Source organism: Pogona vitticeps, chromosome 1 (assembly GCF_051106095.1).
Source record: "Pogona vitticeps strain Pit_001003342236 chromosome 1, PviZW2.1, whole genome shotgun sequence".
In the NCBI taxonomy this organism is placed as follows: domain Eukaryota; kingdom Metazoa; phylum Chordata; class Lepidosauria; order Squamata; family Agamidae; genus Pogona; species Pogona vitticeps.
Genome location: NC_135783.1, coordinates 103,570,671 through 103,686,851, shown reverse-complemented (window position 1 = coordinate 103,686,851; position 116,181 = coordinate 103,570,671). Strand labels below are relative to the sequence as shown.

Below are 116,181 nucleotides of genomic sequence, written 5' to 3'. Positions count from 1 at the left end.
GATTTATGCAAGCAGTTGGTATGATGCCAGTTTTTACAACAGAATCTAAGGGAGATCCAAGCTTGTTAACTTAATGGAAAGTGTTAATAAAAACTGAATTATCAAACATCTAGAAATGTCTGTCTTGCTGAAAGAGAAGCAACATGGCTTCTAGACATGTCAAATTCCATTTCACTCACCTCCTGGACTTCTTAGAGAGTGTCAAAAAGCATTCGCAGCAGACCTTGTTCACTTTAGCTTTCTGAGCAAATGTACTTATCCTGAGGTGTGAGTGCAGGTTCTCTTACTGACTAGTAAGTGGTTCAGAAACCAAAAGCAGAAAAAAGAAATCCATGGTTATTGTAACAGATTTAAAAAAAAAAAAAGTGCACCCTAACATCTATATTGGGATTGGTGCCTTTTAGTTGTGTTTATAAATAGTGTAGAGTTAAGGGAGAGCAATGAGGTGACCAAGTGTGTTGACCATACCAGATTACATAGTGTGGACATTCTAGTTCATATTAGTCCTACTATAATTCAAAGATGGAGGAAGGAAGTTGACTGCAGCACCCTCACATGGGGCGACTCTTGTAAGGTGAGCTAGGCGAATATGTGCACCTGCCCTGTGAGAGTGATAGAAGAAAGCGCTGTGCACAGTTTTCTAGTAACAACCCAGGTGGCCAAGGTATACCCTGAAACCAAGGCTGTGATGGTCACATGGGACCTATCAGATGCCTGCTAAACAGCTTAGCCAGTTGTAACTTCTGAGGATCATGCTTTGATTGGTCCTTATTACAATCCTTCCGGGTCTGCTATCTTTCTTTTATGAAAGTGCAGTCAGACAATGTTTTATCTCCCATTTTTGGACTGCTTTGGACACAGCCAGGTCCAATCTATTTTCTGATGACTACATGGTGATGGTTATCCTGCCCAACCTTCTCACTTGGCTACTTGCCCCTTTTTGGATAGGCTACTCTTTTTTTAGCATGAGCAAGACTGGTCTGTTTTAGAGATGGGCATGAACCTCCGTTTGGAGGTTCTTGCCGGTTTGTACACACAACACTGCAGGTGTCACACATTCTCTTCCCCCCATCTCCCCAGCTAGATCCTTCACTCACTAGCCGGTATGCACTCCTCACCTCCTCTGCTTCGGCTGTTCCGCCAGTCTCCAGCAGGAGCACAAGCTTCCCTGCCCCGCCTTCTTGGCTGATTGCCCACTCAGACAAGGAGGCAAGACAGGCAAACCCATGCTCCTGCCAGGGATTGGTCAAAAAGCCAAAGAGGAGGAGGAGACGAGCATGCTCCAAATGGTGAGCGGGTAATTGGCCGGCGAGGCGGGGGAAGGGAACGTAGGGCACCATGGTCCGTGCCCATCTCTAGTCTGTTTTACTTCTATTTGTTTGTTTGTTTGTTTATGCCCTGCCCATCTAGACCAACGTCTACTCTGGGTGGCTAACAACACTCGAAGAATAATAAAATGAAATAAAACAACATTAATACAATTGAAGGTGGCAAAATAAATCAAGTATTGACAGAAGGGAAGGCCTACCTAAAGAGCCAGGTCTTGACCTGGCTCTTTAAAACACCCAGCGAGGGAGCCAGACAAATTTCTGGGGGGAGATTGTTCCAGAGGCGAGGGGGCCAGTGCTGAGAAGGCCCGCTTTCTTGTTCGTTCTCTTCAGGCCCCCATCGGTGTTAGGCAACCGACCATCTTGACTAAAACGAGTGATTCAGGTAGAACTCGGTGGGAGGAGGTGTTCCACCAGATATTGAGGTCCTAAACCAATTTATATGTCATCATTAGTACTTTGAAATCAATGCTGAAATGAACGGACAGCTGATGCAAGGCAGCCAGAGTAGAGGAGATATGTTAATAATAAGTCTGGCCGCCACGTTCTGCACCATTTGAAGCTTCTGTATCAGTCTGAAAGATAGCCCCACATAGAGCACATTGCAGTAGTCTAATCTCGAGATTTCAGGCACATGGACCAGAGTGGTGAGGCCCCCACATCAAGATAGGAATGGAGCTGGGCAATCTGCTGAAGATAAAAGTAGGTGGTGCGGACCACTGACGCTACCTGGGCTTCCATGCTAAGCACCGGATCCAGGTGGACTCCCAAGCTGCAAACCCCACTCCTCATGGTAAGAATCACCCCTCAAAGGAGGGAGTTTCCCAAACCACCAATGTCAGGGCCAACCACCCTCATGACCTCCGTCTTGTCTGGGTTCAGCCTCAGACTAATCACCTGCATTCATTTCAATACAGCCTCCAGACAGCATTGAAGGGACAAAACGGCATCCACTGCTGTTGGAGAAAAGGAGAAGTAGAGCTGCGTGTCATGAGCATACTGATGACACGAAGCCCCACACCCCCTGATGACCTGACCCAGCAACATCATGTAGATATTAAACAGCATTGGGGAGATAATTGAGCCCTGAAGAACCTCACAATTAAGATTCCACAGAGCTGATACACTCTCCCCAAACTGTACTCTCTGGGGACGGTCCTCCAAGAAGGGTTTCTGGCACACATGATTGCTGGAACAGAACCATAGCAGCACTAGTAGGTTTTCCCTCAGTTATTCAGTGCTATGGCATTTGGGTGGCAAGTCAATGAACTTCCCATTTGCCAGTAAACGGGAAGAACAAATCCAGCTTCTCTGCTCTCATGGAGAAGGAAACAGAATTGGAGACAAAACAACAACAACAAACCCAGTCCAGCACTGTATCACTGCAGTGACAAGCCAATGCTATTCCTGGCTAAATTCAAGGTGTTGGTTTTAACATACATAAGGGCCTCAATTGCTTGGGCCTAAACTATCTCCCGGAGTGTGTCTTCATTTATGAGCCTGTCTGAGTGTTAAGATGATTAGGAAAGGCCTTTTTCCCCAGTCCTGCCACCTTCACAGGTGTGTTTGGTGGGGACATGGGAGACAGCCTTCTCTGTTGCTGCTACCAGACTTTGGAACTCCCTCCCACAGGAGACCAGGCTGTCCAGCAAGCAGGCAAAGACCTTTCTCTTCAGGCATGCTTTCCCTTAATGACGGGCTGTCTGAGTGGTGTTCTTAAATGGACGGTTACTGCTTTGAATGTGTTTTGGTCTTGCTTTTCTTTAATGTTTTTAAATATACTTGTTTGATCTTTTTTAGTATTTGTATATTCACTGTTATTAGCCTTAAATATTGTCTTTTAATGATGAAAGCCACCTTAGGTATTTTTTAAAGAGAAAGGCAGGGTAAAAATAATTTAAATAAATCAATCACTTAATAGTTTTTTTTTAAAAATCCTTCTTTCCTCCATGAGACATGGGGGCTGAAAGGCAGGAACTGGCTTAAAAAGGCTGCTCTAAGGTGCAGCATGGTGTCCCATCCCAAAAACACCCAAACTTTGTATCCACATGCAAGGATCATCCTAAATGTCAGAGTGAACTTTCAAGCAACCCAGTTTAGTCCATTCTAGCCTGTGTTAACTTCACTGTCTAGTCACACCCAGAGTCACTGGTAGGAAGGAAATTCTTTCTGTGCTGAACAAACAAACAGCAGATGACCATCTCTGCACATGATCACAGTCACCGCATAGTGAACTCAATTAAACACAGGGCATTTTTTTTAACCAGTTGTGGACTTCTTTTTCAATTATTTTAAGATCTTTGAAACTTCTCCTCCCCCTTTCTGAAACAAAAGCCTTTTAAAGACCCTCCTACTACATAATTGTGTTCCACTCCAGCTTGTATGCTGTGTATGACAAAACAGTAAGAGAGCCAGCTGTTTGGGGTTTAAAGGAAATAAACTGACTTTCTTAGCTTCCTTCTCCCAAATCCTCCAAAAATCTCACAGGACACAAAACAGATCCAGCAGACTACACATATTTCCCCCTGGATTCCTTGTTTTTCTGAAAAGGTCCAAAAACCTTCACCTTTCTTTTGATACCACAGTGTCAGTAGAGACAACTGGCAGGGAAAATGTGAGTATTTTACTACTTATCTTTCTTTAATTAGTTACTTACAATGTGATTCACAACTTTATCGATTGATCTCTTTATCTACTGCTGCCATTATGGAATATAAAAGTTAATTGATTTTGATCCTGCTGTCCTACTCACAAATCTGTGAGCTAAGGTTTTGCACAAGAATTTGTCCATTTTAAAATGAACAGTTGAAACTTTATACCATACTGTATTTATATCTGGTATGTTGTGCTGTGCAATGTTCTTGCTTGTAACTATATATATATATTAAAATCCATATTCAGTTTTATGGTTGTAACATGAAGGCACTTGCTTTTGCTTTCTGTAAATTTAATTAAGCAAAATTGGCAAATTCATTTACTTCTGTCAAAAGGGACCCAGGAAATTACTTTATTGTGATCTTCTGGTGGAATTATTCTTGCTTCATTGAACTGACTTATATTTTCATTCCACATGTCTGATATATCCATATTCTATACAGATTTGCTTTAGTGAGGCTTACTCCTGGATAATTTGTGTTGGAATACAGTTCAAATGCTCTCTTATCAATTAAGATTATTTATGGGCTTAATGTGTTGTTGGTTCCATCTAGATTAGACTGATTTAATGAATGAGTGTTTAGTCAACACTTATATAAGTCCCTTTAAATCATTAGGCCAGCTCCAGCTGAGACTAACAGTTGGCTTTAGCCCTGTGTATTTAGGTATCCATTCATTTAATACATCAATGTCATAAGAAACATGCTTACTTGGAACAAATGTGTATTATGATACATGGCATTTAATTCAACACACCGCTTGGAAATGTCCCCCTTATTTTCAGCTGCCCTGCTGGCTGGGTGATTCCAGTCCAAGACAGGAGTCTTTCCAAACTCAGATATGTGGCCACAACTGGGAAGCTGATCGGATTTCTAGCACTTTGAGAAAAGCTGTGTTTGGTTTTCTTCTCAAGAAATTCTTTGTTCTTGACGTTGTCCAAGTTGAAAGTGGTGCACTTTGTCCATAATGGCTTCTGTTGTATTTTCCCCCCTGCTTCCTTGGCTTGTAAAAAGATTTCAGTCAAGCAATAGCACCCGTAGTGAGTATTTCAGTATTTGTGATCTAGCAGTCAAGGCAGGATTCTTAGCTACATGGCTGTTGTGTGCCAGTTATTCCACTGCTTGCCCAAATAGTTTGCAGTGCTTTGAAGCTTTGTTGTGCCATGCCTACGACTTGCATGGTGAATGCATATAATCATTAACCCATGGCCAAACCATTGCTTATTTGTTGCAGCTGAATTGGGTCTGTCCCCTTAAATCTGTTGGTTATGTGAGGTTATGTGTCATGGCCACATAGTAGGGTGCACCTGACTGAACGCAGGATCAAGCCTTTCTTCATGCAACCTGTTGGGGGAAGCCACAGATGCTTTTCCATTTCCATCTCCTGGCACCTGCTTCCTTTTCTTATGCCAGAATAGTTGGAGGGGGTGTCGTTCCATACAGTTCCATAAGAAGATAAAAATTTATTTTTTGAAAAAAAAGTCTTAAGAAACCGGCAGATGCAAAAGACTACTTTAAAGTGGCAAACATTTTAAAAGCAGGTCAGTCTATGGCATTCTTTCTGTGAGCACTGTTTAAAAAGATGGAGAGGACAGATAACTAGGGCTGTGCATGAGAAAAGTGGACCCCGGGCCACTTTTATTTTAATAATAATAATCTTAGAGCTGCTAAGCTGGAAGGGACCCTATGGATCATCAAATCCAGCCCCTCCCTGTCAAGGAGGTGCTGTGGGGAATCAAACTCCCAACCTCTGGATCCACAGCCAGAAACCTAAACCACTGATCTCTCCAACATTTCTTATTTTTGTTCGGATTACAATTACATCTCATTTCTCTTCTATCAGAGCACAAGGTTTCTCCACCAGTCTCCGCTCCAAACACACGTGAGACGGAGACCTGTTTACCTTTGACATGGTGCTGTTCCCCTCCCCCATCTGCAGATATCTTCAGAACAGAATCCTGAAATCATTATACTTTGTTTTAATTGTTCGGTATTAATAGAACCTTATGTTGATACATAATGCCATTTGAGGCTTTTTTTAAAAAATGGACTTTACTGTCCATTTAAAAACTGCATGGGAGCACTTTTTCAGACCCAAAGTGTGTGTAAGAAAAGTTGCATGTAACTTAGAGGGCAAGGCTCAGTAAAAGGCATAATCCCAGGGAGCAGAACCTCGTGTAAGCTTCAGAGTTGTTGTTCTCTGGTTCTGCAGACAGAATTCTGCAAATGCCCAACAGTTATCTAGAGTGGGGAAGTCCACACATAAAACTACAATCCTGGACCCGGGGGCGGGGGGGTAACAAGCCATGTGGTCCTTTCACAATACAAAGGAAAGAGCAGGCAATGCCTTTATTGGACCAATAAAACACTGAGCAAATAGTTAGCTTTCAAACGAAAATAGTCTTCATCAGGTTGTGCACCAATATATTGTGTAGAAACCATTATATATAATGGAGGTCCAACTATTCTTGGTTTCAGTTAAAGATATATATATATCAGAGAAGAATTTGTATATAGAGATCTGGCTGTTTCTGCAGGATGAAAAAGACATTTTTGTTCTAAAATACAGGTGGGATGCGTTCTGCTTAGGATTCCAGTCACTATATACTCTTCATAGTATTCAATACCCACTGAGCATGCTCAGATCTTTCGAGTTGTTTTCAAGAGGAAAAATTCTGCCTTGAGAATTCCCCACCCCTCAACAGATGTTCTGTACTTTTGCAAACTTGCACACTTCCTCTAAGACTGCTGATATCTCCCTTTTCTGACTTTTTTGCTTCTGAATAAGAACCAGCACTCACAAAACAGAGTGTTCTGTAGCATTGCACATAGTGCTACATAGGATATTGCATTTACAGTATGATGCAATGCATTGTATATATGATGCTTACAGGAGTTGGATTTCCCAGGTGCATCTACTGCAATGAGTTTTTGCCTGTGAAATTTTAGTGCCCCCTCCAAAAAAAAAGTATTTAATTTATATCTCTCCCTTCCTTATGAGAGTCCAGAGCTTTGTCACAGTGGCAAATTGCCACTAACCTATGTGATTCCATTCTGTGCACATATCACCAACAGGCTTCAGGTAAATTAAGATCATGAATTAGAAACATCAAAAACCACAAATTACATATCTGCAAAATCACCAGTCTAGGATGACATATTACATACATCTAAAATGATGAAAACCTAAACCCATAGATTGCGTGTTCCCTAAAAATGTACTAGAAGTGCTACAAACAAGAAACAGTCAAAGTCCAAATGAATACTTGTTTATGCTATGAAAGCTTGTAACGCAGCTTATACAACTACAACTAATACAATTCTGAAAACAGCGAAACAAAAAATACCATAATCTTTTAAAATATTGGCTGAAATCCTCTTGTGTAACTTGCACTGGTGTATGGCAAATGACATCACTTGCAGCAGCAGATTGCCACTAATTAAAGAGTCCCTGGTTCAATTCCTCATTGCTTAAATGTAATCTCATTGCACGTGAGTTGCATGATTTTGCGTACATCCTAGAACTAAAGTGATAACTTTTTATTTAATGCATGAATTAATGCTAATTCATGCAAGACACCAAAAGGTTTGCTGCTGTAGCTGACATCATTTCCCATATGCTGAAATAATGTAACACAAGAAAATTTGGGAGTAATATATGAGCTGATCTTAGATAGAGATTAAATCTCATTACTGAAGAACATTTTATAAAATGCTCTTTAACTTCTTCAATGTACTTTTTCTTATTTTTTAAACTAAAAAATAAATCCTGGCAGAACTATGAAACAGTGTTATGTTACATTGGTGCTGATGCTCAACAATCTTTTCTTCTTCTTCTCTTTTCCCCCTTCATTTTTAAAGCAATGTGTTGTCATCCCTTGATATTTATATATTTACGATGAGACAACCATTTCTGAATCTCTAGCTTGTTCCCATCTGGTGTTTATTCTCCTCTCTTTCTTCATTTTGGATGATGACTTGACATTTTTCAAGATGTTGTTTCAAAGCTGACTGGTGCAAACTTCTCAATAAATCTTTCGTCACGTTGCTAATAATGCTGCCATTCCATTTCCCTTTGCCACCACACCAGCCAGTCTGATTAATATTGCTTATCTGGAAAAATATAAAGAAAATGTTGAATCTGAAATAAGAGGGAAGAAGAAATTTAATTTGATCAACAACACTTCCTGATCATCAGTGATGGTTTTGTCAATAGCCTCAAAGAGACAAACCTCACCGGTGGAAGGGGCAGCGTTGGCTGCCTCCCCTCTCCCTCCACCCACCAACGTAGCAAGGTCCCTGCAACCACCATGCTTGCCATGGCTGTTTTCTCACTGCCAGCCTCTTAAGAGTTCTCATAATCGGACCATTTAGGAACTGTGGTCTCCTAGCCTGCAACCATATAAATGTCAGTCTCCAGAAGCTTTACTCCATGGATCTGGTGAAATGGATTGTAGGCAAGGAACTCATGCCAAACAAAACCTGTGAGTCTTTTAGATGAGGCTCTCTGTTGTTTTTGTTGCCACAGAGAATGTGTATGCAGAATTCCTATGATACCCAGACATTATTGGATGATTCTTCAAGATTCCTCAGTTAGAACTACCGGTAATTTCACGAGTGGGGATAATAAAGTGAAGCATCTTGTACCACATAACTGATGTTTCTCAGTTTTGCTGTACAACTGTACTAAGGTTTCTTCGGGACTGCACAGATCTCTAACATAATGCATCTCCAGATGGTTAGCTGTGTAGCCCGGTGTTCTCTCAAATGGTGGATTATCTCCAGCATCCAGTTGGGGAACTTGGTCCAAACTGTTCTGCATCTCTTATCAGTAACAGACACATGAAGAGAAAGACATGGATTTTCTCAGTACTTCAATCACTGCCTTGTGGGTGTTAGTGTTTATTATCTTTGCGCATAGAACATCTTGTTTTAAAAACCACGTTCTTAATGAAATTGATCTGGTGGCTCTGCTATTCTTTACAAACTTGGTTGAGTTTTCCTCGTACACAGAAAAAAAGATTAACAGACAAGCCTTTAAAATTCCTTCTTGTGAGAGTCCATAATATTTAGTAGATTGTGTGTGGAATTTTTTTTGGGGGGGGGGTCAGGTTTTCATTTAGTTGCAAAATGAATCATAATCCTTCATCTCATAATAAGGGGTAAAGGCTCATCCAGGCAGATGGGACATTTTAGCACAACAGAAGTCATGTTTTGTTGCAGAAGATGCAGAGAACAGGACCGACAAAACAGTCATTCTTATCACCTGGAAAGCTGTAAACAATGTCTATAGTTTCAGTTATGTTCTATCAAAGTTGGCTTGTGACTGTGGTGAGGGCCTTCCCCTACATTTTGGGGTGAATTACCCCATGTTCAAGTGTGCAAGCCACTCTCCATAAAGTGTGTACAGTACTGGCAATATATATTCATCGTCTTTTCCCACTGGGATTTTTGTTGTTGTTCAACACTGTATCATATATGGGGACAAAAATTTATTGGGACATTTTGTGCTTGAAGTATAAAACAAAGAAGCTGTGATGAATGTTAAATTCAGACACAACCCCTCCCACTGTCAAAACAGAGGAAAAGTGGAAGACAACTGTAATCTGAAATCCACCATCTCCATTAAAATAACCACAACCCTATTGTTTACCAAGGTAATGAAATATCCCATTTGTAAAGATGAACACAGCTGGCTGGATAGCTCAGTGGTTTGGATATCTGGCAACAGAGGCAGAGGTTGGGAGTTGGATTCCTTACTGGGAGAAAAGTCAGCCTATGTAGTCATGGGTAAGCTCCACAGTTCCAGGGTGCCTCCGGAAGAAGGGAACAATAGACCACTTCTGTGTTCTCTAGAAAACCCAGAAAAGGGTCACCATAAGTCGAGATCAACTCAACAGCATGCAATTACTTGGCGAACCCAATGCCATGTAGTTGATAAGGTGATGGACTCAGGAGGCCTGGCTTTAAATTGCCACTCAGCAGTGGCAACTCACCAAGAGTGTGGTACTGATAAAGCCACTCCTTAAATATCTCACAATATATCACAGGAGTACACCCCTTCACATTTCATAAATATTTTATATGTCTTTTCATGTGACAACATGAAGAAATGACACAGCTTGTATAACAGTGTAAATGTGCTGTCCCTTCAAAATAATGCAACACACAGCCACTAATATCTAAACCGCTGGCAACAAAAGTGAGTACACCCCTAAGTGACAATGTCCAAACTGGGCCCAAGTAGCCGTTTTCCCTCCCTGATGTCATGAGACCAGTTAGTGTCACAAGTCTCAGGTGTGAAGGGACAGCAGGTGATATTGCTCACACTCTCTCAGACTGAAAGTTCCACATGGCACCTCAAGGTAATGAACTATCTGCGGATCTAAAAAAAACAAATTGTTACTCTACATAAAAATGGCCTAGGCTATGAGAAGATGGCCAAAACCCTGAAACTGAGCTGCAGCACAGTGGCCAAGACCATACAGCAGTTTAACAGGACAGGTTCCACTCAGAACGGGTCTTATCATGGTCAAGGAAAGAAGCTGAGTGCCCATGTTCAGCATCATATCCAGAGGTTGGCTTTGGGAAACAGACGTGTGAGTGCTGCCATCATTGCTGCAGAGGTGGAAGGGGTAGAGGGGTCAGTCTGTCAGTGCTCAGACCATACGCCACACACTGCATCAAATTGGTCTCCATGACTATCATCCCAGAAGGAAGCCTCTTCTAAAGATGATGCACCAGAAAGCCTGCATACAGTTTGCTGCAGACAAGCAGACTAAGGACATGTATTTCTGGAACCATGCCCTGTGGTCCAATGAGACCAAGATAAACTAATTTGGTTCATATTGTGTCAAGCATGTGTGGCGGCAACCAGGTGAGGAGTACAAAGACAAGTGTGTCATGCCTACAGTCAAGCATGGTGGTGGGAGTGTCATGGTCTGGGGCTGCTTGAGTGCTACCAGCACTGAGGAGGTACAGTTCATTGAGGGAACCATGAATGCCAGCATGCACTGTGACATACTGAAGCAGAGCATGATCCCCTCCCTTTGGAGACTGGGCCGCAGCGCAGTATTCCAACATGATAACACACCTCTAAAACGACCACTGCCTTGCTAAAGAAGCTGAGGGTAAAGGTGATGGACTGGCCAAGCATGTCTCCAGACCTAAACTCTATTGAGCATCTGTGGGGCATCCTGAAATGGAAGGTGGAGGTGTGCAACGTCTCTAACATCCACCAGCTCTGTGGTGTCCTCATGGAGAAGCGGAAGAGGACTCCAATGGCAACCTGTGAAGCTCTGGTGAACTCTATGCCTAAGAGGGTTAAGGCAGTGCTGGAAAATAATGGTGAACACACAAAATATTGACACTTTGTGCCCAATTTGGACATTGTTGCTTAGGGGTGTACTCACTTTTATTGCCAGCAGTTTAGACATTAACGGCTGTGTGTTGCGTTATTTTGAGGGGACAGCACATTTAGACTGTTATACAAGCTGTATACTCACTGCTTTACATTGTAGCCAAGTGTCATTTCTTCAGTGTTGTCACATGAAAAGATATACTAAAATATTTATGAAATGTGAGGGGGTGTACTCCTGTGATATACTGTACCTTTAAATCCCAATTAGGGTCACTGCAAGTCAGTTCTGACTTGATGGCACATAACAATAAAAGGGACATATATTCAGTCAGTTGCTTTGCAGGTAGTTAGAGGTCCTCCAAAGGATCAGAATTCAGTACATAATAAATCTATAGCAAATGTCCAAATCATTTTGCTGTGGGTGGTTGAGGAATGGGAAATATGAACCCAATTACTGTTGCATCATAGTGGAATGGGCCAATGGTTTCCAGCTGCTAGAAGCAGAGAGGGAAGAAAGTAACAATTCAGTTAGTCCTGCCATAGTTGCTTCTGTGTTACTCGTTCTGCTGTGTAGAAGCATATTGAAATGAAAACATTGTACTTCAGAGGAAGTTTTGCAGTACAATGTTTTCACACTCTTTGAGAGTGCCTCTGAAAGTGATAGCTGCACATCTGAAGATGAAAATACTGTGCTACCCACACAAAAGCTTCTCGGAATGTGAAGACAATATTCTCTGAAAGCACTCCTCAAGTACAACCAGACTTGAGATTCAACCCCTGGAAATGCCTTCAGGCACCCATGCAAGTGGGGGTGGGCAGGTCCCACCGCCATGATCATCTGAGGAGCAGAAAGCCTAGGGGCGGGAGGGCAGCACATGCACCCCTATCTAATTTCGGTCCAGGAAGGACCAAGTGGAGATGCTAATGTTGTGGAAGATATAGAAGGAATGGCCTGATACAGCCACCCACAAACACCTGGAGTGAAGATGCAAACAACAAAACAGCATTGGAGAGCTATGAATTATTACTCACAGACGCTATGCTTTACTGTATAATGTACACAGCTCAGTTACCGAGCCCAGCTTGGTTACGATTGAGAGCTTGGTTACAGTTCAACACTAGCTGAACCATATTTTTGCACTGGACAAACTGTGATGGGACTCCATTTTTTTTCACCAACTTGGAGTTGGCAGCAAGTTAAAACCTAACATTAACAGCATAGAAAAATCTAACATTAGGAGTGACGCAAGGTCTCCTGCTGCCCAATGATGGAAACACGGAGTGCTCTGAACACGGAGGGTGAAGGGCCTGTACTTCTTGCCCATTATGTATATGAACACTCACTCTGCCCTGCTGTGAGGGGGAAGGGGACCCACTGCCCCATACGGAAGGAGGCAGTGGCAGCGACAGCAGCAGCAACAACAACAATTGGTAGGACCAGGGAGAGGAGCAGGAAGAGGACAATCACTACATGCCACCAGACTAAAAAATATATATATGTACAACCGGCTGCCAACATCTGACTGGTATGGCCAGTTCAGGAAATAGCAGCCCTGGCTGGCTGGCTGGCTTCTCTATTTATTTCTTTATTTATAGCAACACCTCCTACAGTTCTGTTATTTCCTGTATCCCTTCACAGCCAGAAATTATTCAGATGTCTGGCCAGCTTCCTGAAACAGCCAGCCATTGAGAAGTGACAGAGGGTGGCTACCAGTGGCAGCTTTGCCGCCACCAACACTCTGCCACCAGAGATGACCACATCATCCTGGTAAATCAATGTTGGCATCATTCAACAGGAAAGGCATACATCCCTACTTTCCGTGGTTGTTACTTCTGCATTACAGCAAACTGCTGAATAGCTCAGTGGATTAAAGCATGTGATTGGAAGTTCGATTCCCCACTCTGCTTCCTTGACAGGGGCTCGACTTGATGATCCATTGGGTCCCTTCCAGCTCTGCAGTTCGAAGATCAGATTAAAGTAGATGAGATCAACAGATGCTGCATCATGTGTGTGAATTTTGCTTGCAAAGACTATTAAAGTGACATGACTATGGCCTTTCCTTGCAGGGCTTTTTCCTCAGCAAAGAATGTTTTGTTATTAGAGTAGACATTATCCAGTGGGACCATTAACACTAGGTCCTCTTGCTAATGAGTAAAGACAGCTGTTTTCCTTCAGAGTTTATAATGGTTTCCTAATTTATTGGTTCAAAACAAGATTTTTATTCTTCGAAAATAGAAACAGGAGTAGTAGTATTTTTAAGATGTAACTATACTTTTTGCCAAAAAAAAAAGTGGGAGAAAGAGGTTGTTAGCTATTTAAAACAAACATTCCGGTTCACTTGAAAAAAAATAATTCTTGGCCCTGAGTTTCTGGGCATTATGGGATGCCTTTCGTCTTGCTCCCCCACAGATGTAGGAATTTTCATACTCTGAAATACATTAACATTCCCATGGTGTCAGAAAATACATCACAAGTCACTCAGTGCAAGTTTTTTTACATGCCTGCATAATGATGAATAATTTGTATGCTTTGCTGAAATGTGGTTGCTTGGTTTTAAAGAACTGCATAAGAGAGCAGACAGATATTATGGAAAACATTTGCACTGACACAAAGCACAAGAGAGAGAGGAAGAGACTTGATGTAGCCCCATTGTTGTTACCTTACATATCATCAGGTTGCATTCAACTTCTGGCAAACCATAACAGGCTTGCTTTTTTAAAAAGTATGTAAAATATTTAAGGATTCAATTTACCAGTTCTATCACCCTGTGGATTTCCATAACGGAGCAGGTATTTTAACCTTCATCTCCTAAATCTTCTACACTACGCTGGCTCCTAATATTACTGCTCCTAATATTCTCTGAGCATCAAAAGTTTTTACAGTAGGTCTGAGAGTGCATAGGTGGTTGGATCTCTGCTATCTGTTTGAGCACTTATTTTCTTACTTAAAAGATTTAAGAACAATGGTCAGACACGGGATGCAAATTATAGGCATGGGTTCTGCATGACTCTGTAACCAGCCATTTTCAACAGGGGCCCTGACAGGGAGCCACAGACTGGAAACAATTCTTCACACACCACTTGTTAAGGTTCGTTATGTGACTTATACAATCCTGATTCAGTCTATATTCCTTTCATAATGTGTTAATGGCTGCGGATATAAACACGTTATGTAGGTAGAGCAGCCATTCTCAAAAAGGTTAAGACTGGCTGCTCTACACGACCATTTAGGGAGTCACTATCTGTTCCTTGTCCAAAATCCTATTGCCTTTCCTGATCATACAAAACTCCATTAAACAAATGATGAGTCTTTTTCAAAGCTGGCCAAAAAACATACCCAGTACTTCCTCCTGCAAGCATAAGCTGAAAAAATGGATTGTGCAATGGCAAGCTGGAAATTGTTGAACATTGCCAGGGGAGTCTTACATTCCTCCGGTGGTGCAAAAGGATTTTGGCCCTTATATTCAAGAACTATACAAGCAAAAGAGAGAACCAAACTCTCTGGCAATATATAGTGAGCCTTTAAAAAAATCTGATTTATCCAAAGGCAGCATCTAACTTCCAGCAAAATCAAAGTCAGAATGTTTTCCTGAAGATTAGGATCAAAGCAGCAGGAAATATTCCATTTTAACGGCATGATTTGCTCTCTGATTTATCTGCTGGGAGCAAGAGGCAGCAAGGGCACAGAGGCATGTGTTAATCATGTTGATGTATCACCTTATAGTCACACCACAGGGCCTTGAAGAAACCTGGAATGAGTCACTAACTTCTTGTTTTTCAGTCTGTTTCTGCACTGTAGCTAAGCATGATATTCAGTCAGTCCTCTGCTTCTTCTTTCTCTCTTTCTGTCTCTCTTCCCCTTCCCTCTTCCTCTTCTTCCAATAGAGAGGCATGTTCAGACAGTCTCACAATGACAGTCTTCCTACTGACACTGAAAGAGATTCAGCTTCAAGAAAAGGAAACAAGGTGGAACCTATGCAGGGCTATCATTTCAGGTTTTGGTAGGAAGATGCATAAACTTTAGATGGATGAAACTGCACAGCAAAGTCTAGAAAGATTATTGAGCTACCAATATAAAAAAAGCAGTATATATTAATCACATTTGGTGTGGGTATTGTGTATACTTTTTGTGAGAAATACGTATCGTATCCTTTCTCCCTCTGTCTGTCTCTCTCACACACACCCTGTTTCTCTCACAGATACACTTTCAGTATACATACGTATACTGCATGGAAGTCTGTTTAAGTAACACTATGTAAGAAGTTGAATTATTTGGTGTGGACCTAACAGATGTATGATGATAAATGTTTACTTAAAGTAGAAGTTGAAAAATTTCCCTTTATGAACTATTTACACCCAGAACACCCAAAGCAGCCATATTGGTTGAGAGGATTCTGGGAGATGGGATTTTTAAAAACTTGTTCAATTTCTAATTTGAAGAAGAAAGGGTGATGTAGATAAAACTATCCTATCTTCCTCAGAAGCCATAAGTGGCCATTAATTTAGAATATAACAACAAGAATTCCGCCATCAAGTAGATTGCCACTTAATGGCAACCCTTTTCAGGTTGATGCCTTATGCAGGCCTGCCTTCTGGTGGTGCTCTGGGACCACGTAGCTTGACAAAGCTACGGAGGCTGTTTTTTCTCCTGGGAGACACAGTGGGGACTGACACTCTGGTGTTCCAACTCAATGAGCTATCCAGCCATCTTAATTCAGTACAGGGTGACTACTTTCTACTCAATATTTGTGTGAGTCTTTTTAAAAAAATAAATCTGATTCACCCAGACACAGCATCAAACTTCCGGCGAAATCAAACCCAGTTACTCCAGCATGCTTACACGAATGCCAGCAACCAGCAAGTCTATTAGAAAATGGAGCAATGGGTCATAAACAGAACAAAACCTTCCTTCTACTGCCTTAAATGGATAATCATACTGGGCCCATAATCTGAAGTATACAGATTATGGCCTCAGTATGGTTGGAAATAAATCCTGTTGAAACCAATGGCACTTGCTTTTCAATAAACCTCTCATGAGGCTGGGAAGACTAGAAGGTGGAATTGTAATATCTATTTGCAAAGCAAACTAATAGCCAAGAGTACAAACCTAAGAATATACACAAAGCTCTAAAAGTAGGTGTCTGCCCACAGCCATTGCAATGTAAATTGCACATTTATGAAGAGCATCTTCTTCAGGAGCAATTGTGCAGTATTCCAACTTTTATTCTTGCAGAATAACTACTAATTTGAGCTGGGGAAAGTTACTTTTTTGTAATGCCCTGAATCTGTCCAAAGAAAGGTGCAGGCCAAAGGAATCTCTTTTCCTCAGCTCTCTGTTAACACTTCCCTAGTTCCTGAATTACCTCATCTCTCCAGAGAGCTGTGTTTAATAACACCATCTTGTCTACCTGTTGGAACACTTATCTCTGTGCTGTGGATCTATGGTGCTGCCATTTTAAAGTAAACCAGTAACCCAAGAGAGAGTGCAGCCAGGCCCAATTGTTTAGGTAATGGATTGTTTTGATTGATTGTATTGTCTGTCATTTTGGATAGCAAAGAGCTTTTGGTGCTGTTAGAGGCATAGCAAATCACTTCAATGCAAAGATTTTAGATGTGCGGAGATGAGAAATTTTTCCACTGCTCCTGCCAAATAAAGTCCTTGGCTATTTCTGGTCTGGGATCAGCATTCCATCCTTGTCTTCCTCTTCTACTCCCCCTCTTTGTCATTCCACAAACCCTCTGGGAACAAAATTAAAACCTAAGGACTTCACAGCCATACACTCGCTTTAGCAGGGGATTCTGCATTAGTTATATATTGTCACATCTGCATGCAGATGTTTCAAAAATAATCTTTGCCATTTCATGAAACCAGATTACTTCCAAAGCAGATCAACAATTAGCAATGAGTACCAAAATTAAAAGACAGACAGACATGTTTGTATATTTCATCCCTTACCACCACCATCAAAAACTAGCATTTTCATGCTGGTATTCTATTGCTGTGCAAACAGCCTTGCACCAGAGAGATGACACACTTTATCAATTATTTCTCACCTTTGGTACATGGAGCTCAGGATATTCAGTTCTTTTCCTCGTCCTCACAAGAACCCTGTAAAGTAAGTTAGGTTAAGATGTGGTGATAGACTCAAGATCACCCAGAGAGCTTCATGGATAAGTCGTGATTTAAATGTAAGTCACTTCCGTTTTGATTCCGCAATGACTCTTTTGGTTCATTTCACTGAAGTATGTCCACAACAGTCCCCATTCTGTTTCTTGAAACGGAGTTATCTTGCCTTTGGCCATCTAGGTCACCAAGGATATGAACTGCACTGATATTTTCTTTCAATTGGGATGATTCACAGGCTCAAACATGGACCATAAAATGTTATGTAAACAAGTCTTGAAATATAAGAGGCGGTCAATGTATATGTGAGTTAGTGCCAAATTAACACCCTTTTTACATTTATACACTTAGCGCAGGGAAAGAAGCAACCAGTGGCCTTGCATAGGTTGTTTCACTGTAGTTCTTCCATCGTCCTTGCTTTTGACTTTCAAAGCAACAACTTCCAGAGGATCATAAATTTCCCACACTTGACATACATACTTACGGCCTTCAGAAACAGGACAGTAACAAAGTCAAGGTTTTCACTATTACTTCACTTAGATGTCAAGTGATGAATGAATGGCAAGTTCTTCTTCTTCTTCTTCTTCTTCTTCTTCTTCTTCTTCTTCTTCTTCTTCTTCTTCTTCTTCTTCTTCTTCTTCTTCTTCTTCCATGGATTTTAACATATTTAAGGCTGAGGACTCTATTGTATAGCAAAGCTTCTTCTCAGTAACCACTTTGTAAACTGGTTGTCTATATCCATCCAAAACCAACATGGATTTTGTGCCCATGTACAGCCTTGTGAGTCATGACACCAGCTTATTATTGATTCCACCTAAAACATCAGCAGATGTCACAGTGGTACCCAAGGCTGTAGTGTTTTCTTTTTCTCCTACAAAACAGTGAGTCATTTAACATGACTCATAGCCTATTGACTTGTACCTTTAACTGTTAATGACATCTAAAGATAGAATGAGCTCTTCCTATTGCTTTGATTGGGACCGGCAGTTCGTGCCCATCTCTCGTCTGGAGGACATCTGGCTTGGCACAATTTGTGTGGAATTCTCTCTATGTGAGAAAATAATCTAAGGGTCTTAGTAAACCACAGCCTAAACATGAGTCAACAGCATGACATGGTTCGAGGGGAGGGGGAGGCTGTTGCACTTTTTGTCTATATCAATAGAAGTGCAGTACCTAGATCAAAAGAAAGATTAACCCCACTTTCTTCTGCCTTGATCAGAACTGGACATGGAAGCTTCATATTCATATCCCAGGGGATCCGACTGTGAAGCACTGCCCCACAGGTGCCACAGAGGCCCATTCCCTCCCCCCAGAACCAGCCTGATCCACTGAACTTCATGTGGCTTCTGCAGCCATCATCATTGCATCAACTGTGGAAATCCAAAGCTTTCCTGCCTCCCTGCACTGCTCATCACTCCGGCGAGGAGGTGGGATGAGAAATATCCCCATTTGGGGAGGCGGGGAAGCACAGGCCAGGCAAATTCTGTGATTGGCATGATGTTACCAACGACAGGTGCATATGGCAGGTGAAGTCCAGTGAGTGGACCGGCCAATTCTTGGGGGGGGGGGGAGGGTTGAAAGAGCCTGGCCACCTAGGGTGGTGATATTCATATTCTTCTCCCCCAGGAGAATACAAACATCCCATATCTAATCAGAACTCATCTAAAATGCTATGGCCATCTAAAATATTATTTGGTACCCTTTCTAAACCAAAGTTTAGGAAGGGTACCAAATGTTAGCAGGTAAACAGCTGTACAGGAGAAAATTAACTTGTGGATTCAGCTTTTTGAGACTTGAAATGATTAAGTAAATGCATTTCCCCTTTAGTAAAGGAAACACCTTCACACACTTTCCTTTATGTTAGAAATATATACACCAGTATGGTAGGAAATGTAACAGAAGTTCTCATTCTAGCTAACTAAGTTGGGGTTGTCAGGAGCCATGACTGCCAGTTTTACCTCTGGAGAATAAATGGAAAATGTCTCCTCCTTGGAGGGACAAGAGAGAAGTGTGACAGGAAAGAAGTGACACCAACAACTCTATGAATAACAATCTAATGTTGAAGGACAGTTGGCACTGTTTAGAACCAGTCAAGGATAGTCTAGGAAACCTCAGGAGATCTTTTCTCTCTAGTTTTCCCCATTAAAAGGCATGCATTATTGGCTGATATCCTGTTGTGCAGTTACACAAGCAGCATAACTTTTAAATGCAAATTGCCTCAGGTTAAGAGATCACAGTAGCATTATCTGTTGTATACTGAGTCACATCAACTCAGTGTGCAAGGGACTATTCTACAGAAGTTTCTTAACTCACAGCAATTCACATCTAAAAGTTCCACTGTTTGAGTAACAGCATAACATGATTCCAGCCATTAAATGTAAGAAAGTTTTTGTAGGTTTTTTGGGCTGTTTGGCTGTGTTCTGAAGGTTTTTCTTCCTAACATTTTCTCTGTGGCTGGCATCTTCAGAGGACAGGAGTTAGAACTCAACAGCTGAGAATAAAGGCCTGGTGTAGTGTAAACTTGTGAAATACAGTATATGAATGGGCGTGTTCCAAACACTCAGACTCTTAGATCCATCTATAACATCCCAGTCCTGGGGGCAAGGGGATTGAACTACAGGTCTCATGGTGCCATGACCATTCTAGTCAAAAAGTATCTCCTCCTGTGCCTACCCTCCATCCTCAAGCTCTGAAGTACTCTGACAAATCCATTTTCTTGTCTAGCTTTTCAGGATCTGAAACATAACTGTTTTAAAGAGGTGGGCACTACCTCACTCTTTTATTTATGGATATTTAGGGACAAATGTGATCCTTCCAAGTGTGGGGGGCAGTTGTATAAAAATGTCCCATTGGACTAGTTAATATAAGAGGATTATTACCCACTGGTGCAAGTTTGTTTCTAAACTGTGAAGAACCTGATAGACATTTAAACCAAAGGCTAGGCTTGCTAAACATGAAATATGTTTCTTGCTTTGGGTGAGAGAGAAGCGGGACTGAATTCCCAAGCAAGCCCATTTCCCTGGAGAAAGATGAGCCACACCTTTGTGGAGGGTTCATAGCTCAGTGCTAGAGCACATGAGTCATATGTACAAGTCCAAAGTTCAGTTCCCTAGAATCGCCACTTAAAGGTCTCAGGGAAAATTTCTGCCAGTCAACGTTTGTGATCTTGTTATGAAGGAGCAATATCTTGGCTCAGTGTATGACAAGCACATATGTTCCAATGACAGAAAACATCACAGTATGGGTAGACTGCATATGAATTATCATGTGAAGATTTGTGCAGAAACGGGGTGTGTGTGAATAACAGAATAAATCTGCATGAGTCATTTTTAGCATCCCTTGTCATTCTTTGAGTTTTGTTCCTACATGTAAAATTATCATGTTTAAAGAAGTACTGTTTTTCTTGATAATTTTGATGTTGGCATTAGATTCATGACAACATTACAAGAGAGAAACTTCAGTGAATACAACAGATGTTTAACAACTTCACTGGGAACTCTATAAATTTTATTTTCCTTTATTCTCAGCAATTATATCCTAATTTTAGCAAAGTCCTTCTGGTCCAGTGGAGGGAAATAAAAACCCAAGACCAAAATAGCTTGCCTACAAGTCTCAGATCTGCTTGAAATTTGGATGTTGATCCAAATGTGCTTTCCCACCTTTCTACCAGTCAGAAATACATAGGAAGGAACCAGTAGGGTATGCAACTATTTACAGTCCTAGTCGCAGCTAGTCTTCTTGAAGATAAAAGACCATCCCAAGGCACATGACTGCCTGAGGCAAACAACAAGATAACAAAGCTCCCAGCAAATAGAAGAAAGATGACTGAACCATTCAAATTTTGCTGCCGAGAGACAGTGTCCTCCATTGCAACTGGAGGCAGCCGGCTAACTTTCATACAGCAATATCCTCTGGCACCTTACTGACATTTCTCAGCATGTGCCACCCAAGTCACGGCCTAAGGGTTGAGCCAGTCCTGTTGGACAGACACTTTTGAAAAGTGGGCAAGATTTACCAAACGAGTACTTCATTTGGCATCTCCTAATATCTATGTGCCGGCAAGTTCATTCCCAGAAGACAACACTTTGTTCCTTTTTCTGCCCCTCTAGGGTGGTTACTGGGAAGAGAAGTAGGCTAGCAGTGTCCATTAAGAAGCCATATGTGACCCATAAGCCCTCCATTTCTGATCCCAGGTCTATTGCACTGTTATTAACTCTGTAGAAGAAGAAATCTTAAAAGACTGGGCCATTTACAAGAATTTTCACAGAGAAAAAACCCCACACCTATCAAGTCAAAGACAGACAGACATTGCCAAAATCAGCTGCAGGATCCTCAGTGTTCTTCTAGTTGCTTTCTAGTGCAAGTTTCCAATACAAATGTTTTGCAATATAACTGCCATTGGTGCACCTTTTGATAGCTTTAAGTCGATCATTTACCTGTTAAGAAATCATGCCACATGCTGTGTCTGTTGTCCTTTCCTGTAAGCTTTCAAGAAGCTACTTGCAATTATCGTTTAAGTATAAGTATAGGAGGGGGGTTTGAATCATTGCGAATGCTGAGATCCCAAAATGTAGTACCTTGAAGATTGCAAAACAGCTTTATCATTTTTAATCACGACCTTTTAAATGCATTTCCATTTCCCCCAGAAACATCAGGGAGTATTGAATATGGCGAGTGATCTGTCTAAATGCTATCATTGCATGGTCTCCCTTTTTGGAAAGCGATATGCCACGAAAGAAGAACATGCTTACTGTGTTAAGTGCTATGACAGCCTCTTTGCTAACTTCTGTGAGGAATGCAAGAAGCCCATTGAATGCGACTCCAAGGTAAGCCCCAGATAATTTCACAGTCTGTAGCTCAAGGGGAAAGGGTTATACCACTCTTTGGATGATGTGAAGGAAGCAAACGAGGTCACCATGATAAGAGATTGTACTCTACCTCTTTGCAATCCCCTGGAGTAATCTTTGATGCTGGTGACTCAGTGCGGTCTGCCAGTAACCCATAATGATTAGAAACGGGTATGAACTGGTTTGTCCTAATTCATAAAGGCAGGAGCACAGGTGCCACTGTTCCCTTCCCCCACCTCCTCTGGTTCAAGGAGTCACCCACCAGGCCCAGCTTGCTTGTTTCTTCCACATCCTCAGCTGATCTTCCAGTCCCAGCAACATCTCAGGCTCCTCTGCCTGCCTTCTTGGCTGATCTCCCACTCAGACAAAAGGGCAGGGCAGAAAAGTCTGTGCTCTTGCTTGTGACTGGGAGATTAGCCAAGGAGATGGAAAAAAATAACACAGGCAAGCTGTTTGAGCCAGAGGAGGTGAGGAGTGGAGCAGTAGCACCTGTGATGCTGCCTTGATGAATTGGGACAAACCGAGACAAACCAGATTGTGCCCGTCTCTAATAATGATGTCTTCTTATTAATATTTAGTCCCAATTTACCAGGTCAGCACCCTCCCATTCCCTGAGATACCACAATAAAAACTGAAACTGGGGTGTGGGAGGGGATGTTATGTCACAGGCATAGGCCTTTGTGTGACAATGGCAAAATAATAATGGCAAGTATCCTGTTCAATATTTACATGTACAAAACTCCAACTATGGAAACTGCTTCAGAGATACGATGCGGTGGTGGATGTGTTTCTTCTGTAGTTGAACCTCCATAAACATATAAATACAGAACAGGCTACTAGCCAATACGTGAAAAATCAGAATAATACATGTGTATGAGAAAGAGAGACAGAGAGAGAATACAAATTTCCTGCACTACTTTTTAAACAAATATTATGTGAACGACAGGCATACAAACACCTTCACACTGAACTAGTGAGTCCTAGAATCAGTCGGGGTGGAGGGAAAATGGGCACAGAAGCATTAACACCATCACACAGAAAATATTAGACTTTCTTCTGCTATAGCACCACTTACCTTCAGATTCATCTATGTGCCTAGAGATATGGAAATCACAGCAGTTCTGTGAGACTCTCAGCTGACACCCTGAGGCTCTTCATTGGAAATTCACTCAAAAACAGAGATAGCCAATGAAAGAATCAACTAAAGTGTTTTTGTATGGATCCAGGGGTGCTGCCTTGACATAAAGTTTGGATTTTCACATCAAAAACAAGAAATAAAATAGAGAACCCTACCCAATGACTAGTAAAGCCTTCCCAGACCTTGAGAAAGTTACTTTTCTGGAATAGCAACCCTCCCCCTCCCCCCAAAAAAACCAGTCAAATGGACACTTTTCATATTCCAAAAAATATGAACTTTTCTCAAGCTTTGATGGAGCCCTCCAGATGCTTTGTTGACCATACATCCCATCATTCCATAGCCAGCAGAGTCACTTGGCTGAGCATAGTGGGAATAGTACAGTAGTTCAATGCATCTGAAGGGTTTCATAATCACCCTCATCACCACCACCACCATCACCATCTTAGAACTACAGAGCTGAAGGGACCCTGTGGATGATCTAGTTGAGAAATGTTGGATTAGTCTGTAATCTGTGGCATTAGTCACCTGGAGACACAGGAAGGCTTTTAATGGTTTGCAGACTCTCTGCAGAATGGATTGGATGGCTTTTACCCATCAACTGAATTCAGCAGCATAATACACAACAAGATGTTAAATTGCTGCATTTACCTTAATATAATATCTTAGCTCTTTTAATATCTTTTTTTTAAAAGGCAGTGTGTTGCATTGTTTTCAAGAACTTATTCCAAAGAGATTACAGTGGTAATTTCCGTTTCTCTCTTGGGTTTAATTCAACTGATAAAATCAAGCAAAACCTTTAAAATAAATACAACTGACAAGCAACCATTGAAAAATGACTTCTCGTGGTCTGTGCTACAGATGGTTTTCACAGTAAAATAAAGAAATTTCACTAGAAAATAAATTATATTTATCATTTTTATGTAATAACACTGTCTCCACAAGCAAGATATCTTTAAAAAGATGTATTTAGCTTAAAATATTTTATGCAATAAATGACAACTTCATTTTGTTGTTTATCTCCTAAGGCTTCCTCACTCATCACTGAAATATATTTTTAGGAGTGGGAGCAAACAAATAAAACAAGCTTGACTTCTTTGGGTTTGCTTGTGCTCATCTTTTTCTCTCAGAAATCATTAAAACTATGCCCACCATAGTGGGGCACGCAAACAAAGTGGAGACCTGTTTTGCCCTTCATTTCTGATGTACTTTCTATAGCTAATGACAATTAGGCAAGGGGTATGTTCGCTCAGAGTCTCCCTTCATCTGTCTGTCTGTCTGTCTGTCTGTCTCTCTCTCTCTCTCACTCTCTCTCTCTCTCACACACACACACACACACACACACAGAGAGAGAGAGAGAGAGAGAGAGAGAGAGAGATCTGTTCAAAGTGAATGTTAAAACTATGAAGTGGAAGCAATGAGGTAAAGTTAAGCTATCAAGAAGGGAACTAAGCTGAAGACCTAAAAGTAAAAAATGAGAGCTTGTATCGCATGTAAATAACCACAGATACAATTCCTGTAATCAGCAGGATTACAATCCTGTCTGAAACTCTGGACTGGGCTGGCTTGTTCCAGGGGAAGCATATGATGACACCCTGCCCCATTCCTTGAACAAAAGCCTACCAGCCTGACAGATGAGTCTTATTTCAACACTGGTGATGGGAGGGCATCCTCCATTGCCAGCTACCTAACGGTTGCCCACGACTGGTTCCATAACATATACAGCTTTGTCCTCCAACAACACTTCCTGCTTCTCAGCATCTGCTGCCTGAGGCAGCTGCCTGGCTTTGCCTAATGGCAGAGCAGGCTGAACCATGACCATAAGGAACTAGAAGGAATAATGACCAGTCTCAGTATAAACAGTGTTCAGTGTGTAATGAACTGTGTGGGTATCACAACTGAGAACAGATAGAATTTAGGTGTGTTGATACCATAGCTGCAGGACAGAATTTTGCTTAATGTCTTCCGGTGGTGGCAAGAATAGCTTTGTGTGAGGAAGAACCAAAAAGCTATACAAGATTATTCCAGGAGGAAGCAGCCTGCAGCTTTCCAGATACTGCTAGACTGACTTCCATCAATCCCCACTAGAAAAACCAATATTGAAGGATGAGAGGCACTACAATCCAGCAACATCTGGAGGGCCTGATGTGGTGTGCCTCAGCCTAACCCTTTGTGACTAGAAAGGGACAACCTTCTTCAGAAGGGAATAGTCTAGGGAGGGAGGAAATACACAGTGGCCGAAACCCTGTTGCACAATTATGCAAATAGTGTATGACTTTTGCAAGTGAATTGTTATAAGTTAAGAAATCTCTGTAAACATTATCTGTTCTATACTAACTTGCCTGATGCTGCATGTACCAGATAAGATCTTCACTTACAGCAATTCATCTCTGAAAGTTAGGCCGTTTGTGTAACTGCTTTATAAGATTTCAGCCTACACTGATCACCCTTCAAATCTATTATCAGTAGCTCTTCCAAAGCCAGTGGCTCATAGTGCCTGCCAACTGGATTTTGTTGAAGTGGACTTTTACCCAAGGAAGCAAATGCTTTTTATTCGTGTGTGTTATTTTCCTGTCCCCAGGATCTTGCTTATAAAGGCCAACACTGGCACGAAGCGTGCTTCAAGTGTGCTAAGTGCAGTCAGTCTTTGGTGGAGAAGCCTTTCGCAGCCAAGGATGAGCGCCTTCTGTGTACAGAGTGTTACTCTAATGAGTATTCCTCCAAGTGCTTCCATTGCAAGAAAACCATTATGCCAGGTAAGAGAAAAGGAGGCGTGTTTGTGTGGGGGTGTGGGGGTGTGTGTGTGTGTTTCTTTGGCCGCTGCTGAGCTAAACAGGCACTGCTCTCACTGAGCAACTGGATTTTGAAGCTCGGCTGGCAGAAGAATGCGCGAGCCAGGTGATATGTTCTTCATTGATTCAACAGCCTTTTTGGATTGATGTTCCATTGCCCAGATATTACACAGTCAGGAGAATTTCCTTTTTCCACCATCCGTGGCCTCTCCTAACCCCTGCCAGCTATTAAGAGTGTGATAAGACCAGTATCACAACGAATCTGTGTTTGGGTTCCCAGCTCATCCCATTCCCTGACATTTCAAGGCCAAAGCCTGAGACCAGAGGGTGGGCCTTTATGATTGCACTGGGGGGGGGGTTCCTCCTGTTTCCCCAAATGTAGGTGGGGCAGGTGAGGGCTCAGAGGAAGCAGAAATGTTTCTGAGAGGACTGGTGCACTGACCAAAGCATAAATGCAAACAGAATCAGTGGTATTTTTGCATTTCTGGGGTGACTACAGGGCAGAGATAAGAGTTACCAGTTCCACGTGGGGCAGAGGAGAAGCCACATATATACCTTATTCACCACCGTCATCATCTTCAAACTGCAGAGCTGGAAGGAACCCTATGGATTATGGAATCCAGCCGCTGTCAAGGTGGCTCCTCTACAGAACCTCTGGCTCTGCAGACAGATATGTAAAGCACAGAGCGATCATTTATCTTCTGCATTCACACATTACAATTAAAAGCGAGAAAGAGAAAGAGAAACCTTGGAAGATAAAGGAGAGCAGGTACTTTATTTTAGCATTGAATCGTCTTTGCCTTCCTTGCTGCAAAGCCACTGCTGAAAGTCTCGTGGCTGAAGCACCACATAATTTCAGACCCAGGGCATAGCAAGGGCTCTGCATATACCACCTATGGTGCCCGGCTGGCCTGTCTGAAACCATTCACTCTGTGATTTGGCTTTGCCATTTTCCTTTCCTCTTTTGCAGGAACTGGAAACATGCAAATACTTTCACAGCCCCAGCCAATGGTCAGGTTTGAGTGTTGCCAGAAGGGTAGCAGAGAAGGTCGTATCCAATCGTTTATGTATGGGCACAGAGCAGGGGGAAAGGGAAGTTCTGCATATCCCTGCTAGTTGTTCAAAAGACCCCAAGAGGTATCCAACTAAATAGACACCGCATTGGATAACCGGAACTGGGGCGGGGGGAAGCTCCTAGCAGCTACAGCATTCTTGCAAGTAGAGATGGGCACAAGCTGCCAGCTCAGTGGTTTGTGCTGGTTCATTTTCCATCTGAACAGGTTTTGGTGCTTCCCAGCCCTGCCTCCTCTGGCAGGCGCCGACTCAGAGGCAGCACCCCAGCTGCCCTGCCCCACCTCCTCCAGGCACTGCCTCTGAATGGGTGCAGTGCCTGGAGGGGGCTGGGTTGAGAAGCTCTGAATGCCCATTTCTACCTGCTACAGCTTATGTTTCATGTGGCCTTAGCTACAGCACATGTGATGGGGGTGGAGTGTTTTTTTTCCAGGTCCTACAATGCTGCTTGGGCTTGATGAAAAATCCAGCCCATGTTTTTTTCCTCCCTTATGCTCTACAATACTGCTGCCAGGACTTGTGGAACAAGAAGGTTTAAGAGTCACGGTGCCAGAATTCCATTCCCTGCCTTGATCCAGATGGCACAGTGGGTCCATGTGCATTCACCCGCTGCCTTTCCCCCAAGTCTGCTTCCTTCACTGCTGATTTTTTTGTTGTTGTACTAATGTTCAAAAGCACAATAAACATACAAACAATCCCAGTGAGTCCTAGGGCTAGACAGGAATGGCTGGAGATTCTGCTCAGGCCTTGGAAACCACCCCACACAAAAACATGACTTCCTCTGGTGTTGCTCCCCATTCCCACCCACCCCCCAGAGCTTTGTCTCCCCACCTGAAGAACCACAGAAGCAGAGTAGCTGCCTGATCCTTCAGCTCTGGGACCTGGCAAGCCTAAGCCCTGACCTAGTACTCTTCACAGCATCAGATACAGAAAAAGAATCCACAAGAACAAACCAAAATACTAGGTCCACATTTGAAGAGTATCTTTAGTGGGATTGATTGAATTTACAGGGAACTATATGATGATTTTCCTTCTAGAAAAGTGCAAAGATGCAAGCAATTTGGAAGCAGGTATTTGCATTTTTTTAATACCCACTCCACCCACCCCAGCTGTCTTTGCCCAAATTACAGTTCAGACCACCATGATATGCTGCCCAATATTTCTGGACTTCCATATTTCTTCCATCTTCCCTGTTTTTTTACCAGTTAGTGCTAGAGAATTCAAAAGCTTACATATATCATGAATTTAGAGTTCATCCCCATAAAGATATTGGCTCTGAGGGTTTTGGACTCTGTTTTACTTCACAGTGCAGATCCACACCATTTCCCCCCTTAAAGAACTTTTTATGACTCCCTACCCCACCCTTGAAGGCTGAGCGTCCTCCGTTGTGTCATTCCAGCTGCCTCACTAACATCTTCCAATTGACTCCTTGCAGAGATCAGAAAGCATGTCATATCTGCCTAGTCCATGCAGCTATGGATTTCAGCTCAGCAAAGGCCTTCATTTTGTCTATTTGCCATAAACCCAGTGTCCTCAATTATAAAAACGTGTGTTTCCAGTGCTGAGCTATGCCATCTTTGAACCTGGAATATGCCAAATGGGAAAGCAGTCACACCGGAATCCCAGAGCATGGCTGTTTCCTACAACAGGGCTCATTCATTTCATCTTGTGAGGCCAAATATCATGCATTGAAATCTGCATTTCTGTGAACATCCTGAAGGATCTGGAAGCCTTCTTATAGCTTATAAGGATTGGGTGTTTTTCATTTTATATTATTGTCCTGTTTTCAGTCACAAAGTGAGCTGCCAACAAAAAGCCTTAAGAAGATCATTCTGTCTTAGCTTTCCTCTTTTGGAATGGCATTAATAATGAGCTTATTTCAGAGCAGAGATTGGTTCAAATCATAGCATACCTGTGGCAATTTTCCTTGATTACTTTAAATGGAAAAAAATGGAGAGTAACAAGCTCACTGCAGATATTTACCCCTGCAGGTAAAGTACAGTAATGAAATAATTTGTAGACTCACCATGAAGATAAAATGCAATCATGCAGTATTGACTTTCCCTATTTAAGCTGCAAGAGTCCTTGAAAATAGTTTCATTTCATTCCAGAAGAGGCAGTATTAGTTGTATGTTTCATCAGACTTTGAGCTGACTAGGTCCCCATTGTTTTAATTATGTTGTTGTTTAGTCATTAAGTCGTGTCCGACTCTTTGTGATCCCATGGACCAGAGCATGCCAGGCCCTCCTGTCTTCCACAGCTTCTGGTTGGTGAAATTCATGTAGCTTTGGTGACACTGTTCAACCATCTCATCCTCTGTCGTCCCCTTCTCCACTTGCCTTCACACTTTCCCAACATCAGTGTCTTTTCCAGGGAGTCTTTTCTTCTCATGAGATGGCCAAAGTATTAGAGCATCCAGTTTCAGGATCTGTCCTTCCAGTGAGCACTCAGGGTTGATTTCCTTCAGAACAGATAGGTTTGATGTCCTTGCAGTCCAGGGGACTCTCAAAAGTCTCCTCCAGCACCACAATTCAAAAGCATCAATTCTTCAGCGGTCAGCCCACTTTATGGTCCATCTCTTACTTCCATACATCACTACAGGAAAACCATAGCTTTGACTATGCGGACCTTTGTCGGCAAGGTGATGTCTCTGCTTTTTAAGATGTGTCTAGGTTTGCATTGCTTTCCTCCCAAAAAGCACACATCTTTTAATTTCGTGGCTGCTATCCCCATCTGCAGTGATCATGGAGCCCAAGAAGGTAAAATCTGTCACTGCCTCCATTTCTTCCCCTTCTATTTGCCAGGAGGTGATAGGACCAGTGGCTATGATCTTGGTTTGTTTGTTTGTTTGTTTGTTTGTTTTATATTGAGCTTCAGACCATTTTTTTTGCACTCTCCTCTTTCATCCTCATTAAGAGGTTCTTTAATTCCTCCTCACTTTCTGCAACAGAGTGGTATCATCTACATATCTGAGGTTGTTGATATTTCTTTCAGCAATCTTAATTCCGGTTTGGGATTCATCCAGTCCGGCCTTTCACATGATGTATTGTGCATATAAGTTAAATAAGCAGGGGGACAATATACAGCCTTGCCGTACTCCTTTCCCAATTTTGAAGTAATCAGCTGTTCCATGTCCAGTTCTGTTTCTTCCTGTCACACATATAGATTTCTCAGGAGATAGATAAGGTGATCAGGCACTCCCATTTCTTTAAGAACTTGCCATAGTTTGATGTGGTCTGCACAGTCAAAGGCTTTTGCGTAGTCAATGAAGGAGAAGTAGGCCTTGTTGGATAGCCACTTTGCTTTCTTCCATTTCCTTTTCTTTAGGGTGGTTTTTGTTGCTACCTCCTGTACAATGTTACGAGCCTTCATCCATAGTTCTTCAGGCACTCTGTCCACCAAATCGAGTTCCTTAAATCTGTTCTTCCACAGTGTATTCATAAGGGATTTGGTTTAGATTATACCTGGCTAGCCCAGTGGTTTTTCCTACTTTCTTCAGTTTAAGCTTGAGTTTTGCTATAAGAAGCTTATGATTAGAGCCACAATCAGCTCCAGGTCTTGCTTTTGCTGACTGTAAAGAGCGTCTCCATCTTTAGCTGCAGATAATATAATCCATCTGAGTATTGACCATTTGGTGATGTCCACGTGTAGTTGGCAACACATGATGCCTCATGTGTTGTTGGAAAAAAGTGTTTGTGATGACCAGCTTGTTCTCTTGACAAAACTCTATTAGCCTTTGCCCTGCTTCGTTTTGAACTCCAAACCCAAACTTACCTGTAGTTCCTTTTATCTCTTGACTCCCTACTTTAGCATTTCAATCCCCTATAATGAGAAAAATGTCTTTCTTTAGTGTCAGTTCTAGAAGGTGTTGTAAGTCTTCATAGAATGGATCAGTTTCAGCCTCTTCAGCAGTGGTGGCTGGTGCATAAACTTGGATTACTGTGATGTTGAAAGGTCTGCCTTGGATTCATATTGAAAGCATTCTATCATTTTTGACATTCTATCCCAGTACAGCTTTTCCCACTCTTTTGTTGACTTTGAGGGCTACTCCATTTCTTCTACAGGATTCTTGCCCAAAGTAGTAGATAAGAAATATTCTGAACTGAATTCACCAATTCCCATCCATTTTAGTTCACTCATGCCCAGGATGTCAATGTTTATTCTTGCCATCTCCTGTTTGAGCACCTCCAGCTTACCAAGGTTCATTCCAGGTTCCTATGCAGTATTTTTTTTTTCTTTGCAGCATCAGATTTTCCTTTCACTTCCAGGCACGTCCACAGCTCAGCGTCTTTCGGCTTTGGCCAAACCACTTCATTAGCTCTGGAGTACGTATACTTGTCCTCTGCTCTTTCTCAGTAGCATGTTGGATGCCTTCCGGCCTGAGGGGCTCATCTTCCAGTGTCATATCTTTTAGCCTTTTGTTTCTGTCCACTGAGTTTTCTTGGCAAAGATACTGAAGTGGCTTGCCAATTCCTGTTCCAGGTGGATCGCGTTGAGTCAGAACTCTCCACTATGACCTGTCCATCTTGAGTGTCCCTGCACAGCATAGCCCATAGCTTCTCTGAATTACTCAAGTCCCTTCACCACGACAACACAGCAATCCATGAAGGGGTGTTTTCATTATACTTTCTGTGCATTAAATTATTGCATATACAAGAAAGCTTTTTCTTCTCTCCCTTCCTCCTTTGTGCTTGTTGCAAAGTGCCCCTTGCATGAGAGTTTCAAACAATGCCCTTTCAACTGCTTGAAGCAATGGTTTTGGAAACATCCAATTACTAATCTCTTTGCATTGTTGAATTTACTCTATGAAAAATGTTTGCCATTGATGATTATACTATTGTTAGAAAGCAATTCATTGGGAAAGAGATAAATTAGTTGCAAAATCTCAGTGATATATTAGACAAGTTTGTCTGCTGTCTAATCAGGAAATATTCACAACACATAGGCTGAAATCCTGTTGCTTAGCATAGAAAATTACACAGGAGTGAGCCCATTGAATCAGTGGGAATTTGGTGAGTCAATGTTTCCTCAAGCTCAATGGGCCTACTCTAGTTGCAACTTACTTTGGCATAGTCACAATAGACCCATTTGAATCAATAGAATTTGTAGAGTAATTGATTTACCAAACCTCACACTGGACCTACTCCAGTGTAAATATGCCAAACAACAGGATTTCAGTGATAGAATAAAAATAGTTGTCAACTCTGTACAGCAACTTAAGAATGAATTTTGTTTCAACAAATACAAAACATGTAGAGATGTTCACAACATACATTATTATAATTTTGCTTCTTATCAGATTTTTCTCTCTACATATCCTAATTTTATATTCTTGGATTTCTTATTGACCTTTTGGATTTGACCAAAAAAATTAACTGAAAAAATTACAAATGCCTTTGAATGACACAATGGATGATGAGGAAAGCATTGTCTAATGATACTATCTTTTTTTCATACTATTGTAAACTGCCCAGGTGACATATAATCCAACTGGATTTGTGATTGGTTTTGCAGGTTCTCGTAAAATGGAGTTTAAAGGAAATTGTTGGCATGAAACTTGCTTTGTTTGCCAACATTGTCGGCAACCTCTAGGAACAAAGCCTTTGATTACTCGGGATGACAACAATTACTGTGTGCCCTGTTTTGAGAAGCTATTTGCTCAGTATTGTTACTTCTGCAAAAAGGTAATATGACTGATGAAAAAGTTAAAGACAGGGTGTGATATGCATTACAATGGACTTGCTGCCATTAGAAAGATGAAACTTTGATGTAAACTTCATCCTTTGATAGTATTTCATTGTCAAGAGAGAAGGGAGGAAGAGGGAAATATTCAGATGCCCATTCAGAGTTGGAGGTGGGGCAGGGAAGCCCAAGCCCATCTCTGATCCCAAGTTAAAAGAGGAAAATGGTTTAGACCTGATTATGGCTGAATGTCAGAGCAGGTGCTTCTTTCTCTCCAGCAGCAACATGCTTTCAGCTGTAATTCTAGATTATCTGTCACCATCAGATAACACTTTAAGGTAAACTCTCTTACAACATTGTCCCTTCAGTCACACAAATCTTTCAGTACTACCTGCCTGAGACATTGGACATGGAAATAAAGCCATGCTATGTTCCAAATGATTGATTACAAAATGAAAGCAATCTAATCTGTCTAACTGAGGCAAGTTTTGCTAGATCGAAGCAACCTCTGTTATAATAAACATACATACTTTTCCTCTTAAGGATGCAGTGCTTTTGGGCATCTTGACCAGACAGTCCTTGTGACTGCCTCAAGCTACCTGCTCCTGACCCTCCCAGACACACACACACACCCAAGAAGTAAGCAGTATGTCAGTGTAGACTATCCTGACCATTACAACCAACACCATGTTCCAGGCTTCCAAGGAACTATGCATTCCCCTTACACATGCTCTTTTGTTCTTTTCCCTCCATACATATTCTTTAGCATACTATTACCATATGTGATCTGACTTACAGAGACTACAGTACCTTCAAGAAGGGTGAGAATGTCTTGGCAGAGTGTAGGGCAGGCTATCTAAGGGGCGACCTGGTTTGTTACAAAGCTTTCTAGATTTGAAGAGCTTTAAGAAAGGCCTGCTCAATAGGCATATGGAAGACAACTTTTTCCCATTTGCTCTTAGAAATTGATGTTCTGGATAATCCACAATTAAAAGACACCTGCTTCTTGGGAGGAAAGTGATGACAAATCTCAATAGCATCTTAAAAAGCAGAGACATCACCTTGCCAACAAAAGTCCGAATAGTCAAAGCTATGGTTTTCCCTGTAGTGATGTAGAGAAGTGAGAGCTGGATCATAAAGAAAGCTGGCCACCGAAGAACTGATGCTTTTGAGTTGTGGTGCTGGAGGAGACTCTTGAGAGTCCCCTGGACTGCAAGGAGAACAAACCTATCAGTTCTAAAAGAAATCAGCCCTGAGTGCTCACTGGAAGGACAGATCCTGAAGCTAAGGCTCCAATACTTTGGCCATCTCATGAGAAGAGAAGATTCCCTGGAAAAGACGCTGATGTTGGGAAAGTGTGAAGGCAGGAGGAGAAGGGGACGACGGAGGATGAGATGGTTGGACAGTGTCATCGAAGCTACCAACATGAATTTAACCGAACTCCAGGAGGCAGTGGAAGACAGGAGGGCCTGGCGTGCTCTGGTCCATGGGGTCACAAAGAGTCAGACACGACTAAACGACTAAACAACAACAATAATCCACAATTAGAGAGGAAAGCATGCTAGTGTTGGAGAGACATGATTCAGGTTGACTTTTGTGTTTCAAAGGAGTGGTTTTTTGTGTTTCAAATAAGTCCAGAAGACAATCAGAAAAGAAAGAAAGCTGTTTGGTAAAAATCAGCATAATCTAAAGAAAAGATAATTAATATGATTACAGAAGGTAAAGCTCATTTAAAAAGTCAGTTTTGTGAGCCAGTTGTCTTCATAGCCTTTTTTTCTGGTGGAGGTCCTCTAGGAACTGTCCTTCCTTCAGCAGTGGCAGCCACTTCCCACACGTCCTTTCAAATGAACTTGCAAAACTTTTAATATTTGTTGCAATTATCTTCTTTATAAATTAACTGATATCAATGGTTTGATGGTCGAATTTATTTTCACCTAGCTTGGTTTTATCCTGTTTTCTGATATTACTAAGCTTCCTTGATCATCTTCATTGTTTTGCTACAAACACACCAAAGAGTAAACCCTAGTGAACAACAAAGGGACTTTAGAATAGAAATCCATCCATGTCATGACTGTCCAGTCAGCTTTTTGTTTATGCATATATGTAAAAAGAATGACAGTTCTATACTCCTAGTAGAGAACAGTTTATTACATGCTCTCTTTGTATAGCCAGCTCTTCCACTAAGAGTATGTATGTATGTATGTATGTATGTATGTATGTATGTATGTATGTATGTATGTATGTATGTATGTATGTATGTATGTATGTATGTATGTATGTATGTACGTACGTACGTATTTATTTATTTATTTATTTATTTATTTATTTATTTATTTATTTATTTATTTATTTATTTATTTATACCCTGCCTATCTGGTCAATTACGACCACTCTAGGCAGCTTAAACACACAATATAAACAACACACAATATACTTTTCAGAGTTCTGGAATTGCTTAGAAGGTTTTTAGGTTTTTTCACCCGTTTTTGATTTTGGTAGCAGGCCAACCTTCTGCACAAAAGTGGTACCTTTTAGGAGTAGGAATCATTTTGGATGACTGATTTATTCATGCTTGAGGAACATGACCATTTACTAAGCAGTTACATATTCAAGGTGAAAACTTCCTACTTTGTAAGACGATTGCCTGTATCATCCTGATGATGATAATTTGCCATACCTTCAATCCATTTATCAGGTATCTGATTAGAAATCTCCAGTAACATCTAGTTCTGGAATAACAAGTACATTTTTTATTTGGAATTCTTTGTGAAAGAGGGCATTTCTGCTTTCATAGACTGCAAACTGGTTGCAGATTCCACCTCAGTCCTGTGTCCTGCTAAAAGGTAAAATGCCCTCAGGTTCATCCCAGTCACTCCACTGAAAAAGCAACCCACCTGCATTTTGCACACATAAACCCTGAACAGGAGAATCGATGTACAGTCCTTGTTTTGTCCACATCTGGATGGGGAGCCATCCCAACACTTTCCACTTGGATGTACTAGATCTTTTGCTTCTGCACTATACATAATTAGCTGAGGGTGGAATTAGCTAAACAAGGAACATGACTTGGGGTTTCAGCTGAGAATCCCTTTGAGGCATCCAAAATCAGTGTTGGAACATAGGACCTTCCATCTGATAAACTGTGCATGTATCATTCTCTCAGGGTTTGTCACCTGGCTATTCATCCTATTTGCTTCTCCTTTTAGGTGATAACCGGCGGTGGCGTGACGTATCATGACCAGCCATGGCACAAAGAATGCTTCCTTTGTAGCGGATGTGGCGAGCAACTTGCAGGGCAGCGGTTTATTTCCAGAGACGAACACCCTTACTGTCTTGAATGCTTTGGCAGACATTATGCAAAGAAGTGTGTGGTTTGTGCCAAGCCCATTACAGGTGACTGTCCTTCCTTCCTTCCTTCCTTCCTTCCTTCCTTCCTTCCTTCCTTCCTTCCTTCCTTCCTTTAGGTAGCTAGCTAAGACACTGCTGCCTCTGTGTTGACAGTTATAGAACAAACAGCCCTACTGTGACCTTTGCTGACCTTTGATGCCCATGCCGCTGGCACAGCTGCCATTTGTGGACTAGGATTTTAAAAATACCTACAACAATTGGGAGAGCATTGTTATTGCTTTAGGATGTTATACTGTATATGATCAGGAAAAAGTGGCATAGTTCTTTGATAAATACATTAACTTATCCAAAACAACAACAACAGCAATAACAGAAATTCTCTGTTATATGCTGTGCCAGTGACATTCCAAAGTGTAGAAAATATAGCTTACAACTCTGGAGAATACCCCAATTGGCATAACAAATTCAAGGAAGTAGCTTTTTCAGCTTATGTCGTGGTCAACAATTGGGTTCCGGAGTGGAGAAACACAGGGCATGTTAACATGGACAAAGTTGCATTACCTGTTATGAAGGGTGAGAAGGAGACAGACAGCTGCCTTTCTGAATGATACGCAAGAGGGGCCATCGAAACATCAGAAAAATCTTAGCAGAGTGACATTTAGGCTTCTGCTTCAGGCAGCAGAGAAGCTGGAGAGCAGGAAACTGGGATGAGGTATTGGTAGAACAAGCAGAGATGTGCGTGCCACTTGGCCTGGCCTGCAGCCTTTCAGGTATTCTGCCCCCTACTGGTATGGTGGAGTGTTTTAGGTACTTGGCTGCGGAGCCAGAGGCTGTAAGCTCGATTTCCCACTGTGCACCCTTGACAGAGGTTGGGCTCGATGATCCACAGGGTACCTTTCAGCTCTTCAGTGCTAAGATTATGGCGGTGATGATGAAAGTGTCTCATTTCTGATACTGTGGTAAGATTCCACCATCCATCCAGTCAGCTTCTGTACATGAGCTTGGTATGAAAAAGGAAAACAGTTATCAGCTTGTCCTTTGCTTCAAATGGCAAAATATCTGAGGCCAGCCATGCCTGCTGGATTTGACCAAAGGCCTTAGCTAGTTCTGCATCCTGTTTTTCACAGTGGCCAACATATGCTGATAGGAGGACCATAGGCATAATACAAAAGCCCTTGTTTTTGAGCTAATCCTCTTCTCCAATTTGCTGCCTAGTCACTGGTATTCAGGTGCCTGATTTTAGAGGAAGTATACAGCCATCATTTGTGACTAGTAGTCAACAGCGACATTATTCACCATGAATAATCTCCTCTTTATCAGTTGTTCTTTGATTAGATGCTTAATCATGTTTTGAGGAAACAAAGTCCAGTTTAACTATGTACATAAGGAAGGGAAATGTGCTCCTTAATTATGCATGAGGAAGGGGAGTGTGCTACCTCTACCCATTCCATTGTTATTCTCCATGTGCGGAGATCCTTTGTAGAAGGATCTTCCACACATGAAACCTTCTTCGATACATGTTCAGGAACTCTCTGATAGCTTTCCAGCTTTGACATGGTAGCTCCAGGAACACATCTGCCATATCTCGAAACACACTTACACTGTTTCAGCAACGAAGCATGCCTTTTAGAAAAACTGAGTTTACATATACTGTATGCTTCAAATACACTTCAAGTAGGTAAACTAAAAGAATAAATTATCAAAGGAAACTCCATTGATATAGAACAGAATTGTTGTTGTCGTTATATGTCATCAAGTCACTTCTGACATATGGAGACCCTATGAATGAGCCATCTCCAAAATGTCCTGCCCTCAAGCCTGTGGCTCCATTTCATATTTGGTCTTCCTCTTTTCGTGCTACCTTCCACCTTTCTCACTATTATTGTCTTTTCCAGAGAATCCTCCCTACTTATGATGTGCCCAAAGTAGGACAGCCTCAGTGTCAACATTTTTGCCTCCAGAGATAGCTCAGGCTTGATTTGATCTAGGACCCACTTGTTCACCTTTCTGGCAACCCAGAGAATTCCCCAAAGCTCTCCTCCAGTACCACATTTCAAATGAATAATTTTTTCCTGTCAGCTTCCTTTACTATACCTCTTTCACACCCATCCATAGTATTCAGAAATACAAAATAATGTAATACTGCAGCCTTTTTAATATGATTTGTATTTCTACTCATATATATTCAATCTATGAGTCACCTGATAAAAGTTATGTGATAATTGAACTTCCAGCAAAGAGACATACATATTCAAGCAAAGTCTTATTTTAGAATTTTGACAGAAGAGTGTTACATTATTTTCAGCAGAATATATTAACCAAATTTAGCCCTAAACCCTTTCAAAGACTGACACAATTTCTAATGATTCAGTATCATATCCAGCCCAACCCTCAGATTTAACCAACTCACAGCAAACTGTGATGATAAAATAAAGGGAAAGCTATTTATAAGTGCAGCTGACCTGGCCCTTTTGGTGCGAACAAGTGTAGCCTAAATAGGGTTGCTTGACATCAGGGGCAGGAGCAAAATGTCAACTCATTTGGTGCAATCTTAATATCCAAATGGCATACCAACCCTAAGCAATCCTATTTCTGAAATAGTGAAGTGGCTAAGCAAGTCACTTCAGAATATTGGCAAACCGAACACTTCCCTTGCTCCTCTGTGGAGGGGCAGGGGAAGTGAATTTTTTTCCGCCTCTGCTAGACCATCGTTGGTGCACTGAATCATTTAGATTTTTAAAAAAATAATTTTAAAAATAATGTATAGTGCCAATCAAGAAACTGCCCCCAGCCACAGTTTCAATCTGCACTTCACACAAATGCAAAGAATTTAAAAAATTGATATAAGTAATGAAGTGCATCAGGGATGATCTAGCAGAGGCAAAAAATAAATAAATAAATAAAAACCAGCGACACACTTCCCTTATCCCTCTGCAAAGAAACAGAGGAATTATACAATTTTCTGATATCCTGAGGTAGCTTGTTTATTAAGCCACTTCATGATACCAGAATTTGACAGGAGCCTTGGAAGCTTTGACAGCTGTGAGGCTCACTTTTGATCCATTCCCAGCAATCACATACACTGGGAACAGACCAAACTAGAGCAGTCAATCCCACAGAGGAAGAGAGAGAGTAGAAACTCCTGAGAAGGTTCAAAAAGGTGAGAGTAGGGGTGCTATGGGGGCAAACTGGTCTACTCTAGTGCTTATGTTGTGTGATTGCTGGAAAAAAAGAGCAGTCTACTCCGGCAGTACACCAAACAGTGAGACAAATGCCCATTTGCCCTATGCGATATTGAATCCCTTAATGCAGCACTGGAAATCTAAATACAATTGCAATACGTACCATCATGTTCCCTATGCTAAGGTGTGTGTGTTGTCAAGTTGCCTCAGACTTAGTTTAACCCTAATAGGGTTTTCACCATATGAGAGACATTTAAGGTGTGGCTTTACCAGCACCACCGACAAAATGGCCAAATAGGGATATATAAACCTTGGTCTCCCGAGTCCTAATCCATAGTGCTATTCAGTACAGTGCACCACTCTGACTCTTCATCTAGATTGACCACTTTATAAGTGGGTATCTCCTGGCTTGCCCTTCAAAGTTACAATTTTCAGATTGTCCAAAAGTTGGCATTGGATATACACAAATACATGTTTTAGTACTAGAATGGTACAAATGTAAAATATGGCTCGTCAAAGTTCTTGGGAAAACAGAACTTAGCACAGGGAACATGCTGGTATTGCAATTATATTTGATCACAAGAGGATTGTCGTCTGTTTTCCCATGTGATCACACACTCAGTTATCCAAAGTCATCCTATTTGCATCCTGCCCAACACACACACACAGACACACACTGTTACAGAGTAAACTAATCACAGTTGGAATGTTTAAAAGAGAGCCATGTAGAGTTCAAACATTTCCCATGCATGCGATCTACGGAATCCCTCCACTGCAGAGTCCTGTAGTACTCTTGCCTTGGGGGCAGGGAAACTGCTGTGTCCTCATTGGGAGGAAAGAGATATATATATATAGAAGACATTTTGTCTGTGTCATGCTGGAAACATTTGGTATCGCTCTGCAGCTTTAATCTTCCCAAAGATGAAGAACAGATCTTGCATCGATAGGAGGAGGGAGAAAACCTGCTTTCAGTATTTGTATTTAAATGACTTGTTATTAAATGTCTGGCAAATGCTCAAAGGCTGTTTAAAAACACTTTAAGACCTTTAGCTGGATCTCTTGAAAAATAAATTGAATGACCTCTTGCCTCAGTGCTGGAGAATAAGGTTGCCACTTAATTACCAATCCTGGCATTCAAAGAAAGAAACAGTGAAAACTGGGAAATTCAATCAGCTGCAATGACCCAGTCCTGTCCTTTCTTTCACACATCCAGCAGACACTGGACTTTTATGAACACTGAAAGTTAACTTTAAGCCATTGTGCATGACTCTTCCTCAGATTTATATAAATATTTTTTTCAGAATATTTTAAATTAACATTTATTTTAGGTTTATAACCCACATTGGGGACAAGTGGCACCATCTACCACCCATGAGCCATGGGTGCAAAGCCCCATGAACAAGGATGAAAATAATGTGGTGTCTACCTATCTTGAGGAGAGAACGTTTATGGTTTCAGAGTGGGGGGGGGGGAAGGAATGTAAATAGGGTCAGGAAGCGTTGCCATGTATTTTCCTTACACTCACTACTAGAGCCACCTCTAGATTTTGGTGCCCTCCAAATCCGGTGCCCTGAGACAAAGCCCAAGTTATTCCACCCCAGTTACAGCTCTGTCTAAGATAATAAACATGTGGGACATTCTACACCCATGAAATCCATGACTTAGCTGCATATCACAGGCTTTGTAATGTGGACAGAACACCAACTTGAATAGAATTTTGTCTCAGCAAGAGGAAACGTCATTGGTTCATTTATCTTCAGTGTTGAAATTCATGTAGAGGGTCCTCCCTTCCCCAGGAATAAAGAGACAAGGGTTTTGCTTATTAGAGCATGAGCTAAATGCTTTTAAGATCATGCACGCACACAAAGAGGCAATTTCACTTTTTTTCTCCCGCTTTCTCTTCCCAGCTCTTGGTGGAGCCAAATATATCTCATTCGAGGATCGCCAGTGGCACAGCGACTGCTTTAAGTGTGGGAAGTGTTCCAGCTCCCTGGTGGGAAAGGGGTTCCTGACCCACGGAGATGAGACCCTCTGCTGCAAGTGTGGCAGTGCCATATAACTAAGCAGGCATGTGGACTTCCTCTGCATTTTCACTATAAACAACATGGCTTGACTGTCAGAAATCTATCCAAGAAATATAAGAATTGTTTACTTATGCAGACCACTTTCTGATACAGCATTTCCATTGTAAGCATCGACACCCCCTTGCCTTCTCATTAGCAATTTTAAACAGCATCGGTTCTGTCAGAAAACCAGCTTCAAATATGTATTCACATGGGGGGAAAATGTGTTTTTTAAAATTTTTATTTTCTTTGTAGTAGAGTGCACCCTACTGTTGGGAATAGGAGTAGGTACAGTCTGCAATACAGATCTATTCTGTGCTTACATCCTAATAAAGAGAGATTATAGGACCACTTTGTTGAAGAAACCAGAATGATACTTCTCCTGCAGCACAAAGCTGATTGTATCATGTCAATATCTATGCCCATTTTGTACCTACAAATCAGCGGTACGCGTGGGCAAGGAAGAAAACAAAAGAGCCAAATAGCACAGTGTGTGCTGTAGAACAAAAGGCGGAGGGGAGGCCTGCGTTCTGCTACCTCTAGAGGTGTCTTTCCATATTAAATTGCAGAATCAAACCATAAAAACAAGTCCTAAAGTGGATGTAACATAGGAGCTCTGTAGCTGTGGTGCTCAATGGCATATTTCTTTCAAAAGAAAAGCCAGGAGTTAGGCTGTTGAAGGTCCTCATTTGGGTTGGGAATAAGAGAGTTTTAATATACACTGGATAGCTCAGTGAGTTAAGTATCTGACTGTGGAGTGAAAGGTTGGGAGTTTCAGTTTCCCACCGTGTTTCCCAAAAGAACCAGCCTCTGTGGCCTTGGGCCAGCTGCACAGTCCCAAAAGGGCCCCCGGAAGAAGGGAATGGAAAACCCAAGTGCTCTCTAACTAGAAATCCCTAAAAAAAGATTGCCATAAGTTAGAACTGACTTAATAGCATACAGTAGTTATTAATGAGCGTGCGCACAAGCTATTGGCTGGATTAAGTGGAGAACACTGTGCCTATATATATATATATTCCCCTGTAGACGGTGAGGTAAGTAAAGGTATTTCACATCAGGAAATCAGGTGAGAGAAAAGAGTTCAGCCAGAACTTGGAGAAGGTATGTTTTTGGACTATGACACCATGAATCTTGTAGCTAATAATGGACAATTTGGGAACTGGTTGAGGGTTTCAAAGAACAGCTAGTTCTGACCTCTTTTTAGGTCCTCTAATCCTGAAGTCACTGATGTGGGAGTGAACCCCATGAATGCACTGGGCCTTACTCAGTGGAGTAACGGAGCCAGAGCTCACAGGATTAAGTTTTAGGATTTTCTGAGCAGCGGGGATAATTGCATCATCCACGTCCTACTCAGAGGTTCCCTCTGAGTTTACCTGCAATAGCAAGAAGTGGATTTTCCCAGACACAGCATATTGTTACATACTGTTTCTGTTGCAATGCGAAGCATTTGAGGATGGTTTGATCTTAAAGGGCTATTAAGAGCTATTCATCCAGCTATCATTAGTTCACATGGACCGATCCAGCTGCTCAAATAGCTGCTTATTATTTTACTTCTACTTTTTTAAAAAATCAGTTTGCTAAGAGAATGACATAGAAGTTGAAAAATGATAACTGCTTCCAAAAATCTTCTAGAAGGCTCTAGTAAACATTGCTCATTACACCAACAAAATGAATGAATTAATTAGGTACTTCTGAAATGTAATTTTATTACTTCCTGTTGCCCCCAAAAGTAATGAACTGAATATAATTATATTATTTGTAAGTTGTTACTTTCAGGGTCTGGTTGTACTCATTCTGTCTTGTGCATCATTTGTTAACCAGCGGTAGTTAAGCCAAAACAAATAAATCAGTACCCAGTAGCTAATAGTTGTTCTCCAGAGAAAATAACTGGATTCTCTAGATGTCTAGATTATCATTGTCATGGTTTCCATTTCCATTTTGCTTTTGAATGCTCCTATTGCAAAAGCCTAATTTTATTCCTTATTTCTCCCCACAAAGGATGACAAAGGACTAAAATTTCACAGTTAGTGCTACTGCCTCAGTGTATGAGATTCATGCATAAATTTATCAACACTATTCTTTTCCTGCTTATAGCAAAAATGTGACACAGTCCATATCTATTCCATCACACTCCACTTTCAAGCCATCCTATCTTTTAGTTACTTTGTCTCTTCCTCCAGACATTAGCTTTCTTTTCTCACATAATTTCTTCCCTTTGCAAGGCTTCAGTTATCAAAAATAAAACTAGGTTGCAAAGCCTAAAAATAAAAATCACAGAGACAACTGTGCAGAATAATTTATGAGAAGTGAACACACAGGTAAAAGCCAGATGGTTTGCAATGTAGGACCTAAAAATAAAAATTACAGTTCACCTATAATAATTGTTTTTGCATCACATTTTACCTCAACCTCAAAAAAGAAAAGAAAAGATGAAAAGAAAAGTAAAGCCATAGCTTTGTAAAAGGTCTCTGAAAAAGCAAAGTGTGCTCCTTATATACCACCCTATAGTACTTAAAGCATTCTCTGGCAGTTTTGTGAGCTGGGTACTCAATTCACCAGCCTCAGAAGGATGGGAGGCTGAGAGAACCTTGAGCTGGCTACCTAAGTCTGTCATGATCTAACTCAGGTCATGAGCAGAGTGTTGATTGCAGGATTGCAGTTTAACCACTACACTGTAAGAAAATACATACAGTCATTTGTATATGCAGTATCTCACATATTGTAAAAAGTTATTAAGTTAAGAACCAAACTCATGGATTTCTTTCTGGATGACAAAACATAAAGACATAAATATACAGTATTTGTGAAAATAAAGACCGAAGGGGCAGTGTTAAACCCAAGCTTCAAAGCTGCAGTACGGATGTTTTCCTACCCAACCCCCATCTCCATCTTCTTAGGGGACTGAGTTTTAGGGAAAGATCTAAAGCTGTTCTGAAGCCCCACAGTCTAAAGGAGCCAGCACCATGGGCCAGATACAGCCTGCCGGTCAAAGGTATCCCCTTCTCATATGGAATAACTGCATCCTAGATTTAAAAAAATCTTTACTGAAGCTTCTCTTTATGCCAACATGAACAGATCATTGTCAGGATTGGCCCTATCATTCGGCAAAGTGAGGCAGCTATCTCAGGCTGCAGATGTTGGCTGCAGATGTTGGTAGTATTTGCCCAGTAGGAAGTCTTCCCAAGTCCCAGGTCCTTCCTTGTCTTGAATGACAAAATTGTTTGTGTGCTCTTTGCCATGTAAGCTGTCCTGTTGCCTTCAGTTGTAGCAAACAACCCTTCACCATTGTCTGTATGGAACTGAGGTTCAAAGGTGGATTCAGAACGAAGGGGTGTCATCTTCTCCTCTGCTTCAGGGAGCCCAGTGGCTTGGGTCAGCTGTGATTCTGGAGCTTTTAGCAGCCTCTGCTGCCAAGCACAGCCGCTGAAATGCAACATTCATTTCAATGTGCATTGCCTTGCACCCAAAACAAATAAGGTCAGCTTTAAAAGGATATCTTCCCCTCCTCCCCAACCAAATAAGTGCTTATGAACTTGTATTAGCTGGCCGGTTATCTAAAAGGAGCATGAGATCAGCGACACAATAGCAGCGCACTAGTGCTAAGCTCTACAAAAACGAACACACTGCTGCATATACAGTAAATTGGCCCAAGATGCAGAATTCTTCTTTCAAGCAGTATCAGATTCACTTTGCCGCCCACTAGGTGGCATAGCATTGCTGCAGGCAGGCTTGCTTGATAATCCGATTTCATCTGTGTTGTACCAAAAGAAAGCTGATAGGAAAAAGAAAATTAACTTTGTAGAGGAATAAATAGGCACAGCGTTGACTGCTAATATTGATTTATGTCAGCTGCAGACTTGGTCGGATGATGTTATTAAAAATTTCCAGCCAGCACACTTCAATATTGTGCAATTTAACACTGAGCTTGAATAGCACCCCCACACACACACACAATGCATAGGCTGTCAAGGGAGCAAGACAGGCTACTATGGAGACGGAGACACAGAACTTTTAAAAGGAAATATAATTCAATCACTCTGCACACACCATCATTGGCATGGCTATTTAAAATGGGTGCCCTGCCCAAATCACACAGATGCTTCCCATAATAACAGTAATAGCTGCAAACCTAATGGGCAGGAGACCCTGAGGCAGGAACACTCACTAGGCTTCCTTGATCGGACAATAAACAGAGTATACTCCACGGGGAAATGCAGACAAGAACAGCAAACTCCCCTCAACCCAGCTCCACAGGCCACCCCTGTTCATAGGGAGACTTACTGCTTTCAAGATAATATAGGCCTTTTCCATTTATGTGAGCTATTTTAAATCTGGGGCATCTTGGGGTTCCCTATTTCTGAATGAGGGGTAAAACAGTTTTACATTTTGAAAATGGTAAGACAAAAACCCTTTGTTCAAACTTTCCCAAACTAGGCACAGAGCAAGGGCAGTCCGTCTGCTACAAGTGTGCCAAACATGGCGCTGATCTAAAGCCCGGTTTAAAAGTTATAATTTTTGGTTTGGGCTGCCCCATTTTAAGAATCGCCTTATCGAATGTTGATTTGCTCTGCCGCACAGCATCACAGCTGCACTCGGCTATAATTCCTCGAACCTAAAAAGAAAACCAGTCTGCTCAGCATCCTCTTAGAGGGTCTTAACAGAAAAGAAAACTTTTCAAAAAATGGTTTTGATGCACATTTCTTGTGTAGGAAAAGGTCAGCATAAATCTGTCATCTGTGGTTATCCGGAGACTTCTGCCTGCAAAACGTGAACCATCTGCTGCTTATTTGTGATCTCAAGTCAGCTGAGATGCAACACTGTCCATGCACATCTTAAGCTTATTTGTTTTTACTCAGGAAAAGAAAAGATTTAATGACTGCAGTTCAATTGCAGCTTTTTGTTTTCAGAAATTATTAGTGAAATTGGCAAAAAAGAACCGTGTCATAGATATCAGTGAATACTGCATGATGCAGTACTTCTCTCTCTCTATCTATCTATCTATCTCTGTCCAATGTGGCACTCAGTTTTTTATTCCTAAATTTTTATTCCAAAAGCAAATTCATAACATGCAAAGCAAGTTCAAATTTGGACAGAACTGGGACAACATCTGAAAGACTTTTGCAAGAAAGCAACAGAGCTAAAATGAATTCTGTTCCATCAAAGCCCAAGCTGCCACAGAGTGAGTCAGAGAACAGCCTAACAGAATCTGGAATACGATGTCCTTTTGAACATGCGGTTGATGAAGGGGAAACAAGTTTATTAAGTGACTTTCTATGGCCCTGGCATTGGAAGAAGGGTTTGGTAACTGCTGCTCTAAATAACAGAAGGTTATATTGAAGTTACTAATAGTCTTTCCTGCTTACTAATAGTCTTTACTGATGGCTTTTAGACCATAAATGGCAACTGTCTATTCACTGAACACTCCTTCCTGAAGAGTAGTAACAAATCTGTTTTATACAGATTTTGTGGTAGGTTAGCACATACGTTCATACTTAAACAACGGGAGAGATATTTATGCCGTTGCCAGCCACAGATTTTTTACTTTTTCACTGTGATAGCCCTCAAGGATACTTGGCTATTTTCTACTGCTGCTTGTTTTTGTGTTTGCTTTTGTTCTTAAATCCTGCAGCAGTTCCCTTTAGAGATAGTCATCCTTCTCTCCTTGGCCTAGTTTGCCCTCCTTTGCCTGCTATGCTTTATAGCAGAAATATGGCTAAGCACAGTAGGCATGTTGTTATTTCAGTATTGCTCAGCTCCACTTGCTGTAAAGTGTTTTTACAGTAGCAAAAAAGCAATAAAATATAAACACCTTTTTTGTATGTTTTGTTTCTATAAATCAGAAATATGGAACATGTGGTCCTGCACATGTTCTTGAAACACAAGTCCCATCCTACTCCTTGTTTGCTAAGGCTAATGGGAGTTACAGTCCAATGACATCTGCAGGGTGACACGTTCTCTAACCTCAACATAACACCTCCCCAACACAGAGATTTTCATATCTTGCGAAATGTATGCACTGATCCCCAGATAAGATGAAACACGTTTTATCATAACAGACATGTCCAAAACAATAACAATCAATGGTTAACATTACCACAGAGTTTTTCAAATTCAAATGAATAATTATGGACCATCAAGATAATTCTAACTTAGGTAGATATGTTCCTCACTGAAGTTGAAGGGGCAAACTAATTTCCCTATTTTTTTTTAATCTCATCAAATATTCTTGGCTGTCTTTGTTATCAAGAAACATCCCACCATTTGTGACAGAATACTCACCCTCTGAATTCCCAATTGTATAACAAAAGCAATAACAGAAACCTTAGAACTGCAGAGCTGGAAGGGACTGTGTGGATGATCAAGTCCAGCCCCTGTCAAGGAGGCACCGTGGGGAATCAAACTCCCAGCCTCTCAACCTAAACCATTGAGCTACCCTGTAGCCTCCTTAGCTTTCCGTCAGATGAGAGCTTTTGAGGGGCGAAGTCTGTTTTACATACATACATACATACATACATACATACATACATACATACATACATACATACATACATACATAATTTTATTTATTTATTTATTGTATTTATACCCCGCCTATCTAGTCATTTCGACCACATACATACATACATACATACATACATACATACATACATACATACATACATACATACATACATACATACATACATACATACATACATAAAACATTGAGGACTAAGTCAAATTATTCATCTCAACTGGAGTAGATCCATTGAAAGAATGGGAGTTATGAAAGAATAGGTCTACTTAGTTAATAATAATTGAATGCAATACTAAGTTTTCTTTAAAAATAGCTACAGTAGGTTAATAGAAGGCTATCACATGACACAGTGTGCTTTTTAGGCTATAGTTCACATGCAACCCCCACAGTCACGGGGGAGGTTATTCCATGGACCATGGGTTACTATAGATTTCCATCTCTGTGAGTAAAGAGGAGGGGGCTTGTACAGGTACCCGGACAACGAAGCTTTCTTCTGCTGTATTTGCTTGGGGGTGGAGGTGCTTTCCAAAGGAGCATTTCCCTTCCTTCTCTGTCCCAATAATTGCTCTGATAACCTCTGAACTGAATTGACATATCTGATACATAAAATGAGATTTAAAAAGATTTTTCTATGTAGAGGGGGGAAATCTGATAATTTGTCAAATATGAACATAGGCATTAGAAGTGCCTGACAGAGGCATCTCATTTTCATGTGATCCTTGGATCCTTTTGGGGAGAAAGACAAGAAAGAAATATTTCAAGATGGGATATAAATATTTTAAACTTACTAACTAACTACAGCCTGCTAATTAGGTAAGAGGCTTTACTTGTAGCTTTGGGTCGTTCAAAAAAGAATGGGATATTAAAGAAATAAGTCAATACACATAGAGCAGGGAGGACAGCATCAGGTAAGAAAGGGTTAAAACAACAACAACAACAACAACAACAACAACAACAACAACAACAACAACAACAACAACAACAACAACAACAACAACAGGTGGACCTGAACATGAATAAAAACAAACCATGCAATTTTCTATTTGTCTTTTTAAAACCCAGAATCATTTAGCATAATTGCAGGCAAACGAGTTTAGAAATATGAAAGGCTAAGGCCTCAGTTCCTCTGCTGGTCCCAAACAGAGCATTTCCATTGAATCAATTGTTGAATGGTGAGTCAGCACTCAGCACTTACGTAAAACACATAATCTGTTTTGCAAAAGTAGCAAGACATAATCAGATTAGGTGGAACTAAGTTGAAATAAAGTTTGAACGTTGACTTTCTATTTTCATGTATACTTTTCTTTGTGTCAGTACTACAGCCCCTCTTTTTCTCTACCATACAATCGAAAGGTCTCTGAAAAGATAGTTTTTACAAACTGGTTTCTTTTCTGGAAGAAAAAGCTCATGTGTGGTCTGAAGATGGCTCAGGCAAGACCAAAACCTACCACCTCACCCTCTTGGGCGAGTTCTTTACATTTGCAGTTACCAGGCTCCAAAGAGACTCACGTGGCTCCATAAAGTCTTTCACCACACATAGGAAAGGCTGCTCACTCTTTGTCAGAGCGGCATTTCTTTATATTGAATGCAAATTTAAGGGTGCCTTTTGAAGAGGTATTGGTAGAATGAAGGAAAAAAATAGTAAAATAAATAAATAACCCAGTGTTAATGTGGGAAGCCAAATGTGGTTCTGGAAGGCAGGACCTAAAGTTGACCCAGGACATTTTCCTGCCAAGGATGAAGGACAGGAAGGTACACATCCTTCTCATTTTATACAGAAACCAGCTGGATTGGCATTTGAATTTCACTTCAGCAGAGGTGACAGGATAGCCCATTGCACATGAAGGAAGCAGGCTAGCTCAGCTGGCACAGATCAGGTTGTGTGAATCTGTAGCTCTGTCCTACCACACAGGGAAATGGTTGTTGGGTTCAAATGGCATGGCCAAGGGGCACCACTGCTATTTGTACCTCAGCATCTGTTTCCAATAGTGTCTGTCTTATTCTGCCTAATGGTGGGACATTATAGTAGGACCCCTCTATCTGCCAGATCCCCCCTATTTTCCCCTTGTAAAAAACGATTTTATCACACAATATTGCATTTAACAGCATCTTTGCCACACAAGAGCAGCTGTGACAGTAGCAGCCTCTTTGAGCTTATTTATGTAAACATACACAATTCAATTCTGAAATCTATTCAGCTGATTATTTCAGCCCATGGTTGCACTGACTTCGTTTTAGCCATTGGCATCATGCTTAGCTCTTGGTCTGAATACTCTTTAGAGACGGGGGATTTTTAACTTCTAAAAATATGTGGGGTTTTGAAAGCAACCTTTTCCCCACAAATGCCAATATTCCAACATAGGACACCTGTACCATTGTGAAAAAGCCAAGAGTGAATATGCATAGACTTTTAGAAAAAGCTTTTAGAAAATCCACTGGTCATATTTTTTAGAAGGAAAAAAACACCTTCCCAGTTTCTCGCCCCAACAGACAACTGATGGCTTTTCAGCTTCATTTGTAAAAATTCTGCCTCGGCTGTTAGATCAGGAAGCAGAATTGTATGCACACCACCATCTTCATTTACATGAGCAATTCCCCAACCAGCTGAGGACAGACATTTCTGTACATATGGCCATTTCTGTACATATGTAGCCTCCAGCTGGATTCTGGCATTATTTGTTTGTTTGTTTGTTTGTTTGTTTGTTTGTTTGTTTGTTTATTCGATTTTTACCCCACCCCTCTAGACAACATTGCTTTGGCTTCGTTAATTTCATCCTTCTTACACTGAAAAATCACAGCAGCAGACAACAGGAGAAGGCAACCTATTAAGGAAACTGACAGTTGCTATAGCCAAAAAATACAAGAGGCATGGGAAAAATAAAGGCTCAGTATAAGCTATCTCTATATATATCATCAGGCTTTTGCTCTTACCCATTCAAATGCAGTCTTTTTACCCATGGATTGTGAAGAAGATTTATGGTTTATTTAAGGTAAAGCTATTTCAATAGGACCTACCCTGCTTTGCTACACTTCCAGTATTAATCTGAAAAATGTAAAGTTTCCCACCTTCACCAGAATAACATTAATACAGAGAGTAAGGGGTGGGGTGGGTTGAGGAAGCAATAGAGTATAAAGGGACTGTGGTCTTTGTCAATGGCCTGTCAAGCTACAGCAAATAATAATCTATTGCTCAGTCTCCTAGCCTTTCCTAGCATTGAACAGCCTACAATTGGAGGTATGCCTACACCTTTCATTAAAATGTGTGTGTGGGAACCACACACTGTTGTTACTTCACAGTCAACTCAATCAAACAGATATTAAAATTGCCAGTTAGCACAAGCCACCAAATGTCTTTACCAAGAACATAGAAATGTCAGTTTAAACACAGGTTGCACCTAGAGCCAACTTAACTGAGCAGGAACTAGTTGAAATGACAAGATTTTCCCATTCCTTCTCCCCTCACCTATTAGTGGACGTCGTTGTGGTCTGCATAATTCATCTGCCATCCCATTAGATGCATGAAGAAGCAAATATAAATATATTACTTATTCTGAGCTTGAAAGCAACTAGTTTCAAGTAAGAGGTCTTAGGTGGCCTTGGTGGAAGATTTCCTTTGTTTGGACAAAGGTGAGTCACCTGTTGGATGTAGATGTCTGCAGTGATTTAGATATCTGGTTGTGGAGCAAGAGGTTGGAGCTCAATTCTTCACTGTGGCTCCTTGAGAAGGGCTGGACTCATTGATCCATAAGGTGCCTTCCAGCTCTGCTGTTCTAAGATAATGATAATTAAATATCTTTGCTGGTATAGTTAGATCTTCCAGCAGTCTTTCTTTCAGTGGATCACAGAATATTCTTGACAAGACTGGAGAAAGACTTGGGACTTGCCTGACCAGGTATGCAGTGGTTCTCATCTTTCTTTTGCAAGAGGACCTAGAGGATATGGTGGAAGGCTGTCTACCAGCCACCTGGGAATTGTCTTCTGGAGTCCCACAATGCTCACTTTTGGCACCAATGCTCTTCAACATATACATGATACCACTTTGGAGTTGAGTGTCATCAATTTGTTACATGTTGCATTAACCATATGTTACATTAACCAAGCTATATGTTACATTAACCAACCGGAGGCAGCTGTGAAAGTCTCTTAGCCACTGTCCGGAAGTGTGGGTGATCATGGAACAAAGGGAAGGCTAATTGCCTTAGAGAGAGAACAAAGGAGTCAACAGCGGATGTCAGAGACAGCGGAGCCTACAGGCAACACCCTGAGGGCTCTTTTTATTGAACTTAGCATGATTACACAGTATGTTGTGAGAGAAACAGATAGGATACTAGTTACCTAATCGTAACTAGGATTGGCAAAAATAACCCTTATTTCCATCAGATTGTAATTTGAAAAGATAATTTCACTTCAATTGCCATGTAACTAACCTTTCAGGTAGTTCTGTAGTTAGAGTGGTGTTACGTCACTAACTGACAGAAGAAAATCACATGGTTCAAATGCTAGCTCACACCATATCTTGCCCTAAAGCTTCCTACTCTGTTGTCAAGGCAATGCTGAAGTGCCTGATAGAAGAGTGTGTTCTGTGCCACAGGTCAGTGGATTATAGCACTGAGGTGTTTTTTGTAAGTGTAACTAAAATAATTTGAGTTTTGAGCTATGGGAAAGTAGACCTATAACAGTAACTAAAATTGGGCACAAATAGATGGGATTACTGGTCAGTAATTAGATATTTTAGGTAATTTTCCAGGCACTTAGTGCACCGCCTAGCCATAGTGAAACAGAGAACAGATTAAAGGGCTCTAGATACCTGGGTCTGTATTAGCAAACCTCAAAAGGCTTGTATGGCTTTGCTCTGTAACCAAATCATGGAGCCTAAAAGATGGCATTTGTAGGTTGTCTGAAATATTGAGGGGATACAGACAATGCCTTTCCCAGCATTACCAGTTGAGATGCCAGAACATGATGGAGGCCTCACAGAGGCTTTTTCATTATTGGAAGGACCACCAAATATGGATTGTAGTGACCAATCAAACTCATTGCAAGAATTTAATGCAGTCAAGAGGTGCTCTATGGTCAAGTAGTATAATTCTGAACTATTTCACATCCTTCTAGGCTGTGGCCATTACCACATCTCATGGTGGAAGTTTCATTAAGGTTCATAATGCAAGAAGAACTCATATTCACATGATTCTCATGCTATGTGAAGCAGTGTTTCTTTTCTGTCTTGTAATCATTGCAAACTGGTAGAGACTGAAGTGCAGCAATTCAGAAAATGATATGCCCTCATGTGGCAGGAAGTGCTATAAACGGCTGGTAATCTGAAGAAGTGAAAATATGGTATTGCATTGTTTTGTGTGGCATTGCATTGCATTTTACTGTATTGTATCAGGTGGTTCAAAAGCACTTTTGAAAGCACATCATTTTAAAACAAAACAAAACAAAAAACATGTTTGTTTAAACCCTCTTTCTCAGCAGCCACTCATATGCCAAAATCCTGATAACATGGCAGGTACCTTCTCTGCCTGCCAGAGAAGGGACAATAGGGGGAGGGTTAGTGGAACAGAGTTCCTCAGTCTAAGAGAAACCACCAAGAAGGCCCTAAAACAGAAACCTTAGTTTCTGGACTGAGCACCCACCTCCCCTTTGAACTAAGTTAGTGTTCCTGGGCAAGTTACTGAAGCTCATTCTGTTTCTCACAGCAACCAACCAGACACACCGAAGAAACGTCCAAGTGGTATATGTGATAACACCATTCCTATCTTCATACCCAACATCTGGTTTTATGAGATACTCTGCAAATAAGTAAGTTCCATTTAGCTATAATGGCTAATATAAAGCATTTCCATTAGCAAAACAGGGGCGGAGCAGACAGATAATAAGAACTTGGGTGGGTGGAGTTAAGGACCTTTTCCCGAAATGATATTCGGCACCAATTCCACGTAGCAGGGAAACCTCCTTAAATAAAGACCTTGTGCCCGAGTCTCTATGTTTTCCTTTCCCCTCCTCAGCTGCTTTACCTTTTATGCTTCTTGCTAAGGTGCCAGCCTGAGAGCAGGGGAAAGAGCTTGTGTTAAGTGGCCTGGGCCAGTTGGGCGGAATCTTCAGTAGCTGCAGTTTTTAGAAGCACCATCCATCCAAGGCAGAGAGCACCTGCCCAATCTGGCAAACACATTATTTTCATTTTCTTCAAAGCAGAGGAAAAAGAAAGGGTCCCCCCCCCTGTTTCTTTGAATGTAGAAGTCAGTAGCATGATGAAACGAAGCTTCTTTTTTGGAAGGCTAAAATCTCTTCCCCCTCTGTGAACAGTTTCCTAGGGAACGGAGGAACCAAACAATGGACAAAGGTAGTGTCTATTTAACTGGAATGTCTCTCCCTGCCCCACCCACCTGAGCACTCTCTCATATTCAGGTATGTTGCAGCACCAACATACCATTGAGAACACTCTTAGAACACTGACACCATAGGATGATCTGGGAACTGTCTGGAAAAACAAAATATATGGTGCCCCCTAATTGAAACAAATTAGTTACAGCAACTTCCAAGGTTGAGTGCATGTGTGGGGGGTGGTCATAACCCCATCACTGTGGGGTGTGGACCCTAACCCCGTCCCCTTTGGACTACATAGGTATAGATAATGCAGAAGAAGACTCTCACAGAGCTTATTTTATTTCTGTAAGACAAGGTGCATGCATGAATCCTAAAGTTGACATCTTTGCTCCCTCTCCAGACACATGAAGTTTCTGCTCCGACAAGTTTTAATATGAGATGTATTTGTTGGCCATTATTTTATGCAGAATAGAACATACACAACTATCAACAGGTATTTTTGCATTCGAGAGCCAAAACAAAGATAGTAAGGTTGTTAGATTGTTGGACTTAGAATATGGAGATCCGGCTTCTTGTCCACACTGAGCGATGAAATCTGACCTACCTCATGGGGTTGTTGTAAAAATAAAGTGGGGAGAAGGAGAGCCATAGATGCCAACTATTGGGATAAAAACAAAGGATATAAATGTAACTAATAAATTATTTTAAAATCATTAATAATGGATGACAATTAATTAAAGGAAGACCAACTCTGGAAACTTGACCTTAAAATTCTGTATGCTAAAAAGTCTTCATTTATGGAGAAAAATATCAAAGATAAGCAAGATAACCTTAAGTTGCCTGAAAGCCAACAGTATTAGCTATTTATCTGAAATAGCTCATCTGCTGGTCATTTGAGATTTCTCAACTCCTTTTGATGCACTGATGCTTGTTGTTTTCTTTAATTTCAAGGGTAAGGGGAAATAAATCAGGATAACAGGGAATATATCATGCCATACATTATCACATATTATCTGTACTTAAACATATAATTACATTAAAAACTTTTGTGTCTGTTACTTGCCTATATGATTCCAAGTAAAGTTATTTGACTATTTTGTATTAAAATTATCACATTTGGCTTTCAGGTTATAGAATGGATCCAGTTATATACAGTCATGGCCAAAAATATTGGCACCCTTGCAATTCTGTCAGAAAATGCAACTCTTATCTCAGAAAATTTGTTGCAGTTGCAAATTTGTTGGTACTCACATGTTCATTTCTTTGGTTTGAATTGGAACAACACACAAAAAAACAGAGAAGAAAAGTCAAATCTGATGCAATTCCACACAGAAACCCAAAAATGCACTGGCCAAAATTATTGGCACCCTGTCTAAATTGTAAGAAATAATTGTTTTTTAAGCATGTGATGCTCCTTTAATTTGTACTTAGACACACTTGTCGCAAGTAAGAGGTGTGGACAATATAGTAATCACACTTGCAACCAGTTAAGATGGAGAAGAGTTGACTCAACCTTTGTGTTCTGTGTGACACTGAGCATGGAGAAAAGAATGAAGTGTAAAGAGTTGTCTTTGGATCTGAGAGAAAAAAATTGTGGAAAAACATCAACAGTGTCAAGGCTACAAGTCCATCTCCACATATCTTAATGTTCTTGTGCCCACTGTGCGCAATATCGTCAAGAGGTTTACAGCCCATGATACTGTAGCTAACTTCCCTGGCCGTAGACGGAAGAGCAAAATTACTGAAAAATTGCAACGAAGTATTGTTTGAATGGTGGATACAGAACCCAAATTAACTTCCAAACAAAATCAAGCTGATCTCGAGACAAAAGGTACAGCAGTGTCAGCTCACACTATCCGTCGCCATCTGAATGAAAAGAGATGTTATGTCAGGGAGACCCAGGAGGACACCACTGCTGACACAAAGGCATAAAAAAGCAAGACTGGAGTATGCCAAAACGTATGTGATGAAACCACAATCCTTCTGGGAGAACGTACTGTGGACAGATGAGACAAAAGGAGAGCTTTTTGGTAAAGGATGTCATGGAACCATTTACATAAAAAGAAATGAGGCATTCAAAGAAAAGAACACAGTTCCTACAGTCAAACATGGTGGAGGTTCAAATATGTATTGGGGTTGCTTTGCTGCTTCTGACACTGGATACTTTGACTGTGTGAATGGTATCATGAAATCTGATGATTACCCAAGAATTTTGAGGCACAATGTAGTGGCCAGTGTCAGAAAGCTGCATCTCCATCAGAGGTCATGGGTCTTCCAGCAGGACAGTGACCCAAAACACACTTCAAAAAGCACTCAGAAATTGTTACAAACAAAGCGCTGGAGAGTTCTGAAATGGCTAGCAATCAGTCCAAATCTGAATCCCAAAGAACATCTGTGGAGAGATCTCAGAACAGTAGCTGGGAGAAGGCATCCTTCAAATCTGAAGGCCCTGGAGCAGTCTGTAAAAGAACAGTGATCCAAAATTCGAGTAGAGAGATGTAAGAAACTCATTCATGGTTACAGGAAGCAATTGATTTCAGTTATTTTTTTCCAAAGGCGGTTCTTCCAAATATTAAATTAATGGTGCCAATACTTTTGGCAAGTGCATTTTTGGGTTTCTGTTTAAGATTGTGTCAGATTTGAATTTTCTTCTGTTTTTTGTGTTGTTCCAGTGCAAACCAAATAAATGAACAAGTGAGTACCAGAACATTTGCAACTGCAACAATTTTCTGAGAGAAGAGTTGCATTTTCTGACAGAATTGCAAGGGTGCCAATATTTTTGGCCATGACTGTATAGGGCCTCATTTTTCAGTTGCCTCTTGGATTGAATTGTCATTTGAAGCTTCTGTTATGTCCATCTCCACCACTTCCATAATCTTTTCCACAAATTCTTCACAATTTGGTATTTCGCTTTTTTTCCATTTCCATGCATATACCGTGTTTCCCCGATAATAAGACACTGTCTTATTATTTTTTGGGGACAGAAAAACACCAGAGGGCTTATTTTCAGGGGAGGGCTTATTTTAATGAACATTGACAGCCATTTCGGCTGTTCCGGCAGCCATTTAAACCCAAAAAACCCGGGGAAGGAGGAGGAGCCGGCGCCGGCGCTGCAAGAGTGATGCAGGGCACGCTGGCCAGGCAGGCAGGCAGTCGGGAGGGAGGGAAGAGGCGCGCGTGCGCTCGCCCGGCCACCCCCCCTTTCCCTCTTCCTCCTCCTCCGCTTTCCCTCTTCCTCCCGACTGCCTGCCCGCCCGGTGGCGGCAGGAGGAGGAAGAGGAGGAAGAGGAGGAGGGAATGCGGGGGGGGTGGCCAGGCAAGCGCGCGAGCGCCGCTTCCCTCCCTCCCGACCACCACCGGGAGGAACGCTCGCTCGCCCGGCCACCCCCCTTTCCCTCTTCCCCCTCCTCCTCCTCCTCCTGCCGCCGCCCCCCCCAAAGCCTCTTCCCGGGGCCCCATTTTATACGGCCGGTCGTGTTATATGCCGGCATATACGGTAGGGCTTATTTTCGGGGGAGGGCTTATTTTAGAGGAATGTTACACAGAAAGTTTGCTGATTTTGTAATTTTTATATTAATTTTCCATATTTTTCCCAGTCATCAGTATCAATATTATGCCCTATATTTTATGCATATTTGGTCATACCACTTCATCTTCCATCTTAATTTCTAATAACAATTCATACTTTTTAAAATCAATTTGTCATCTGTTTCTAATAGTATTTTATCCAAGGGTATTTGCTTAATAAAAACCCTCCCTTTTATCTGTTACATATCTAGATTCCAGTTGTATTCTAGCTGACCAATCTATATATATATCTTGCTCTTCCAGCTCATCTTTTTTTTTAAATTCACCATTTCCTTTTAGTAATTCTTTGTATCTGAGCAATCTGTTTACAGACATAAGGTTGGGTTGTGCAAAAGCTTCTAATGCAGATATCCCATCTGGTATCTTTCCGTATATCTGATATCATATATTGGGTTGAAAATCTGTTCAGAGAGTAGATCTATGGTCTAGATGGGCAGGGTAGAAATCTAATAAAATAAAATAAATAAACAATAAAATAAATAATATTGTCCCATGACCATAATAGAGATCTTCTTATCAAATGATTGTTAAAATATTTATGGTCTTTAGCCTTTTTTTACCACAAAAATGCATGCCAACGAAGCATCAGGTCATGTCCTTCTAGCTTGAGTAGTATATTATTTTTAAGACTGATCCATTCCTTTATCCAGACTAGTGCACAGGCTTTATATGTACTCCAATCTGGAAGGCCAAATCCAGCTCTTCGTTTGGCATCTTACATAGCTTTAATTTTGATTCTTGGTTTTTTATCTTGCCATAAGCATAAAAAACCCAAAGAAAACCCCTGATGCTTATGTTTTTAAATGTATATGTGAATTATTTATATATTATCCTTTAATTTTGTAACTCCCAAGATGGTACACAGTGAATCTGTGCTACTGAACAACAAATTTCAGAAGTCGGGTGTGGCCAGCCAGCAGTGAGATACAATGAGACTAGCAGTTTGTCAACACCTGGAGGCCTTAAAGGTTCATCACCGTTGATACACAGAATTGTTCCAACTCAAGCTCAGAATTCTATGCAGAGAGCAGATCGAAATATAGATGTCAATTTTTTGTAACCCTCCCAGTAAAAATCTCCTTGGCAGAAAAGTGCAGAAAGGGTACAGAAAGAGTAGTTTTTCTCCTGGTACTAGAAGCCTGTCTTCTGGAAGCACACTGATAGAATATGCTAATGAAGAAAACAAAAATTAAGTAATTCTGGAATATGTGTTTCCAGTAAGCTACATAGATTGATATTAACCTATAGAAAATATCTTGTATTTTAGGAGCGTAATGTGTATTGTAGTTGTTTTAACAAATGATTATAAGCTGTACCCAGGTGGCACGATGCTAAATCAGCATGGATGGATTTTATATAATAAAAAGTTAAAAAAAAAGAAAATATCTTGTATTGTAAGTCATAGCCTTAGGTTTAGTTTCATAGTCAAGGCCCCATGAAATGTGGTTAGCATTATTTAAAAGAAAGTTGGGCATGTATCAACACCAGAGTACATGTTGATTTCTTACACAAATTCTTATCCTAAGTTTGGTTTTAAGATGCCACCTGTGGAAGACATGCTTTTTGACTTCATCAGACGTTTTATTGTTAGGCTAGAGAATTATTTTGAAAAGGGTGAGAAAGAAAATAGCAACTGACTGTTCTGCAGGAAAGCAACACTGCAGAAGAATGCTTATCTAGGGGGATGCTCATATCTACCAGACACTGTAGTCCAGGAATAATGAAATGAATAAATCCACTGCAAATGGAAGACATTATTTAAAAAACACACCAGGCTTTAAGCTTCCCTTCTGAATGTCTCTTTTTCAAAGGCCTCTGAACAATTTTTCAAGCCAAATCATTTTTTGTTTCGCAGCGTTCCATTCTGTTTTGCTCAGCGCTATGTATTATATAATTACCATTCCCCCTCCTTATTTTTATGATTTTACAGTTTTATGTTTGCTTGTTCGTGGGGCAGTCTGAGAGCTGTAACTGTTTCAATATTATTAGCTTACAGAAGCGTAGAGTTAATTCTAATATTATGATTTTGCATTTAGATTGCTGCAGCAGCTGGAAAAGCATACACTGATCAGACTGTTCCGCCTCCACAATGGGCTCACACTGAGCACATTTTGTCTGTGCCTTTCCTTGGTAAATCTGTGTGTGGATGCTGAGCTGGGGGGGGGAGGTTATTTAGACCAGAGCACTTTGCCTGGGAAATCGAGAGCAAGACTGCCTGAGTGCACCCATTGAACTGGGTATTCGCCATGTCTGTGTCCCATTTCCCTGAGCTGGAAGTGGACGAGAAACATGTTCCAAATAATCCCTAGGAACCCACACTAAACCTCTTTATTCCAAAGGTGAGCAAAATGGACTGCATGGTGCCAGCAGCTATGAAGAAGGGGAAACAGGAGGAGAGCATAGGAGAGGGCTATTCAGTACCTGGGACAGTTCTCTTATTGGTTATGGGGTGGGCTGCTCATGCACAAGGTTGAGGGAAAAATAGCAATAATCCAGTGCTTAAGCGACAAAAGTTAGTGTTTGTGCCCAAGCTTTCTGGTTGGAATTCAATAAATAAATGACTGGGTCAAAGACACCCAGTTGTGTTATTGGCAACAAATGTTCTGGAAGTGCTGGAGATTGGCTGATATCTTCCAGGTCAAATCTGCAATGAAAAGGTTTTCTAGATTTTGCAAAAACAAGAATTTGTTACTGAAAATGAGGGGAAAAATGAAATAATAGAAGACGCCTGGTCAAAAGAGTATACATGGGACCCCCAACTTATGTTGGCTCGCTTTACAACCTCCTGCTTTTATCACCATTCCAATAGTCGCTAATGACTCCTCCTAGCATTCCAAGCTCATTTGCACAACCACTGTGACCAGCACTATAAACAGGTGTATTTATGTCACCAAACTTGACAGCAAGAGTGTGGAACTGGGATGGAAAGACAGAAGATGGAAAGCCGGGAAGGTGCATTCATGCAGCAAGCAAGAGAAGAGAAGAGAAATCTACCTGGGCAGAAAGGCTGGAGAGCCCTTGAGTGATGGGTGTCTGGCTGAAAGTGGCTGGAGCCAGGGAGACAGTGACACAACCATGGCTCTCTGCTAATTCCCTACAGAAAACAGTTTATAATCTTGAAATGAAATAAAACACCTGTCTGTGCTAAAGCTAATTCCTATAACCAGGCTGACCGAGGAAGAAATAAACTGGAAAGAAAATGTAATGGATACATTTTTTCCTGTTCTTAGAAGCAAATGCCAGTTTTAGATTTGGCAACATCTCCAGCTGGGGTTTCTGGGAGTTGCAATGCAAGAACACCTGGGTTGCCCAAGGTTGGGAACCACTGTTTTATGGCATGATGGGACTGCCTTTTGGGTAAAGGTGGTACAGAAATGTTTTAAATAATAAATAAACTATGGTACACCTTAGAATTTACTTAGCTATAAATGCAGCATTTAAGGTAAGGGAGGAGAAAAGGAAGTTTAGCAATATTTGTCACTGTTGTTATTTTCTGCCAAGTTGTTTTTTGACTTAACGGTAATCCTATGAATTAATGAGCTTCAAAATACCCCTCTTACTAGCAACTCTGCTCAGGTCTTGCAAACAGGGTCATCATTTTCTTTATTGAATCAATCCATCTCATATTTGGTCTTCCTCTCTTACTGCTGCTTTCCGCCTTCCCCAGTACTACAGTACTGTCTTTTCCAGTGAGTCATTTATTTTGATGATGTGTCTAAAGTATGATACACCCAGTTTAGCCATTTTTGCTTGTACAGAGTTGATTTCATCTAACATCCATTTATTTGTCATTCTGATATCTTGTGCCTTTTCCTTTTCTGAACCCATCTTGAGCATCTGCCATTCCTTACTCCATATTACAGCAACAGTCCTTCTTGCTAAATCTCGAGGAATACTTTCTATGAACGGGAAACAAATACAGTGATCCTACAGTTACTAAACTCTTTGACATATTGCAATATACCTTTTATAATTTTCATAATTGTTTTTCTTATTGCAAAGGAATCACTATGTAGAGATTTTTCTTATTGCAAAGGAATCACTATGTAGAGATATATTTATCCTTCAGTGGACATAACACCTCATAAACTCTTGTTTGTTGTTTAGTTGTTTAGTCATATCTGACTCTTTGTGACCCCATGGACCACAGCACGCCAGGCCCTCCTGTCTTCCACCACAAACTCTTAGCTGAATATAATTTTGCATTCACCAGTCCTACCACAATTTGTTGTTGCTAATATTAATGAGAAGACTCCCTGGAAAAGACTCTGGTGTTGGGAAAGTGTGAGGGGAAGAGAAGAAGGGGATGACAGAGGACGCAATGGATGAACAGTGTCACCGAAGCTACCAACATGAATTTGACCCAACTCTGGGAGGCAGTGGAGGACGGGGGGCCTGGTGTGCTCTAACAACAATATCAATGAAAGCAGATTCAGATTCTGAGAGTTCAACTAGTACACCATTTCTGATGGATAAAACACATTTGTTTTCATTTGATGTTTTTAAATGCCCCCACCAAGATCTACCCGGATCACCCGCGCGAGTCCGGAGGTGAGGCTGAGGAGCCTGATGCCGAGGGAGGCCCGGAAGGAAAAGACACAAAACCGGGCCTTCTCGGCGGTGGCTCCTCGCCTCTGGAATAACCTACCTCCTGAGATTCACGCGGCCCCTACGCTGGGTACATTTAAAACCCATCTAAAAACATGGCTATACACCCAGGCCTTCCCTCCTGCCAGCATTTAACTTCTTTCTTTTGTTATCTATCATTTATTATATTTTTTGCACTGCTCTTGTTATTGATGATGCCAATTGGATCTGTGTTATTTTAATGTATATATATTTGTTGGTAGCCGCCCAGAGTGGTAGAATATACCAGATGGGCGGGATATACAGTGGGGTCTCTACTTAAGAACTTAATCCATATTGGAAGGTGGTTCTCAAGTTGAAAAGTTCTTATGTTGAATCTGCATTTCCCATAGGAATGCATTGAAAACCATTTAATCCATATCTGCTCTTTTCCGTCCATAGAAACTACAGTGGAACCTCTACTTAAGAACTTAATCGGTTTTGGAATGGTGTTCTTAAGTTGAAACGTTCTTAAGTTGAAGCAAAATTTCCCATAGGAATGGACTGAAAACCAATTAATCCTTTCTGGCTGTTTTTTTTGTTATGTAGAGGTGCGTTCGTACATTGAAGCATTAGTTCCCATAGGAACTAATGCAAAGCTGGTTAATACGTACTCTACCACTAGGGGGAGAATTTTTTTTAACCTAAGATGACCTAAGGTTAAAAAAAGAGCAGGAAAGGTTTTTTTTTCCTGTTCTTATCTTGGATTTCTGTTCTCAAGTAGAAGCAAAATTTAGCAAATGGAGCTGTTCTTAAGTTGGATTGTTCTTAAGTAGGGACGTTCTTAAGTAGAGACCCCACTGTAAATCAAATAAATAAATAAAAATATGAAACTAGAAATTAACATATTTAACTTCCCATCTGTTTAAATATTCCTGTCTACACTGTTGTCAAAAAGCTAATCTATATATTTGTAGAGGGGGGAGTGTTACTTTTTTCTTGCCAGGTTTCTGCTTCTGCTGGTTTGCACAGCAAGCCCATGGCACACAGATAAACAGGCAATGAATCTGCAAGCAGTTGTCAGAAGTGGTCAAGAGCTCCAGGTACTGATAGATCCTCATTAGGCTATTATTAGCATCTTGTGTCATCCCTGGTCATTCTCCCAGCTGCAGAGTAACTGGATGGGGGGGGGGGGGAAGGTGACTGTCTTCCCAGTCATAGCACAAGCTCACCAACCACTTGTAACTTGGTGAGCTTGTCTCAGGGTTGCTAAGCAACGAGTACAGGCTTCTTCCCACAGATTTGGCACAATGGTTGCCTGAAGTTAGAAGACTGCAGTGGTACAATTGACCCTATTAAAAAAGAGAGAGATTTAAAATGTTGGAGGCATACACATGCAAAAAGCTGCTGCACTTTCTAAGGTTCAAAAGATACATACTCTTGAGAATGTAAATATTTAATATAAAGTGTGTATATATTAAAGAGAAACAGAGAGAGGAAAAAGGAAATACATTTAGTTTCAAAATTACTGAGTGATGCATATATACGTACGAACATACATAGCATGCATAACATGCATGTTGGTGTCAGTATGTAACCCATGCATAGTGATAACATTATTTCTCACATTTCGGTAGCGATCATGTAGAAAATGATTCTAATGAAAGTTTCACAAAGGATGAAGATCACCAGGAAAAAGCAGTGTAGCAGTTTCAGATCTGGAAGCTAGAACAGCTATTATTCAAAACTACCCCAACTGAACACAAGCTTTAAAATCTCCATGTCTCACTACTGCATTGCACATTTTATGCTGGAAAGCACAATGAGGTGTACCTTTATCAACGTTCATTAAGGTGACTTTTGTTGTTGGCCTACAGCTCAGCAGGCTTAGTGACAAAACACACCATACACCACATCAACGGTCTGGAGGAAGAAAGGCCACAACTTTATTGGTAACAGCAGCAGTTTCCATGGCACAGTATTGGGAGTGGATCCAGCTCAACAGGAAACCTGACTCCCCCCCCCCTCCTGCCCCCAGTGCAAACCCACATTCCACCCAAGCCTCCTGTTGGGGGAAGGGATGAGACAACCCAGGAATGGCAATACCATGGTCCCCACAGGGACATATGCTCCTCCATGGCCCCTTGCCACCTGGGAGCACAAGCTAGGCCATGGCCCTGCTACTGGGTCCCTTAATGGGATTCTTCTATTACCAGGACACACAGGAACCTGCCTGCCCACCTCCAACCACTTGGACCCAACTGACAAGATAACAATAGAACAAAACCACAACCCAGTGCACCCAGAAATCCGTCACAAAACAACAATGATCCACTACCAGTAAGTAAAGGGAATGAAAGAGGGCAAGGGTGGCAAAAGAGGGCACGAACAGCCTCCTCTTTTTCAAAGTAAGTGTGATATTTTAGGAGCAGCTTGACCAGTTCCAATCTCCCCTCCTCCATGGGTTTCCACGACTGAGCAGGGGTTAGAACCCAGATCTTCTGAGTCCTAGTCCGTTAACCTATCCACTTAAGCACACACTGAATATTTTTATATATCCATGTTAACATTTTTGTCAGTAGGCCTCTACTAATAACTGTAGTTTCAACTGATGACCTCTTTTGGTTCCAGTATATTGTGTGTGAAAGAGAAAAGGGTCTCATTTTCTGCTTTCTCCATATCAGATATAATTTTATAAACCCCCATAAAGCCTCCTGTTACTTGCCTTTTTTCTAAGGTGAGCAATCTCAAACGCTACAACTGGAGTTAACACCAGTCCCTTGACCATTCTGGTTGCTCTTTCCTATGTTATACTTTTTCTGGAGTAGGGACCAGGACTATAAAGTGTTCCAGATGTGATTCATTATAGATTTGTATAAGGCCATTATGACAGTGGCACTTTGTTTCTGATTCCTTCCATAACCATTATACAAAATAAACATAAAAGAGGCAAAATTCATAATCTGCCTGGCAATCTTTAACCTTTCCACCTGAAAAATAGATCGGAGGTCCTTGTGCATGCTTTCAACTTACGTAGCTCTATTTCCTAGGGTGGGCCAAGAGATACAGTGGATAAAGTGGAGTTTCACTCTTAAGTTTTGCATCTGACAGTCCAACAAATACCCATATAAATCTGCTGCCATGTTTGCCATCTTCCTCTATCCTGCTCTGGTTTTATATTTGTAAATAAACAGGCATACTATCACCACATGTGTATGCAAATGGCCCCATAGAAAGCGACATGAAAGCTTCTTACTGCTTGGAGGCAATGCACACATCTCAAGATAACAGATGACAGCCCTCTGTTGCACAGGTTCCTTTCCCAACTTGCAGCTAGATAAAAAGAGATGTAGTTAATCATCAATATGCTGAAATTAGTCCATAAAATATTATGTGCTTGGCATTAATTGGAGTCCTACCAACAAGAACATGTAATGCCATTTTGTTATAGCTATGATAAACAAAACAACCTGCTATTGTAGTCAGGGTGCCTGTATTTATTTTCAGAATCATAAACAAAGAGACTACAAAGAAAATAGGACCTCTTTTGGAAAATGTGAGCTTTTCGTTTCTCATTTTTCCACCCATTTCTTTTTTTAAAAAATAGAAACATCTCTTTTTTTAAATTAAATCACCAGTATCCTGCTGCGTAGCTCTGCCCACACCACAGGAGAGACACCACCAGCTGCAGCAGATCACTGCTTTTTAGATTTCAGGGTGTGCCCAATTTCATATCATAGTGTGTGGGTCACTTGCAACTCAAAACTGAAAATTGAGCTCCTTAATTAGCAGCAGCCTGCTTCAGCTGGTGACATCCATGGCACAGGTACATCTACACAACAGGATACTAGCTATTATTATCACAAAGATAGAAAAAATGGCAGCAAATTGTTCAAGCACACACATTCCATTGCTGTCTTTAAGTCTCTCATGTGTAGTCCAGAATGGCTCTCAACAGATCCATTACACATCTTGTCCATACACAAAAGAAACAATTCTAATTCCAAGTTTGTATGTAAATAGTTGCCTTAACAGGATACCTGTTAAAAGGGCAGGTATCCATCACCTCTACCATGTACATAAGTAATGGTTAAACCATGGCCCCCACACTAGTTGGGCAAAGGTATGTTTCCAGATGGCTATATTCTTTTTCTAGCATCTTTTATGTCGAGAGAGGGGAAATGAAAAAGAGAAATACAGTACTGTAAGCCATTATTGTGTTCCAGGAAAGAGAGCTTGCCCATTTGTTGACATGCATGGTGAAAGTTTTCCCTCCTCACATTGGCAGGAGTAGGCTCCTTAAGAGCCTGGCTGACCTTAGTGTCATGCCTGTTTGTCACACTGACAAAACAAGTCTATGTTTTGTCCCATGTCTGTGGTGGACAAAAACCTCCAGGAAAACTAAAGTCAACAAGCCCAGTCCTCAGGGTCACAAGCTGCTGTCACATACTGGCCAGGAATCAATAACAAAACTCTAAACAGTCACTGGGTTGTGTGTGTGGTTTTTTTTTAAAAAAAAAAAAAAACAGTGGTTACAACAGGAATGTATCTGAGGATTATTAAAGACTACGTGAAATAACCTTCCCTCTAAAATTCAAAAAATTCTAGCCATTTGCAGTTTTGGATGCACATTGTAAACACTTTTGTTTGTTGCAAGCTTTCTTTCTTAGTTCTACCTACTATCTGTTTCATGGACAATCTTGTATTCTTGTTTTGCAGTGTATAATTTTTTAAAAAAAATATTTATTCTGGTCTATCCGAACGATAATACCTGTGTGCCGTCAAGTCAATTCTGACTTATGGCTGGATAGCTCAGTGAGTTAAGTGTCTGGCTGTGGATCTAGAGGTTGGGAGTTCAATTATGTACTGTGTCTCCTGGGAGAACAGCCAGCCTGGGTGTCTTTGGGCAAGCTGCAAAGTCCCAGGATGCCCCTAAGAAGAAGGAAATGGTGAACCATTTCTGAATATTTTCTACCTGAAAAACCCTGAAAAGGGTCACCATAAGTTAGAAGTGATTTGATGATGATTCAAACATTTTCCTTGTGCCCAAAACTGAAATACAGTACAAAATTATGTATAGATGGAATCTCAGACCCTTAAAGTTTCACAAGATTAATATACCAATACATGATTAATGAAAGCAGGACAATGAAGAAGGCTGACAGGCAAAAAAAAAAAATATTCATTTGAAATATGGTGCTGGTGGACATCTTTGTGGATACCCTGGCCCATAAGGAGAAAAAAAAAAGAATGAGTGGGTCCGAGAGCAAGTCAAGCCTGAGCTATCTCTTGAGGCAAAAACAACAAAACCAGACACATCATGAGAATGAAAGATTCTCTGGAAAAGACAATAATGATAAGAAAAGTTGAAGGCAGCTGAAAAAGAGGAAGCTCAAATACAAGATGGGTTGACTCCATAAAGGAAGCCATACGCTTGAGTTTCCAAGAACTAAGTAGAGCTGTTGAGGACAGAATATTTTGGAAATCGCTCATTTATAGGCTCAGCAAAAGTCATAGGTGACTTGGCAGTGTGTAACAACGACAACTTTTAATGTTTACTATTTATGTGACATAAGTACTAATTAGGTAAGGTTTTTCAGAGGCAAAGAGTAGCTAACAGTGCAGGAAACATTATAACTGTGCTTTTCTCACTCTCAGATACTCAACAAAGGCTATGGTGGGCATAGAAGGAGCTTCCCCAAAGAATGTGATGAGCATGAAACAAGCCAGGGCCATCTCTTAGCAAGGATAGGTTCTTTCCACTCCAGAAGCCTCACTGGATTGCCTCTGACAAGATCAATGACAACGAAGGCTATTAACACTTTGGCAAATAGCCAGGGTGATGCTGAAAGCATATTTCCGTCTCCCATTAAATTATTATATGTTTATATAATTATTATGAAATTCATACAGGCATGTTATCATACAGATAGATGTTCTGTCGCACCAACAAGAACTCAGTTGAAGGACTGTAGGGAAATAGCATTTCAACCAAAAATCTATAAAAATTACCTGGTAATCTCAAGACAATGTCAAGAGATTCCAAACTGGTATGCAATGTCTGTTAAATCTTTGTGTCTGTTCCAAATAAAACATTTCTGGCAGGTCAGAAAGAAAAAGTGTTCTTCCAGTGCCTCAGGTTTTAAAAAAGAGGGGGGCGGGTTGTTTCTTGCATTTTGGGTTGAAAACTGCCTGCTTCCAAACTTTCTTTGAAGCCCTGTTTAACAGTACCTTTCTTTAATAAAGTGAGTCCATCTGCTGGGTAAAACTGCTTTCTCTACCACTGTTACATTGCTTTTTATGGCAAGGATGGCCACTGAGGCATGACAAAGAGGCAGGCATTTCTGTGGCAGCATCCATTTTGAATTTTACAGAATTCAAAAGGCAGGCCAAAAGAGGCTTTTTGGGAGTGGTTGTGGTTGTTTCTGTAATTTTCCACTTCCCAAAATAATATTTTGAATACCTTATCAAAACAGGCAATTTCAAGGGGGATGAAACAACTGAGAAATGCTCCTTGTCAAATCAGTATCACGTCTGTAGCTGTTTTGTTTGTCTATACATTTTTTTCCTAGGCTGGCCTTCCTCCAGAATGGATTCAAAACTAGGGTACAGTTAGAAAAATTAAGATGACTAGCACACATTACTATAAAAAGAAAGCAGCCATTATAATGATAAAAACCAATATGGAATTAGCAATTGGAAGCAATTATTTTGGGACTGTGTGTGTGGAACCAGTTAATCATTAGCCCTCACCCACCCACCCCGTCATGTAATTCTATTGGTATTTTTAGACACTGTGAAAACCAGGGCACTGTACTTGTCTAACTGCTATGACCCATTTACAACCACCTTCCTCTCCGTTATTCTTTTTTCTTTCCCTTCAGGACAGGAAGTTGTTTATTAATCTTTGGAAAAGAAGTTTTCAACCAGCTATTCTATCCGCAAGCTGGCTAGATGGTTCAGAGAGTTAAATATCTGGCCATGGACCTAGAGGCTGGGAGTTTGATTCCCCACTGTGCATCCCAAGAGAGCCAGCCTGTGTGGCCTTGAGCAAGCTGCATGATCCCAGGATGCCCCTGGGAGAAGGGAATGGTAAACCACATCTGAATACTCTCTATCTAAAAAAAAAACACCAAACAAACCCTGAAAAGGGTTGCCATAAGTCAGAAATGACCTGAATTATTATTCTATCTGCCTCCTAGCTCTTTTGAAATACTAGTTACAGTATCAACCTAATTTTCTCTGAAAATGCAATCAGGCTGAAAACAAAAGAAAACAAAACACCACAATGCCAATAAATGATCTGAGGCGAAAAATAATTAGTCAGCCTTTAAACTTACAGATGACTCCATCAGAGAGCTGGCAGTATTAATACAGATAAACAGAAGTGCTCAAAATAGAACAGTCAATATGGATATGGCATTTTCAAACCAGAGGTGATATCCAAAGAAATTATATTCTTGGATTCCACCAAGGGAAGCCATTAATATATCATGAGAGCAGCAAATAGAAGAGAACATACAATTCAGCTGAACTAAGTGTTCGATTCATTATTAAAGGAACTACCTTTAATAAGAATGCTATTAGAAGACTTTGAGAATATTGTATACTATGAAAGCAGTGTTATGATAGTAGCCATATTATATATCAAAATATGTACATGAATGGTTTGAATGTTTGAAAGATGTTTGGAATTTGGGGGATAACTGGGAAGACACTGAGATATAAAAAACAAATAACTGTAAGCAAAACATGTAACACGATGTTTGACAAGCACAAACCAATGTAGATAGATTAGTGAAGTCAATTTATTGAAACAAATGCATTCAATGTTATAATAGTTTACTAACCTATCTGAATATCTATTGAATTCAATCAAATGGCTTTTCAGTTTTGCTTGAAGTGATCATTATCACTGCACAAGAGTGATAATAATAAATAAACATTCTACCAGGCAATTCTAAAAAAAACACTTTGTTATAAACTGAGCATGCATGGAACAGGCTTAACAGCAAAAGCATTGCATATAGTAGATACATTGTTGCAGCTTCTTGGATGGAAAGGGTGTTGTTTGGACCGCAACGAAAGGTCACAGAAAGCAGGACTGCAGTTGAAGATGAAGAAAACAAAAATCATGACTAGAGAAGAACTACACAGCTTTAAGCTTGGCAATGATGAAACTGAAATTCTAAAAGGCAGACTTTGTATACCTTGGCTCAATCATCAACCCAAATGGATATTGTATCCAAGAAAGAAGACTGAAACTTGGAAAGGCAGCAGTGAAGAAATTAGAAAAGATCATCAGGTGCAACAATGTGCTACTGAGGCCCAAGGCCAAGATCACCCACACTTTTTTCTTCCTGATCACTATCTACAGGTGTGGGAGTTGGACATTGAAGAAAGCTGAAAGGAAAAAAATTATAGGTGAAAACAAAAACAACATATTTAAAAAGGGGGAAAGAGCAAAACATGGTGGTGCCTTAAAGACCAACTTAAATATTTTTAATGTAAGCTTTTGTGAACAAGTCCATGAAAGCTCATATTAAAAAAATCTTGAAGTTAGACTTTAAGGCGCTACCGCATTTTTCTCTCTTTTTTCCCCTTTGTTTTTGTTTTAACCTATAATGCTTGCACAGACTAACTTTTCCTTCTATAGGAAAAAAAATGATTTGTTTGAAAAGTGGTGCTGGAGGAGAGCTTTGTAGATATCCTAGATTGCCAGGGAGGGGAACAAGTGAGTCCTAAAGCAAATGAAGGCTGAGTTATCTCTGGAGACAAAAACGACAACACTGAGACTCTCTTTACTCTGTGGCATGTTTACTTCCACTTTTGCCTGGTTAGTCTTCTTCCAGAGCCAAGTGTAGATCAAAAATAATCTTTGAACTGCAGAGCAGGACAAGACCCTATGGATCACTGAGTCCACCCCCCTGTCAAGGAGGAACCAAACTCCCGACATCTGTGGAAGGTCCAGTGGGGGAATCAAACTCCCAACCTCTGGCTCTGCAGCCAGAGACCTAAACCACTGAGCTCTCCAGATATATTGTTGCCTGTGGTGAAAAGTAAAGCAAGATGGTCTCTGGGCCCATTCTACACACCAAAGCGGACCAGACTTCCAGCTGAATCTTTTTTCAAATGTATTTTCTTTTACACTCAAGACAGTGAGCTGGTGTGTGTGTGTATGCGCAAGCATGCGCCTGTATGAGCATGATTGCATGCATGTACACCTGTGTGCATGGAGCTAGGCTGTTGTTGCACATTGTTCCTTCTTCCAATACTTGCTGCAGCGCTGACCCTTTTGTTAGTCAGCATGGGGGGGGGTAGCCCTTTCCCAGGTAGAGCATGCCATTGTTTCAAGTTTGTATAGTGGGTGCTGGCATCCATTGAAATTCAGACTTTTCAAGCTTAACCAACTTTTCAATTAGGCATGTTCCAATTTCCTCCAAATGTTAAACATAATTGTATCTTCCCAATAGTGCAGGCAGCACATTAATGAATTTCTGTGGGAAGCTGTGGGAGTGTTTAGTTTTGATTTGCTTTGGAACTGGTACAGAGTACCTGGAGGAGGCTGTGGATGTAGACTCATTCAAAGCCCTTACAAAGTCCGTATCAGCACACCTTTATTTTGACTTGCAATGCAGGGCTACTGGATGTTGACTGCTCAGCGAGGAAAAAGCTGCCTGTTGAGACTGTCAATTAATGCCAGTTTTGATGACAGCTTGTTACATTTCGAAAAGGTCGCCTAGACACTCATCCCTTCTGGCACCCTGTCAGAACCAGCTAGATATAAATAACACTTCACTGAGTTTTGTCAGCATTGCTTCTACCTTATTTAGCACAGCACTAAGAACAAATAGCTCTGATTTTAGAATATTTCAGGCTCACAGTGTTCTGCAGCACAGACTATATTTAGTGTCCTTATGTACAATGGCTGACTGCAGAAGGCTCATTCATCCAGTCAATACTTTGTGGAAACAATTCTCTGCATGGCAGCTTTACTGCATTAAAGGGGAGCCATCATGAGAAAAAACATTACCGGTCATCCTTTGGAATATGCTGAAAACGTTGCCTGTCAAACGCTATACATTTTGCTGTATTTTCCACACCTCACACAGAAAACTCTACCATATATTAGGTCCTCAGACTGGTACACCACATCTCCCATTAGCCACAGTCAGTATGACCAAGGATTGAAGAATGTGGCAACTGTAGTCCAAAACATCTTTAGTTGGGAAAGATTTCCATGTACAACATTAATAGCATACTATTACTTGAAGCACAATACATACTCTCCATAATGAAAAGAAGTACCAGTATGGGTCCCACAGTGAGATACAAATGTTATCTTATCTTATGCAATGTATAGATTTTGCTTCATTTTTCCTTCATAAAACCATGCTGTACACTATGTCCAGCTGGTTTCCATATGGAAATCTAGAATGGAGCAAGAGTATTGGTCACATTATATTACACTGAGATGTTGTTGACTCCATTTTGGAGGCTATGCCAAAGCACTTGCCTAAATATTTCAATATTACCGTATTTTTCGCTCCATAAGATGCACCTTTCCATAAAACGCACCAAATTTTTAGGAGAAGAAAACAGGAAAATATAATCTGTTTTCTTCGCTCCATAAGACGCACAGACTTTCCACCCCCCTGTTTTGTGGGAAAAAAGTGTGTCTTATGGTGCGAAAAATACGGTATATTATTTGGAATCATGGAACAAAAAAGAATATCAGAGAAGCATTTCCGTGAGCTCACAAGTGCTCAGCCAAAGGCAGTTTCACAACCAAGACTAGTTTTTAAATTGTGAGATTATCACTCACACTCTTATCATTTATGTTGGTAATACAGCATTATCTGAAATAATGACAGAGCATTCCAGAACATGATATTATCACTTTACAAACAGCCAATGTTTATAATTTGATTTCTCTTTAATTGTCATCATATACACACCATAGCCTTTGCTCCTGAGAGACACCAAACAGCATCTGTTGCTTAGCAACTGTGGCCTTCATGGAAATTAGTTTGAACTTCAAAAGCAAAAAAAACACATCTCCTATTAGGCATCAGTTTCAAAATAATGAATTCCTTGGAGAGTGCTTATTAGGAGCAACATAGGATCAACCTTTCATGAGCAGAGGTGACAAGAAAGATCTTCAGCTCCACAGTACAAAGAAAGTCACCTGAGCTATCTTTATTTGTAAGATGATATGCCTCCAAACTGTGCTGTGTTGATCCAAAACCTGCAGTTAAGGATAAGGCACACAAACTGCTAATAAACTGTTAACCATGTCATTTCTAAAGGGTTAAGGGAGAGAAAGAGAAAAGGAAAAATCTGGCACAATACAGGATACATTTCTGAGTGATGAGACTGAACTGGTATCTGTGGAAAACAAGATGGGTTCCATATTTTCCATACCAAGTTACTGAGTGGTTTTGCTGAAGTGACACTTGTGAGTCTACAATCCTACAGGTGAGCATTTTAATTTAGGAACATTTAAATTCCAGAAGACAGTGGAGCCTTCAACAGTACAAATGTTCTCAAAATATTTACAAAACCTACTGTTTTCAGAAAGCCCAAGAAAACCTTTTGACATTCTAGATATCATAGACTATTTATTGGTGCTAAGAATCACCATTCATCAAACAGGCTGGGGTAATGAGAATTGTAGGCCAAAACATCTGGAGACCAAATGTTTCTCACCAGTGCTAGAAGGGTTCCATTCATGACCTAAGCACACGGCCAAGATGCTTTCAGCCATCCAAACCAAGACATGCCCTCTTGACTCTTGCCCATCATGCTTTATGGAGACAAGTATAGGAGGATAAGTTGACTAGAAGCATTCTAAATTATGTTAGTGCATTTTTCAGGACCAACTAGTTTTGTTACCATTAAAGAGGTAATAGTCTGCATCTAAAGAGGTCATCCTGAATGTTTAATCCCAACAATGGGCAACCTCAACAAGACTCAGGTGCATTTTTCAGATTTTATGACAGCCCAACGGCTGCACACCCAAAAGAATGGGCATAGTTAAAAAACAATCTATGCATTTTAAAAATAAAACAGATGTTAATACAGTGGTTATGTACCACAAAGATTGCTCTAACCTATTTAATTACAAATATAGTGTATTTAAAAATTGAAAAGTTGTATTACATCTTCTAGTGGCCATTTTTTAAAAAGTGGAGCAGGGGTTGCTAACAATGTTATGGACCCTCAAAATATATTGAAATTGACTCCATGCCCCCTTGGGAGTACAAGGTGACCTCTTTTTTTCTTTAATTGGGGATGCTTAGAGGATACGTTTCCCATCCCAGTTTGCAACTGCCATGAGGTATTAATTCTTCTTTTTGGGACAGAGTAATCAGGAATGTGGTAATAGTTGAGCTGTAAATGGTCTTGGAAGAAACTGTTTGGCCCACTTAAATCAGACCCAGGTTTATGACAGAACTGGTGTTGGTCAGCCCAACAGATAGCCCTTTATTTGGCGGGGGGGGGGGAGAAAAATGAAGTAAACTCATTTTTCTTTCTTAATCTCAGAACAATTTTTCATACTGTTGACCCCAGTATTCAGTTGGTGATCAGAATCCTATCGGTGTTCATGTAAGGTATTACTTGCCATGACTAATTTAGCTAATTGACAGTGTGTGTCTTAGCCATATGCCTGCTCATGCCAAGAGCTGTGCAACTGAGGGCCTGATTACACCCACCAGATGTACCCTAGTTCTAACTATTCTTTCTATACCTCTGTTCACAATCATGTGGTATATATGTGAACATTCCCATTTGCTTTAACATAACCAATTTGTTATTAGACTAAACTCTGGGAAGCAGTGGAATGACTAAACAACAACCACCGATTTGTTTCTTCCTATTTGAAATGTTATGGTTGGCTACACCATGGAACTGGTTTATTTTCTCTTTTGCTTCCCGGGGCAGTGCAGCCCCTTGCTTTATTTTAAAAGCAACAATAACACTGATACATCAAAATGTCAGAAATAGGTTCCCATTCAGGAACATTTTATCCAGGGCACCAGTGATTCTTGAAGAAATGCATTGCACACAATGAAAGACAGTTGCACTGCAATATTGGTGGCCGCCTTCCCTGGAACTTGTTATTGGAAAAGAATCGACAGCGACATCCACACATGCAAAGGAATGTTTTGATGTCATCAGTATAAAATAAAACAACCTTCCCGGCAAGGGACAAATAACCCACAAATACACTGCTGGCTGGGGAAATGATTTTATCATAGCTGTGCATTTGTGTGACTGGAAATGTATGCAATGATCTAACTGGGGTATAACAGGGGTAGACTTGCCTGGTGTGATGAGGTCCTGAGATGCATCCTGGCATCTCGTCGATTGCCACAATTAGCTACCCCAAGGTATGCACACTTAACACCAACACCAGTAGGATTTCAGGCCGTGAGTCTCCAGTTGGTGGCACTCTTTCAGGAATAGTTTCAGAACACAGTATTACAGTGGACCCTCTACTTACGGAATTAATCCGTATTGGAACGGTGGCTGCAAGTCGAAAAGTCTGTAGGTCAAATCTCCATTGGCCTACAATGCATTGAAAACCGATTAATCCCATAATTGGCAGTTTTTATTCTATTTTTGTTCCATTTTGGTTTTTTTCTGGTCTGTAAGTCGATTCTCTGGCTGCAAGTCGAATCTAAATTTTGCAGCCAGAGAAGTCTGTAACTCGAAAAGTCTGTAGTCGAGCCGTCTGTAAGTCGAGGGTCCACTGTAGGTATTTATTTAATGTTTCAACTTATATACCATTTCATAGTGCCTGGAGTATTCTCTGGGCAGTTTACTTCCTGGGGAACACTTTGCACCCCAGGAAGATGGGTACTCCTTTTACTGACCTCAAAAGAAAAGAAGGCTAAGTTAACCTTGAGCTGATTAACTGAACCCGTTGGAACTACCTTTGTCAGTACAGCAAGTATGGGCAACCTCCAGAGATCCAGGAGTTACACAGGCTGCCATCTGCTCTTGCACTAAACCCGAAATATTTCTAAAGGCTTAACTCACCCCACTGCAGAAAGCCTCTTGTGCCCTCTGGTGGCCAATTAAAAAGTATAAAGAATATTATGGGTGTGTGAGGGGCAGAGTGCTGGGGACCCTTACCTATGGCAAAAACGTCTCCTGTACCCCTTAGAAGGCACAAGGCATCTTTTAAAGCCTTTAAAATAATAAATTTGGGGCAGGGAAGAGGGCAAGGGTCTGCAGCATCATTTTGGGCTGCACTAGAGGCTCTGTGTAACCATGGTGGCAAAAGTACCTATTACCAACTTTGGTTGGAACAACATTTGTCCCCCATCCTGGATGGGGATAACATGCCTACCGTGTTATCTATGCAATGGTACCTGCACAATTGGACTAGGGCAGCATGATTTGTGGGGCTAATTCTGAGACTAGTTTGGAAGCAACGGCAAATGCAGACTGCAGTAGCCTAGAGCAGTGGTCCCCAACCTTGGGCCTCCAGATGTTCTTGAACTACAACTCCCAGAAGCCTTCACCACCACCTTTGCTGGCCAGGATTTCTGGGAGCTGAAGTCCAAGAACATCTGGAGGCCCAAGGTTGGGGACCGCTGGCCTAGAGTACTGAACTGAACATCCAGATTAAAAAATATATATATTGCACCTGTGCTGAAAGAACTGCATTGGCTGCCTCATTAGCCCCATTTCAACATGCAAATAACATACAAATCCTACACAGTCCTAGGCTATTCTTCCATGTACATGCCTGTTACATCCTTAGAGGGGACTTTTGTTACTTTGTGCCCCAGCTTGTGAGAGAAAACAGGACTTCTCCATAGTGATACCTACCCTCTGGAATCCCCACCTGCTTTATTATAAAGCAGTGGTCAGAGAACAGGGGTAAATTACCCCAAATGGTGTAAAAATGAAAATCCTGGGGGTAATGGGGATGGTGGCTGCAGGCATGTTACCCCCAGGCATTTTATTTCTGACCATGCTGTGTGTAGGCGGGCATTCCATCGCAGGGAGAGCGAGCCCTGGCGAGGAACTGCACAGGGCACCCACCTGTCCTCCTCACCTCCAAAGTGGGAGGGAGGGCGGCATACCAGGCCAGCTGGACTCGTTGCCCGGTGGAGCCCTGGCCGGGGCTCTTCTTCCTGCCTGCGCCCACCTGCCCAGTGCACTGGCAAGGAGGCCCCTTCCCACCCCGCCTTACCTGAGCTTATGGCCAGTGGACCTGCCAGCCCTGCGGTGCCTGCCTCCCCTCTCCAAGGACGCACTTTCCCAGCGGTGTGGTAGCTCCAGACTGGCTGCCTGGATGGTGGCCACAGGTCCCGGGTGCGCGCAGGAGGGGCGGGGGGTGGCCGCGGAACGCAAGAGCCAAGGGGGGTAATGTCAACATAAATAAATTTTGGGGGGGGAGGTAAAAAGTAAACAAGTTCCCTGACCCGTTACAGAGGTACCCAAAGTAGCATGCTTGTGTGAGTCATATCATAAAACAACGTTTTTGCACTAGCATTCTTTGCCACAGCATCTGACTCCATAGTTCTAGGTTTCTATACCTATTTTATTGTTTAAGACTTTGGTATTTTGGGGCAGGGTTTTGTTGTATGTTTTAATACTATGAACTCAGGATGGATTTTGATTTAAATCATGTTTTAATTTTTAAAAATGTATTTTTTACAATTAAAAAACAATCTTTAAAATTTAAATTGTGATTTGAATCCATTTGATTTTTTTAAAAAATCATTGATTTTTAATCTACCCTGTGTGAACTGCTCAGAGACTCTTTTTTTTAAAAAAAAAAAAAGCACAGGAATGAATTTCGAAATGAAATTCTTTATTCCCTTTTCTTGTCATAAAACAGTGTGACTTGTCTAAAGAGACCACAGGTGATAGAAAGGGATAAAAATCTGTGTTTGGAAGGCATCAAGTATTACTCTATTTGCCACAGCTACAAAGAGAAGCTGCAGAAGGGCAGCAACGTGTATTAAGGGTGCCAAAGTGGTATTTTGTACTCTGGGAGTTGCTCCTGAGAGATCATTACTCATTTACTTATTAATTCATTCATAGTATATTTAACCCCCCTTGTCAGAGTACTGTTACTTAGACTACAGGTCTAAAGATTTTAAGATGGTTAGGTTTCTATAAAATCAGAATTTACTCCCACTCTAATTGTGCTGCAACCAGGCTGTGTAGCTCCAGTGGAATCTTAATTACCTCAAGGCCAACTCCCATAATAAAATCTCTCTTATCTTTCCTAATATCCAGCAAAAGAATTTATCACTAACCAACAGAACAGTTGAGTGACTCATAAAGGTCACCATATTATGTAGAAAATGAATCATACATCGAACAAATGCCCCCTGGCATATGTTCTGTTTACTTCAAATGACTTCTAATTAGTCAGCTATAGCTAGCACATCTCCTTTAGATGAAACAATAAAAGGTTAGTCCATGCAGTCTTCCACACAGAGAGTTTGTATGAAGCCACTTGGGATTATGAATGTACTAAGCAGTGTGACCATACTGAAAAACACATTTTTCTGTAATCAATCTTCATGTGCATTTCCAATGTTGACTATATTCCTTATGGAATTCTAGGATGCCCTAAGATATATGACACTACAGAGATGTGCCACATACCAGCACGGACATACATTTACAGTACTTCTTCCTTACAGTTCTATGAAAAAGGCTGTTCTTCTGAGAGTCCAATTCTGTGCATACTTTGTGTGGAGAAGTTTCTCAGAAAGCTTCTGCCTGAAATTCTGAAGAGCTGCTTGGTAGCCTCTGAGTAAAGGCAATACTGAGTTAGATGAACCTACAGCATGGTACAGTTCCATAAGGAAGTAGGGACAACTTCCTATGTTCATATATGTTTGCAGAGCACTTTTAAGTGTGCACAGAGCCTTCCTGGAATGGCTGCATTATATTGAGTACCTGGGACAATTCTATTTGTACATAATTCCTGTGTTTGTTTGTTTTTGGTGTTTTTGTTTGTTTGTTTTTGGTTTTTGTTTTTTTGCATGGGGAGCCATATGCAAATGCAGACTCCTAAAATGCAACAACAATCTTTTTAAGGCTTTCTTGTTATCTTTGCCAGAAATTTTATGCAACCACTTCTATCTCCACCACCCCACATTACCTGAAGCATTTCACAGGTACATTTTATTCTGCATGCCTATCATTTAAAAAATGCTTCTGATTTTTCAAATAATACATGAAAACCAGATTGTTATGAAAACATTTTAATAGGTCAGTATTTCAATTGACATAATTGATTAAAAGCAAGTTGCAGGCTCCTTTTGAACTGCTGAATAATCAATTCCCTCCTCTTGCTTTCAACCATCCCCCCCAACCCAGGAAATTAGGTATATATAACATATGCACTTTCGCTTAAAATTACACATTTGAGGTCACCTATGTATATGGGTTTGGTTTTGTTTTTAAAAAAGGAAACAACTTCAGTAATCAGCAGTCGTAATTCTGAAAAAGAAACTGATTTAAGAAATGCATCACATTTCACTGGCAACAAATCATACTCTGATGCCTTATTTTACATAGCAAAAATAAACCAATACATCTTTCTGTGAGGACAGTGAACTGCAGATGGCCAAAGTCACATGATGAAAAGAGTATTAAATTCTGGCAACAACTTATGCATAAACTCAAGTTTTTTTAAAAAATAGTACAAAAATAGAAGTGATACAGGAAAAAATGATACTATTATTTTCCATACAAACTTAAAAAAAAACAAGCTTACATGAAATATTAAATTCCTTCAAGGCATGTATGATATTCTTCAATAAATTCCTCAAGAGAAAATCCCCATTAGACACAGATGGTTATAACAAATAAGGGACAGCTGTAGGAAATCATTGGTTTAGGTGACTACAAATATATATATTTTAAAAAACAACATTCAATTTGATCTTCCATAATATAATTCCCTCCCTTTGTTTTGTTCCCCAGTACAGTAGTACAAAGCATATACCTTCAAGCAAAAATTTTATTTGGGAATGAAACAAAGTGGTACAATCCATACCCAGAATTCTTCAACAGACTGATTTACATCCAAATTTTAAAATACATACGTGACACTTACCTTCTGAAATGCATACAAATGCTTATTGTGTAAACACAGGCGTAAACTTTATAGAGGACAAAATGTATGCATTTATGCTGCCACTCTCCAGCAGAATTAAAATATTCTTAAGTCTGAGAATATAGAAATTCATCCCAAATTAACAAGGCACTATCCTAAAATAACAGCATATTGAAGTAATGAAGCCAGTGCTGCTTTAACATTTGTTACATTTGTTTAAAGTCATGCATGCTTACTTCCTCCCTTAATATTCAACCTCCTATTTATAATTTCTTGACATACAAGTTGGCTTTAAAATTTGCCTTTTCCAAAAAGCTAAAAAAGTCCAAAGCACAAAGACAGGAAGAACAACTAATAATGGTAAAAAAAGACTGTGTGAGAGGTTTTAGAAGTTTTGTCTAGCTCCCTCTGGTTTCAGTTTTTTTTATTGAAACAGACACACTGTCATTTCCAAACCACAATAAATAAATACATCTGAATTTTTTGACTTCTCACTTTACATACCAGGCACTAAATTCTGCTCTTTTATGTGTAGCAAGAATATAACCCTGTTCTGTCGATCAAGGGGAGCAAAAGGCATTCAATATACTACGAGCCTATTCAGGTGTGATACCTGAAAGGGTGGTGGGCTGAAATTATGGTGGGAGATGGAAGCATGTACATAAATCCAGCTCATCACATCTCTACCCCATCTGGAAGTAGGACAAAACTTCTCACATTCAGTACAAATGTCTGCAAAGGTGCTTGTAATTATATTCTTCTGTTCGTACTTAACAAGTGCCTTGGCAGACCTTCACCCTCAACACACAAAGGTCTTCTCCTGGAGTTGGTGGGCTATAAGGCTTATGTTTAGTCCTTCATATTTTCAGGCATAACGCTCAAGTACTGAAACCGTAGCATATCTAAACTGAAGTAAGACCTAGTGAGTATAGGGAACTGTCTTCCGAGTCATAAAGACCGGGTCAAAATGCCAAAGTGCTTCTGTATGCAAAACACAGCTTATCATTTAGGCAGAGGCCATTGTTTTCAAATTCCTTTTGCTCAAATTGGTGAATTAGTGATGCACGGCATGTGAAAGAGTCTCATATTACATCCAATCTATTACACTTTGCCAATCACAATAAAAGCAGTATTATTTATTTCACAGCATTCCACACTATGACCAAAATCCTGTTGTTTTTTAATGCAGTAAACTGCAATACAGTAGGTCCACTGAAAACATGAGATTCAGTGAGTCAGCTCCTCCATAAGTTCCATTGACCTACTCTAACTGTTAACTCACTATTTATTTATTTATTTATTTATTGGACTTATATACCGCCCCATAGCGCTACAAGCACTCTCCGGGCGGTTTACAATTTTAATTCTACAGGCTACACATTGCCCCCCCCAGCAAGCTGGGTACTCATTTTACCGACCTCGGAAGGATGGAAGGCTGAGTCAACCTTGAGCCGGCTACCTGGGATTTGAACTATGTTTAAGTTGTAGTCAAAATAACTCCATTTGAATCAATGGAACATACAGAGGAAGTGATTAAATAGGTTTATTCTAGAGTGACTTACTATCAACAGGAACTTGGCCACTGCCATTTAATAGAAGAAGACACCTACATTTTAAGGGAATAACTGCTCAGAGTGTCTCGGTATAAGAAGGCACACTCTGTCGCTGACCTATTGCTCCAAATTGCACTCATATGGTAGAAATGATCCAAGCCATGTGGTTGCATTATGCAGCTGGGTGTATGTCTTGATCTAGCAAAAACTGTAAAGAGCATATACTATATTTCCATATAACTTTTTTAGGGGGAAAGCCAATTATTACTAAATTTGTTTCTGTATACACAAAAGTTCCTATATAACTTCTATCTCCTGAAATTCATGAACACCGATAATTTTAAAACATATTTTATCTGATCAAATATCTTTGCTTCATCAGTCCTTAAAGCATTACACAGAATGACAGTTATAAGCCCTTGAAAGTATTAATCAAATGGAGTCCATGGCTGAACGGGGTAGTGGGCCCTTGATGGTGGGGCTTTCTCATACCAGCTCCTAACATCCACAGAACAACCACAGATACCTCAGCTAGGCAACCAGAGCTGTGTGATAAGGGCCCCAGCAACCCCAAAACCTACAAGCACAGGTATCTCCATATATAAGCTTTCTGAGATCCAATAGTCAAACAGTGGATGTTGGAAGCAGTAACTCATTTAATCTTGGTCAATGGGACCAGCAGTACAACCCTACAATAGAATCTCAATCCATAATTAGGAAATCAAGGAGGCTTATGCTGCATTTCTCAGGAAGGCAGAACAATATCATTACTGGCAGCAATGGCAAGTCACTTTAATAGAGAATAATGTAACATTTTGTATTTGCGAAGGCTTTCACGGCCGGGATCTAATGGTTTTTGTGGGTTTTTCGGGCTCTTTGGCTGTGTTCTGGAGGTTGTTCTTCCTAACGTTTCACCAGATGCCGGCCACAGAGACCGGCGAAACGTTAAGAAGAACAACCTTCAGAACACGGCCAAAGAGCCCAAAAAACCCACAACAATCAATGTAACATTTTAATATGAGGTTAACTAATCTTCAAGGACAACATGAAACCTTCATACAGTAAAATAATTAAATGAGAATGGATAGTTCTGAATCAGCAAATCTACTTGAGATCAGGTGATGTGCCAAGACAAAATTTCTTTTTTAAAAAAATCACAAATATTTCTAGAGGAACTCAATTGTTTCTTCTCATCTGAAGCTGATTTTCTTTAAGTTACATCATTTGCTGCCATTACAGAATTCAGAGATGAGTGGTATACAGCCCCACTGTAAGCAACAGTAAAATTGATGCTAGTTTTAATATGTTTATGTTGCTGAAGTTCATGAGACAGATTGCAGGCTAAGTATTGTAAAACAATTCCTGAGGTTAATCTCCCCACTCCACCCCCACATCTCTTCTCAGATAAGAGAAGAACAGGGCAGACATAAAGAAATCCAGCGACTAACGCAACCCCAACAAAATAGGTTGACTCTGAAGGAGAGTGTAAAAATTCTGGTCTGGTTCACAACACAAGCAATAAACCATATTACTTCATGTGGAACCATAGAAAATCCTGTTTATTATAACCATCTCAAGCTTTTCCATCCAGTCAATTCCTGCCGAAAATCTTTTCTATTAAAAGGTATGTTATTAAATGAACCCGACACATTATCAATTACATGTGCGTATCTGTATCTTTTAGGAGTCTCCCCAAACACTCTGTAAATAAATGTTAACATTTGTTATGAAATGTTGCTCTTTTCTTGGAATGTGTGTTTTAACTTATAACCATAGGCACATGCAAGAGTTGGGTGTTCCTCTTTCCAGCAACTGCATCACTATGTCACCTTGACAAACCTTTTCTGAAATCAAGGGTAGTTACAAGAAGCAACCTGGGACGCTGAATTAGGGAACTGAAGTGGCATTCAAAAGGAGAATAGATAGGCATCAACTGAGAATTTTTATATTTTGCCTAAAGCAGCTAGCTCCCTGGATCCTGACAGATGTAAAACAAAACAAAAATGAATAAAAACTAGAAATATCTCTCTCTCTCTCTCTCTCTCTCTCTCTGTCTCTCTCAAACACACACACACTCTCTCTCTCTCTCTCTCTCTCTTTTAAAAATAGTACAGCTGGGCCAGGCTTTACCCTATGACACCAACCTGATACAGTCCACAGATGATGAACCCACACTTACATACTATTGAAACTGATGGGACCCAAACTCAAGTCTCATGTACTTAGGCAGTGAAAATTTATGTTTTTAATGCCTTTTGGATTTCAACAAGGCTTAATTACTTTTGATTTGTCTGGATAGCACTAAATATTTATAGATAGACCTTTACTTGGAAATCTATGCACTGGATACTACTGAAATTCAAGTAAACTTAACCAGAGGATTTTTGTATTTGTTACAATGTCATTTACTGAAGCACTGCAAATGTTGCATGAAAGCCAAACCCTTGAGGAAAGAAACAAAACAAAAAGAACCTCAACCTACCCTACCTCTAAAGTAGTGTTGTAAAGTGCACAAATATACTAGAATCTATTTTTAATATCATTTTAACTCTTTGAAATGTCATTAAAGACTCTCTCTTTTTTTGGCTCTACTATGTTGGCATAAATCAGCAACATAATTTATAAAAATAAGTGTTCAGTGGAATGGAATAGCAGCTTTTTTCAAAAATCTAAAATTAAATGCATTTGCAGTCCTTAGCAACAAACCTGACTTAAATTCAAAATGGTTTCCTTTCTCTCCACCACAGAGCTCAGGAGGTGATGGCCACAATGTACAGGCTGCTCAATGTGTGTGTAATGGAGACTTGTGCATACAGCAAGAGTCCCACTTAAGTTTCACTGCTGCAAAGATAGGCAGTATCCAGCGATGCCCTTCCGCCAGCAGAAGAAACATCACTGGTAAATTAAATTCCTCTCTACAGCTCTGTTTCTTCCCTCATAATCAGCTCCACGAGATTGGAGGCCATCCCAAGAAGGCTGTGCAATGGAGAGGAGGTCTTGAGGGTAAGGTAATCAATCTCCAACGGCACAAGGAGAAATGTCGGCTGTGTATTGTTGGATATAGCCCTGTATCTGTAGAAGAGGGAAGCTAAACTGCAGCTTCCGTCATCATCAACGGACTCTCCTGTGATAAAGAAAAAGCTCTATCTGCATGCGCAACATTTCCTTTACACATACATATATACAAATACATGAGGTTCCTTGGGCTCATAGCCAATATCATTGTTTAGCCACACTCTGGTAACAAAGTCCAATTATGATCTCTTTCTTGAAATTGCATGTCTGTGGAAAGCTATAAATGTGGCAGCTAAAGAAACCATTTAAAAAAAAAAATCCTATCAAGTCAAGCATACATTAGAAAAGAGCAACAGTCCACTCCCTTCCTGCACATTTTACACTACTGACCGGTGCTCCCCACATACATAGACAGCACTAGGCCGGATACGTCTTCGAGTGTGACCAGGTAGCTGTGGCAGAAACTTGAAGTATTTGGGCATCAAGTCCAAGCACGCATCATGAAATTTCTTGATTCTCCAGTAATAAATCAGTGGGTTCAGAGCAGATTTGAGGTAGCAGAGCCAAAGAAGCCAAGCGCTTATCTCAAAAAAGTTGTGCTTCTGATAAAAGTGGCTGTTGAAGGTGGCAATAAGGCTGTAGGTGGTGAAGGGGGCCCAGCAGATTATGAAGACAATGAATAAAATCAAGATAGTTGTGAAGGCACGAGTTTTAAAGCTCATATCTATGTTCATCTGAAAGGGTCTCTGGAAGCTCATGAGACCCAGTTTGCTGGCTTGAGTGAGGCATATGCTGTCTGGGTGGCTATGGATGCGGACCGCATTGCGCCGCATAGTATTGAGGATGCCCATAAAAGAGTACAACATCACCAAGAATGGAATGAAAAAGGAAATCAGGACCACCAATATTACATAGGCACGGTAGCCAGGGTTGGTTGTGTAGCTGAACACACACTGAGGTGCTTTAGAAGGTATCTGTAGGCTGGGGTTCCCCACCGAGAGTGGGAAAGCCACTACAAAGGCTGTAACCCAGGAAACTGCAGTGAGGACTTTTGCACGATAAGGATTCAGCTTATCCTGTTTCTGAACTATAATAAAGAACCTGTCAATGCTAATGATGAGAAGGACGGCACCCCCTTCAATGACAAAGAGCCAGAAAAACATGGCGGAGACTCTGCAAAAGATATCCCCAAAAACCCACTTAGTTGTGATGATGGTTATCAAAGCAAATGGCATATTCAGCACAGCAAGCAGCATGTCGGCAAAAGCCAGGCTAGCTAGGAGGATGTTAATAGCAGATCGCATTGCAGTCTTTTGATAGACCATAAGGCAGACAACAAGGTTACCAAGGAAAGAAACCAGGAGTATAAATATCATGGCAGCAGAAAGCATGATTTGAAGTGGCAGGCTCAAGCTTTTGAAGTCTTGCAAAGGAAGGGCAGGCGTGCTGTTGATGGTCAACGCTGGCACTTCATTGGTAACCATGGCACCCCAATGGTACTTCAGTGGCTGCGTTGTGCCACTACGAACCAAGAAGGGAGTGGTAATGTTTGCGTAGGCATTTTCATAGACAATAATAGTTGTGTTTAGAGTCCGAGAATGAGCTGGTGTTAGCATGGCAGAAAAAAACATCACTTCAGCAGAGCAGAATGCAGAAAGTGAAAGAAACTTCAAGGCATTTTAGCATGTAAATGTGAGGCCATCATGATCCATGGCCATAGGCCAAATTGTAGTTACATATCCAGTAGGGAGAAAGCAGAGCTTCGCCCTTCATGGCAGTGCTTTGGTCTGGAAAAAGAAAAAAAAAGATTAACAGGAATTAACACATTAAAATGGGAATGGTAATATTGATTTTACTGACATTGCTATGGATTAAGACATATCACAGCTCACTAATTTTGAAAGGGTTCATAGTAGAGAAGAACATGTTTTAAGGCAGAAAGAGTCACATTAGGGACAGGCAGCCAGGAAAGAGCAGCAGCCCAAACAATTGTAACTGCTTGTTCACTGAGGACTGCATCAAATATTGCTTATTGTTGAACACGAATTAGTGTAAGTAACCAACTTCCTTCCTTTCAGTATCATGCCAGTCAGTCCTACATTCACCCAGTATTGCAGTCTTTAAGGATACTATGGTACCAAAGTAATAAATATATACTTTCATCACAAAAATACCATGAAGCAGGTATTCCTAATATCCTATACTATGGCAGCCTTCATTTATTCACAGTCAGAAGATTTATTTATTTATTTATTTGGTTGTTTGGTTGTTTGTTTATTGGATTTTTACCCTGCCCCTCTAGACCACATCTACTCGGGGCGGCTTACATAGATAAAACAGAACAATATAATATATAAAATATATAAAATATATAAAATTATAAAATTAGAATTACAATTGAACAAATAATTTGAAGAAGAGTACCAAGATGCCATGGCATAAAAGGGGAGAAATATAAGAAAGACTTAATTGGCTGGAGGGAAGGCCTGCTTGAATAGCCAAGTTTTTAGCTGGCTTTTAAAAACACCCAGCGAGGGTGCCAGCCAAATTTCTGTTGGTAGGGTGTTCCACAGCTGAGGGGCCACCGCTGAGAAGGCCCGGTTTCTTATTTTTTTCCTTCCGGGCCTCCCTCGGCATCAGACCCCTCAGCCGTCCCTGCTGGCTATACCGGGTGATTCGAGTAGATCTGGGTGGGAGAAGACGATCTGCCAAATATTGAGGTCCCAAACTGTTTAGTGCTTTATACGTGATCATTAACACTTTGAATATATATTTTAATCTTCCCAATGCTGGTTTATTGAAGCAATCCCTTTCATACATGTTGCTGATTTAAAGAACTGACATGCCTGTTTATGCTGAGCAAGTGTGAGATCTTATATCCATGTAGAATACATAACCACCAAGAATTGAGATCAGAGACCATCAGTTTTACCATTTAATGAATTCTGTCATAGAGTCACATTCTTTCATACAGAGAAGGATAAGAAACTACTGTAGTTTAGGAGAACTCGTTTCCAAAGCAGCACTTTGAATGACTGTCAGTTGCAATTAATCCGTATTTTTCTTCTCATGCATACATACCCTTTTCTCTCCTGTTTCACTCTGCTTTGATATTAATGCTAATGTAGTATGAACTAATGTTAATAATTAACAGGGTATAAACACTAGGACAACAGGAAGGAAATGTTTCAAAGCTTCATGAGGCAAAGCAAACCAAGAATATATTTTACCCAAAATGCTGATGCGAAGTCTAAAACTGACAAGGGAAATGAGTCTGCGTCGCTCTTTTCAGCTGTAACGAAGAATAATCTGGCATCAGTGTCTCTCTGACAAGGAGCTCCAGAAAGAGCTCTGACTCAAATAAAGCAGCAAGCCGTATGGATAGACTAACAGCAGTAACCCACGAGGAAGCAATGTGAAAAGAAGCATGACAGGAACAAATAATTCAGGACAAAAAGAGACAGGTAATGGAAGACAAAATACGTTTTTGTACTTTGGCGGTTTCTAACATATATATAGATTAACCAGTCAGTCAACAGAAATAATCAGGCTGGTATGTGAAAAAGATAAAAACCTGACATATAGATCCAAGATGATATACTTCAGAATATCCTAATTTAGAGTAAAGTTGAATTTTGAAGAAAGGTTGGCCTTTCACTACAACTAACTGTGACTAATATTAATGAATGCAATATCATTAGGAGAGGGAGCAGTTCTAAAAGTCTTGCCTTGCTCCTAGAGGATAAAGAATTGCACCCAGCATAGAATCGCCCAAGTTACCTTCAAATGCTTGAGCGCACTCAAAAAACCTTTACAGACTAGTTTTCAGATATATAGGGGTATATATGTTGGGAACAGGTGAATTAATTCCCCCGGACTTTCTGCAGTTGCCCTTTCTGGTCTAAGCTAATGGACACGAGCTCTCTGGGGTTTCAAGCAGGGTTCTCTTCCACCCATACTCAGAGATGCTGGAGGATCCACATTCAGGACCTTCAATATGCAAAGCATATGTTCTATCATCAAGCTACACCTCTTAAGATGACTCTAGAACCAAGCCACAGCTTGGTTAAGGTGGCTACTGTGAACACCTGCAGCTTTTACCATTCAAGGATAGAACCCCATAAGCAAACTGAGACAGTTGATAAAGCACAGGAAATGAAAGCAAGTTAACTTATTGCAACCTATCCTTTCTTTTGTATAAGTTCCATTGTGTCTCAGTGGGAAGGCATTGCTTAAATAGGGCAAAAATAAGAAGCCTGCTTTTCATCATATTATTTTGTCAAAAAGGGTTTGGTGGATTGTAATAGTAGTCTCAGACATCCTGCACCAGGCATTTCATAGACACTGTTTTAGTAACCGTAAAACAAACATAATTCAATACTTAGGAAGACTGTTATTTTTCCTCAGAGAGAAATAATAGTGTTAAGGGTCATGAAACTATCTTAGAGCTCCCTTCCAGATCTGTGATCACAGTAAATTACATTACAAACATAATGTATGAAGTGGGGGGTTGAGGTGGGCAAACCAATCACCCGTTGAGTCTCTTTTTCCAGGACATTATCAGTCTAGCCAGTTCTTTCATTATTTCAGCAATAATGCAATAAAGCATGAAATGTAATGACTTTTGATATCTGTTGACAGACCACTATTTTGCCTCACATGAACTTATTGCTGAACTGCTCACATGTTGATTGCCTTTATAGATTTTCATCATCAATAGGACAGATTACCTGTTTCCCTAACGCAGGACCAGTGTCAATTATAAACAGCAAATTTCTCTCAAAACCTAAACAAGATAATGTCGGCTCCGCCGGTGCTTGTTGCCGAGTGGAGCTCCTTTGCCCTCCCCTCGGGATAGCGCAAGATGCACTATTCTCATAGTTTCCTATGGGGGAGGGGGGAGCATCCTTAAAAGGACGCTCCCCCACGTGCCCGGCCTCTTTCGGGGCTTGCGTTCCCTGGCAGTGGCTGTGTTCAGCACTGCAGGGATTTTTTTGCTGTGTAGCAGCCAACAGCACTGAGGGAGCTGTGGGGGGGGGTGCACTGGCACTCCCCAAGGTTGGAGTGTAGTTGGCAGAGCCTGCTTACAGCCATTTTGTTTTAAAAAAAGAGAAAAAAAGGCAGAAGGAATTAGAGAACGAGAAATCCCAAAGGATTTCTTTTGTTTCTCTCTCTCTCTCTCTCTCTCAACAAAATCATAAATAGGAGCAAGTTGGAAAAGGGTTCCATAAGCTTCAGAACTAAGGAGGTGGCAAACCCCCTCATAGGGTTTGGCCCTTGGGTTGAGGCTGCTGGGGACAAGGCAAACACACTCCCCCACAAACACACACTAAAGGCAGTTGGCAGACTCACAGCAGAGTCCATGTTCTTGGACAGAATGAGTGGTGGGACGCAAGATAGGAACCAGCAGGGACACACTCCTTCTATCTAGTCCCCAGTGTAGATAATCCACCAAGGCAGCCAAAGTAGTCTCCATTCCATAAACAGACGTAAAGTCCAGTAGAAATGGATACAGATAATCTCTTTCATCTAAGTACCTTACTCCAAATATGGAACACTGGAGATCAACCCATAATTGTCCAATGCTGTGGGATGGTCCTGGCTTTTTTGATATATTTTCCAGGGCCCAGGAGAACTTATTTAACATAAGCTCCTCTGGGCCCTGGTCAGACTTTACATTGACTAGTAGGAAGGAATGTGCGTGTCTAACTTATGTATAAGATGTATATATTGTATGAGCTTACGTACACTTCCATAACCATGTCTGCTGATGTATGCAGACATGTTATGCTGATGTATGCAGGCATGGTTATGTAGCCATAGATATGGCCCATTCTGTGGCCACATTATGGCCACAGAATTGGAATTTACTCTCCTTTTTCCCACTGCAGTTCTCTGTAGTGTCAAAAAACTTCAAAAGGCTTTCCCAAGCCAATGAAGCAGGGCTTTAGGGTGCACAGAGAGCACAGAAATTAACTGCAGAGCTGGAATCAGCCGAGTCCAGCCCCTGTCAAGGAGGCACAGTGGGGAATCACAGTCCCAACCTCTGGTATGATCCTAAAATTGGGTTTGGTGAAGCAAAGCATCTTAAAATATAGAGACAAGAGGCACTCTTTACCAACCATTTCTCCTCCACAATCTTGCTGAAGGCTGCCTGATTTGTATTCAGAACCTCTTTAAACATAATGCAGTCCCCCTATAAACTCTGACTAAGGTCTAAATCCTACCCAACTAAGTAGGATTGGAAGAATTTCCATGCTTAGAATCCACCTGCAAGTGGACACGTTTCTCACCTGTCATTCCAACGTCTGCATTACCTGGCTGTGATACACAGACTATTTATTCTAAAGCAGCCCTATCAGATTCAAATATGCTGTTTGTCTGTTTTGAGCCTTGTCTCTGACAATAATTCTCTGTGTGAACAAAAGAGTTCAACCCACGCAATGCAGACTGCAAGAGGGTAGCCGAAGTACATAACCATTTATTATTGAGGATGTAATCTGAAAAGGCACAATAAGGAAAACCAAAATTGTTTTAATTCAGTCAAGGTGAAGACCTCTTATACGTAACTTCAGATTTTAAGGCCTCTTATAACTTCAGATTTTTGCTTGCATTAAACGAGGTACTCTCTTTCTTCCACTGCCTCCCTCAAAGAAGAGAAACTACGGCTTCAACACAAGAAGAGTCGGATCCCACAAACGACTAATCACCTAAGCTCTGCATAATGTGCACCATGTAGTTCACAGGAAATACCTGCTTTATATGAATAAATGCTCAGAACACAAACTTGGAATTAAATTCCACAGAATAATAAGACTTGCCTCCAGTGAGCATTTCTTAACCATGAAATGCCACCAAAAGCGGAATCAGATGAAATCAAATGAACGCATGGTAGCAATACTCATAAGCAATGCAAATGTATGTGGTGGGTGCATAAATAAAAATACAGTGGTGCCTCGCTTAACGATTGCCTCGTTTAGCGATGAATTCGCATAACGATGTGTTTTTTTAGAAAATAATATGCCCCGTATAACGATGTTTCCTATGGGCGATTTTCGCTTAGCGAAGTTTGGGACCATACTTCGCATAACGAATGCGATTTTAGGTCCCCTGCTTCACTTAACGATGTTTTTCTTTTCAATTAAAAAAGTGTCTTAGAAGGGTCAAAAGGTTCTAAATGCTTGGATTCGTTAGAGGACCCCCTAAGTCATGTGCAAACCTGATTTGGCTTTGATCTGACTTTTCGTTAATTTATGGTTAATTTTTTTTTCGGCCCATAGGAACCAATGGACCTGTCAAAATCTGACAGCTCCATGCTTTCCTATGGGGGAGAAAACAATTCGCCATAAATTAACGAAAGTTCAGATCAAAGCCAAATCAGGTTTGCACACGACTTAGGGGGTCCTCTAACGAATCCAAGGATTTAGAACAGTTGCTGAGTCTTCATTAATTTTTTGTGAATTTTTTCTTCCCCCATAGGAAATAATGGAGCTGTCAGATTTTGACAGCTGTCAAAAGTTGGGGGGAAAAAATTCACCCTAAATTAACGAAAAGTCAGATCTAAGCCAAATTACATTTGCACCCGTTTTAGAAGGTGCAGAAGCTATTCCAAGCATTTAAAACCATTTTTGCCCCTTGTATGACACATTTAAAATTGCAAAAATTGACTTCGCAAAGCCATTGAAATGTATTGAGTCAGCTTCAATACAGTCCAATGGAGGAAACATTGTTTCACTTAGCGATGTTTCCTATGGGTTTTTTCGCTTAACGACAGCAATCCGTTCCAATTGGAAGGGATTAACTGGTTTCCAATGCATTCCTATGGGAAATGGTGTTTTGCATAGCGATGGTTTCACATAGTGATGTTTTTTTTGGAACGAATTAACATCGCTATGCGAGGCACCACTGTATAGGGGTAATATCAGAATAATTTCCCAAAGGATTCGTTTAAAGGAAGCTTTCTGTTATTTGAGACAGGAAGTGTAAAGCTACTGTTTTTCTTTCTAAAGATCAGGGCATGACCCAAACTTTCTGTACACATCCTGGAGAGAATGTGACATTGAGGCTTCTTGCACATGGCAGTTCACTAATCTCATTAGCAGTGCATGAATGCAGGTTGCCAAAGTATCAAGTAGAAAATGTGAAGAAGCTGTGCATTCTGTTTACCACACAACACATTTAAATACACTGTATGTTGGTATTTACATTATATGTTGATCTGTTATATTATATAGCTCAGAGGTGGGCAACTCCGGCCCTCCCAATGTTTTTCAACTGCAACTCCAGACAGCACAACCAGTGATATTGGATGATGGAAATTGTATTCCACAGCAGAGATGTGTTAAGATACAACCTCCTGACACTTGGTAATTCCCCTCTCCTATGATCTTTGGTGTGCTAATGTGAAATACACCAGGACCCCTATATCTGCAGGGGATCAGTTCCATGGCCTACCACGGGTGGCTGAAACCGCAGATATGAGGGAAACATATAAACAATGTACAAGGGGGGCACCCTTGCATTTTATATATAGGGCTGCGGCAAACTATGGATACATGAAACTGTGGCAACTGATTCCACAAATGCAGGGAGTCCTACTGTATTCACAGCCCAGACAGCAATTTTGTATACTTGCTGCATTCATCATTTTGAGAGGCTGCATTATTCTGTGGATACCCTGGCTACTGTTGATCTTCAATTCTCTTTCCAGGTCCTGAGAGAGGCACAGCTGGGATTGGACGCCAGAGCACTATGTGGAAACTACGCAATCAGAATGGATGTCTTGCAAGTGTGCTCTGGCCTTCCTAAAATGAAGAACAGGGTATCAGAAACTAACTGGGGGTCCTCATCCATCCATCTTTACTCAACATATAAATGGAACCCTTAGTAAAAAAAAAAAACGGTCATTTTAATGTCTCCTCTCGTTTCCTTATGTCATTTTCTGCTAACCAGAAATTTTATGATGAAAGTTCTTTTGTATATCTTTGTAAGAAATAAAAATTAACGGGGTATAGGGAATTAATTTTCATATTTCTTTTTTATCTGTCTACATGGACTTAAAACACCAGTTCCCAAAAAGCATGATGTACTGTGGACATTCTGCTGCCACTTCATTTCCAAGTCGGTTTCCTTAGCAACACTTTAATCCATCTGGCTGCAGGCTTCAAAATTTTACTACCCTGTTTCTACCTATACCATAAATAGATTACAAAGGAATTTATATTCCCAGTCATGCCAAATTACTAAAATAATTAATCATACTAATAAAATGAATAGTGGGACTAGTTGCACATAATTGGAGAGAGAAGATGACTTATTATATATGAAATGCTTATTATCAATCCTCAGTTGAAATGCCTGACAGCTACCAGTTCAGGTTTCCTTGAACAATTTTGCACATCCCTTCCTGTCAAACACACAGACTCTCTCTTTACATAGCAATCAGCAGAAAGAAGTCAATATGTTTCATATGCAATAAAATCTTGTAATAACACATTGTGTTTTGTACAACAAAACTGTTTCAAAACTCTCCCCTCCACATTATTTCAGTGACCTACAATCCAGAAACCATCTGGATGTACAAAGACTTTTTAAAAAACAGCTTTTAGGTACCTAATTTATTAGAGCATATAACTGCACTGACCAAAATACATTATGGATCTTACTAAATTCTTCAAAAAATAAAAACCCTCTGGTTTATGAATCCATGATTCAAAGCTTTACATAGCAAAGGAACAGCCTGAATGTTGACAACACCCATGTCAGGAGTCAAGACGATACCCCAGACCTGGGCAAAGTGCGGCCCTCCAGATGTTGCTGAACTGCAAATCCCAACATTCCTCTGCGTGGGCTAGGCCTAACTCTCCTCAATATTGGCTGTGTGGGCTAGGCCCAACTCTCCTCACTATTGGCTGTGTGGGCTAGGAATTATGGGAGTTGCAGTTCAACAACATCTGGAGGGCCACATTTTGCCCACCCCTGCGATACCCTCTTGTGCTCACTACCTTTTCTCCACACATTTTGATTACTTTGTGCTTCCAAGCAATGGACACCCAGAAAACTTACTGAAAAACAGCCATGACAGTTCCTTTGTGTTTGGGGAAGAAGTGGTTAATTGATTAAAAAAAGGGAATAAGATTCTGGGATTGTCCCTTACTTGTGTCTATTCACAAATGGTAGGGAGCATAAGATGGTACTCTGTAGACCATCTTGACTGCTGACATTGGGGTTCTCACTAGAGATGGGATATCCCGGACCCAGGTGGCTGGGATCCCCAGTTCTGCCTCCCCAAACTGACCACTTATAGGTCACCGTGCAGCATGTGCAGCTGGCATCCTGTTCATCGTGCCAATCTTGGATGAAGCCCACCTTTCTGCTCTTCTGGCCACTCCAGCCAAGGAACAAAACCATGGGTCTCCCTGTACAGTTACTGAATGGCCAGAAGAGCAGGAAGGTGGAGAAGTGCCAGCCACGATTTGTCTGAGAATTGTATGACGAGCAGAATGCCAGCCACGTGTGCCATGTGGCGACCCATAAGTGAATAGGTCAGTTCAGGGAGGTGGGACTGAGGATCCCGGCCATCTGGGTTCGGGATGTTCATATTTGTTTACGAATATCCAATCTCTAGTTGTCACCATTCAATCTGCCCTTTGCTATGTAAGGTTTGGCATTCTTTTTCTTGCTGACAACACAGGCATGATATTGTGCAGCAATATCGTGCAAATTCCTGGTGTTTTGATTCATGGATAGAGAAGCACAATATTCCACATTTTTTGAAGAATGTAATTTCCTGGCATTTTGAAACAGAAGTATACATACACTACACATACATTCCAACAGAAACATCCCTTGTGCAGAATTACCCAGTGGGATACTGCTGTGGTCCCTTTATGCCAAACTATTTTGAAGGGCTAGTTTGGGCTTAATGGAATGGTGAAGCAAATGTGTAAGTGACTGCAACACAGACAACAGAGAAACATACACACCCTTTAACCTCTCAGGTGGACTAATGTTCCCATGCTCACTTCACAGAATGCAGACTGGAAGGCTATCTTCCAATTTCTAAACCCTTGCTCTACAATGATGTTGCCTGCATTTTTTCCAAAATATGACCTCTCATCTCTAGAAATAAAAAGGGGGAAGAGGCTGGGAGTTAGCAAAAATTGTCACTTGAAACCAAGGTCAAAATGATCCATACTACGTAAAAGATAAACTGTGAAGAAAGATACGGGGAAATCAACTCATTTGAAATGTTGTGTTGGAGATGAGTCTTGCAGATACCACAGGCCACCAGAAAAGCAAGTAAGTGGGTGTTCAATCAAGTCAAATCTGAAGTCTTAGTAGAGTAAAATGAGTAAATTGAAGCTATCCTAGTTTGCACATACAGCAAACACAGCATTGACTGGAAAATACAATAGTTTGAGGGGAAGGATTTATTTATTAGTTATTTATTTAAAATATGTTTGCCGTGCCTTTCTCCTAAGAAAGGACCCAAGGCATCATTAAAACACAGTATTAAAGCTAAAAAAGTAAATTGTTCATAATATTAAACAAATACCATTAAATCTGTTTCTGCGACCTTTCTATCTAAATATCAACCTCCCCTGCCTAAAAATGTACATAATGTTTCATTCAGCGAAGCTCCTGCTGGTTAGCCTTTAGTACAGATGTTCAGTTTTATAACAAACTGGATGTTATCCCTTTTGAAAGGCCTTCTTTTGAGGATCAATGTTTCAGCCACTGCATCCTGAATTATTTCCAAAGTCAAAGAATGGGTGGGGCAAAGCGTTTAAAAAAGAGCTATTTGAATGACCTTTGCCCAACTGCCCTAAGTTTCGCACAGAGCAAAAATAGACTGTCTGCTACAAGTGTGCCAAATTTGGTGATGAACTGAAGCCTAGTTTAAAAGAATTTTTTTGTTTGTTTGGGCTGCCCCTTTTCTGCAATTGCTTTATAGAACATTGATTTGCTCTGCCAGCAAAAAAAAAAAAAAAAAAAGTACACTTTTGCCAGCATAAGGTCATTGTTGCACTCTTGTGGAACAATAAATGCACTATTTTGCAAAAATAATAAAAAAATAAATGGGTTCTTCGTAGATTATAGATGGTATAACTTCTTAGGTTCACATGAATGGCAAATCCTTGCATTCCTGCATGGAAAATTTGGATCAATTTTTTCAAATAAATGATTTATGTATCTTGCAAAAAAACTTATTTAAATGTTTCAGAAGCAGTGTTTTATGCTTCTAAAAGGAGGCTGCTCTTTAAGAAAAATAATGTCCCTTCTTTGGTTCCTGCTCTGTAAAGCTCTCCCACACACCTTCCCACTTTCCATGTGTGTTTATTTGCTATCCAGCCCTTTTGTTCCTCTTTCTCTTTCCTCTTTTGTGCATTCTGAGAAATTGCTCTGCAAGCTACAGATAGATATTAATGTCTGCCAAACCAATGTCCCATCCACCCTTTGAATCCATCTACAGGACCGACATCTATAAAGCTTTTGCAAGCTCCTCTCCTTTCCCATGAGATTTTCTACCTCATAGCCCATTTTCAACTTTTATTTGCCTTAATACTTTTCTTATTTCAGCAATAACATCAGTAAATTTGTATGTCATCAGAAAAATTATGCAATAAAACAAAACAAAATCCAATATTCACAAATCATTGCAAGTCATTACAAAATCTAAATCATTAGGCTGATCAAACTATCACACAAAAATAAATATACCATAAAATGAAGCAATCCACTAACACTATATACTGAGGACTAACAAAGTATTTTTTAAAAAATAATCCAAACAGCAACAAAATTTGATATATTTTATCTGAAATGACAAAATAGTCCTTGCTACAGATTCCAAACCAGATCCTAACCTAATTGTTTCTAATGGCCTACAGCAGCAACAACAGCATTCATACCTGGAATCAATCAAGACACACCTTCCCAGACCAGATAAAAAAAGCCACAAAAACAGGGACCAGATCTTGCAGCATTCACAGATAGGTGGCCTCTTAACACTTTGTCCTGCTCATTTTAAGTTTCAAATTCTCTCCCAAAGGACTTTGCTAATACGCACAGAAGAGGGGAATGAGCTAGCTGAACTTTTTCTTCTAATGTTTCACCCCAGTCTAGGATGTGTACATATGACTGCATACGCTTTATCCTCATGCACTGTTCATCACCTGCAATTTGCATGCTGGACCTTCTGTTTCACATGTTTAAAAAGCTACTTTAATTCAGTGATGAATTTGTTGTACTTTACCTTCATCTGGAAAATTGTTGCATTCATGTGGATGGAGCTTCCAAAAAAAAAGCACTTCAAAGTAGGTCAAGTCCAATGGTAGTCCCAGCTAGGGCAGGCCTATTGAATTAATGAGTGTAAATATAGTAAGAGCCGTTTTTTCAATGGGACTATGTTAACTAAATCCCTCCAAAATGGATTGGGCCCAATGCATCGAGGTTGAGGAAAATATCAGAAAACTTCAGTAATCATTTATTTACCTTCTCCAGCCAACTACCCTTCAGGTCTGCTGGGCTGACAACATCTTTATACTTCTGAAAGCTGGCTATTTGAGTAGTGAATTGTACTTTGCCTTTACACTTTTGTGTGGCTCCTTCCCTACTTTCCTCCTGTGATATATACACAGAAAAGCAATGCACTCATTTATGTTCATATGTGGGGTCTTGTTTTCTGTAAACATGGTACAGCTGTGCAGCCAACTGGACAAAACAGGCAGGCTTTGAAATGTACATCCAAGTGCCCATTGTGAAATCAGTGCATTGCAGAGAGTGATTAAATGCATATGTCTGAATCTCATGCAGCAATTGGCCATCTGACTTAACTTACCTCTTCCTATCTTAAATTAATAACGAAAATGTAAGAACTTGCATTGATAACCAGTGTTTTCCGTACATGAAAAAGCTATTTCTATGTAGGCAATTCTCAACTTCCTTTACAGATACAGGGAAAAAGATGGATTTGACCCAATCACTGTGATCACAGCATAATCCTAAAATGTCTTAATGCAATTTTTAACTTAAACATTTAAATAAGGGGGGGAGGGAAACACAAGACAAAAACTCACTGTCCAGAGGAAAACAACTAACAGACTTTTTAAAGCTTCAGTTCTATGGTTGAGCCACTAAATTATTCAACGGCAAAAGAAAAAAATTTGGAAATAAGAATTATATTTGCAATGCAGCCAAGGAGGCACAGGAAGTCCCATACCATCACAATAGACTGGTTGAAAGGGGAAAAAATTTACTGTGTAATGTCTTAATTTTATGCAATTGACTATACGTCAAGCAACTGGTCACAACAGCCAATATGTTCTAAACTGAACATATTGTGAACATATGGCGTGGGGTGAACAACTGTGGCTCTCCAGATGTTTTGCAACTGCAACATCCATCAAGATTAGCATGCATAGCCAATGGTGAGGGATCATGGAAGATACAGTCCAGCAAATCACTGGGGGCACACACTTGTATACCGTAAGCCAACAATACGGCACCAAGAAGGGGTAGATCAAGCACTCATACATGCACAGAGGGAAGCACCTTGGTCCAGCAGACTTTCACCTATTCCCCCTTCCTGCTGCTGTTCCCCACAGTCCATCTATGTCATCCTAGAGCATTCCTAACTCAAAAATAATATTTTGGGGCTGCAGTGAAAAAGATTTGTGAGAAAGTCCCACTACATGAGGACACTTCCACTCATGCAAAGTCTGGAACAAAATAGATCATGATTTAAAACAGCCAAAATTATATTCTGAGTATATCATTGAGAAACCTTATGTCAAAAGTTGATTCATTTGTTCAAATTCTACTCTCTTTCCACTGACAAAACCAGAGTGCCACTACCTTCATTAGTATCGTTGAAGGTCTATTTATTTGTATTAGTTAACATTTCAGGAAAAACTGATTCTACATCATGAACTAGAATATGGCCCTGCAGCACAGCACTCTTGCGGATGAAATGCTTATCTTCGACACTAACCTCACTAATAACCTTACAATTTCCCAGCTGATTATCCACTTCAAAGGCCAAAAGGAATCATGAAGTCATTTTTCATTGAACCACCTTCTGAAAGGCTGCAATTCTCCTCTGGCATTTAGATAATAAATAAGATATCTGAATTCTGAATACACATAATTCAAGCTAAAAATGGTTATAACCCAAATCAATCTGCCACTGCATGGCTGCCCTTTAGCTGTTTTGGCTTATAAAATCAAACATTCCATTAAACTGGGCACAGTGGCTGAAACAGATGAAAGTTGTACCCCAACAGACACATGTTTGGGAAGACCTATTATATTTCTTTATTTAAAATATTTTTAACCTGCCTTTTTCCTTAAAAAGGACCAAAGGCAGCTTAAAACAATTAAAAGACACTGTTTATGTTAGTAACAATGAGTATACAATGCTAAAAGGATCAATGGATACAATACCAAGAAACATAAGCAACATCAAAACACATTCAAAACAGTAAGGTACAAGGATCCATTTTTAAAACTCCACTCAGCAGCCATTCACTCATGGCAAGCTTGCCTGAAGAGAAAGGTCTTTGCCTGCTTGTGGAACAACAATAAAGATGGGGCCAGTCTGGTCTCCCATGGGAGGGAGTTTCAGAGTCTGGAAACAGCAACAGAGAAGGCTCTCTCCTGTGTCCCCACCAAACACATCTCTCGGCAAGAACAAGAGAAAGGCCTCTCCTGATGATCTGAACACCCAAGCAGGCTCATAAAGGGAGATGTGGTCCTTGAGATAGCTTGAGCCCAAGCTGTTTAGGATATTATGTGCCATATCACCAATGCAACCTACAGCAAACTGCACAGTTCCAACACACCATGAGTGGAAGGACTGATGAACTACTCCGGAGTACTTTATACAGTACTTAAAAAACCATGGCAAGGGTCACCATGAGTTGGAACTGACACAGATCCACTTTAAAGATTCACTTTAAATTACTGTTTGAAGTGGTTCTGCTCTACTGTTGTGAATTTATTTTGAAACCAAGGAAAAAAACACAGTCACAAACAGGAGACTCAAGCTGTAGGGAAAGTGATGACATTCAAAATTGTTGTTAGAATGACATGTGAAACAATGACAGATGATACAAGGATATTCCAAGAAAATATTGTTTTGCAGATTATCTCTGCCAAGACAAAATGTCAATGTCAGAACAGATTCCCTAAGCGCCTCAAATAAACAAGGACTTGGCATTGGAAGGAAAAAAAATCCCTTATGCACCAAACATATATGCTTCCTGAGTTCCCGTGGATGTTGGGGAGAAGGTATGAACACATTCATAGGCTTCAGAGCCAAAAAAAGGTGACAAATGTGATTTAAAGTTTGCTGTAGCACCCAATATTCAGTGATATGTAAAACCTGCCCATTTTATTGGAATTCACTATTGTTAGGTACAGTCAAAATGCTTTCAACCAATGGCAACCCTAAAAGGGTTTTTGTGTTATGAGAGATTCTCAAGGAGTTACTACCACCTCTTCAGCCAATGAGTTTTTAGCCTTAAGCAAGGGTTTGAACTCAGTTCTCCTGGTCCTAGTCTAAAACTCTTCCATACTGACTCTTTCAGTAGAATTTAATATAGATATAATAAGATTAGATTCATAGCCATGAGGTGTATTGGTATGGCATCTGGCTAACTATTCTGCCTGCATTTAACAACAAAATTTCCGTGGACGCATATATGTCCCATTAACTTGAAAGGCCTTGGGGGTTTAACAGTTGTGTTTAACTCCACAGAAGTCAACAAGAAGACAATTACCGTATTTTTTAAAAAAATCAATCAGCTGATGAATGCTGATGTTTGGCTACTGTATGAAAAAGCCAAACCTTGAATATTCATGACAGGAACCCAACACTTGGATTTTTGAATATGTATCAGCTGTTAAAAGCAATAGCACTGCCACAGAATACAATCTTTGAGGAAGTTCTTCCGTACAAATGTCATCAAAATGAATGAGCAAAGTCTGCTTCTCATGCATCAAAGCAAATTTCCTGTCTTGATCTACGAATTAGTGAAATAAGACTACACAAAAATCTGCCTGCAGGATTTTTTACTAGGGTTGTGCATGGAAAATAAGTTGTTTGAGAAAACATGCATGTTGCTGTTTAACCAAACAACTGCTGAAAGCTCTGTACAGGTTTTTTTCTCCTTCCTTATATCAGCCCACATAACAATTGTTGTGCATTTCTTATACATACAAGTTTTGTCACCTTACTACAGGAATTCCTGCATTTATGTTCACTTGTAATCACACTTAAAAAGAAGTGGAGATCTTGGAATTAAAACCCACCATCTTTTGAAGTTTTCAGAAGAAAACAGTGGTGCAAAGTATACATACACAGTAAAAACTACCATGGGAATAGTCCGTGATGCTTCTGCAGAAATGTCAGTACTTCTGTAATAAGGCATAAGTACTATAGCTGTGCATAGACAGCCTTTTGAAATTCTCCATCATATTTGTGTGCAGAGAAACTGGGGAGATAATTCCATCATAAAGACTTCATGGGAAGGAAAACCCTCCAAACGTTTCTTCGTGTTAGGGCTCACCAATAGCAATGACTGTAGCAAAGCTCTTCCCCCTAAAAATTGTTCCTTTTTACTGCCACTGTAAGTAGAAACCACCATGCTGGCAACCTAGCTACTATTTCACTTCCTCTACAGTTCCCTGTTCCTAGATGCATTCTAGGGCCCTGTGGTACTTACTGATAAAAAGGCAGACGTAAGGAGTAATTTCCTTTGGGGGGGAGAGTAAGAAAACAGAGCATCTTAGAACATTTATTAGAAACATGCCTTCTGAGAAACACTGATTTAACACTTATCATTCTTCAAAATTCTGCATGTTCCCCAGGCCCTCTAAATGCAACATTTGGAAGGATTACTTAGATGTATTTTGTCAATAATACAGCATTTTGATCATAACTCCCACTAACAGGTATGAAGGAAGGAGAAAGGTATTGTTATGCCCTGCTCTGGGAAAGAAAATGGCATCTAGTGTTGTGGCATAATCTGTCATCCTATTTTTCCGAAAGTTTTATTTCCTACAAAAGAGGCTTCAATTTTCCCTCACTGGTTCTTTTAGAATTTCTTTTGGTTTACCATAATATGGCAGGGTGACCACAGGTGCTACTGTTATGGTGGGGTGTTGTTTTTGTTTTGTTTTTGTTTTGTTTTTTGGTCTTGCACTACAGTTCCCCTGGAGTGCCATACTTCCTGTTCTGAAAAAAACACGTAGAAGGATTAACTTATGATACCTTCCCCTGGCCTTTAACAGAAGGATGGGAAGCTGGGGCAGAAGAAGGACCTTCTTACTGCCAGAGTTATTATTGTACAATGAAAGACACGCCTTTCTCACTCACCTAATAGAGAAAGCGCAGGAATCCTGAAAATTAGCCATGGGAATGTGTGCTCCTTTGACATTTCAAAGGTTATTTCTTTCCATCAAATTGCAAAAGAATCTTCAAAGTTTCCCATGGGAGAATATTTTGATACACAACTAATATACACAACACTAGCTGATTACATATACTTTGCTTATCGGCTTCTGACCTCCAGGCAGATTGTCACTCAGACACTGACTGGTTGACACTTGTTTGCCTTCAATACTAAGACAATCTCAGCTATTGTGAGAATACTCAAACATATGCAAGATGACCACTTTATTAAACACTCAATTTCATGCATTGTGATATCATTAGTCAGTGCACTACTGCTATGGTGCAGCTCACTCGACACACCAGTGTTCTTTAAGCAGCAAGGAAGTTATAATGTATAATAATATACCACTTTACTCTTATAATCCAGAATCAATGGATAGCTCAATGGTATAGGTCTCTGGCTGCAGAGCCTGAAGCTGGGTGTTCAGTTCTCTAGTGACAGGGACTGGACTTGATGATCTATAGCAGTAATTCCCAACCTTGGGTCTCCCCAGGACTAGAACTCCCAGAAGCCACTAGCTGTGCTAGCTAGGATTTCTGGAAGTTGTGGTCCCAGAATATCTGGGGACCTAAGGCTAGGAACCACTGATCTATAAGATCCCTCCCAGCTCTGCAGTTCTCAGATGATGATCACAACAGAAAACTGTACCAGACATTGCAACAAAATAATCCAGCAAATTAAGGCACACATTCTTTGCTACCCTCCTTAGCTTTGAGAACTTGGTCTGGGTGGTTTCCCAGCCTTCTGGAACACAGGGGGCTATAGGAATGGGGGGGTGTCATCATCTCCTTCTTGAACAGAGGAAGCACATGATTAGATTGACTACTATTTCCTTGTTAAGCACTGGCAGCAAATCATGGCTGGAAATGTAGCCCAAATCTGCCTGGTACTTCCCAATGGCATACTCTCAGGTTGCTTTGTGGACACTGATCTACAGAACCATTTAGAAACAGTTCACTTAAATCAGTAGTGAGCAATTTGGGTGGGTCCCAAGTTTCTACCCCTAGGGCCCTTTGGAAGCTGCACAAAATGCCAGAAATGGACAACAATGCAGTAAGTGAAACAGGAAGTGGCTAGTAGCTTAGGGATGCTGAATGATGTGAGAGGGAGACCTATGACTTGTTTTAAAGGTGAATTCCCACTCTTGAAGCCATCTATGAGCTGAAATTCAAATTTTCTACCCAAAGAAAGTGGTCCAGCCAGGGCAATAAGAAAAACAGGGTGTATCACCCCAAGTGTGCACTTTGACCGTACTTTCATTAAAAGATTGAAAGAACCTTTCCTAAGAAGATAGTGTCAGAAGGTCTGGACTTTTGCTCTTGTCAACCTTTCTACATGGTGTGTAACCCAACATTTAATCCAGTATTCTGATGGAGATCGTTATGTGCACAGTCTGTTTCCCCACCCCAGCTCCAAAAGAACCTTGTGTTCCAAGGGGGGGGAGGCTTATGCAAAGTAGGCTGCCTCCATTTAAATACTGAGTGGAAATTTCCAACCATATGGTACCAGGGAAAGCATGAAACCACACCCCCAAAGTCTGCCTGTAACCAACTTTAAATTCACCTTAAGAGGATGATGTCTGACAACTTTTGCCATGAGTTTTTGGGACATTGATTTATAATTTTACTGCACTACCCATAAGTTACTGGTGCATGTCTGAGTAAAGGTTCTTTAATCCATGGAAGCTTGCGCGAATTGATTTTTAGTGGTCTAATAAAAGTGTCACAGAAGGGACGTGGTGGTGCTGTGGGTTAAATTGCAGAAGCCTCTGTACTGCAAGGTCAGAAGACCTGCAGTCGTAAGATCGAATCCACGCGACGGAGTGAGCCCTCATCGCTTGTCCCAGTGCCTGCCAACATGGCAATTCAAAAACATGCAAAATGCGAGTAAATAGGTACCACCCCGGTGGGAAGGTAATGGCGTTCCGTGTCTAGTTGCGCTAGCCATATGACCACGGAAGATTGTCTTCGGACAAACACTGGCTCTATGGGTTGGAAACGGAGATGAGCACCGCCCCCTAGAGTCGGACACGACTAGACAAACTGTCAAGGGGAACCTTTACCTTTACGTAAAGGTGTCATATTATTCTAGATTTCTATAGTGTGACTATTGGTGACCAATGCTTTGATCTGCATTTGAGAACATCTGGAAGGCACCACATGGCAGTAAGGTAATCTGCAGTAAACACATGACCTTTGCTGTAAAGATTCAGTGAACACTGCATATAGAAGAAAGATCCTACTGAAGACTTGCAATTTCGGATAAACCTGCTAGGAAAAACTTCCTACCCACTGTCCTCAGACTGAAGAAGGTACATGGATGAGTAGTGAAAGGTTTCAACCTAATGAGAAAGAAGTCCAGTTGCCATGACTCAACTTCCACATCACTTCACCTGGATGACAGAGAATCTTCACAGATATTTTTCCATGGATAGATTTAGAGACCAGTGTGCTCAGAACTTGCAGGAGTCCTCATATCATTTGAGCTGTGTTAATTTAGCATCCCAGCCCCCTTTGCCACCCAAAAAAAAGCTTATATCATATGCAAATACTCCAGACACCTTTGGGTAAGGTGTTCTAAAAATATTCTCCATTTTATTTTAAATATGTCACACACAAATCACACCAGTGTAGAACTGCAGTGCTAGCCATAGCTCCCATGATATATCTCAAAGGTCAAAGTAGATTCCAACTAAACATTACATTTGGAAGAACTTCCTGACAGTGGAACATATGCCATTGTTCTCTAGCTGTGGATTTCTCCATTTGTAGGTGGCTGGACCTGGAGTACCTCTCAAATCTACAGTTCTGTGATGTAAATAGGGTTTCAGAACCAATATGCATATCCATGAGCTGTAGCAGTACAGATCAACAATCCTATCAAAAGCAGTTTGATTATTCTGGAGCTAGTAAATTCAACTTTAGCTGTGAAGAACAGGAGCAGAGAACGATCAAGAAAAGACAACCAACAATTACAAATTAGCTATGAATGTAGTCTCTCTTAAAAGATGCCAGGGAGCCTTTACCACCTACATGAATCACAGTTCTCTAAATATACACAACCCACAAGCACTTGTCAGTTTTCTCTCCTTTCAGCAAAAACTATGGTAAGAAGGATACACTGTATCAATCAGGTTGAATAGCTTCTTAATTGCTAATAACTACAATTGTTAATAATGATCTAGATTTAAATCAAATACTAGAGGGGAGAATGAAAAGATACTCGAAGACATAGCTTAGACTGCAATACACAACTTTGAATCAAATCCTAATTCCGAGGATTGTTCTGTTAAAACACCGTGCTGACAAACCTTTTTTAAAAAGCTTTTGAAATGTATGTAGCAAAAGGTCTCAATTTCCCAGTGTTGGAGGATCTCTTACAATCTTAACTACAAATGAATTTTCAGCCAGTACAATCATCTCAAGGTAGAATATGTTCATTTACTCACATGTGTACAGCTTATGTATACTTGTGATTTTGATATTGCATCATTTGCAAATATCACAACCTGGTTTTACTCATACTGCCATGATACAGTAGATACAGAAACATGACAATAAATAAATTAATCTACCTTCCTGCCAGTGTGTTTTTAAATATGACAGAATAGGTAATCATACCTACTGAGAAAACAGTGGTAAACCACTCCTTGATTATCTCGCATACCTCAGAAACCCTGTTAGGACCACCATAAATGAAAAACAACTTGACGGCACATAATACCAACAAAATACTGTATAATGCAAAGAACATTCCTGGAGAAAGACCACATAATGAACACAGTTACTTAACTGACTACAAACTAGAAGATATGTTGGTTGAAACCACAGAAATACTGCATTGTTGAGAATGCAAAAACTTTGGTGGATGATGAATGAACTATTAAAATGACAGAAGAGACTGCAGAAGATCATGGACACTGGGTCAGAACTCAAAACACAAATTTTCAGCAACTGTCATACAAGAACAAAGAGACCTATTACAGTAGTCATTACAAAGATATAAAAGACTACAAAAAAGAAAAACAAGAGATCACTTCACTTCAAAGAGAGCCAAGAAATAAAAGGGATATTTAAACAAGAATTGGGAACGCTGAAAAATCTAGAGGTGAATATATCATCTCATCAGGATAAAACAAAGAGAAGATGGAAACAATATACTGAAGAATGATATAGAAGAAAAGCAAGTGTAGCATTCCTTCAAAGAGGAATTGTTGATGATAAATCTGCAATTTTAGAAAGTGAAGTACAGTGGACCCTCTACTTACAGAATTAATCCGTATTGGAACGGTGGCTGCAAGTCGAAAAGTCTGTAGGTCGAATCTCCATTGACCTACAATGCATTGAAAACCGATTAATCCCATAACTGGCAGTTTTTATTCTATTTTGTTCCATTTTGGTTTTTTTCTGGTCTGTAAGTCGATTCTCCGGCTGCAAGTCGAATCTAAATTTTGCGGCCAGAGAAGTCTGTAACTCGAAAAGTCTGTAAATTGAGCCGTCTGTAAGTCGAGGGTCCACTGTAAAAGCTTCTTTCAAAAAAGTGGGGAAAACGTAGATGGAATAGTAATAGAAATATTTCAAGCTGGTTGTTGTTTAGTCATGTCTGATTCTTCGTGACCCCATGGACCAAATATTTCAAGCCACAAAGACTGAAAATCCTAATAAGAATATGCCAACAAATATGGCAATCAAAACAATGGCCAAAAAAGGGAAATGTTGAACATACAAAGAAAGGAGACACCAAAGAGTGCTGTAACTATAGGACATTTGAATTAATTTCAAATTAATTCCTGAGTAAGTAAAATGATACTCAGGGTATGGTAACAATCTCCAAGTTGGATTCAAAAAAGGAAGAGGCACTGGAAATCAAATATACATTAGATATTGGCATGTACTGCAGAAGAGTTGCTAAGTTTAATGCTGAAAAAAAAACTAATATTAAAGATCTTCTGTACCTTGATTCAATCAATAGTCAAAACGGAAACTGGACAAGTCAGAGCAAGATCTTTTAGGGTAAGGAACAGAGAGGAACTATCAAGAATTCTTAAGTGTAATGACCAAGACCAAAATCATCCATATTATGGTCTCCTTGATTACGATGCAGATACGAAAGTTGGGCAGTGAAGAAAGCCATCTGGAAAAATGATTAATTAATTCAGAATACATTTTGATATTGTAGACTACCAGAAAGACAATGGTGTCTTGATAAAATAAAGCCTGAACTCTCACTAGAAACAAGAATGACTAAATTAAGTCTTATACTTTAGACATAGCCTAAGAAAGCAACTCCGTCTATAGAAGAATGAAATGCTAGGCAACCTGGAAGGCATTACTAAAAGGTGAAGACCTAGGTAAAATACATTGACCCAATAAAAGAAGCCATTGCTTTTAGTTTTCAAGCAGGATTTTTAATAATGGTCTTTCACAGGTCATTAATTCAGAGGATCACGGTATGAATTAGGGTTGGAAATAACTTGCACATAACAAAAATCTGCATTAGTGATATTGGGGGGGGGGGGGGGGGAAGGTTTAACTGACCCCACTTTCTTCTGCCTTGTTTGCTGTCAGTGATGTTATTAGTGGGATCTTGGCAAAGTTTAACCCCAGATAAGGCGAGTTCATGGGGAGCCTACTGTTGCAAATGCCAGACTGCTCAAATCTACATACAGGGCACACACAACCAGCCTCCACAGGTCTCAGCTTTAAACGAGCCTTCAGGACCCATATTTCTCCTGTATGTATAGTTTCAAACTGCATCAAAGGTTTCCAATCTAAGGTCGCAGACTTCTAAACGCCCTCTGGAAGCTTGCAAAACACACCCAACCCCCCCCCCACACACACACACACAAAAGCAACTCCCGTGCACTCCCTGGGGCATCCCCACCCTACTTTACTTCCCTACCTCGCCACCGCGAAGGGGGATTAAAGGTTTTAACTTTATCTACAGATTTTTTTTTTTAAATGGAGATGGGCGAGAGGAGGAGAGAACCTGATCGTTTCTCTTGAGGTTCTTAAGGGGTGCCTCATTCATTCATGCTAAACGCCACCTCCCCGCCGCCGCCCGAGCGTGTGCACGCTTAAGATAGAAAAGTTGCCAGGAAACTTGCCCGCGGTCCTGAAACGAGTCGAAGCGAGCCCCCGCAGGCACGGCGCTTTAATGGGATTAATTAAACCACTCACACCCGAGATTCCCCCCCCCCGCACACACACACACATACACACACACTCAGCCTCCCGTTTCCAGGGGGTGTCTGGTTCTCTCTTCTCCGGGAGACACCACAAACGCCTCCTCGCCTTCCCGGACCCACCTCCCGCTCCTCCTCTGAGGTTTCGCCTCACCTCAGGGCGCGCCGAGCGGGATCCCGGGAGCCGACGGCCGCGCGAGCTCCTCCCGCCGCCGCCTCCGCCTGGAACTTCCCTGCCCGGCGCGAGACAGAGAGAGGCACGAGCCGCGGGCGCCGCGCGGGCGCTCCTGCCCCCGGACCGGAGGGGAGGAGAACAAAAGCTTCAATGCGGAGGGGAGGAGGCGGCGACCAAGGCAGCAAAGCGAGGAGCATCGCCTGCAAGCCGAGGGGGCTCGCTCGGGGCACGCTCGCTGTGTCTTCCCCCTTCCCAGCGAAGCCCGCCTTTTTGGCTCCCCTTCCTCCTGGTTCGCTTCGCCAGCGGAGAGGGCTTCGCCGAGCCAAGAGAGCCCGAAAGCGAGAGGAGCCAAGCAGGAAAGCAGGAAGGAGAAGCCCGGTTCTTCCCGGCCGCTGCCTTTCCCCAGCCTCCGTCTCGTCCCTGACCGAGCCCAAGTAGCCAGCACCGCCACCGCCGCCAACGCTGCTGCTGCTGCTGCTGGTGCGGCTGTCGCCAGCTTTCGGGGCGGAGTCCCCGGCCGAGGGGGGTGGAGACTTGGAGGGGGCCCCCGCCGCGGGCGCCAGCCAATCAGCGCGCCTCTCTCGGGGATGGGGGGGCCGCATCCTTCCCCGGACGACGCGAGGTCTGAGCCACGCTGCTCCCGTGGGACGCGGGAGCTCTGAGGGGCGGCGGGCAGGCGGGGAGGGGCAGGGTGGGGTGGGGGGCACCGGGCTGAGGCGAGCTGGCCGTGCTGGGGCGTGCAGCGCAGAGAGGGAAGCCGCGGACCTCGCCGCCGCCGTCGCTGTTGCTCCGGTTTTTCTCCAAAGCAAGCAAGAGGACCTGCTGGCGGGAGTGGCGTGGACAGCGACGCCCTAGTGACCAGGGAACCCTCTCGCAAAACGGGAGTCCCCAGCCTCGCCTATTTGGAGGAACAGAACAGGGCGTGAGGGTTGGGGGTGGGGTGGGGGGCGAGGCTCCTTTTGCCACAACTGGATCAGGCAAAAGCCAATGAACAAAACAAAACAGAAAGATGAAAACGTGTGGCACCTTCACAACGAACTATTATATTTTCAGGTGAGCTTTCGTGACCAAGTCCGCTTCGTCAGACTACTTTGCCTCCACATGGCGCCTCATCTCCACGTGGTGGCGGGGAGGATCCGTATAAAAGGGAATGCTTATTTTTTTTTAAAAAAAAAAAAATGAAACCAAAATAGAAATGAACTACTACTGTTAGAAGTGCAGACACCTCTTTTTAATCGCTGTACTGTTATTTTATGTTGGGAACAGGCATAACGTTCCTCACGCCATCCCTTGTACCAACAATAATGCATCCTTGGTGACCAGATAGATAGATTGTGGGGCTGCTGAAATGTCTCATACAGTACAGTACAGTACTTTATTTCCAGATTTATTAATCCTGTCATTATCTATTCTGTCGTGTAAATAGGATCATTTACTGTACACACAGTTATTAAAGCAGTGCAGTGTTCTCTCTTTGGGATGAAAAAAAGCATGTTTTCGGAAAGCACTGGGGAAGGGTATATAGAGACTTAAGAGTGGCATCAAACCAGAAACAGTGGCACATCTGCTCATGGCTTGTTGTCTAACGCAGCAAAGCATATCTGCCCACCTGTTATGTATGCATCTAATTTTTCCCCCACAGTTTTTTGTTTTTAGCAAATACCTTTCTGCATATTTGAGATGTAGAAACTGCAAGCAGCAGTAATGTAAAAGCCTCATAGTCCCTCTTAACTCTGATAAATTGCAGGTATTGTTACATGCAGTCAAGTCAGAATTGACAGTGACCCTAACAGGACTTTCAAGGTTTTACTGGCCCCTCCCTCTCTGTGAATTTCCATGGCCAAGCAGGGATTTAAACCCAGGACTACTGGATCCTAGTCCATCACTCTTATCTACACCACATTGCATATCCCAGTTGCAGGGGGCTTCATATTTCAGAAATACTAATTGGAAGTTGCCCTGTTTTCTTCCATGTATGTACATGCATGTGCTATTTTTTGTGAATTAAAATAATTCAGATGAACAGACTTCTTCCACAGTTTTCAAACTATTGCATATGTGATGTTAACAAGTGACAGAACACTTGGCATCCTTTTTTGGAGTAAGCATGTTAGTCTGATGCAGTTAAAACAACAATAAAGATTCTTTTGGCACTCTGAAGTCTGTTTTATTTCTCATAAACTTTGGTAGACTGTAGCTAACATGTGCTGGATTATGGAGAAAGCCAGAGAATTCCAGAAAAACATCTGCTTCATTGACTACACACAAGCCTTTGACTGTGTGGACCACAACAAACTGGCAAGTTCTTAAAGAAATGGGAGTGCCTGACCACCGTATCTATCTCCTGAAAAATCTATCTGTGGGACAGGAAGAAACAGAACTGGATATGGAACAACTGATTAACTTATATGCAGAATACATCATGTGAAAGGCCAGACTGGAGGAATCCCAAACCGGAATTAAGATTGCCGAAAGAAATAACAACCTCCGATATGCAGATGATACCACTCTGATTGCAGAAAGTGAGGAGGAATTAAAGAATGAGGGTAAAAGAGGAGAGCGCAAAAATGGTCTGAAGCTGAACATCAAAAAAACTGAGATTATGGCCACTGGTCCCATCATCTCCTGGCAAATAGAAGGGGAAAATATTGAGGCAGTGACAGATTTTACCTTCTTGGGCTCCATGATCACTGCAGATGGTGACAGCAGCCACAAAATTAAAAGATGCCTGCTTCTGGGGAGGAAGGCGATGACAAACCTAGGCAGCATCTTAAAAAGCAGAGATATCACCTTGCCGACAAAGGTCCGCATAGTCAAAGCTATGGTTTTTCCAGTAGTGATGTATGGAAGTGAGAGCTGGACCATAAAGAAGAATCGATGCTTTTGAATTGTCATGCTGGAGGAGGCTCTTGAGAGTCCACTGAACTGTAAGGAGAACAAACCTATCCATTCTGAAGGAAATCAACCCTGAGTGCTCACTGGAAGGACAGATCCTGAAGCTGAGGCTCCAATACTTTGGCCATCTCATGAGAAGAGAAGACTCTCTAGAATAGCCCCTGATGTTGGGAAAGTGTGAAGGCAAGAGGCGAAAGGGACGACAGAGGATGAGATGGTTGGACAGTATCATCAAAGCAACCAACATGAATTTGACCAAACTCCAGGAGGCAGTGGAATCAGGAGGGCCTGGCATGTTTTGGTCCATGGAGTCATGAAGAGTCAGACACGACTTAACAACTAAAAACAACAGACTGTAGCTCACATGCTTTAGTCCAGAGAATCCTGTGCCAAATCTTGCTTGTTCTAATTACTGTACCTTGTAGACTACAGTAGAATACACCATAAAATATTGGGAGGGTGCATGCTTTGTGTACAGAAGATAGCACTTAATTAGTCCCTGAAATCTCCAGGGTTGTTGTTGTTTTAAAGCTCAGGTATCAGGAGAGCTGCTGCTGCTTTGATTGGATAATACTGGGATTGGTTTCGGCCAGGCAGACAACAAATACCTCTCCATAGAGCAGATGGCATCTAGACAACTTCATAATCTCCATGGTGAGCTCCAGCATGGCCGTCTCACATGTTGCTTGAGAATCTCACAAATGCATATGTACACTCAGCATGGCATTCCATATCATAGCTACATTTCAGTTCATATATCCATGCAAACAACTTAATTCCCAGGAAAGCAATCCTGTTTTTCCCTCATATGAATTGGCCATGTGTGTCAGCCATGAGGCACAGAAACTATACATGGACAGAAAGGATGGAGGCTCCAAGTTGTAAGATACTCTCAAACACATGGAATCTAGGCATTCAGTAGTTCCAGCTACAGATGGTTGCTGCATCTGTGGCATGTATTGTGTGCACAGAAACGGGTGCACGGGACACAAGACTATTGTATGTTTTTGGCTATTAAGCTGCTAGTCATGTCTAGCTAGCAAAAAAATAAATTTGAAAAAAAAAATTTAGTGAAAGGAAGTGCAGTTGAGACCTATACTGAAGTATAATACACACTAAGAACCTCGTGTTACAAAGAGAAGGGACTAGAGGAAAATATAAGAAGGGAAGTATGAGGTCACAAGATGCCCATTAGGCAATAAAGCAAAGGCATAGCATACCATTATGATGGCCAGCAAATTCTCATAATTCAGGGGAGATCCCAGTACCTCTAGTTTGTTGTTCAGGCTGTCAATGCATGCAGGATGTGCATTCTGTTCCTCCTGCTATAATTGCCAAAGGTGATGAGGTGCCTGAGGATGTTCCGTGCAAGTTTGCCTTCTGGTCAGGTAACATCATGGGTCAGGTAATGCACAATCATATCCTTATAATTAGGAATGGGGTTCGTGCCAATTCATATTTTGGCCAAACAAGACTCATTCATATTTAGAGCAGATCTACTGAGTTCAGTTTAATAATAAGTATGACTAAAATGGAAACAGTATGGTATAGCAGATACATACAGCGTCAGACTAGGGCTCAAGAGACCTTGGTTCAAATCTCTGCTTAGTCATAGAAATATATGGAAGGTGAGGAAGCAGTGGTAAACCACTCTTTGAATATCTCACATACCTCAGAAACCCTACTAGGATCTCCATAAGTCAAAAAGCAACTTGATGGCATATAATAGCAACAATGACAAAGACTGGATCCGACACGCTAGTTGGACTATTCAAAACCATCCCTTTCCAAATGGGTTTATCAGATTGTCAGTGACTTTTGGCTAAATATATGGCATATCAGGGGTGGGGACTTGAGTTGCAGGACTCCCTGTCAAGTTGGACTTAAGTCATACCAGTGACTCAATTTGGACTCAACTCAGGGTTGTTGTTTTTCAGTGACTCAGACTAGACTCACAACTCAGAATCCACCCACCGCTCCCTTTTTTTCTGGGGGAAAATGCTTGTTTTTAATAGGCTTGGGAGTCAGGACTTGGTACCAAAAACTCAGTCTTGGAGCTGGGACTCAGACCGAAAGTCTCATGCTAACATCCCTACAGCATATGCCTTTTGTCTTGCAAAACGGGCACCTCAGCCTGAAAATATTTGCCTTGGTGAAATTCAAAGAGGCCTGTGAAATAAAAATGAAGCAAAGCAACAAAGACTTCTGGCGCTTTTTGAGTCGAACAGGTGCTGCAAGACTTTGATTTTGTTTTGTTTTCAGTATTACAAGCTGAAACATGGCCGTCTCTTTGAGATTCATTAAGGGGATTTCCAGTTTCATCTCTAGGAGGACTGTTGAAGAGATTCCATTTTTATCCCTTGTTCTTAATGTGGCATACCAGCTGCATAGCTGTATGAACACCTCTCTGAAGTATCATTTTTAGTTCTCATTTGGGTCAAGAGCTTATTAAGTCCCTAAGATGGGTTTCTTCATCTTATTGATAAAGCCACTAATGTCCAACAGTTCATTTTGTTGGTTTTATTTTACTTTTGTTGTGCAGTGTTTTCCTTGTCTTTGTTCCAAAGGAACTGGTTTAACTATGCTGGGAGATGACATGACCCAGATATTAGTGCTGCTTATTGGACAGAGAGAAAAACATACTAAGAGGTCTTGGAAAGGGCTTGAAAGAAAGAAGAGCCACCAACCCCTCCATATTTCCTGTTGGCATTATCCTTGTTGAAATAGTCATCCACACTCTAACTAAAAGTGGTTAAAAATTTTTAAATGATTTGATTCTCTGCAATCAAAGAACTGGTGCTTCCTGGCTGAAAGGCACCAAGAAACTAAGCAAAATTTATTAAGATAAAACTGCCTGATTATCATAATCAAATACTGTATTTTATTTTTTAGCCAAAAGCCACAACAGTGTAGTTGAAAGTATGGCTAAAAATAATCCTTGATAAGAAAATGTAGCATCAAATAAAACCTGCTTTTGACTGCTTTAGAGTGATCACACACTTCTGTTAGAACAGATAAATTACCGTAACCAATCTTTTAAAACATGATTTAGAACTATGAAAGCCACTGACAATATAAGCATGTAATTTCCTGGCAGCTACAACAAACAATGGTACAACACAGGTGATATAAAGCTTTGATTACCTTTCAGTAATTGTACTACTGCATTCTGTGGAGTTCTTTCTAAGGAACCTAAGATAAAATTTGCTAG

The 116,181-nt window shown here is 40.9% G+C and overlaps 2 protein-coding genes and 1 long non-coding RNA gene across 4 annotated transcripts; 2 read left to right on the top strand and 1 right to left on the bottom strand.

The window, feature by feature from the left end:
• Positions 1-3,693: 3,693 nt before the first annotated feature.
• FHL5 (four and a half LIM domains 5) lies at positions 3,694-43,452 on the top strand. Its single transcript, XM_020783637.3, has 6 exons — positions 3,694-3,942; positions 22,113-22,292; positions 26,030-26,204; positions 32,826-32,995; positions 36,200-36,386; positions 41,431-43,452. Exons 2-6 carry the CDS (start codon positions 22,134-22,136, stop codon positions 41,580-41,582), a joined length of 843 nt encoding a protein of 280 aa, XP_020639296.2. The 5' UTR covers positions 3,694-3,942; positions 22,113-22,133; the 3' UTR covers positions 41,583-43,452.
• GPR63 (G protein-coupled receptor 63) lies at positions 7,238-110,699 on the bottom strand. Of its 2 annotated transcripts, none has more exons than XM_078380336.1 (2): positions 110,055-110,699; positions 7,238-8,095 (listed from the first exon to the last, which is right to left on the bottom strand). In XM_078380336.1, exons 1-2 carry the CDS (start codon positions 110,675-110,677, stop codon positions 8,092-8,094), a joined length of 627 nt encoding a protein of 208 aa, XP_078236462.1. In that variant the 5' UTR covers positions 110,678-110,699; the 3' UTR covers positions 7,238-8,091. The 2 variants fall into 2 exon arrangements, with proteins under 2 accessions (XP_078236462.1, XP_020639168.2); XM_020783509.3 differs by lacking the exon at positions 7,238-8,095 and adding an exon at positions 82,513-87,042.
• Positions 87,093-94,023, top strand: LOC140706856 (uncharacterized). Its single transcript, XR_012086739.2, has 3 exons — positions 87,093-88,719; positions 93,490-93,621; positions 93,966-94,023. It is a non-coding gene; the product is annotated as an uncharacterized LOC140706856 (long non-coding RNA).
• Positions 110,700-116,181: the final 5,482 nt, after the last annotated feature.

Bases quoted from the DNA above. Each gene is read 5' to 3' on its own strand.
- GPR63 (XM_020783509.3), bottom strand. From the start codon at position 86,886: ATGTTTTTTTCTGCCATGCTAACACCAGCTCATTCTCGGACTCTAAAC.
- FHL5 (XM_020783637.3), top strand. From the start codon at position 22,134: ATGGCGAGTGATCTGTCTAAATGCTATCATTGCATGGTCTCCCTTTTT. The intron at 26,205-32,825 runs GTAAGAGAAAAG...TTGGTTTTGCAG, and splicing joins CAAGAAAACCATTATGCCAG to GTTCTCGTAAAATGGAGTTT. The intron at 32,996-36,199 runs GTAATATGACTG...TTCTCCTTTTAG, and splicing joins ATTGTTACTTCTGCAAAAAG to GTGATAACCGGCGGTGGCGT.